At 38.3% G+C, this 108,244-nt stretch overlaps 5 protein-coding genes across 7 annotated transcripts in view; 2 read left to right on the top strand and 3 right to left on the bottom strand.

The window, feature by feature from the left end:
• Positions 1 to 1,076: 1,076 nt before the first annotated feature.
• On the bottom strand, positions 1,077 to 2,209 carry LOC120415490 (thioredoxin reductase-like selenoprotein T homolog CG3887). Its single transcript, XM_039577058.2, has 3 exons — positions 1,822 to 2,209; positions 1,446 to 1,734; positions 1,077 to 1,384 (listed from the first exon to the last, which is right to left on the bottom strand). The coding sequence occupies exons 1-3, from the start codon at positions 1,992 to 1,994 to the stop codon at positions 1,223 to 1,225; spliced, it is 624 nt and encodes a 207-aa protein (XP_039432992.1). The 5' UTR covers positions 1,995 to 2,209; the 3' UTR covers positions 1,077 to 1,222.
• Positions 2,210 to 5,062: 2,853 nt separating this feature from the next.
• LOC120415454 (collagen alpha-1(IV) chain) lies at positions 5,063 to 71,458 on the bottom strand. Its single transcript, XM_039576999.2, has 8 exons — positions 71,057 to 71,458; positions 11,099 to 11,281; positions 10,989 to 11,033; positions 9,521 to 10,931; positions 9,119 to 9,461; positions 6,178 to 9,061; positions 5,899 to 6,122; positions 5,063 to 5,832 (listed from the first exon to the last, which is right to left on the bottom strand). The coding sequence occupies exons 1-8, from the start codon at positions 71,198 to 71,200 to the stop codon at positions 5,646 to 5,648; spliced, it is 5,421 nt and encodes a 1,806-aa protein (XP_039432933.1). The 5' UTR covers positions 71,201 to 71,458; the 3' UTR covers positions 5,063 to 5,645.
• Positions 71,459 to 75,929: 4,471 nt separating this feature from the next.
• LOC120415486 (collagen alpha-1(IV) chain) lies at positions 75,930 to 91,023 on the top strand. The gene is made up of 6 exons (XM_039577053.2): positions 75,930 to 76,692; positions 84,655 to 84,703; positions 84,787 to 85,722; positions 85,786 to 86,282; positions 86,349 to 89,925; positions 89,993 to 91,023. The coding sequence occupies exons 1-6, from the start codon at positions 76,673 to 76,675 to the stop codon at positions 90,245 to 90,247; spliced, it is 5,334 nt and encodes a 1,777-aa protein (XP_039432987.1). The 5' UTR covers positions 75,930 to 76,672; the 3' UTR covers positions 90,248 to 91,023.
• A 2,802-nt stretch (positions 91,024 to 93,825) lies between these two features.
• LOC120415469 (probable palmitoyltransferase ZDHHC24) lies at positions 93,826 to 95,047 on the top strand. Its single transcript, XM_039577029.2, has 2 exons — positions 93,826 to 93,952; positions 94,017 to 95,047. Exon 2 carries the CDS (start codon positions 94,017 to 94,019, stop codon positions 94,881 to 94,883), a length of 867 nt encoding a protein of 288 aa, XP_039432963.1. The 5' UTR covers positions 93,826 to 93,952; the 3' UTR covers positions 94,884 to 95,047.
• Positions 95,048 to 106,414: 11,367 nt separating this feature from the next.
• LOC120415494 (suppressor APC domain-containing protein 2) overlaps positions 106,415 to 108,244 on the bottom strand; it is a 14,981-nt gene continuing 13,151 nt past the window's right edge. For all 3 annotated transcript variants that reach the window (XM_052708628.1, XM_039577063.2, XM_052708627.1), the window contains exon 3: positions 106,415 to 107,076. In XM_052708628.1, coding sequence (XP_052564588.1) covers positions 106,654 to 107,076 — 423 coding nt within the window. In that variant the 3' untranslated portion in view covers positions 106,415 to 106,653. The remainder of the gene's footprint in view (positions 107,077 to 108,244) is intronic.

Below are 108,244 nucleotides of genomic sequence, written 5' to 3'. Positions count from 1 at the left end.
TCTACAATGTATTTCTTATGGAGCGAACTGTCAAAAACTGCTCGACTGCGAGTGCTCCATTGCTTTATTCGAAAATTAAAGTAGCCAAGCCTACTGCGTTGCATTAACCGTAGAGACAAATTCTGCGAACGGATCACGGTTTCACATTTCACAAAATCAATAGGGGTGGGAGGATGCGTGGACATTAGGGTGTAATATGGTTGTATGGAAAACAACAAAGTTGTCCAAATTTAGTGAGCATAGCAACTTTTCAGTTCTTTTTGGGGTCCTAAACAACTCCCTAAAGTTTGGGAACGATTGGTTAAGTTCCCACTTCGCCAAAAGCGATTCAATTTTGTATGTGAATTAATATGGGGAAAACCTTTTTTTTTGGATTTTAATATTTCAAATACCCACGTTTCACGCTATGCTAACTTGCTCATATCAAAAGATACAGCGAAAACTCATCTAGGACGTGTTTTTTGATCGAAAATCACGTTTTATACGAGTTTTGAGGATGCTGTATTTTCTTCCAGGAGCAAGTTAGCACCATACTCTCTTCGGGAAAGTTGTAGAGCACCTTTCAGAGCTACCGAATATAAATTCGGTCTTGATATAGCGTGAAACGTGGATTTTTTTAAATCTGAAATTTTAAAAATAAAATTTCCATCAATATATTTTCTCATGTAAAGAAATGCACAACATTTTTTTATATTACTTCATCACCAATTCTTATTTTTATTTACCTTCAAATTACACCACATTTACAAACTAGCCTTAAATTTTTCTTTTCCATCATTGTTTCACGAATATTATTGTTTGTATTATTCAAGTTTATCAAAGTGTAAAATAACCAAATACCAAACTCGACTGACACGTTTTAGATTCTAGATAATTTCGTCACTGGCTTGTTAGGGTGGAGCCCGATGATCTTTAAACTGTGGCGCGTGGATATCTTTTGATCTTGTTTTGAGTACTATTAGGTGGTGTATGTGTGCAGTGTGGCATCGTATTTTTTTTACATTCTTTCTAATTCATGCTGAAAATAATAACCATCGCGCTGTTGGCAGGGCTCACAATTGCTTTTGATTCGGATGCATTGCTCTCGCTTTGCCACAGAAACATTGCGGTACTGTGAATCTCTCTATTTTATCGGTATGAAAGCGTTCCTGGGTCGTTTTATGCAAACGTAGATGAGTTCGTCAAAAGAACGCGTGGAAAATGAGGAACGAGCTAGTTAACCTTATTTGACAAAGTCGGGATTCGCTTCGATCTTGTCCGAGAACTGCAAATGACTTTCGATGATCTGGAACAGTTCCTGGGGTGCCGGAATGCGGCCCGTTTCCAGCTTGGACCAAACCGGAACGTCGTTCAGCGCAATCTCGAACGCCCCGGACGATATGAGCTGCAAGAAGAGGTTTTGATTGAAGGTGTTTCTAAATTGAACTGAATTATGCGGGCTTTACCTGAGCCTCGATCATGTTGCCCAGGAAGAAGATCATCATGCAGGCGTACATTTTGTTTTCGGTGCACCAGCGCCACCAGGAGGGTGTGGCCGTCCGAAGGAATCCGAAAACGTCAAAGTTGGACATCAAGGCGATGATCATGAGCAGTTTTGTGACCAGCAGGACCTTCGAGAGGTACATGTTGAATCCTGGCGGATCGTAGTTGCCACCCTTGATCTGGATCTCCGGATACTTTTCGTGAATTATGTTGTAGTATTCATCAAAAGCCTTTCGGTAACCGCACGAATAGCTGTAAATATTTGATTAGCATTCCCGCGAGTAAGACAAACAATGAGTTATCAATCCAGAAAGATAACAGCAACGCTGCTGAGCTTACCAATAAAGGAAAGTCATGGTGGCCCCATAGCCGCCGACATTTTGGCTAAACTTGGTGATTGGGATCTCCTTCTCGGCACTTCCGGAGGCCGGAGCCAAGCTGAGCAGCACAGCGGCCACGCAGACTACCGTCAGCAGGGAGAAATGTTTCCGGCAAAACGCTGGTGCCCACATGATGATGATGGAAGTGCGGTGACCGTGACCACTTCAGTTGATTAGTTTCGTTTGACCCGCAAGGTACGCTCTGTTTGGTGGCACCCGCTAATTGGATTAAAACACCTGTGTTCTGTGATGGATCCCGGTAGTGTTGCAAAAATAGTTTCAAATGACGAGAGAAAATTTTTCAATGTTCGATTTTTGACACTGTTTTTTTTTTCCTTGGCTGAGCAGCGGTGACAGTTCACGCGGAGCCGATGTCATATCAGGTGATGGCCACAGTTGACTGCGGGAGTACATGATGAGACGGAAAAAATAATGTCGCTTTGAACAATGAAATATCACAGACGAATCGTTCGTGGAAAAACCGAAAGTCTAAAAATTGACGAATTTTCACATTTTTTACACGGTATTACGTACACTAGCAAATACATAGTTGTTTATGCTACATGTTGTAAAAAGAAGATTATTTCAGCACGAGTCGTAGATTTATCCCACATGGCGCTGACGATAAATACGACGAGTGCTGAAATAATCACGTCCTTAAAACAAATCCTGTCATTTTTAGGTACTTTTTTAACCAAAAATGACCTCTTGTTTTAACCCTATCTTTGAATTGGAGCATCATTTTAGTTCTCCTTTCCATTTGTCAATTCGTGCTTGCCATTTCATTAGGGCACATAACTTTTTAAAACAAGAGTGTGTCCTTTTCACACCATATGTAAACTGTCATTTAAGTGAAAGGGATACACCATTGTTTACGAAAGTTATGTGCCCTTTTGAAATGTTAGGGTCCTAGTTTCAAACGATTGACATTAAAGGTAAAGTTCATCAAATTCCATCATATGTTGGAAAAAATTGTTAGTAAGCTATCGAACAATTCTACGTAAAAATATTTTCGATGTTATTTAAATTGTTTTTGTAATTCAGAAACTACAAAAGGTATGTCACTTTTTGACATACAGTAGGGTGACAATAAAAAATCGACATCAGGGATACCCTCTGACTCGATTCCTTAGACAAAAATAAGTATCTGTAACCTTAAGCGTCACTTTTTGTCGTTGAAGTTTATATGGGGAAAATCGCAAAAATGTAGGTATACAGAAAAACATCGTTCCAGTATTTTTATACCAGGTGACGCGGGTCTCGCCCAAAATTGTCCAAGTGTGAGATTCTTGTAGGAAATTCAATTTCCTACAACTTTGCCGAAGGGTTTAAAACGATCCGAGTTTTTCGTGATTTTTGGTGTTTTTTAGTAAAAAGTATTTTCTCATATACTACCCATACACCCCTTATATATTTTCAAGTCTATAAGCCGATTTCTTTTCATCGCATTGCTAATAACTCATCAGGATCAACTCGGATCTTCTTGCACTCTCCGACAAAGTTGTAGAAAATTAAATTTCCAAGGAGAATCTCACACTTGGGCAATTCGTCAGCTGTGTGCTATCTTGTGACAACGACCATTTAGTACTTTTCGAGAAAATCGATTTTTAAAGTTTGATGATAAATATTTTCAAAACTATGAATGGTAGAGCCAAACTTTTTGAAGCAATCGGTTCGTATACTATCGCTTAACAAACGCTCCAAGTTTCAACTAATTTGGTTACACCAGTCAAAAGATACAGCAAATTATGTAATCAAAAATCTGAAAAGCACGTGTCACAAATGTGTTTCGAAAGTAAAATTGTACTACGTGTCACAAGTGTGCACAGAATTTCCATACAAACTAAACTAAGCTCAAATCAATAGTTTAACCGACTTAATCAGTATATTTTCAAAAACAAAAGATTGCATTGCCCTCAGAAAATGTGTATCAACATAAATTTGTGAAAAACAAGATAAATTTTCCACATTTTCCAACAACATGTATGACGTGTCACAAGTGTGCCCAATCATTTTGATGATAAATTGGTCTATGTCACAAGTGTGTATTGCGATATCCGGGAAACGGAAGCGAGTTTCCAAAATCGGGTTAATGCATCTTGTAGCGTTTGTTAAGTATAGTAAAACGTTATCATTGACTCATTTTCGACCAAAATGGTCTATGTCACAAGATAGCACACAGCTGACGAATTGTTGGCTAGACCTGCTGCAAAATCCTTAAGCAATGTTTTTCCCCATACATTTTCGCGATTTTCCCCATACAAACTTCAATGATAAAAAGCGACCCTTTGACCTTAATCGGTTTGGCTCAAAATTGGCACTTTAACTCATTATTTCCTAAAAATCTATCTCTTGCGATTTTCCGAAATTTTCATTTTTTTTGTCACCCTGCTGCGCAGGCTCAACTCGAAGGGAAGCATTAAGTTTGGGGTCCCCAGAAAAACATCTAGAGTTTTTTTTTGAAAAAGTCCTATAAACTATTGTCTTTCATATGTTTATAGGACCAATTTAAAAAAAACTAGACATTCAATTTAATTTTTTCAAAAATATTAGTACAGGGCCGAATTTCTCCAAAGTTTGTATGGAGAATTAGGTCGGTTTGTCGTTTTTGCATACACTGCCGTTCTACGCATAATTGTCCCATGTCATTTTTGGACGATTGTGACTTTTTAACATTTTTAAGTTTAGTTTGTCGTGTACTTTAAGAAAAACACATAAAATCGGGTACTTTGTTCGGAAACTCATTGAAAACAACATCAAGTCTGTTTGTCCCATCGTTAAACTTCTACGCATAATTGTCCCACCAAGTATTTTCTTATACGGAATCATTAGTTTTATGTAGCATTATGCCGTGTTTACCTGTTGTTTAGCAAGAGGATCACAAATAAGAGTGATACACTGCTAACTGGGGCAATTAGGGACACATAGGGCGAATAGGAACCCACGGGACAATTATGCGTAGAAACACAGATATCGATCGAAAAATTTCAATCGCGTTTTTCTCAGTTGCACTTTTTCGAACATGGGACAATTATGCGTAGAACGGCAGTACAGGCAAAAAAATCCCGAATGACCTCTCTAGGTTAAAGTCACGTTAATAAAATAAACAACTTCTTTGTCATATTGGTCATGTCGTGGCCGCATTACAACCAGCTGATGCACCTTTTCATTAAATCGTTTCTTAGTAAATGAAAACTAAATTATTTTTTATTTTATTTTATTGATTTCTCTCAAGTTTAACACATAATCTGTCGCTTCTTTACAATATCAATTTGCATATTATTACTACAGTTTCGCAGTTACGGAAGCGGCTCGGCTGGAGCAAGGATTCAAGAAACCAGGGAAATATATTCACGGAAAGTTAAATAGTTTTGGCAGTTCCATGACCAACTGTAGTCCCTAGGAAAGTATTCTTCTGATTTCCTACATACATCTTAACCTGCAAACGTACTGTTTTCCCTTTTTTGGTATTATTGTCTGTATTAGGTTTAGCACGCACATAATTTAAGTTCATACGTTAGTTATCATAATTTTAACCTGTGTTCGAAAATAACTAAATTCGATTTCTATTCTGTACAGCATTCGTTGTTCAGACACTGGAATTTTATTATAGCTTATAGGAAAAACATGCTTTCGAATTTAAAAGAAAATGGTGGCAGTTTATACTCGGAAGAATGTCGATTTGTCGCAAAATGGCACACTTAGCAGTACACAGCATTCATCGCTGACAACAGGGATTTGGAACCTTACAATTCTAAAAAAAAAACTAGGCGCATACATCACTTAACCACTGTTACGGTTTCGCTGTCGGCTTCCCGGCCTAATTCGCCGTCTCGGAGGCTGCGGCGGTGGTGGCGGGTAGTACGGCTTCTGGACGGTCGCAATGTCCGGACGACGAAGCGCCGACGCGCTGATGCCACCATCCGAGAGAACCCGCAGGAATCCGGCCTTGCGGCGGCAAACTATGCACCTACGGGATAAGACAAATTGGTCAGTTATAGTTGATCTCACTCGGTACAGGATACTCTTTACGAACCTGCTAATCTTGCTGGTTTGATCGGCCTTGAGCGTTTGCTGCTTCGGCTGGTTGAACTCTTCGCCATCCTCGATGATCGTCAGCCAGAACGAGGTGATACCGTCGTAGAAGTTACACGTTCCATGGCCGTGACACTCGATCACCGGTTGGGCGCGGAACTCTTCCAAGCAGGAACCAGGTGACGTCAGGTCCATACCGAAGCCTCCGCTGTTGTCGGTGGTGTGCTGAAAATGACAAATATCGTTTAAAAATGCTCAGATTGAGACATTTGAGACTCACCATTACGTAACTGTATCCGATCCACAATTCTTCCCAGCCTCCGGGACAGTCAGGAATTGCCATGGTTTGGCTATGGACAGCGATGACTCGTGTAGTGGTTTCGCACACGGAACATCTCGAAATGTACTGGGCGACCTCGCGGGACTTCATCGGTGCCATAGACATCGGCATGGGTTCTGGAGAGGCCAGCCAAATGCTGTCGTCGTTATTCGTGGCATAATTACAGACGTTGTTGATGTCACAGAACAGGTACGGCATGGTGCTGAACTTGCGCATGCATGACCCGGCAGAGCCTAGATCTTGTCCCACAGAACGGCTACTTCCAATAACGCTCACCAGCGAATAACCATCCCACAGTTTGATGGTATTCAACGGGCAGTCCGGAATGTGGACGGTCTGTGAGTGTTTGGTGAAAATGTATCCACGGCTCTTTGGCGGTGGTGGAGGAGGAGCTGGATCACCAATCTCTCCTCTAATTCCGGGATATCCGTCCAAACCATCGCGTCCTGGAGCTCCTTGGAAACCTCTCTCTCCCTTGAAACCCATCTGACCTTCTTCACCATCAAGTCCTTGTAATCCTCGCTCGCCCTTCAATCCAATGAGTCCAGGGTAGCCTGGAAGTCCCATATCTCCTTCATCTCCTGGTGCTCCCTTATTTCCGGGAACTCCGCGTTCACCAGGCTGATTTGGTCGCCAGTCATCCAAAGGAATCGGATCTCCTCGTTCACCTTTGACTCCTTTAAGTCCCAGTCTGCCGTAGTATCCATCTTCTCCAACATCTCCGAATTCACCCTTGATACCTGGGAATCCTCGCATGCCAGGTCGTCCTGGAAGACCAACTTCACCGACGAATCCTAGTGGGCCGGGCATTCCGTCGAGGCCGATCAAACCATCATCTCCGGCTACGCCCTTTAGACCACGCAACGAGATTCCAATGCTTCCCGAGAGACCCTTTTCACCAGGAGCTCCAGACATTCCTTGAGGACCGGGGAGTCCAGGCAATCCTTCCAAGCCAGGAGCGCCTTCGAATCCAACTTCACCCTTAATGCCCTTGAAGGCTCCGCTGACCATTCCAACTTCTCCCCGTGGACCTGGCGGACCATCATCTCCGTAATCTCCGGGAGCTCCCTTACTGCCGCGTAGGCCAAGACGTCCCGGGAAGCCATCATAGCCGGATTCTCCTTGATCTCCCTGTTCTGGTCGAATGTCCAGTGTACCACGTGGACCTTTGTAGCCACGGTCTCCTTGTTGTCCCTTCAGTCCATCCAAACCATTCCTTCCTGCAAAACCGGGTTCTCCTCGAAGACCAGGCTCTCCTTTCGTGCCGGGATATCCAATTCGTCCCTTGACTCCTTGTATGCCAGGCATTCCTTCCGGGCCAGGGAATCCTGAATCGCCACGATCTCCCTTCGCTGGTGATCTGAAGATAAGCTCTCCTGGTAAACCTTTGAAGCCTGGATCACCCAACATGCCTTCAATTCCTGGTAGACCGATACGGCCGATGTCTCCGCGTTCACCCTTGTCTCCAACGAATCCAACATATCCAAAGTCTCCCTCTTCGCCTTGTTCTCCTCTGCTTCCGGAGAGTCCTCGCAATCCCGGTAATCCACGGAGACCATCCTTTCCACGTCGTCCTGGAATACCTGGATATCCATCGCGTCCCTTATCACCTTGGATGCCTTTCGAACCGAACCTTCCTTCGTCACCGCGTTCGCCCTTTAATCCCGGAAGCCCAGAACGGCCGTTGAATCCTGGTGCTCCCTTAGGACCTTTGAGTCCAGGGGTGCCGTCGATCACATTTCCAGCTTCACCTTCTTCGCCCTTCATGCCAAACAGACCAGGCATACCGTCCAATCCTGGTGGTCCGCGAAGTCCAAAAATTCCCGGTTCTCCTTTATGGCCGCTGAACGAACCAGATCCCTTGGGACCTCTCACGCCAGCGAAACCTTCGTCACCACGTTCTCCCTTGGTTCCGTTACGACCAAATCTTCCAGGGAAACCAATATCACCAAGGTCGCCAATTTCGCCCTTTTCACCCCGCAGGCCAACCAAGCCACGTCGACCGGTCAAACCGATATTTCCTTGATCTCCTACTTCACCCCGTTCACCTTGGTCGCCTTCTCCGCCCATATATCCGTGGATGCCTCGTAAACCTGGCTCACCAGGTTCTCCATCATCTCCTGCAAATCCAGGAAGCCCGTCTCTACCAGTGTCGCCAATCTCTCCCTTGGGTCCAGAAGGTCCTTCTATTCCTGGTTCACCCCGTTCTCCTTTGTCACCATAGGGCGCAGTTCTTCCAGGGGTTCCATCAGCACCAGGTGCACCCCTGTCACCATAAATAAAATCTCCGACCATACCCTTGTTTCCAGGTAATCCAATTCTCCCCATCACGCCATCGTCGCCCTTTTCACCTTTTGGACCGGTAATACCAGGAGCACCGCGATAACCTTCCATTCCTTTGAATCCTTTGTCTCCGAACTCTCCGAAATAACCCGCTTCACCCTCTTCTCCCTTTTCGCCGAACAACACGGCCCGTCCGGGGTCACCTCTTTGACCTTTCAAACCGGGCAATCCGGGAGGGCCGTCGACGCCGGGCATACCGGGAAAACCATCTTCACCTTGCAGACCATGATCACCGATAATGCCAAAGTATCCCTTGTATCCAATCGGACCCTGAATGCTGTCACCGACCGATCCCTGGACACCTGGGGCGCCTCTGAAACCTTCATCTCCAATTTCTCCACGATAGCCGGGCTCACCAAAAGGTCCTTCGTCGCCGAAGTCTCCCCGTACGCCCTTATCGCCCGTTATGAGGTAGTCAAACTCAGCTGTGGCACCTCGCTCACCGCGATCTCCCTGATCTCCTCGCTCGCCTGGAGTACCGCTGTAAAGAAATTGTATGTAATTGGATTTTGATTTGATTTGTCGCTTCCAAACTTACTCATCTCCCGGAGGACCTTGCGATCCCTTCAGCCCCCACATGTTGTAGGCGTTGTACACTGCATTTCTGCCATGAACTCCGTCCCGACCAGGTAGACCAGGATCACCATCACGACCTCGCAAACCGGGACTGCCATCGTCTCCGAAGAGACCTTGCTCGCCAGGGAAGCCGCGTTCGCCCGGTTCTCCAGCCAATCCCACGTCTCCTTGCTGACCTTGCAGACCGAACATGCCCATCTCACCCTTATCTCCCGGGAAGTGCACCATGTTGCCCACGCGGATGACCTCTCCTTTCGCTCCCTTCATACCTGGCCGACCTGGTTCGCCGTTTTCTCCAGGATTTCCTAAAATCGTAGTGATGTTTGTAATGTGAGCTTGCATGGTGATTCAAGACTGTTCTCACCTTGAAGTCCTGGAATTCCCTGTGGTCCAGGTTTACCAGGTCCGCCCTTCAAGCCTCGTGGTCCTGGCAAGCCTCGATTGCCATCGAATCCTTCCCATCCGGGCCTACCAATGTCACCTCCCTCACCCTTGATGCCCCTGGGTCCAGGAGGACATATTCCACAGTCTTCACCACGGAAACCTCTATCTCCTTTTGAGCCATCATACCCATTCCAGCCCGCTTCTCCCGGAGGACCCTGCATGCCAGGAATTCCGTCTGGTCCGGGTGGACCGGTAATGTTGTATCCAATTCCTGGTAGACCTTTATCGCCCGTTATGCCGATTTCACCTTGGTCACCCTTGTCGCCGTATTCTCCGTTAAGTCCTGGCAATCCAGATTCTCCCTTTTCGCCAAGAATGCTTCTGCCGGGATATCCCTTGGGACCTTTAGTACCCGCTGGACCAGAAACTCCACGAGGGCCTACTTGACCACGAGGTCCACTTTCACCGTCGTCGCCACGCTGTCCAGCAATCGTTGTGCCTTTCTTACCACGTGGTCCATCAATACCTGGATCACCAGGAGGACCCTGCAAACCCATGAGACCACGTCTGCCTGGATTGCCAGGGATTCCTCCCAAGCCTTGGTTGCCGGCAGCGCCTACGTCTCCTTGTGGTCCTACTGGGCCGATAACAATTGGTGCCAGATTTGGATCGTATAATCCGGGCGGTCCTCGGACACCTTGCGTTCCGGGCAATCCAGAACGACCATCGTCACCGGGTTCACCCTTATCTCCAAGTTCTCCGTCTCTACCAGCGAATCCTGGAGCACCTTTTTCACCCTTTTCTCCGGAAGGTCCAGGTGGACCATCCTTTCCTTGCTTTCCACGGTCTCCAACGTTACCTTCTTCGCCCTTGAAGCCCTTGAGGCCACGCTCACCGTAACCACCGGTATCTCCTTTTCGGCCTGGAATACCCGGCAGACCGTCCGCTCCGTTATCACCCTTCGGACCACTGATACCCTTGTTGACAGTTGAGTTCTTGCTCGAAAAGTAGTACAGCGGTTCACCAGGTTCTCCGGGCTCTCCAGGACAGAACGGAATGGATGCTTCCCCCTCGTCACCTAGTTCTCCTTTCGGGCCTACTGCGCCATCTATACCGTTGATGCCATCGATTCCGGGCAATCCACGGTTACCCTTGAATCCGTCGGCACCTGTTATTCCGGGTCTTCCTGATTCGCCTATCGAACCCTTCGTTCCCTTGGAGTTGATACCTCCCTCGCCTGAGTCTCCGCGAAAACCGATAGGTCCCTGCAAACCTGGTTGACCACGGTCTCCTGGCCAGCCAGGCATACCCGGAATTCCCATTGCACCGTCGGTTCCGTTGCACCCGTCAATTCCTCGAGGGCCCCTCGGTCCATCATCACCCGGCAGACCCTGGAATGGTCTCAATTGTAAACCAAACTCTTAATGAGTCGCAAATTTCTCACTTACCGGAATTCCCGGATATCCAACCGGTCCACGAGGTCCGGTATCACCCTGAAAGTGTAACACTTTATTAAGCAACTCTTCAAATATTCAACTTATCGCTCTCCGATTCTCACCCGGTAACCCTTGTCGCCCGTGGAACCAAATTCACCGCGGACACCTCGCTCTCCGGAATAACCCGGAGGTCCGTCAAAGCCAATGTCACCGGGAAGACCGGCCGCTCCCGGCACGCCATGTGGTCCAATCTGTCCGGGGGCTCCCTTCAGTCCCTTGCAGTCACATTCCGTTCGGTTGCAGACCTGTGGTGGGAAAAGAAAAGAAGAACATGGCTTGAGCGGAAGTGGCTTTGATGTCGGTGTAGGTGTGGGTATTTGGGATCGTGAAAAAAAATTTGAAATTTTCCGGGCCATTCTAGTATGGCGTCCGGTTGAGGTTCACGCTCGTTTGACCTACATAACTGCACTGTTTATGCTGGAGTTGGGTCGGATCTCACCGCGAGAATTACAAAATCGAGAAGCATTCGTGCATCATTCAGTCGCGTGGAATCAACCTCTGCCAGCGAAAGACGAGCATGATTTGAATGAGATTTTATCGATTTTCAACTTTAATTAAACAGACGGATACGCTCGGTGCGTTGTCTGATTTATTTTTCGTACCCCGCGGAATACAGTTTGGTTAGATAAATAATTTTGCGGTGGAAGAGTGATTTAATGAGAGCTGAGAATATCGGTAATCGGAACAGGAACATCATTTTTTTATTTAAATAATTTTGATTCATTGTAAATATGTTTCAAAACCTTGCAAATCAAGACTAAAAACTTTATAGAATATTTAATATCTTAAAATTTGGAAATAGATAATCATATTTCAAAGTATTATGGTACTAATTCCTGCAAAAGAGGAAAAAGTTGACATTATAGATGACGACCAACAGGATTCGAACCGCCGACGGATTGTGAGTCCAGTGAAAAACCTCATAAAACTATTAGCTTTGTAATCTTTATTAATTGTTCTAATACAGGAAAATATAGAAAATGAAAATACAGTCCAGGCTCGATTCTCCGAAGGCCTCGGAAAAAAATCACTTTGGAGAATCGAATCAAGAAAAATAAAAAGTTTTGCTGACTCTTCCTTTGTTATTTATCCCTGCGCGGATAGTGGAGCCGCATGGCAGTTTGTCAACCGGAAACCACATGCGTACACGTGTCCCTTGCGCGTGTGGTACAGCAACAACATTTTATTACCACCCACCCAGCAAGTCCGAGCTTCAGTGTGCTCCATTTATTAGCAAGCAGTGTAGTGTACTATGTTGTGATAAGAGCCTCGACTAAGTCGACAGCGGATGTCCAAACAAAGACAGCACACACTTCCTGATTGTTGTCTTGGGCGGGAGGGGGAATGCTTCAAAGTACCGGAAGTAGCTTGGAAAAGTGGTAAAAACTAGCTCTGATGAGCAAATTAATCATTAAACTAAAAGTGGTCTAGACAGCGCGGCTATCCCTAACGAGCCATCGCAGTGAAAGCAACCGCGGAAGAAGACACCATGTTCTAGATATGAATTCTGCTGACGCCGATGGTCGATCACCCTGAGTGGTTCCTGATAGAAAAATCTCCAGACTCAGCATCACACAAGAACTGCAGTTAATTAAAAGAGATGCGACTTTTCGCTTCGTCGGCCATCCTCAATGGATTATATAACAACAAACAAAGATGCGATCATCTTGCCTTTAACATCAGCTCAGTGGGCGGGATCTCCGGGGTTTGACCGGATTGCGAAACGGTCTTGGCTGTTCTTAAAACGTGTTTGGTTTTATGACATGCGGAAGCCGTCTACAGATATTAAGCAGACGACTCGTATGCTGAACGAGAACACTGCTAGGAGGATAGCGTCGAAATCCAGAAGAAATGCAAAGAATGCCGGTTTGCACCAGATCTTTGCGCGACGCGACCACTTGCCACAGTTAATCATCCGCGAGTGCAGGGAGACAAACGAGTTGCAGTTTCTGTGTTACTCGCCTGAATCATGAATGAAGTCAGTGTTTCAGCGTTGCAACTGAGCAATTCTCTACGAAATCGGTCTTTTTTCTTCAATTTTAATTTTTGTATTTTTTAATCCGGCTGAAACTTTTTTGGTGCCTTCGGTATGCCCAAAGAAGCCATTTTGCATCATTAGTTTGTCCATATAATTTTCCATACAAATTCGGCAGCTGTCCATACAAAAATGATGTATGAAAATTCAAAAATCTGTATCTTTTGAAGGAATTTTTTGATCGATTTGGTGTCTTCGGCAAAGTTGTAGGTATGGATACGGACTACACTGGAAAAAATAATACACGGTAAAAAAAAATTTGGTGATTTTTTTATTTAACTTTTTATCACTAAAACTTGATTTACAAAAAAACACTATTTTTTATTTTTTTTATTTTTTGATATGTTTTAGAAGACATAAAATGCCAACTTTTCAGAAATTTCCAGGTTGTGCAAAAAATCACTGACCGAGTTATGAATTTTTTAATCAATACTGATTTTTTCAAAAAATCGAAATTTTGGTCGTAAAAATTTTTCAACTTCATTTTTCGATGTAAAATCAAATTTGCAATCAAAAAGTACTTTACTAAAATTTTGATAAAGTGCACCGTTTTCAAGTTATAGCCATATTTAAGTGACTTTTTTGAAAATAGTCGCAGTTTTTCATTTTTTTTAAATTAGTGCACATGTTTGCCCAGTTTTGAAAAAAATATTTTTGAAAAGCTGAGAAAATTCTCTATATTTTGCTTATTTGGACTTTGTTGATACGACCTTTAGTTGCTGAGATATTGCAATGCAAAGGTTTAAAAACAGGAAAATTGATGTTTTCTAAGTTTCACCCACACAACCCACCATTTTCTATCGTCAATATCTCAGCAACTAATGGTCCGATTTTCAATGTTAATATATGAAACATTTGTGAAATTTTCCGATCTCTTCGAAAAAAATATTTTTGGAATTTTCAAATCAAGACTAACATTTCACAAAGGCCAAACATTCACTATTACGCCCTTTGAAAATGATTGTCTTGATTTGAAAATTCCAAAAATATTTTTTTCGAAAAGATCGGAAAATTTCACAATTGTTTCATATATTAACATTGAAAATCGGACCATTAGTTGCTGAGATATTGACGATAGAAAATGGTGGGTTGTTTGGGTGAAACTTAGAAAACATCAAATTTCCTGTTTTTAAACCTTTGCATTGCAATATCTCAGCAACTAAAGGTCGTATCAACAAAAACCAAAGAAGCAAAATATAGAGAATTTTCTCAGCTTTTCAAAAATATTTTATTCAAAACTGAGCAAACATGTGCACTAATTTAAAAAAAATGAAAAACTGTGCGAACTATTTTTCAAAAAAAAAAGTCACTTAAATATGCTATAACTAGAAACGCGTGCACTTATCAAAATTTTAGTAAATTACTTTTTGATTGCAAATTTGATTTTACATCGAAAAATGAAGTTGAAAAATTTTTACGACCAAAATTTCGATTTTTTGAAAAAATCAGTATTGATTAAAAAATTCATAACTCGGTCAGTGATTTTTTGCACAACCTGGAAATTTCTGAAAAGTTGGCATATTATGCCTTCTAAAACATATCAAAAAATAAAAAAAATTAAAAATAGTGTTTTTTTGTAAATCAAGTTTTAGTGATAAAAAGTTAAATAAAAAAATCACCAAATTTTTTTTACCGTGTATTATTTTTTTCCAGTGTAGTCCGTATCCATACCTACAACTTTGCCGAAGACACCAAATCGATCAAAAAATTCCTTCAAAATATACAGATTTTTGAATTTTCATACATCATTTTTGTATGGACAGCTGCCGAATTTGTATGGAAAATTATATGGACAAACTAATGATGCAAAATGGCTTCTTTGGGCATACCGAAGGCACCAAAAAAGTTTCAGTCGGATTAAAAAATACAAAAAAAATCGAATGACCGAAATCCTAGAGAACTGCTCAACTGTAAGATTTAGTTGCTTTGACATTACTGTCCGAAATTCGTTATAAAAACATTGATGCATTTTTACACCCAAACGAAAACTCAGGCAATGGATGCCAATTTCACAACTCGACATTTTTCTAGTTGATGACAGAAAACGTTTCAGTTTCTTCAAGGTATGATTTGAGCATCTTGAACACGCTCTAGGTAATTGGCCTAATTGAATCCAAGCGAATTCTCTGCCAATAAATAGAATTGTAAATTTTGGAATTATCTCAAACAACCATGCGCACCCCCTTATTAGATAAACTTGGGTGGGCATGGTTGCTTAACCCTCTTCAACCCAATACCGCCTTTAGACGAACTTCGATTTAAAAACGTTTCTTAATCCACCATTAGGTGGTTGGTGCCTTCCTCACATTTACAAAGTAATAATAAAAATAAGTTTAAGAAAAAATATATACCTGATACAGACTTTTCCAGAAAACATGCAGACTCTCTTTTGAAGCAATGTGGCAACCGGGCGTTTCGCATCTGGCGCGACTCTCGCACGTAAACAAAAGGACCCGGTCTTTTGAGGTTATGCAAAAAAATACCCTTTTTTGTAGATACAAATATCTTTTTCTTAGCACAACTTTTTAAATACTTTACTAAACAGTATAAATTTTAATAGGGTCTTATTGGACCCCAAAACGAATCGAATGAGGCTGACCCGGCCAAAATCGGTTCAGCCAGTTCTGAGAAAATCGTGTGGAAAAAAAAATCATGACTAACATTTGTTCAGAATTTGATTCTGAGTCGATATGTATACGTGAAGGTATATCTAGAAGGTAAATTTAAGAAGTTCAATTTTCGAGTGATTTTATAGCCTTACCTCAGTGAGGTGAGGAAGGCAAAAATCACCAAAAATCCATTTTCAACAAATTTTTGTCTTTAAAAAGCAGGGTTAGATTAGATTAGATTAAAAAGCATTTGAAAGAAGAACTCTTAAAATTTTAGGAAAATTATGAGTTGGAAGTTGTACTTGTTTTATGTGACTTTGCCAATGTTTTTAAAAATATCATTTTTAAGGGGTCAACTTTGCCTGTGTTTTTTACTAACATTTCCTATATTTTAAGAAAAAAGAAGTATGCAGTAATTTTACGCAATTTTTCAAATTTCATAGCAGAAAATGTGAAAAACAAGCAAAACTTTGAAAAAGTGACATGAAAAAATTAGATAGGAAAAATATAATGATAGAAAGTGGTAGAATATACCAAATACTACCGAAAACATACATAAACTAAACAAGCTAAATGCAAATTAAAATACTAAAAATGAATCAAGAAAAACATAAAACAAGAGAAATAAAGTTTTTCGTAGAACAAAAGTTGTTCAAAATAACCTCCTAAACACGAAAAAAATAAAAAAAATCGGAAAAATTTGGCCACTAGAGGGTTAACGAATGAACACATTTGTTTTGATGGTGTGAGTTGGTAGCATTATTCTTTCAATTTGGGACTGAGCCCTATATGCATTTTGAGAGAACAATTCTCTCGACTCTGAATTGAGGGTGTACCCAAAATTTACAATTTTATGTATTGCCAGAGAATCCACTAAAATTCAATTCTGTCGATTGGAGCACGTTCAGGGAGCCCACATTTATCATTGTGTTACCAACCATTGCACCATTGAGTGTCAGTTAATTAAGAGCAATTCTCTGAGATTTCGGCCATTCGATTTTTTTTGTGTTTTTTAATCCGGTTGAAACTTTTTTGGTGCCTTCGGTATGCCCAAAGAAGCCATTTTGCATCATTAGTTTGTCCATATAATTTTCCATACAAATTTGGCAGCTGTCCATACAAAAATGATATATGAAAATTCAAAAATCTGTACCTTTTGAAGGAATTTTTTGATCGATTTGGTGTCTTCGGCAAAGTTGTAGGTATGGATAAGGACTACACTGAAAAAAAAATGAATCGAATCAACACTATTTTTTCAAAAAATCGAAATATTGGTCGCACAAATTTTTCAACTTCATTTTTCGATGTAAAATCAAATTTGCAATCAAAAAGTACTTCAGTGAAATTTTCATAAAGTGCACCGTTTTCAAGTTATAGCCATTTTTAGGTAACTTTTTTGAAAATAGTCGCAGTTTTTCATTTTTTTTAATTAGTGCACATGTTTGCCCACTTTTGAAAAAAAAAGTAAAAAAAAAAATAGTCGCAGTTTTCCATTTTTTTTTTCAAATTAGTGCCCATGTTTGCCCACTTTTGGATAATTTTTTTTTTTGAAAAGCTGAGAAAATTCTCTATATTTTGCTTTTTTGAACTTTGTTGATACGACCTTTAGTTGCTGAGAAATTGCCATGCAAAGGTTTAAAAACAGGAAAATTGATGTTTTCTAAGTCTCACCCAAACAACCCACCATTTTCTAACGTTGAAATCTCAGCAACTAATGGTCCGATTTTCAACGTTAAAATATGAAGCAGCAATTTTCCGATCTTTCCGAAAAAAATATTTTCAATTTTTTTAAATCAAGACTAACATTTCAAAAAAGCGTAATATTGAATGTTTGGCCCTTTTGAAATGTTAGTCTTGATTTGAAATTTTAAAAGTATTGTTTTCGGAAAGATCGGAAAATTTCACGAATGTTTCATATTTTAACATTGAAAATCGGACCATTAGTTGCTGAGATATCGACGTTAGAAAATGGTGGGTTGTTTGGGTAAGACTTAGAAAACATCAATTTTCCTGCTTTTTAAACGTTTGCATGGCAATATCTCAGCAACTATAGGTCGTATCAACAAAGTTCAAAAGTGCAAAATATAGAGAATTTTCTCAGCTTTTCAAAAAAAAAAAAATTATCCAAAAGTGGGCAAACATGGGCACTAATTTGAAAAAAAAAAATGGAAAACTGCGACTATTTTTTTTAAAATCTTAAATATGGCTATATCTTGAAAACGGTGCACTTAATGAAAATTTCACTGAAGTACTTTTTGATTGCAAATTTGATTTTACATCGAAAAATAAAGTTGAAAAATTTTGGCGACCAATATTTCGATTTTTTCAAAAAATAGTGTTGATTCGAAAATTCATAACTCGGTTAAAGCTTTTTTGTACAACCTGGAAATTTCTGAAATGTTGACATTTTATGTCCCCTTAAACATATAAAAAATTAAAAATAGTGGTTTTTTGCAAATCAAGTTTTATTGACAAAAAGTTAAATTAAAAATCACCAAATTTTTTTTACCGTGTATTATTTTATTGTCCAGGCACCAAAAAAGTTTCAGCTGGATAAAAAAATACAAAAATTAAAATTTAAAAAAGGACCGATTTCGTAGAGAACTGCTCTTAACCAATGTAAACATCACATTTAAAAAAACCATGATGACAATGTTGACAATTCCTTCGATAAGGTTAAAATTGCTTCGTTTCGATTCTTGGTTCTGGAATTCGTTTTTTATAATTTCAAGTAATTTTTTGTATCTTTATCAAAGTTACCTCTCCCCACACTATCCATTGATTCAACAAGTTTCCGTTTTTGTACCCATCCATTTGTTTCCATGCAGCGTCCAGCAGTCAAGTGAATGTTTTTCGGTCTGCATGCTGGTTTCCAAATTTTGACAGCAGAAAATGTGTGGGTGGCAAGAGTAAAAAAAAAGCCGGCCGCTTTTTGATCCACAACACACTGTCACGCGAAATGTGTTCTCTGGACGGAGATTTCTTCTTTAATTTTTCGGCGTGCGTTACCACAAATCCAAATTAATTGAAGGTCTTACTTTGCTGGGCGTGAGTGTGACTAAGCTTGTGCTTGGAGTTGGGGTTGCATGGGCCATGATTTAATTTTATCTAAGATTTTACTCCATCATGACGGATTGGGTTGTAGAAGACTAAACTATTGTGATCTGGAAAGTTGGTTCCAACTTTCTGAGCAAAAATCCGTTTACTCAGTCGATTTGACCATATTTCATTTATCATATTTCACTCCTCTGATACTCACAGCAAATTAATGATATCAAATTTGTCACGCTGTTTTAGCCTTGATATAATTACAACAATGTAAGACAGTTTGATTAGCAGTGCACGATCTCCTCTCAACGCGTAGCCTGCGCGTGGCACCGCCCGCACTTTCCGGCATCATTTGGCATATAAACTAAACCATGTACAGAGAGCAAACGCCATAATGGGTCGGAATTAGAACCGTGCTACGCTCATTTGCGATAAATCTAAACTGGGCCACACACACACCCGCTGGACAGGAAGGATGGAGCGAGTTTGATAAGACGCTAGGAATCTTGTATTTTTAGTTTTAAAATAATTACATGCTAAATTCGAGTGATTATCATAGCAGAAGGAGTAGCGTAAAGGCAGCATAGCCAATGTATCAAATTTATTGGCAGCTACGCCCAACTTCATGTCATGACAATTTGTCACCGCGAATTAGCTAGTTGAGATTTATCGTTCGGTTAATTTCTAAATCTACTAGCCGTGTGTGTCCGTAACTCAACTAAACTTCACGCGTAGGACGTACAAACTAGCGGTACCATTAAAATTCCGCTAATTGATGCACATGCTTCTCGGAGCTGTGATGCTTCCCTGTCGGCTTGGTCTATGCGAAATATCTCTTCGTCCGAAACTATGCAGTAGCACACATCCAGATGTTCCGCTCATTTCTTCGCACGCCGTTGCCATCTGCCTCACTTTCTACAGCTGACTTGGTGCTAATTTCCGAACTTTTCACAGAGTGACACCTACCCTAATGGGTCTGTATGAATTTGTCATTTTGGCGGTTTTGTATACAGATGCCATTATGGCACTCTGACAGCTAGGCCGTTCCTCCATTATGGCATCGTTTTGTTGCGTAACTAAATCTTTTCATAAATCACGTTCAATGCTAAAGTTTGCGACCCAGCTTAAGCGCGGCTTGAGGTGATGAGCTAATTTCCCTTGCGATGCACCTTACTGGCGAGTGTGCCATAAAAACTTCCTACTCGCTGGCCAATATTATAGTACATTCCAATTTATTACCTGGCTGTGCTGGCAAACGCCTACGTTGACGCAAAATCAGTTTTTGCTGATTTTTTGTTGCAGCAATTTTTCAACTTCGTCACATTCGAGTGTTGACCACGAAAACCAGAAAACAAACCTGGAGCTGGTTTGGTGAAATTTTGTGCTCCGTCAGCTAGGTTTTTGAAGTCTTCGACCTACCCACACGGCGAGTATTGACGGGCGAATGTGAAACCCACCATTGAACATTAGTATTTTGAACTGCTATTTTATATATAAAATGTTGTGTTGAATTTTCTAATACCTAAACTGCCCCTGATCGCATAAATGTCCCATATGCATTTTCATCGTTTTTGAGCTATTGATGCAGTTTTGTTCAAAATCGTGTTATCTTTCAGAAAAGCATATAACATCCAGTACTTTGTTCTAGAAATCAGGAGGAAATCCAGTTTTTTTGAGAAAACTTAACACATAGCCTTATGTGTGGGACAAACTTCAAATGCGTTTTTCTCAGGTTGCTGTTTTTGCATATGGGACATTTATGCGAACATGGGCAGTAAAGCTCACAGTAATCTTAAAGTTTCTACGTGATTTACAAATGACCCATTCATTAAGCCAAATCCCATGTTTGGACTGTACAATCGTTAAATGTTCCCGATGAGTTTGAGCGTGAATTTCGCACACTTATCGACCATTTCGAGAGTATTGAAGAACAATCATTCCCAGCGCGAGTTGAGCGAACCAAAATTGGCCACACCTACGTGGGACTAAGATTCAATAAAGATCGACAGTTTGCAAAAGCGAGAATTAATTGCCGGCTCGTAAAGTACAAATTAAATTGGTTTAATTCTTGTTACACAGAACGCGTTGCAGCTCGGGCAGGTGCCAAAACCCATTCATGAACCGCACAAAACATAAACAAACCGCCTACGCATGCACTTCGGGCCCAAGTTTGCTAGCTGATCATCAAACGGTGACTTGACACGTGATGGGTAAGTCAGGACCCTTGTTGGGCGATTGTCAAGAATGTTTCGTTTTCGTGACATATTATGTCAGCATAATCGTTTGTGAGAAATACGAAATAGTATTTTTAAATGTCTTATGAACAATTCTCCCTGAAAATCCTGGACAGATTTTTAACAACATTTTTATAGTGTTCACAAACGTGTGCTTTAATCCGACATATGGATTTGGAAGGGCCCACGACCAATGTACATGATGTGCAAGGTGTGCGCTCCGATCTTGAGAAAAAATTGAGAAATTATTTCTATTTAAAAAACATTTAAAATTAATCTTGAGTTTTGATTTTAACCATCAATAAATTAGACGGTTCAACCAAGGTTCAACTCACTTTCTATAAGAAACAAGCCTAACCCAACTTTGTTCTGCCTTTTTTCGTTTGTTGACGTTTTTGCTTATTCAGCCTCCTGTGATCAAAATTTGATTTTACGTAACTTTTTCCATACAATTTGCCGATGCTCCGGAGTCGGTTCCAGAGTGATCAAAGTGTCAATTAGTCAGCGTATAAACCGTCCTTGGGCTTATACGAACTCAACGCAACAAAGAGCACCTCGATCCGACGCTCCGTATAGAACTGATTTGCGTTCGAACAAAACCATCGATTTTTTTTATATATATAGAAGATTTGGAATTCCGAAAAACCTTTGCCAGTTCCATGTTTTGTTTCGATCAAGATAGCACAGTAACCAAAAAATAGTGCGTTCATCCCGATTTTACTCTCTATATTTCTAAAAGACAACAAATATTAATAATTCTAAAAATTGGAAAAAATATATTAAACTATTCAGACTATATAGAATAAAAAAAGAAAAAAAATATATTTTTAATTTATTTAAAGGGGTTACATACATGTAGAAAATGCAAAAAATCTTATTACTAAAAATTTATTAAATCCACTTGAAACCTGATCACTCATGAAAGGTTCATGATGATATATGATTCATTATTAAACTGAGTAAGAGACGATTTAAGCACAAAATTTTGCCATGCGCAAAGCAAACTGTCGAACTTTGTGAACATTTTTTTTTCTCAAGATAGGATGGACCAAGTTGGCTGAAATTTGGGGAGAAGACTCACAAGACCTGCCCGATTTTGAAATTTTTCATATTTGAAAAATGCAATAATCAAAAACCTTCTAGCTTTTTTTTTATGAAAAAAATAAAATAAAAATATTTTTACCTTATTTAAATATAAACTTTTATGAAAATCAGCCTTCATCAGGCAAACGGAACCATTTTATTTTAACGAGTGTTCAGTTGTTCACCAAAATTATGAGCCGATTTGGTCAAAGCAGTGTTGCGATATCGTGGCACCCGTTTTTTGAAAGTGCCAACTTCAAATTGTTTTTTTTTTTCTCGGCAATGGTATAACCAAAAGTTTTCAAATTTATTTTGTTGATAGATGAAAATATGTAATGTCTTGAAATTAGATTTAAAAAAGGTTAAACGTGCCCTCAAACCAACCTCTGACATTTATGCTGATTTACATTTATGTAACCCTTTAAGCTATTTAAAAGCTGTCGTCTATGTTTAGATGGAAGTGTAGATTATCACCAATTAATATAATTGAGCTGATTTTATGATTTTAAGCTTGAAATCATAACAAATATAATGAAAATATAGATTTTACGACTTAAAAAAAATCCCGGGATTTCAAAAATATTTTTCCCGTTTCCCGGGAAATTCAAAACCCGGGAAAATTGGACGCTCTACCAAAAAAGTTTTTGTCTTATTTTCGAAAATAGTCAAACTTACGGACCCTATCATGCTTGTTGTTGTAACAGGTTGTAATTCTTCAGTCCAAATTTTTATTCGAAAATATTTATTTTTCCGTGTTTCGGAGGTATGAAAAACTTAACTTCAATTGTTTTGTATTTTCTTGTTTTATTTTTAGTTTTTTAATTGTCATTTATCTTGTTAAGTTTTTGTTTTTTTTTTGTAGTATTAGGCCTATTCAACCAACCCTATTTTACATTTTGCCTTTCTAGTTTTTTTTAATGTTTTTACAGTCATTTTTTTTTTATTGTTTTTCACATTTTCATTTTCATGCATAGAGGCATAGTCAGAGTCCTTACAAAAAATACTGTACATTAACACAGTTAATCTCTAAAAAATAACATTTTTTTAAACATTTGTAAAGTTACATAAGACAAATCAAACTTCCTACCCTAAAATTAAAAAAAAATCTTTCCATTACTTTTTAAAGATAAAAAATTTGTTGAAAATGGATCTTTGGCGAATATTTAGATCGAAGCCCGTCTAGAGGCAGGGTTGCACACTAAATCAGAGACGCAATACTCGGTAAAATTTTTACCGAAATTACTCTGTAAAAATCAAATTTTACTGAGCTGTCAGTTGAATTTAGGAAATATACAGAGCTACGGTAAGAAAATCGCTGAAAGTACCGTACTTCAGTACTTATTTCACTGAGCTACTCAGTAAACCCTAGTTTCCGGTAAATTATTGTTACTCGGTAATTTAATTACCGAGTACTCAGCTAATAACCTTGTGTTTTACTGAAAGCTCAGTAAAGTTCTACCGAGTCTCTCAGTTGAAACTTATGTCATTTTGTAGCTGTCATTTTTTTATTTGGTCGCTGTTGTCGGACTGTTCCTGAGTACCTTCAGAAAATAAGTAATTTAAAACTATAAATTGTAACAAAATAACACGTAGGTGTCTTTTTATTTAAGGAAATAAAGTTATTCACAATTTAAAATAATCATTTTTCTTTCAGCTCCCGTCGAAGCTTCATATTCTGAGCCGTTTTAGAAGAGCTGGTTTAGGTCGTCATGTTTGATATTGTTCAAAAATCAAGAAAAAATAAATTATTATGATATTGTGAATGTACGTAGGTATTTTTTGAAAATAAATTTTGTCGTCTATTTGAATAAATGAAAGGAAAATAAATTCAATCCATAAAAAAGCGTTACCGTAAGCACAGTAAAAATTCAGAAGATGTACCGAGCAAACGGTAATTTTTTACCGAGGTCTTCTGTAAAAGTTCAAACCAGCTGTCAGATTTTCGTTTACTGAGCTCTCGGTAGTTTAAACTTTTACCGAGCACTCGGCTGTTGAGAGTTCGGTAAAATTTTTACCGAGTACGGTAAAAAAAATCTAAGTTTGTGGGTTGTAGAAAAAATAATAGTCGCATAGTATTTACAGCATTCAGGACATTCCAGAAAAATCCAAACGCTCCAGAACAAAATCAACTCTCTCGCACAAGCGCAAACGACGCCGACGACGTCACCGGTTGGCGTCGCGCCGTTGCGTTGACGACGACGCTACACGTGTGTAATTAGTGCGATGGTCAGAGCGAACAGTCACACACCACCAGCAAGCAACTGTTGAACTGCACCGTTGAAAAGTCAATCGGCTCGTTTCGGGTGATGCAGCTTCTATTTTTGGACCCGTTGGGTTTCGAATTTCGACATAAAGCATACAATGCAGTCGTCCGAAAAAAAAAATGCCGCGCGTGTGGGAGTGACAGCCACGTGTGCGTGCACCTTCAATTATGCTGTTTTACATGTGTGGGAAATGTTTTTGTTGTTGATGTTGTTGTGTTGCGACATTGCGTTGGGGAAAAAAAGACTGAAGTTTGAGGAAGAAAAGGGCTGTGGAAATGGAGCAGAGCAGGGATGGATGTTTTTCTAACCACACATGGGGAGGACGGACAGAGTTGCGCGCTGTCCCGCTGAGTTCAAAACGTTATGTCCGGAACGGACTGGTTCGATTTCATGATCTGTTTACCGAGATTGGGCTCAAGGCGGGAGACGGAAACTATGGTCGTGTTTTTGTTAGAGGTGGGATACTTTGGTGTATTCTCATATGTTGGTTAGTCCTAATTCCATCCAATTCGCTGTGCTCACATCCTATAGAAATAATTCTAGAGTTTTTTTAAAGGTCCAATAAACTATTGTGTTTCACATGTTTATATGACCTAACAAAAACACTCTAGAATTGAGCTACACTCAAACCCCCCCCCCCCCCATATTTCAATAATGCATGATTGTTGTTGTTTTGCAATCATAAAAATAGTTTTGAAATAAAAAAATACGAATTGGTGGACTTCAATTATTTTGGGACCATCCACAAACCACGCCGACACTTTTTTTGGAAAGTTCAACTCCCCTCAATTTTTGTATGAAGCGTGGACATCGCAAACCCTAACCCCCCCCCCCCTTCCCTTCCCCTCCAGGGTATCCATTATGGATGGTCCCTTTTCAATATTATTTAATGTATGCAAAATTATTATAAACACACCTAGAGTTTTTTTTAAATGGTCCATTCAACCAAATTTTTGGTTTTTGCTTTTTGGGTGTTTTTTTTTATACCCCTGACTCAAGACGGTTCCAAAAACACCCAAAAAGCAAAAAATGGAAATTTGGTTTTATTGGATCTTTAAAAAAACTACTACTCAAAATTTAAATCACGTCTTCGTATAAATATTTTGAATACTTTTCAATTAAGAGGCAGTATTTGTTAATTCTGCTCGGTTTGTTTTAGAGGTCGTATCGAGGTGCTCCGATTTGGATGAAACTTTCAGCGTTTGTTTGTCTATACATGAGATGAACTCATGCCAAATATGAGCCCTCTACGACAAAGGGAAGTGGGGTAAAACGGGCTTCGAAGTTTGAGGTCAGAAAAACCTAAAAAATCTTAAAATTGCTCGCATTTCAACTTCGCAACTCTCGTAGATGCATTTGAAAGATCTTTTGAAGCAGTTCAAAATGGGCCATAGACATCCATGACCGACTTGACTTTTTCTCATAGCTTTTGCAAATTACTGTTAAAAATTGATTTTTTTAAAACCCTAATATCTTTTTCCAACAGCCTCCAACACCCATACTCCCATAGGTCAAAAGATAGGTAATTTCATGGACTATAATCCTTCGGAAATAACTTTTTGGCCAATCGCAGTTTTTCTCATAGTTTTTCGATTTTTCTATAACAAACATTTTACAACGTTAGTTTTTGCCCTGTAGGCCTCCATAGCGGCACTTTTTAGTCTCAATTTTGTCATATTCGAAATCCTCGGAAAATTTCACGTTAGTTAGAAGTATTGAAGTTGTAAATTTGATTTAAAAAAATAAATAAATAAAACTTTTTAGAAAAAAAGAAATGGATCTTATTTACCTTGTGATCAAAACGTCAAATGAATATCTGTTCTACCCCTAATCCGAAAAAAAAGTTAAAAAATATTTTAATTCATTTTAAATGGCATTTTTTCCAATCAAATTTACAACTCCAATACTTCTAACTAACGTGAAATTGTCCGAGAATTTCGAATATGACAAAATTGAGACCAATATGTGCCGCTATGATGGCCTACAGGGCAAAAACTAACGTTGTAAAATGTTTGTTATAGAAAAATAGAAAAACTATGAGAAAAACTGCGATTGGCCAAAAAGTTATTTCCGAAGTCCATGAAATTACCTATCTTTTGACCTATGGGAGTATGGGTGTTTGAGGCTGTTGAAAAAAGATATTAAGGTTTTAAAAAAATTAATTTTTAACTCTAATTTGCAAAAGCTATGAGAAAAAATCAAACCAATCCTGGATGTCTATGGCACATTTTGAAGTGCTTCAAAAGACCTTTCGAATGCATCTACGAGAGTTGGGTTTGATGAAGTTTTACGGAAATGCAAGCAATTTTAAGATTTTTAATGTTTTTTCGACCTCAAACTTCAAAGCCCGTTTTACCCCACTTCCCTTTGTCGTAGAGGGCTCATATTTGGCATGAGTTCATCTCATGTATAGACAAACAAACGCTGAAAGTTTCATCCAAATCGGAGCACCTCGATACGACCTGTTACACATTGGTGAAAAACTGGCTCTTAATTACCCTTCAATTTATTTTATTTTATATTGTAATATGAAAAAAAATGCGATGCTTCCTGATTTTTAAAATGAAATCTTAAATAACATGCAAGATTTGAAAATGAAATGATACAATGAATAAAGCTATAAAAGTTTTAAAAAGTTATTCTGAAAAAACATCAAATGCCACTTATGGCAGCCTTGCAAGTTAATTCCTCTAAATTATCAATTTCATAAATTTTCATTCATTCAAAAAGATACACTTGTTTTTTTCTTTTTTTTTAAGTAAACGCTATAAAAACTTTGACAAATTGTGATTTATCTTTGTTGTATTTTTTGCCAAAAAATCATGTTTTTTCATATGTTTCGACGAGAATAATTTATTCTATGTCTTTTTTTTTAAATTAAATATCTTTATTGAACTATCTTATAATAATGACATTTCTTTTACATGTCAAGTGCTCTTCATCATTGTTGTAATTTTCAATGTTTTTGAAGTTCAGATAAGCTTGCGGGCCAAATGTGAAAATGGCTGACTTGAGAAATAAAAATTATGTTACTTCAATCTAAAAAACGGAGAAATACATCAATCAGTTGATTTTTTTTTTTGCAATTTCATTTACCTTTCTAAAATTTTCGTCATTAAAGTTATAGGAACAGAAAAGATTTTTTTTCGACTGATTCGTTGAAAAAAGCTTTCAATCCAATTGGATCAAATTTATTTACATCCAAAATCTAAAAAAATATTATTCAAAAGCTCAAAAGAGTTCAAATATTAGGCGTTATGACTTTTGAATAAACAAGGAAAACTTTTTTTCTTTGCTATCTCTACAGTTTTCTACTGTCAAATTTGAATGTTTCATAGCTCATTTCTTAAAATGGTTGATCGAATGTTTGGGGAAAATAATATTTTCAATCACACACATCAATTTTCAATAAAATAGATTATTTAAACAACATGTTTGGATCAAAGTTTGTCTGAATTATTCGTTTTATATTAACAACAAATAAAAAGGTTCGCAAAAAGCTTTAACTAAACCTTAATTTGTTTATTTGTAAAAAAACAAAATCACTGTGCAGATGGTTCAAAGGACCATTTTACTTGACCATTCAAAACGGGTCCGCGGGCCACAAAAAAATCACCTCGCGGCAGTCATGCTTTTGAACGGGTTCTCCGTTCGTTCAAGTTCACACAGCAACACGAAAAATAACAGCTCTGAGAACGAACGCTCGTCTCTAAGAAACGTTCGTTCAGTAGGCTTTTTAGAAACGAACGGAGAACCCAGTTCAGAACTTCAACATTTTCCTTTGATAAGACCTCAGTAGACTAGCTTAACTTCATTGACTGTTAATCATCTGTTTACATATCAATATTGCTAGCTTAGTGGTAACAATTAGGTTTAGTAATCAGAGGTAGTGAGTTCGAATCTCTTTTTTTCCTGAACTAGAAAAGCATTGATTTTTTTTTTAAATCACGGTGGCAATAAATTTTTGTTTCCATTTTAGTTGGGGTGCTTTTTGCTTTTTATCCGTTTCATTTAGTCTCCCTATCCTCCCAGCTGGAGTGTCCCTTGATTTGTATAAAATGTAATTTCAGTCGTCGTCATAAAGTTGGTACCCAAACACAAAAAAAAAATGTTAAATGTTAAATGTTTGTTGTTTATTTAAGTTTAACGGTTGCCATAGAGAGCCTCTGGCTACAGGCGGGTTCACAGAACGCGTTCCAAACTTTGAAGAGAACGGCACGAAAAAGTGACGTTCTGTTTTTGGAACGAAAACCAATGGCTCCTGCGCGGTGGGTTCAGTTCGTTTTGAAGAAAGAGAACGAACGCAGAACGGGTTCCGTTCAAATTGCATGACTGCCTCGCGGGCCACGTTTGGCCCACGGGCCATACTTTGGTCGGCCCTGAAATAATTGATTCTGAAAATATTAGCTTTGAAAAAATATGTTCAAACAAAAAAGCAATTTTTTGGAGTTAATTTATTTTAGCTTTCGAACAAAAAATACATTTGCATTAAAAAAAAACAAAATCAAAATCTAACTAACATAAAAAAAACAAAAAAATATTTATAATACGATTTTTGTTTCGAACTGGACGATTCGTTGTAATGTATCAAATTATCAAATTATTCGCTCTACAGCATTGCCTTGGCGTTCTCGATTGCAAGATTCCTACTCGAAACTAAGTGTCCGAAGGCTTGATTGTTGAGGCAATTGCAAACCTATTTTTACACCTTAGCTTCCATCCACCCCGGGATTCAAACTGATGACCTTTGGATTGTTAGTCCAACTGCCTACCAGCGACTCCACCGAGACAGGACCCAGGGAGACGACTCCTACACCTGGACTGAGCTAACGACCTAACCTTTTTAGGTTAGTCCGGGGCCAACATTTACTTCCCGTCCGACGGAAGGCGTGATCAGACAAATATCGTCTCGAAAAATGCCACCGGGACCGTCTGGGATCGAACCCAGGCCGACTGGGTGAGAGGCAATCACGCTTACCCCTACACCACGGTCCCGGCCGTTGTAATGTATGTATTATTGAATTTTCTTTTTAAAAAATTATTATCTTCACAATAATGTGAGTTATGTGAGCAAAAATTGCTTTTTCCAAAATTAAAGTTCTCACAAAAAATACCTATGGAGAACAGAATTTATTGCAATTCATCATCCGTGACTCATAAACACATTGGCTTTCGATTTCAGCACCTAGAAAAAGTTTCTAAATGAAATCAACTAATAATTAAGTATCCATATGAGAACAACTGTGAAACAGTGAGAATCTTTTTTTTAATTGGTAATGTTTGCAAACCACTCAGCATTTTAGTGTATTTCTCCTTCAATTGTTTTTTCTCTTTTTAAAATTGCTCTGATATTTAAATCTCTTGTCAAATTTTTGAATTATGTTTCAAATGTTACCACTGTTCTTAAATTTTCGAGTTGTTCACGAAAATAAATCAAGCCCTTTGACGAGTACACAATTTTCGATGCAATCATTATCGACAGACAAGAAAATGCAATAATAAGCTTCAGCGCGCACAGTTTCATTGGTCACAGATTATCGCCAATGGCTTTATTGGAAAATCGTGTCGCTATCACTTTTTTTTTGGAATTTCGCACTCGCATTCAATTGCGAGGTTTATATTTCGATCAGATTGGTTCGGCACTGGAAAAGGGAGAACGTTGTTTTTTTTTCTTTTCAAAAAACAAAGTCGACGCCTGTATTCAGTAAAATTTCTCCCCAACCTTCCATATGCATAATGGAAAATGCAAACTTAAACTTCGTATTAAGTTGCAGTTTACTTTCACGCTGAACTTTCTGCGGCTTCCCCGGGCCCAATAAAGGGGGGGAGCTCCGATAATCATAATGATTTCCCCGGCATTTTCTCTTTGGCGGTGGAACCGATTCTTCTCATATGTTTTCAGTGCTGGCAAGAAGAAGAAACAGGGGAAACAAAGAAGTTATAGCACTCTTAAACAAATTGAACACGCTAATGTGGCCAACACCGAGAAGCTGTCGTGACAAGACCCACATCAGGAAAAGCCCGCCAGATTCACGCCACCCGTCCCAATACCGTTCGATGAGGGTCTCCCAAAATAACAAAAATAATAAAACAAAGCTCTGAACTCTCCAGAGTTTGGCGGCGTTCGTGAGTTTGTTTTTGCAATGCATATTTAGCTGCATCAAAAGCCTGCGCGCCTCGGACCCAGAGATTGAAAAATTGCATCGCGCCACTTTCCTTGGACTTAACCCCTTTTCCGCCACTTCCTTTGACCCAAAAGATGCCAGAAAACCTGTTTCGGCGAGGGTCACAGACGGTGACGGTGCGCTCTAGAAGGACGTCCCGTGCGGAAGGTGCCCTCGGAGGGGAAGAAATAATAATAAAAAGATCATGGCAATGAATTTGGGACCTCTTCTTTGGGCCCCGTGATTCAGGGGTCCACCAAAGTTAAAGGAGGAAATGGGGGATTGTGGTGCGAGGTTTAAATATCCCGGGCATTTCGTAGAGGAGGTTGTTCAATTTTGAGAGTTTCTAAGACATATTTTAAGTTGTTGGTTAAATCTAGTTTATAATTTAAATAACTACAAAAAGGTAAAAGTTGCAATAAGGACTTGTTGAAGTGCTTTGATGGTGCAGATAAATTTTTAAATAGAAAAGTTGCCTTTTGAAGGTTAAGGTTATGAAAAGTAATTTGTTGTAGAGAATATCATTTTTTTTTGACAAAAACATTGTGAAGCTGCTTACTTTTCCGAATGAAGAAACGTTCTGATTTTCATCGCCAAAAATAACTTTACTTAAAAAGTACTTTTCAGCCTCCATTTGAGTGCAGAAAAGTTCTTCTTTTCATCACTTGTATCGAAACGTAATATACTTTGTGTTTTGGAATTTGATTCTTATCTTGACGAAAAAAACTTTCAAGCGGGAAAACAAACAAAATCAAATTATTCGCTCTACAGCATTGCCTTGGCGTTCTCAATTGCGAGATTCCTACTCGAAACTACGCGTTCGAAGGCTTAATTGTTGAGGCAATTGCAAACCTCTTTTTACACCTAAGCAGCTTCCATCCACCCTGGGATTCGAACTGACGACCTTTGGATTGTGAGTCCAACTGCCTACCAGCGACTCCATCGAGACAGGACCCAGGGAGACGACTCCTACACCTGGACTGAGCTAACGACCTAACCCTCTAGGTTAGACCGGGACCAACATTTTCTTCAATTTCCGTAGGAAGGCGTGATCAGACAAATCTCGTCTCGAAAAATGCCACCGGAACCTTCTGGGATTAAACCCAGGCCGACTGGGTGAGAGGCAACCACGCTTACCCCTACACCACGGGTCCCGGCAAACAAAACCGGGAAAACAAACGTTGCACTAAATAATTCCAATTCAAAGAATGTTGACCGGAATTGCAAAAAAAAAAAAGTTTTGTGTACAGCTCGTGGCAAAACTTGTTTTTTCAGCACTCGCCATATTTATCCTACTCGATAAAGTTCGTTGGACAATTGTACGTCTTAAGCTGAAACTTGTTGCATAAACCAAGCATAAACTACTATTATTTTATTTTAAGTTAGAGAATTCAAACATAATTGTTTTTTTTGTATTGTATAAAACGTCTCTCTTATTATTGTTCAAAGAAACAAAAACTTTTTTTTTGTTGGACAATTATTACCTCGAATCGATTATTCGAAGTCTCCATAGTCCGATATTCGATTATCCGAAGTCACAAAAAACAATATATATATTTTTTAATTTTAGTATATGGGTCATTCCAGGTCAACTGGGTACACTTTTGGACTCGACCTTCACCGATTTGGTCCAAACTTGGAGGGAACATTCATCTATCGATAGTTAACAGAAACCCCAAGTTTGGTGCTGATTGGACTATCCCTCTATTTTTGCATTTTATAGAAAATTGTCCAAGGAATTTGATAAAAATATATTTTTAACCCTAAAATGCCCCCTAACATTATATTTTAATATTTAAAGTATTAAAATTCAGTTTTTACTAATTCCTTATATTTTTATTTGTTTTATTTTTATTTGTTTTATTTTATCATATAATTCTACATTATAATCAATGCAGACCTCAAACTAAAATGTACTATTGGCGAGAAACAGCGATTTTACTGAAAAAAGTTTGATTTTGCGCAGCAATCTGTCCTATGAATTCAAATCCGAAATAAGTTTCTCACATATAAAAACCGAACTATGCGGATTCATCCCTTTTTGTTGAAAAGTACACCATGTACTTCCGAGTGCTGCGCAAAATCAAACTTTTTTCAGTAAAATCGCTGTTTCTCGTCAATGGTTCATTTTAGATTGAGGTCTGCAAATTTTATTTTTATCGAATTCCTTGGACATTTTTTTTTATTAAATGCAACCTGTAGAAAGTCTTTTTTCTAAAATAGTTGCAGAGCTACAGTTATAACAAAAAAAAAGTTTATTAGAAAATCGTCAAAAAAGAGGGCGATTTGTTCATGCAGACCTTTGTTCTAGGACTTTGGATAATTGAAAATGGACTTATTCAATTTTGATTAATCCTTTGAATCTGAGGAATACATGTTAAAGTTTATACTGTGAAACCAGGTTGTTGGATGCAATCTTCTTCAATTTTACAAATATACCAAACGTCTCAAAATATAAATTCAGATTAAAATAGAAAAAAAATCGGTATTTACTGTTTGCAATCGGCTTCAATATTAAAATAAAATTTGGTATATATTTTTACCATAGATTTTTTTTTAATATCGTAAGATGTTTTTTTTATGAAAACATAAACTTTCAGAGTTACTTGTAATATTTGTATTTACGCAGAAAACCGGACAAGCATATGAATTTTTGATGATCAGAAATAAATATTTAAAAAAAAATTGAAGTACCTTGTACCAGAATAGACGAAGACCTCCTAAAGGGTTTCTTCTTCCCCACGATAAATTGTTTTCAAAATCAATTAAGCTTTAAACTCGGTCACTCCTGTTCGGTAGAGCTAAAATCTTGTGGATATTCCACAAAAATTACGACCCTCGTATTTTGTTGACAATTTTATCGAAATATTATGGCTTGATTTTTGGTTGCAAATTTATGCAAATGGTTTTTTTTATAAAGAATTGACTGCCTTGAGTTGATAATTTGTAGAACAAATAAAACTGTTAGCCCATCAATGTACTTAAACGGTTGTGCGTATTTATCTAAAAGATGATCAAATAACTCAAAGTGGTTGTAAAAGATCTGGTCTCTAATGATTGATACATACAATCGTGTTACTTCATTTCTGATTTTTCCTGTTAAAAGATTGGAAAAAGAATCTCAGTGTGGAGTTCCCAATGAGAAAACCATATGTTGCCCTTGTGTGTGTTTCGCGGCCGAGATTTTCTTCAACTTGGTTGGGGTCTCGACTCAAAACTGCACATCCAGAGTAGTGACTGCACGCTTCGTTGCAAATTGATGGCAAACATTAAAGTCAAGGAAAAGGCGTGGGACTCATGAAAACGATGATGATGATGCCGAGAGTGATCAGCGAGCGATCTTCGCAAAGAGAGTCAAGTGCATACTTTGTCAACGAGACTTCCCCTTATTTTGACGGAGGAATGACGACTGAGGATACTGGAAGAGTGAATCGATTCCATTCATCCGAGGTCACAACAGATGCCGCGCTGGGAGTAAATAAAACTTCGTTTTTTTTGTATTTTTTTATGTTTTTACAATATAACAAATCCAAACAATCTCTCGGGAAAGCAAATAAACAATCATCGATGACTGACCGCGGTAGCGGCTTCTATTTATGGCACAAACATCGTCGATGTTTTTTGTTGATTATTTACAGCATTTAATGCTCACTTTCAACAATAACAGAAAGTTGTCTTTAGCAATGCATAGAACCTACGTTACACTATCATTCTAGACTCGATGGTGGTACAAAACATCTATGGGCGGCAGTCTTTAAGCATTTTTAAAGTCTGATAGAAATTATACTTTCCCATAATTTCGCTGCCGGTCAGAAGAATCCTCAACAAATGAGAAATGTTTTGTGCATTCCAACATCAGCAAATTTCAGCAGCATAAACGCACATCAAACAGGTTTTCCCAGATCCACGAACACACAGAGCGGTCCCGATCAATCAAACATCATCTCTTCTAATAAAAGCTGGATGCCGCGCGGTGCATCCAGGCAGAGAAAACCCTAAAATCAGCACTCAGCGGTGGAAATCGGTCTGGCTGGTGCCCCAAACCTGGCCCTGGCACGGCACAGGACTGTAATTTTCTCATTCCACAAATTGTGGGGTTTTAAAAGCGCATCAAGCGCGTGCAAATCGGACGCCAGGACAAATGCGAGCGGAGATTTGGCCGGGTTGCGTCATTATGGCGCGGCGAGCTGTCAGACGTTTTATGGTGGTCGCCATTATGGCTACAACCGAGGGGAGCGTCACACGTCGATAAATTGATTTCGACTGCCCACGCCCCCACTTTCAGTCGAGAAGGGTTCTTAATTGTGACCTAATAATTTAGCGTGAAATTATTCCGGTCTCCGGACGTGAAAACTATGCCAAAGGTGCAACCTCGGATAAGACCCGTTGAAAGTCCGGAATAAAATATCGTGTTGGCCTTTGGCTTGAGGTCCAACTCTTAAAAAGCCATTCATCTTGCCCTCGTGGAGACCACGTATCTCGGCACGTTGTGGAACACATGTTCCCGTTTCCAGCTTTCCTCTCTATGAACGCCCATTCGTCTTGTGGCGATTCTAAGTCCAAGGTATCGTCGCCGGTCGTCGTATTTTGAGTTTGTACACCCTCGCAGCGGCTCCATATGCATGCAGATGAGCCGGTTTTGGATTTTTGTTTTGGTTATGAAAAATCGTTTAGCTGTGCGTTTCTTTTAGGCGCGTTTCCCGTTTTAAGATTTTCTCGATTTTTTCCCTTCTGTACAAACAAACCGTCACCGTCGATCACACACCATGTCGTCATCTTTTGCAGGTTTTGGGTGTTTTTTTTTTCGGCCAGGGAATCGTTTGTTCTGGGTTGAGGAAGTCGCAATACTGCAAACCGTGTCACTGCTTGCCGTATTGAGCAAAAGTTCTCTGGAAATACACACTGTTTGGACCATGTGTTTGAACGATCAATCAGTAGAGACACTACCACAGAATCTTGCGAGATCTCATGTTTCTTTTGATGAGCTACAAAACAAATGATAAACAAACAAGCCTATGTGTGAAAGTTTTACACATTCAATCGAATTGGGCAAGATGTGCTCTGGTTTATTAGCTGAAAGCGCCCTAACGGGCAGCCATTATGGCAACTTGACAGCTGCGCGCCTCTATTATGGTAAAGCGCGCGCGACAGTGCGTCAATTTGCATAACAATGTCGGAGACATTGGAAGGAGTGGTGCACCACATGTAAATATCGTTGTCAGTTGCAAAAAAGAGTGAAATTATGTCATAGTTCTAAAATAAATGTGACGCATGTAAACAAATCCTCGCTCTGTACGGCGGTGGCACATGATCCGCGTATGCAAATAAACAATACTGTTGTAGTGCTCGCGCATGGTTTAGTTTAGCTCCACTTCTAATAACAAAAACATCAGGGCGGAAAACGCGCCGCGCAAAGTCACATTGCTCTCTCCGCAGCGCAGGTTCTAATCATGGTGGATGCAAATGAAACGCATCCAGATTGCAACCAATTCGCTGGGCCAACACGAGAGAACGAGCTGCTGCATGTGACGACTCTGGAGTTTATGCGATAAAATTTACGATCTTGCTAAACGAGTATATCAAGTGATGGAACTGCAAAAAGTATGAGCACTCTAGAGCGATGGATGTCTGAACATGATGACCGGCCAGGCTGACTTGTGATGGTACATTGTGGGCCGTGTAAAGGGCTAGTTAACACGGGTTTTATGGTGCTCTGGCTTTGGTCGTTAAATTTCTACTGGAGAAATGTTAAACCAGTTAAACTGTTTAAACAAAATAATCAGGAATGCACTTCACACAACTCTATGTGTTAAAATGAAATAAAAGCAAAAGTAAGTGCAATTGAAGAAATCTAAAATCTACACCCAAACAAAGGATCGATGACATAAAATGTGTTACCCAAATCAATACGCCCAGAATGATCAAAACGTGAATTTTTGGCTAGAGGTTAGGTCGTTAGTTCAGTCCAGGTGTAGGAGTCGTCTCCCTGGGTCCTGTCTCGCTGGAGTCGCTGGTAGGCAGCTGGAATCACAATCCAAATCTCGAGGTGAATGGACGCTTATATAGGTGTAAAAAAAAGTTTGCAATTGCCTCAACAATCGAGCCTTTGGACACCTAGTTTCGAGTAGGAATCTCGCAATCGAGATCACCAGGGCAAGCTGCAGAGCGAACAATTTGTTTTTTTTTTAATCTAAAGCAAAATTAAGTAGGGGAAGGTGGGGCAAGACGAACAATCGCTCGTACGGCCGTAATTTTTTAAAATCAAATTCAAATTATTCGCTCTACGGCATTGCCTTGGCGTTCTCGATTGCGAGATTCCTACTCGAAACTAAGTGTCCGAAGGCTTGATTGTTGAGGCAATTGCAAACCTCTTTTTACACCTTAGCTTCCATCCACCCCGGGATTCGAACTGACGACCTTTGGATGTGAGTCCAACTGCCTACCAGCGACTTCACCGAGACATGACCCAGGGAGACGACTCCTACTCAATCCAGGAGCTAACGACCTAACTCTCTAGGTTAGACCGTTAGACGGAAGGCTTGATCAGACAAAACTCGTATCGAAAAATGCTACCGGGACCGTCTGGGATCGAACCCAAGCCGACTGGGTGAGAGGCAACCACACTTACCCCTACTCCACTGTACCGGACAGCCGTAATTTTTACACTTTTGATTTTTTTCCAGTATGAGGAATTGTTACTAGCAATGCAATTAGCTGATTCTACTACCTCATAACCGCTAAAACGACGTAAACGCCACGGGGCTTAAGATTGAATGAAGTTTTTGTCAAAACCTTAGTTTTCTTATAATTTTTGGAAAGTACAAAATAAGGCTTAGGGTTCGTTTTAAGGCTCATTTTATCAAAATGCTATTTTTTCTAGATCATTAGTGTCCCTATCAATGACTTGCACCTATTATAAAGTATGATTTAACTTTTGGTTATTTTTGTTGAGAGCTTTTAAAAAATCTTGTTCAGGTGGGGCCAAGTGTATCATAAGGATTTTTAGTATGGAAAAAAATACGAATTGCTGTAACAACATATTTTATTGGGAAATAAATACATAAAATTACTTAAAAACTGATAGACAGTTGATAAAAAAAATTGTCCACACAAAATATAGTAATATTATGAAAGTTTACTATTTATCATCTAAATATTTTTTTTTTCGTTAAAAACGATCAAATTTATAGTAAAATATTATTATTTAATCTAAAATTGGAAGAAACGTTTCAAATACATTCTAATCTGATGTATCTAAGTGATAACAGTTCAATTGTTAGCAAATTAACATGTTGTTTCATGCATTATTCCTCTTTCCTCAGAGAGTTGTTCGTCTTGTCCCACTAGTTGAGTAGAATGTGAGCAATTCTCTACGAAATCGGTCTTTTTTCTTCAATTTTAATTTTTGTATTTTTTAATCCGGCTGAAACTTTTTTGGTGCCTTCGGTATGCCCAAAGAAGCCATTTTGCATCATTAGTTTGTCCATATAATTTTCCATACAAATTCGGCAGCTGTCCATACAAAAATGATGTATGAAAATTCAAAAATCTGTATCTTTTGAAGGAATTTTTTGATCGATTTGGTGTCTTCGGCAAAGTTGTAGGTATGGATACGGACTACACTGGAAAAAAATAATACACGGTAAAAAAAATTTGGTGATTTTTTTATTTAACTTTTTATCACCAAAACTTGATTTACAAAAAAACACTATTTTTATTTTTTTTTATTTTTTGATATGTTTTAGAAGACATAAAATGCCAACTTTTCAGAAATTTCCAGGTTGTGCAAAAAATCACTGACCGAGTTATGAATTTTTTAATCAATACTGATTTTTTCAAAAAATCGAAATTTTGGTCGTAAAAATTTTTCAACTTCATTTTTCGATGTAAAATCAAATTTGCAATCAAAAAGTACTTTAGTCAAATTTTGATAAAGTGCACCGTTTTCAAGTTATAGCCATATTTAAGTGACTTTTTTGAAAATAGTCGCAGTTTTTCATTTTTTTAAATTAGTGCACATGTTTGCCCAGTTTTGAAAAAAATATTTTTGAAAAGCTGAGAAAATTCTCTATATTTTTCTTATTCGGACTATGTTGATACGACCTTTAGTTGCTGAGATATTGCAATGCAAAGGTTTAAAAACAGGAAAATTGATGTTTTCTAAGTTTCACCCAAACAACCCACCATTTTCTATCGTCAATATCTCAGCAACTAATGGTCCGATTTTCAATGTTAATATATGAAACAATTGTGAAATTTTCCGATCTTTTCGAAAAAAATATTTTTGGAATTTTCAAATCAAGACAAACATTTTAAAAGGGCGTAATATTGAATGTTTGGCCTTTGTGAAATGTTAGTTGAAAAATTTTTACGACCAAAATTTCGATTTTTTGAAAAAATCAGTATTGATTAAAAAATTCATAACTCGGTCAGTGATTTTTTGCACAACCTGGAAATTTCTGAAAAGTTGGCATTTTATGCCTTCTAAAACATATCAAAAAATAAAAAAAATTAAAAATAGTGTTTTTTTGTAAATCAAGTTTTAGTGATAAAAAGTTAAATAAAAAAATCACCAAATTTTTTTTACCGTGTATTATTTTTTTCCAGTGTAGTCCGTATCCATACCTACAACTTTGCCGAAGACACCAAATCGATCAAAAAATTCCTTCAAAAGATACAGATTTTTGAATTTTCATACATCATTTTTGTATGGACAGCTGCCGAATTTGTATGGAAAATTATATGGACAAACTAATGATGCAAAATGGCTTCTTTGGGCATACCGAAGGCACCAAAAAAGTTTCAGTCGGATTAAAAAATACAAAAAAAAATCGAATGACCGAAATCCTAGAGAACTGCTCATGTACGGAAAATAAAAAAAAATCATTTTTTTTACATTTTAAACAGGATATGTTCAAAAACTTGTTCTATCAAAGTCTTAGTCGAGACCTGAAATAAGATGATTATAAAAAATCCGACAGATTTTTTAACGATTTTAATGAGTTATAACGAGCAACTCCTTAGTGTGTTACACTTGCCCCACTTTCCCCTAAACTGAAATTTCCAACTGCTGTCCCTGATCATATTGTAGTCAAATTATCACTAGTTAGCGGCAGACAACTTATTCCACGTTTTTACGCTTTAAAAACTTAACAAATGTATTAAAAACGGTTACTATGACCATTTTAAAAATACCCCGGGATACTGTTTGACGCTCTAAAGGTACTTCTTCGGTTCACATTTTTGTTAACTCGGAACTCCGACAACAACCCTGTTTTTTTATGGACATTGTGTAAAATGTTCTCTGTGCTCCTTAACTAAATAAGTTTGTTATTGTTTACATGATGTGCTCTAGTTTTGAGTTTAAAACATTTGGTCAAACATTGAAACACGTTTTTCTCAATTATAACGTCATGATTCGAAATCCGGACACTTAGTAGTACATCATTTTTGTTATAGCTGGCAAAACATCATATAATAAGTTGGAAATGTAGAAATATCATCAGGATGTAGTATGAACAGTCAGTTTCAAGAAAATGCAGGCAAAATATGTCTTTTCTAACAATTTTTCATCAGAATTTTAAAATTAAAATGACTTGTTGTGCTTCAAATCCCGGACACTGATAAAAGCTGATTCGAAATCCGGACACTTTTGCTTCGAATTCCGGACACTCGATTTTACTTATGAATCGCACAAATTTGGACTGAAATGTTAGTGAATAGCATTCTTTAGGTCTCAAATAAGCTGTTAACATCAAAACAATCGATAGTTTATATAAAAATTTGCTAGAATTTAAGGAAATCGAAACCATAAATTTCTGCTTTGCCTTCCCGGTGCTTCGAACGCCTGTGAAATATTTCAATTGAAATGTTTCGCATTTTGGGTAAACTTATAATTTTATTGTATTTAATTGTTTTGGCATTAACTACAGCGTTCAAACAAACTTGAAATGAAAGTTGATGTTGGAATTCATCAAATAACACAGTTTTGACATTCATAATGCGAACTTATATCCAAATAATTGATAAAACAAGATGAAGTGTCCGGGTTTCGAAGCGTCCGGGAATTCGAATCATGACGTTAGCTTGAAACGTGGATTTTTTATAAATCACAATCCAAAAAAATGATTTTTTTCCATAAAAAATCCCATATCAAACTGAATCGCAAAATGAGATTATACCAATCGTTCCAAAATTTTGTGGAATTGTTTAGGAAACCAAAAAGAACTGAAATGCAGTCTAGACTCGATTATCCGAAGTCCTTGGCAAAAATTCACTTTGGATAATCGAAACTTTGGATATCGAATGACAAAAAAAAGAAATTTCTTTCGTTGTCTTATTTTTCATTGTTGACCTAAACTAAATATTCTAAAGTGACAAAATATTGAAAAAATGCATTTAAACATTAAAATTCGACTAGAACGGGATCACAGAACTCGAATTTAATGTTGAAAGTATGAGAAAAAAACGATTTTTTTTTGTTCATGATTTGTTTATCCGAAGCTCATTCAAACCTTCGGATAATCGTATTTCGGATAATCGAAACTTCGGATAACCGAGTCTGGACTTTTTTGCTGTGCTGACTAAATTTGGACAACTTTTTTTTCCATGCAACTATTTTACACACAGCTGCAAAAATTGCATGAAACGAACCAAAGATGCCAAATCGGAAAACCCAGGACAAAGTTAAAGCCAAATAAAATAAAAAAGCTAAAACTTCATGTAACTGACCGATTTTAAGGAAATTGCTCAGAAAAGCTGTATAACATGCGCAACCATAAATTCGCGTCCGAAAACAAACAAACCACAGCCAGAATCGCTGAAAATTGACCAAAGCCAGAACCAGAAATGATCATCGCCAAGCTCCAAACAGTCTCGCGTCTTCCCAGATATTACATTCCAACCAACATCCATCCATCGTCGTCGTCTGGGGTTTTGCAAAGTGGTGCAGAAAAAGCAACGTGGGCACCGGAAGAGGCAATCTGATAAAAATCACATGGCCTCTGCGAGCGATCCGTACGCAAGACTTAAACCAGCTGATATTCAGTTCTGGATGTGTGTTTGTGTGCACACTGGAACAAATGACATCATTAAACTAATCTGGTTAATGACCTAATAATAGTTTACATGGTGTTGCCTCTATGGGTGTCGAACAATGCACTTACAAATTGTTTCTCGGTCATCAGTGCACCCCATTATTTCTTGAGACTCCTTAAGAGGCGCGAATGTAAACAAACGCTGAACGCTCCATACCAGTGAGACATTTGTCACTGTTTTTCTTTGGGTTTTTTTTTTCATTTTTGGAAGCTGTGCGAGGGTGTCTTGGTAACCCGATACCTTTGAAGTGTGACCCTTCTCCGAGTATCGTCTGGAGTTTGACGGAAGGATTCATAATTTGGGACGGAAATCAGCTGTCACTCTGGCAAGCAGTGGACCAGTGCGATCGCTTCATCTGTAATCGTTTAGCTTCCATTCCGGGGCTTTCCGGGATCTACAGAAGAAAGTGATGGGATTATGTTTGACCCGCGCCGTTACGATCTCAAGTGGCTTGTGGTGTAGGGATGATCTGTTATATCCAGACAGTGTCATCCTGGCGTTGCTATAAAATGAAGAACTGTCAGTGTGGCGTGCCATAATGGCGCCTGGAAGAGAAACTATCAGAACGAATCGAACAGAATGAAAACTGAACATCCAGAGTTCCAGAAAATAAACATTCGTTTTATAACCTGCCAGCGAACGATCTGGAACATTTTGTTACGATCAGAGGCGCCGACTAGTCCATAATGTTGGGGGGGCTCGGTTTTTTCCGAAATCGTTAGGTGAGAGTGGCGATTTGATGTTTAAGTTTATTGTATATCACGAATTTTACCAATTTGAATATTACGATGTGATAAGAGTTTTTTCATCCGGAATCCATTTTTTTTCTTGAAAAAGATAATTTATTAAAACGTGATTGAGAATGTTTATTGGGGTAATTTTTTATATGTTTGGAAGGAGAATTCCTTCTAATTGGCATATTCTCACTTATTTTTCAGAAGTAACAGTCAATAATAAAAATGATCAGGTATTTAAAATTCAACAACACAAATATTCTAAAGATGAAAACAAAAGTAAAAAGCAGAAAAATTGAACTTTAGAAATTGGAAAATACACATTAAAAAAACAACATTTTTTTGAAATCTGCAATTTAGAAAAAAATAACAGAAAAAAATAAATATTCCAAAATTTTAATTTTTTTAAAAAACCCTAGGGTTGAAAAAAACTCATGGCTTAAAAATGTTAAGAAATCAAAAGTTGAAATTCAGAAATTTAAAAAATCAGAAATTTGGAAATTACAATCAATGTTCGAAAAAATCGAAAATTTAACATCAATTTATTTGTTAAGAATTTAAGAATTTAAGAATTTAAGAATTTAAGAATTTAAGAATTTAAGAATTTAAGAATTTAAGAATTTAAGAATTTAAGAATTTAAGAATTTAAGAATTTAAGAATTTAAGAATTTAAGAATTTAAGAATTTAAGAATTTAAGAATTTAAGAATTTAAGAATTTAAGAATTTAAGAATTTAAGAATTTAAGAATTTAAGAATTTAAGAATTTAAGAATTTAAGAATTTAAGAATTTAAGAATTTAAGAATTTAAGAATTTAAGAATTTAAGAATTTAAGAATTTAAGAATTTAAGAATTTAAGAATTTAAGAATTTAAGAATTTAAGAATTTAAGAATTTAAGAATTTAAGAATTTAAGAATTTAAGAATTTAAGAATTTAAGAATTTAAGAATTTAAGAATTTAAGAATTTAAGAATTTAAGAATTTAAGAATTTAAGAATTTAAGAATTTAAGAATTTAAGAATTTAAGAATTTAAGAATTTAAGAATTTAAGAATTTAAGAATTTAAGAATTTAAGAATTTAAGAATTTAAGAATTTAAGAATTTAAGAATTTAAGAATTTAAGAATTTAAGAATTTAAGAATTTAAGAATTTAAGAATTTAAGAATTTAAGAATTTAAGAATTTAAGAATTTAAGAATTTAAGAATTTAAGAATTTAAGAATTTAAGAATTTAAGAATTTAAGAATTTAAGAATTTAAGAATTTAAGAATTTAAGAATTTAAGAATTTAAGAATTTAAGAATTTAAGAATTTAAGAATTTAAGAATTTAAGAATTTAAGAATTTAAGAATTTAAGAATTTAAGAATTTAAGAATTTAAGAATTTAAGAATTTAAGAATTTAAGAATTTAAGAATTTAAGAATTTAAGAATTTAAGAATTTAAGAATTTAAGAATTTAAGAATTTAAGAATTTAAGAATTTAAGAATTTAAGAATTTAAGAATTTAAGAATTTAAGAATTTAAGAATTTAAGAATTTAAGAATTTAAGAATTTAAGAATTTAAGAATTTAAGAATTTAAGAATTTAAGAATTTAAGAATTTAAGAATTTAAGAATTTAAGAATTTAAGAATTTAAGAATTTAAGAATTTAAGAATTTAAGAATTTAAGAATTTAAGAATTTAAGAATTTAAGAATTTAAGAATTTAAGAATTTAAGAATTTAAGAATTTCAATTCAATTCAATTCGGTTTTATTTGTGAATAATCAAATTACAATTTGTACATATTATGAACCTAACAGAGTTTTTGTGTTCATTTCAGCTGTGTGTTACGTCTTAATTCGGTTTAGAGCAATTATTACTGTTAATTAAATGCACAAACAAGAGTAAGAAAAAGTTTTCAAAAAACTTACGCAATTGCTAATGATAGGGGATAGGAATAGAAAAAGCTTACAACTAGATCACAGCAAAATTTAATCAATTATAGATGTGCTTGATCATCAGCTCCCCAAGGGCCAGGAATTGCTCCGCTTTGTTACGGCAGGTCCGGAACCGCGTCATCATCTCCCCCGCGAGAGCAAAGAACTCCGGCAGGGTAAAGAGATCTTCCCCGGTGACTTCTTGCTGGGCCGCATTGCCGCTACCGGCAGCGACCACGCTGGCGAACGATCGACCCCATCCAGGAGGGAACGCTGGGTTGTCCGCTGGAACTGTACGATGACCAGCAGCCGGCACGGTTACGCTCGTACTTCGCTGAGGAGGGTGGGACGCTGCTGCTTGCTTTTTCCTCTTTACCTGCTCCTCGATGTAGGTTTTCCGTGCGCTGCATCCACGGTAGTTGCTGGTATGGTTACCTCCACAGTTGGCGCACTTGATGCGCGCCTTGGTTTGCTCTGCCTTGTCCCCCAAGTCCGCCTTGCACGGCAGTGCGCACGCCTCCGAGAGGTGTGTTTCACCGCACTTCACGCAGCGGGGCGGGAGGTTGCAGTTCCGCGAGCCGTGGCCAAATTTCTGGCAACGGTGGCATTGCGCTGCGTCCGTCGGGTTCTTTGAGTAAAACCGCCAGTTTACCCAAAAACCGTCCAACGCCTTAGTTTTCCGCAGGTCTTGAATTTTGACGGTGCCGCGGTCGAAGTACAACAGGTACAGTGTGTGTGTACCTGTGACCGTTGTCTTCCGCGAGAGGACTTTTATGTCACGCGGCGTAATTCCAGCACCCGAGAGGTCCTTCTTTAGGTCGGAGATCGGGCGGTCTTGGTACCCCTGCAAGACGACCTTCACGGCAGTCTTCTGCACGGGATCGAATGTGTAGAACTTGAAGTTTTTATTCTTCAATTTCTCCACAACCAGGTCGAAGTTCTTGCTGTCAAATGTGTAGACTTGCACTGACGACTTACCGATTTTCAGACAATATCCGAGGCCTTCCAGCAACTCGTCAATATCGTCCGTCAACGTGTCCAAAACATAGATTGGAGGTGGTCTACGTTCCTTTGGAGAATTATTCGTTTTTGACGTCAACACTTTCTTCCGTGCACGTTCATCGTATTCGTCGTCGTCGGTAGTGCTGCTACCGTCGGTGTTGTTGTTGTTTTCTTCGTCGTCGCTCAGCATCTGGAACTCGTTCCTGATGGGAATGTTGGCGGATGTCGACGTGTTGGTCGTGGCACCGGAAGTACCGGAACGGGTTCGCACTGGTGATCTTGGGACATATCCGGGATGTAGTAACTTTTTGTCGATGCCTTCTGCGCTCACGCTCCCCTGCGCGATGGCGGTCGACACGGCGTTGGCTTGTTTACCTTTTTGCACACGGCCGGTAGACGAACTTCGCGGGTTTTTCGAGGCCGCACTCGAACTGCCACGGCCACGGCCGGCCTTCGGCATGCTGCAGGAGCAAACTCGCGGGTAATCACGGTAGACTACGGCGGAAAATTTCGAAAAAACTATAGAGCACTGAGCACTTGACTGCTGCTTGCTCTCGTGCGTACACGGAGGTGAATTTAAGAATTTAAGAATTTAAGAATTTAAGAATTTAAGAATTTAAGAATTTAAGAATTTAAGAATTTAAGAATTTAAGAATTTAAGAATTTAAGAATTTAAGAATTTAAGAATTTAAGAATTTAAGAATTTAAGAATTTAAGAATTTAAGAATTTAAGAATTTAAGAATTTAAGAATTTAAGAATTTAAGAATTTAAGAATTTAAGAATTTAAGAATTTAAGAATTTAAGAATTTAAGAATTTAAGAATTTAAGAATTTAAGAATTTAAGAGTTTAAGAATTTAAGAATTTAAGAATTTAAGAATTTAAGAATTTAAGAATTTAAGAATTTAAGAATTTAAGAATTTAAGAATTTAAGAATTTGACGTTTTAAAATGGAATCCCAATACTCAATAATGCTGATTTCCTGTCTTTTTTTCGGCATATTTTTTGAGGGTGCAGTCAAAATTTCTACAGCCTTTTTATTTTTTTTTAAATCGAACATTAATGGCAGAAGTCGATACACTTGTGTTTTTTAAGATTATAATGTGAAATTGTCTCAGATTTGGTTTTAATTTGTCTGTTTCTCAGTAAAGCGGTGCGCTAGTTTTCAAAAAATTACTTTTTTGAAACAATTGTATTTTTCGGCTAAAATTGGTATAGAACGGTTAGCGGTTAACAAATGTATTTGAAATCTTTTCAAATCGTTCAAATTATCGAATTTATCAGCATTTTTGTAAATGTAAAGCAGTCAACAAATGACCATTTTGAAAAGTGTTTCAGTTTATTTTCGCTAAATCCTGATCTACAATGGCAAATCGCTGAATGTTGCGTTTGAAAACATGATGATTGTTTTCTCAAGAGTTTGCGTAAGTTTGATTGTAGATGAAGTGCTATGGAAAAAGTACATTGGTTTTGTTTTTGAAACAACATGCACAGATAGAAATCTTATGAGCAAATCCGTTAAATCTATGTTGACGACATCTCTCAAATCATTTACCGATGACTCTGTGCTCTTGTACTAAGCTTACTGATTTGCCCTAGAGAGCACAGTGGTATAGATAAAATGTTGTCTACATAGAATAAAAATGCATCTAAATCCAGAAAATTGTAAACGATTTTGTTCAAAAACTTTCAGCGATTTCAGAAACAACAAATGTTTTTGAACTATTTTACGGATTCGCTTACAAGAGTTCTATCCGTGTGTACAAACAATGTTCCATTTAAATTTTAGATATTATTTTTTAATTATTTCCTTTTTTTATATTTGATTTAAGAATATTTTTCTTCCAAAATTTCTGGGGGGGCACAATGTATGGGCTGCCCCCCCAGCCAAATTTTAGGGGGGGCAAAAAGTACCGTGCCCCCACAGAGTCGGCGCCCCTGGTTACGATGATGAGATGCCGGGCTGACGGCCATATCTCCGGTCGTAATGCGTTTGGCGTCGCCAGCGATCAGCTGTTGAAAATAATACCGTCATCGCTCCGGAGGCGTCATCTTCTAACTTTTTCAAAATGTCTAATTTTACAACCAATTCACACTGCGGCTCTGGATCTCGATGCAGGGGATCCGGCACGTTTCAAGTGTGGCACTTGTTGCGCCCATTTACCAAGAGTGACTCTTGGCGGATATTTGGAGTCGTTCAATTTCTGGGTTTGTAGCCAGAATCCCTTCCAGATGGGCGTAACGAATGAAGTGCACTAAATTTGCAAGGAAACGGCGATGGCCAGAGGTTTGTCGAGTTTTTATTGCCTGCGTTTTTGCGTTTGTTGGTCATCGTCTGTTCCCGGAGGTAAGGTACGTTTGACCGAATCCCGGAGCATCTGAAATTGGGGTGGTCCATGATCAGGCGGTTTAGCTTTGTAAGGTGAGGAAAGTACTTTCGTGGGTTGGCGCACGCTAATGAAATTGATGGTTAACCCTGTGGTGCTCATACATTTCAGGACGTTTCGACCCTTATTTCACAATGTCTGAACTTACATATTTTTTGTCAAATTAAAAAATACAAATCTAAATAAAAAAAATACCGTCTTTTGGCAGCAAGGTTCGATCACATTATCTTTTTTTTTTAAAGAAAAGTTCACACGACTTGTCAATCCTGCTTAATTCGGTGTTTTAAAATAAGAGTTTTTTTTCAGTTTCGAATTCTTACAGCATAAAGAACGTTATTTGAGCACCCCTGTCTTCAACCATAATTTTAAAATGAAAGCCAAAGTGCAAGTCTTGAAGTGTGTTGATGAACTGCGTTCCTTTTACAGATCTACCGCGAGATGGAATAAAAATAATAAACTTTTTCAGCAAGTGCTGGAGGCATTTTTCACCAGCCCCAAACTTCGAAGTTTCTTGATTCGAGACGCAGGGCCATAAAATTTGACCTGTACGTCTGGAGGAGATTTTGAACGTTGTTTATGACACATGTTGAACATGAAAATATACGTTCAGGATAATACATTGTAAACATTTGCTTTATTTTCGGCTGGAATTAAAACAAACAAATTCTTTTAAGGCTTATTCGAAAACATGCAATTTGGTCGCGAAACTATTTCTGAGTATCCTTAAAATCTAAGTCATCCCTTAAATTAGCACTCATTTGCCACTCCAGATGACATCAACAACAGCCTAGATTTTATTACCAGGAAACAATTGGCCCGGCACAGGGATCGTAAACCGCTCCGGCTCAATTGAAGACAATTTACTCTAAATTGAATTGGGGTACAACAGGGTAATACTCCAGTAACAGCTCGCACACGCCGCCGCCGGAATCCACGGCGCAGAAGGAGTCGCGGCTGGTGATGCTGTCATCATTGCGGGGGATTAAATTCAATTGGATTACCCACACACACACTGGCTGGCCAGGCCACACGTGGGACACTTTTCGCGCCTTATCTGGTACCTCCAATCGGGTTTCATCAGTCAGCGCCTGTGGACGTCAATTAGACCCACAGACACAGGGCTTTATTGTGTGCTTAATTGCATTGCACATTAGACTAACTAATAGAATGGGTTAATCAACTTGCATAAAGTGGACAAATTCCTAGATTCGCCGATGCGAAGATCTTAACAAGAAAGTGGCACGAATTTCTTCGCTTATCTGGCGAAATAGCTGCGTGCGCTTACCGGAAGTGCTCACTAGTGTGTTTAAGTCATTAAGAATTCCACTCAGTGTCTTGCGAACCTTCGTGGTGAACGGACACTAGAGCTGCGGTATTTTTTTACTACCTAAAGCTCAGAGTTATTTCAAAACAAAATTCACAGTCTTTTTAAAGACTACCTGAGTTATTTTCCAAAATTCTAAACAGTCTTTTCAAGACTAACACCACCTGAAATTTTGTTGTATTTTACAAACGAAGCCATCTTTTTAAGAGAACTTTGCTTGCAAAATGCGTCAAAACAAAGGTAAACGCAAATCTTCTGAAGATTTGGTCGTTACGTCGGTGAAGCGTTTGAACGCTAAACCGGCTAACGGAAACAGAAAAAGAAAACAGCCTCTTCTGAGGTCTGATTCTGATTCTGAATGTGAGGTCAATCCTCCAATTCCATTGGCAAACAGTTTCGGTGTTTTATCCGAAACTGATGACAAGGAACCTTCTCCTCGTACTGAGCCTTCTGCCGTCGAGAAACGAGTAAAGGCACCGCCAATTGTAGTGACTTCCGTCTCCGATTTGGCCAGCTTTCGAACGCAACTGAAGAATTGCAAGGAAACTTGCAATTTGAAAGTTTCGTTCCAGCTTGGTCGAAGAGGAGAATGTCGCTTGTTGACGGAATCTTTACAAGATCACCAAACTTTTGTTGGTTATTTGAAAAACCACAAACACAATTTCTACACGTATGAGACCAAGAATGCTCGGCCATTCAAGGCGGTCTTGAAAGGTCTCTCCAACGACTTGTCGGTGGATGAGATCAAAAACGAACTTAAGGTGTTGCTTGGCTTTGCCCCATCCCAAGTAATACCAATGAAGAAAAAATCAAACGGGAATATTTCTCGCTTTGGTTTGACTTCACAATTTTATCTGATTCATTTCAACAGAAATGAAATCAACAATTTGAAACTTTTGGACAAAGTTCAGTTTTCTAACATGGTTAAAACTGCTGTCCCAATTCGCCCCATGTGTCCCGATTCGCCCCAGATGACGGTACTGAAATTTTCAGTAAATGAAAACTTGCTGAAATTTTAGCAAACTTTGAAAGCTCCATACAAATTTTAACTAAAGTTCTTCTAATCTAATCTAATCTAATCTAACACAAACGCAGCCAGTCCTATGAAAGCATGCTGGAAAGTCTTGTGATTAGATTACGCCCCAAGCACTTTTCTTGTCATTATTAATAATTGCAGTACATCCGAGAACACCCGAAAATATAATGCAAAAATTAATGCGGCCAGCTCTACTGCGTTGTGTTTACCGCAGAGAGGATTCTGAGAACGGATCACATTTCACAGAATCTACAGGGGAGGAAGGATGCGTGGACATACCGTACCAAACGCTCCGATCCATACAAATTTTAACTGCAGTTCAGCGAAAAACTAACTGAACATTTCAGTATTGCAATTTTCAGTAAATATTAACTGAAAACGAACTTCACACGATTAAAAAGAGTTCCCGAAATCGTGAATAAGCGTTCATGAAATTCGGAACCACGAACAAAGTGTTCAAATTCCATGGTACGATTTTGAAAAACGTACCATGAAATTTGAACACTTTGCTCGTGGTTCCGAATTTCATGAACGCTTGTTCACGATTTTGAGAACTCATTTTTCTCCGTGCAGAATTTGCTGTGTAGACAACAGTCATAAAGAGCCTTTTTTATAATGTTTATAAGAATTTGAATAAAAACTAGCATTCAAAATTATCAATAAGAGTTGAATGTTGTGTGAAAACTGATTTTAAGGAGATTCTGACAATTGCTTCATTTCGTGACGGGACAACGCGAGCAAAACCCTCTTTTGAAAAATATCTGCGTTGTCTCGTCACGAAAAGAAGTACCTGTCAAATAAACAAATCTTACGAAATTGCTTGATTCAGAAAACAAAATGTTCTTAACTTTTGTGTATAAAAATCAAAATGATCCAATTGTCGAAGTTGTACATTTTTAACTCTCTTGACTCAAACTTTGAGTTTTTTTATTGTTTGCTGGAGCGAATCTTATTGGAAATTTAATGTACTTTCCGAATTTGTATAAATATTGGTACCTTTCCCCACAATTGTTTAAGTTATCAGCAAAACACTGGAAACATAAGCGTACAAACGTTGTCCCATCACGAAAGAATTGGTCTATGGGTGAAATTTTAGGGTGTTGGTTGCTAACATTGTTTTAAGGGAAGTTAAACAAAAACAAAATAATGGAAAACACACTTCACTCGAAAAAAAAAAAACAATTTCTTACAAGCCATGAGAAAGAGAAAAAAAATTACAAAAGAAAAATAATTTTCTGGTAAATTAAATAAAAGAGACCATCGAGGAAAAGATTCTACGAGCTAAAGAAGAGCACCAAAATATGCAGTTTCAATAGTCTGTGTAAATTGTTTCAAATAACAATCACAAGATCTTTGACAAGCTGTGAAAACCTACAAAAAATAGATGCATGGAGTTAATAAAAAATGCTGCCATTTCTATACCATCGCTGAATGGTAGGCACTTTGGTAGATCTATATTTGATGTTATAAAATACGTTTTTTGATAGAATGTATAATAATTTAATCCATACAAAAATTCATCAAACAGAAATAGGGTTCCTTACCCTACCAGCAGGATCATCCCCAATGGCGGCAGCATTGATTCATTCAGAAAAACAAAAACAGAAAGTCACAAATGATGCACTTTCCTGCTCGCTCGTGCATCTGCGCATTTTCACTTTGCGCTGCAATTTGCGATAATAAAATAGATGCAAATGTAAAACATACCGCCCAGAGAGTGCGGCCACAAGTTGCGGTTTCTGTGAGATCATCACTTGAACGCAAAAGTGAGCAATAAACGTAAATTTTAAACAATTTGGTCCGGTCAACGATAGAGTCGGTTTAATGTTTACACAAAACACACGCAATCTATCCCTCGGGCACAATCTCATATACTAACAGCTACAAAGTTAGCTGGTCGGTTCAAAGGGGTTATCACCGGGGAAGGGAAACGCGTTTTGTGAATGAAATTGCAAACTAAGGCACGAAGATTTTCGTCTCTTGCAATTTCGTTGAAATCTATCGACCTCTCTCGACCGGCTCATCCTTGGCAGCTTATCAAAAAACCCTGGTTGAGAAGTGCTTAGAACAGATGCGAACGGAAATGTACGGAGCATGCGCGAAATCTGTTTCGTGTTTTTGTTTGGTAGAGTTTGCACGGAAATAGACGGAGACATCAATTCGCGATTCTAGTGTTTCATCAAATTTTGAATATAAAAAAGCCTGATGATTTTCATTTTCTTGAGTTGTTACTTTAGTAACAATAATCGCTGGTGCGTGGCATCCCCCTCTCCTCTGTTCAAGAAATGCACAATAAAAGTCCAACCTTAATTGCATTCCTGAGATAACTCCGAGACATAGCTTTCTGTCACTGCTCAACGTCTACTCAGCAGCAGATCTCGGTGAGCTACCGACTGAGCCGAGATGCTGGAGATTATTTTTAGGCAGATGTGTTACAATTTATTACACAATTAACTTCCGCACGCGAGCTTGATGATGACGATGATGCACATTGAGAATGGGAAGTGCATGCGCATTTAGACCAACTGCCATATGGTTTGTAGTGGCCGGAGAACTCGTAAATAAACAACTCTTTTGGTAAACATTCCGTGCGTGCGTGAAAACTAGTGCCTTTTTACGACTTTTTGGTTAGCTTGAGATTCAATTGATTGATCAGCTCGATCTAGCGGAATTTTGATCTTCTTGATCGAGATATACTCGTGTCAACCTTTTCCGCTGCCGCAGACACGGGCGAACCGACATCGTCGGGGTCACTCTCGCTCTACCCCCGTGACCAGCAGTCCTGCCATCATGCGCGTGATAACTTTATTACTTTCACGCGTGACGCCATGTGCCTGAGCGCACGCGCTTCAAACTTGGCAAAGCGCTCCACACCGTGGTCACTCCATAAATGGTACCGAGAGCAACTCCATTTTGGGAGTCGGGCAACCCGGTTCTTGGCGGCGGCACTTTGGTGGAATGCACTTTAGGTCTACTTGCGGTGGACGGAAGACATGAATTACGTATTTATATGCGCTTTTGGATCGAGGTTCTACGGGGTGTGCAGATATCGGCTAATCCAGAACACTTTAAGTTTGGTGTTGGAGTACACCCAAACGAAAGGTTGCTGATATCAAATGATCATTGTTATACTACATTTCTACTTGTTAAAATCGCTAATTGTCTCTAAAAGTCTAATACAACTAAAGAAACAGTGTTCTGTTTCTAATGTTAACCTTGAATGGACTTATTCAACCGACTAGTAAAACAGTACTGTTTGAACAATTACAAAATTTGAAATATTTTAGAAATGAGATCAGAGATATTCCCGAAAAAAGTTCAAATTATCAAAAACAACAAACAAGTTACAGCCGGAATTGAACCCGTGATCCTATGATAATATGAGCGGTGCCTTTTCAAAACTGGTCATCATGATTTGATGAGTTATAAGATGTTCATTGCTGACAAATTTCTCACCAAATTGAACTTCCGTTCCTCCTTTGGGTGTACATCGAAAGAAATGTACTCTAGTGCTATAAATCTCAATTGGCTGAGCATCGTGTTTGCTCGCTAAATGTGCGGGTTGAGTATGGTGGAAAATACCATAATTTATTACAAACCAATTCGCGTGGTGTGACCGCAAATGGGCAACTGTGTCAGCTGGGATTCGCCGGAGGTCAACCCCAGAGTCACAGTGAGTGGAGCGGATATTTGGAGTAGCTCATCTGCACCTAAAAAAAAAATCTCCCTCTACATTATGTTTATGAAGATGCGAATCAAGTTCGCACATCGTGAACATAATTTCAAAAGGCGATGGTTTCTGTGAAATTAACCTTTCATCTTGGTTGGGTGGTAGTTTAGAACGCACATATGCTCCCAGCTTTGAATGATGTATCAATATGTAAACAAACCTCCCACCGCGGCAGTTCGATAAATATCGCACCGATTCGAGCTGTTTACATTAACATTATTCACGTGCGAATGCGCGAACCGCAGCGGCCACAAATTCACGGCTCATTTCGACTGTGGAGAGTCGATTATATACTAATCGATTAAGCTAGCGGCGTTGACTAATGGGAGGGTGATTAATCATCGTTGGTCATCCCTAATACGATGTCGGTACACTTAGTGCAGGTCGATTTGGATTGAAAGAATGATGGTCACATCGAGAGCACAACATTCTACTCAATTAATGTTAGTTATTTTTGTTCATCTCATTGCAAAAAAAACTATTCAGTAAATTCTAACTTAGTTGCGTGTACTGCATAAATGTCCCATATCCATTTTCATCTCATTTGAGTTACGGTTATAAGCATAAGCATAAGCATAAGCATAGGTGCCCACCCGCAGTTGCTACTCCGTTATTGACCAGGACCTCCAGAAGTTACATCCACGAGCCGTGGAAGATAAGTGGGAGCTATCTTTCCTCGCTTCGCAACTTCTCAAAGGCCCCTATCATGCTGATCAATACCGGCGCCGGCCACGACCAGTGGTAGGGTCACGGGGAAGTGGATGGGAATGTTAGTCCGATACTTGAGTGATAGAGACCGCCCAATCGACTGCTTCTCCGACAAAGTATCACATGAGTTTTGAGGGGGTTAGTAGATGGGTATGAGGTCAGGATTCTCGAGTGGCAGTGATGTGACCATGAGCATTTTGTTTATCGGTTGAAAATTTTAAATCTTAGGCAGCCGGCTGCGGAAAGATAGATAATTGATCATTTAAAAAGTTTTTTTTTATCGAACGCGTGCCAGCCGAGCAGTAGTGCTATGGGCTGGACTTATCAGTATATTTTTACTATTTTCAATTTAGATAACGCGAGCAAATTTCAAAAATAGTAAATAAATGACGCTTTACTCTTCATAAAATCGATCGATGCCAGTTGGAATAAATTTTTACGATCATTTACGATGAAAATTATCGCGAAAAAACAGGACTGCGCGTCCCCAGAAGCACTGCACTTATGATGTCCAATAAGTTATAATAACCACTCACCCAAGCACACAAACAGCGACATAAAAGAAATGAAAATGAGCATGCAAAAACAAGACAGCCCGTCCGCGTGGTCAGCGCACTAATGATGCCATTATTTAATTATAATAACCACTCACCCAAGCACACAAACAGCGACATAAAAGAAATGAAAATAAGCATGCAAAAACAAGACAGCGCGTCCGCGTGGTCAGCGCACTAATCCATCTCATTTGAGTTACGGTTATGGAGAAGAACTCTTAACTTAACCCACCGGAAGTAGCGAGTTTTTTCGTTTCTTACAACTGACCTCAAAAAGTATGTACAAAGTAAACTAGGGTGGTCTAAATCCGGGCTTCGTGGGAAAAGCCCTTAAAATATGGTGGTTGTTCTAAATTTAATGATGGCACCCTCCACAGGTAAAAAAGTAAAACAGTTTCTTTCCTCAATAAATTTTGACGATATTTCCCATACAAACTTCAAGTGATCCGAGGGAGGGGTTTCTGTGGTCAGAATGAGCTCAAATGCGGAATTTAGCCTAGTGATGGGGCATTTTTAGATTTCAGGGGGTAACCCCGAGGAAGTCTGGATTTGGACCACCCTAATGTACACGTACGCTACTGCACTGTACTTTTTCGTACGCTACTGTACTTTTTCAAAAAAACCTCACACTACGGGTGAGAAGAACTTGCCAGGTACTGGAGTTGAAAAATGGTCTATCTGGGTTATTGCAAAATTGAAAGAACTTTTTTGGCAACTTGATGTATAGAGAAAAACTTGTCGAAATAACGTCATGATTCGAAATCCGAACACTTAGTAGCATATCATTTTTGTTATAGCTGGCAAAAAATCATGTAACAAGTTGGAAATGTAGAAATATTATCAGGATGTAGTATAAACTGTCAGTTTTAAGAGAATGCATGCCAAATATGTCTATTCTAACAAATTTTCATCGAATTTTAAAATTAAAATGACTTGTTGTGCTTCGAATCCCGGACACTGATAAAAGCTGATTCGAAATGCGGACACTTTTGCTTCGAATTCCGGACACTCAATTTTGCTTATGAACCGCACAAATTTGGACTGAAATGTTTGCAATCTTTAAATCTCAAATAAGCTGTTAACATCAAAACAATCTATATTTTATATAAAAAATTGCTAGAATTTAAGGAAATCAAACCCATTAATTTCTGCTTTGCCTTCACGGTGCATCAGACGCCTATGAAATATTTCAGTGAAATGTTTCACATATTTGCTAAACTTATAATTTTATTCTACACAGAAAAAAATAATGTAAATTTGGAAGCTGTAATTTTGGAAGGTTGAATATTACCTCTTTTATGATGTAATTTTACCTCAATTTAGACTGAAAAAGTGGCATTACACCAGAAAAGTGGTAAAATTACACATTTCCAGAGGTAAAATTACACCTTTTTTCTGACATAAAAGATGTACTCCTTCCCAGATGTAATATTACCATGATTTTTTTTTCTGTGTATATAATTGTTTTGGCATTGACTACAACGTTCAAACGAAATTTTAATGAAAGTTGAAGTTAGAATTCATCAAATAACACTGTTTTGACATTCATAATGCGAACTTATATCCAAATAATTGATAAAACAAGATGAGGTGTCCGGGTTTCAACACACCTTGACGTCTTACCCCCAGCTCCCCTATAGCAGGTTTTATAGCAGTAACATCCTTTGAATTTGAAAATTAATGCATCAATTTTGGTGCACTAAAAATCGTGCTTTTCATTTCATTCTCACACCTTATGCAAAATGTCATTTGAGTGAAAGGGATACACTATTGTTTACAAAAGTTTTGTGCTTTTTTGAATTGTTAGGCTCCAAATATTGTATTAGCATCGCTACTGTCTCAATTCGCTCCCTTTGTCCCGACTCGTCCCAGATGACGGTACTTTTGAAGGTGATGCCAATACTGACCTACAAGTTCTAATGTGGTTACCAGATGTCAAAGTCTGCGCTCAGCGCTCCGGAATGTCAAGTCATTTGCACAAAACCCCGCCCTCCAGAATGACATAATTGTTGGTGGCGGTCTACTGATGATGACAGGCGCGCGCGTTGCTGCTGCTGCTACACAAATCAACCAGATCGTCAACCATCAGGCATCTCCATCGTTACCCCGTTGTTGATGGAACCAGAGATGCACTCGAAAATGTAGATCGCAAGCGATGACAATATGCAGTGACAGAACTATGTCATCGCTTTCTGTAAGTCACTCGTGGTTGGGATGTCATTCTCGGTTACAAATGAGAAAAAGAAAAACAAAACTTGCGGAATCATCACAGTTAGAACTTTTCAAGTAAAACAAGCAAATTACAATTTTGTTTTGGTTCCATTGTATTTTAGCGGATTAAAAAGTAATTATGGGATTCTTGCATGAATAAAAAGTTGCAATTTTTTACAGTGCTCAGAAGCAAAAAAGAGATGACGCCGCCGCGATATGCGAAACTGAGCAGTGTTTGCTGAGCTGAGCAAAAAGCTGCACAAATTGTGGAGAAAAGTGCATGCGATCATTCTTGACTCGATGTCTCGCGAGTGATGAAGAGGCTCAAAAAAAAAGAAATCAGTTTTGATCGCGGGCATGAGAAATTACATTCCACACGCGTCTTCACAAGGGGCAACACCGAGAATGATTTGAAGAGGAGGTTTAATTGCTCAATTTGTACCGATGTCTTGTCTAGAACGATAAGACCCAATCTAGGCTCGTGGCAAATATGCTCTGTTATTAGAACATTCCGCCGGAGCATCGGGGTAGAACAATCTTTTTTGATATTTTTTTGCATTTCACCACAGATATCAGGCGAATATTATTGAGTGTCTTATACATAATTTAGTGCTTTAAAAAAATGGTGTCAGTAATAAGTATATAGTCTCGATTAACCCTGGTTGAAGGGAAAGAATGATTGAACTTGCCACCTGTTGAGCTTAAATTCATTGTATAACTGGTTATAAAATAGTAGACTTCAATAGATTTACGTCCGTTTATCGATCATATTGTGTAAAAAATTATCTGATGGTATGTTTTGAATTACACGGAAAGAAAAGCAATATGTTTATTTAAAAAGGGATTAGAAATGTATACGCTAGACTGTATGCCACCTCCGAATATATTGTGATAGTTTCCTGATCTTGTGTGTTCAAATTTTGTGCGTAGGAGTTCAAACCGATTTCAATCTGCATGGTTTTCTCGATTCGATTCGGACATGCACGAGCTGCTTTGGATACTTTCTCATTCAGAAATAGACTGGAAATGTTCCAGTCACAAACCTAGGTTAAATTTGATTGAAGAACTAGACGAGGAAAATCTGAAATTCTCTATCAAAAAATTAGTCAACTATTCAAAATTATTCATTCTCTTTTTTATAGAATGTTCTAAGAAAATTTTAATAACTAACGGTAATTTTAAAACCATAGAACCTCCATCTCCCCAATCTGTTCTAGATTATCCAACGCATCGGGTAATGAATGTGTGAATAATCGAAACCAAATCAACCAGCACACACATGCACCGTCTGGCAAGGAAATGCAGTAGGTCTACGCTACCGGTGCTTAGTTTACATTTTATTGGTAGAACGGGCAGCAACAGTCAGCGAAAAACTAGGTTTATTGCTCTCCCCGACGAGTCCACGATTCGGCCAGGACGGAAACACAGAGTCAGTCCTTCAACGGGCGTTCCGCAGTAAAAACCTCAAGTTGGTAACCCATCGAGGAAATCGTTTGTTAGTATAAGGATCCCCCAGATGGGTGGTGTTTAGAATTTTCCAACTGTTTCAAAATGTTGCATCACTTTACGACCGAAACGCACCCACTCGAATGAAATATTTTGGCAGTTGGATTGCACAATCTCAAAACTAACACTGTTAGTGCATCTCATTTCCGAAAATTTTGCTCCCTGAGGTTTATTTTCGCTGGAAGCAGTCAAGCTCGGGCACGAGAAAACGACTCCCAGCCTGAACCAGTTTCCAAAGCAAATCATTTTAGCTTAGCGTTGCACTTTTTGCCTCAAATTTGATCTGGCGTTTAAATTTCGCAGAACTTGGGATGCACTTCAAAAGGGTTCATTTAAACATAATTTTACTAGATACATGGTACTTTTAAGTCGCCTTCCTCTTTGTGTATTACAAATTTCCCATGAAAATGAGAATTTAAATTTATCTAATAACGACTTAAGGGGTTACATACATGTAGAAAATCACAAAAATTTATATTACAGAAAATTTGTTAAATCCACTCAAAAGATGATTATTAATCACTCCTGAAAGTTTCATGAAAATATTTCATGATTAAACTGAGTAAGAGACGATTTATGCTCAAAATTTTGCCATGCGCAAGCGGGCTGTCAAACTTAGTTGGCGCTGAGTTGATTTACGGGTGCCATAAAATCTTGAGATGGAATGGACCAAATTGGCTGAAATTGAGGTGAAGACTCTCAAGATGTATTCCGTGTGCATGACGAAGCCCAATTTTTGAAATTTGCTTTTAAAAAAATACAAAAATCAAAAACTAACAATTTTTTTACATGAAAAACACAAAAATATTTTTATCTTTTTTTTCAAATAAACTTTTTGGAAATCGGCCTTCGTCATGTATACGGAATCGGTTAAACGAGTCTTCACCAAAATTTTGAGCCGATTTGGTCAAGACAGTGTTATGATATCGTGGCACCCGTTTTTTTGAAACTGCTAACTTGAAATCGCTATAACTCGGCAATTATGCAACCAAATATTTTCAAATTTGTTTTGTTAGTAGGTAAAAATGTATATTTTAATGCCTCGCAAAAAGAATTTTAAAAAATTGAAGTGTATGCTCACACTAACCTCTGACTTTTTTGTCGATATACATGTATGTAACCCCTTAAATAGCTGTGAATCAAACCATCCCTTTACAAATTGTTTGGAATATTTGAATAAAAATAAAATTCATCAACAATATTTTTTTCTTTTAGTCATAGCAACTTTTTTGCCGGGGTTGGTGGTTGCCGGACGGTCCCGGTGGCATTTTTCGAGACGAGTCAAGGTCGTCTTCCTGGGTCCTGTCTCGGTAGAGTCACTGGTAGGCAGTTGGACTCACAATTCTAAGATCGTCAGTTCGAATCCCGGGGTGGATGGAAGCTTAGGTGTGAAGAGAGATTTGCAACATTTATTTATTTATTTTTTCTTTTCAAGCTGGGCATATTTGAGCTTTCCTAATACCCGTCTCTAGACAGGCAATGTTTTAATTTTATGGGATATTTATATCAAAATATACATGCAGTAATTGTTCGTTTGTCCCATTGATTCCATTTTATAGTAGAAATGATTGAAAACAGCCAAAACATCGAAAAAGTGTCTCGAAAAATATGTATAACAAATACAGCAAAAAGGCTTATGATAATGATAAGCTAAAAACAAAACAGCATATTTTTTTAGCCTTTTGCAATATTTTCATGATTTTTACTTTTTTATGAATCGATAAAAGTAAAAAAGTGATTTTGCATCATGGTTGCTACATACAAACTTGGAATTTGTCCATACAAAAATGCTATGAAATTTTCATTTTTCAAATCATTATTAATATCTTGGAAATTATTGACACGATTATAATGTCAAAAAAATACCTTTTAAATTTTTCTAATCTTCGAAAAAAATACAGAATTTCAAAATTACGTCTAACAATTCCAAAATTTTAAAAAAACCTTTTAGGCCGTTGTAAATATTTAGCATGTTTGAACTTCTTTGAAAACATTTTTAAATTTTTATGAAATAAATACCAACGTTCAAAAAATATTTGCAACGTCCTTATTTAGTCTCTTGAAAATGTTTGACGTAATTGTAAGATTCCGGATTTTTGTTTTCCTGGTACTGATTTTTATTTAATGTCCTAAATATAACTTCCAACAAAAACGAAGAGAAGTGCTCATACATTAAACAAGATAAATGCAAACAAAAATATTTATTTCAAAAAATAAAACATAAAAAGAAAACTTTTTCTCAAAACAACAAAGGAAAACAATGTAGAAAAAAACGTAAGAAGTATTATACTGCAATTCCATTTGAAAAGGGCACAAGCCGAAAAAAAAGTTCTCCGATCGGGCTCAAAATTTAGTGAGGGTTCCTTGGCCAAAATAATTAGACCTGTATTTTATTTGTTTGGCCATTAGGGTGACCTATACCATGCTAGGGTGGTCCCAAAAATTGCAACCGCACCATTTCAACTGATTTTAGCTGTCTTAGATGCAAATGAAAGGTGATTATTGGGCCTTTCAAGGAAAAACAATTGATTTTGAGGACCCATAAAACTAGCCACACATTTGTTTTGCTTCGTAGTTTTGCATTGAATTCATTTTATGAGCCTTAAAAAACAAGCTTTATTAGCTATATGCAACGTTGAAATTATGTGGTTTTCATGAATAAAACACCGCTAAAATTAAATTGGTTTTGCTCTTTCACTTAATCAGAGAATTCATGGGCGCTTATCAAGTGAGTCGAAAGAAGTAACAAACATTAAACTGATTTTTAGCATTCACATACGAGTTCAAAAAAGCACACACATTCACACCACGATTGAATGGTTTCCGAGAAATGTTTGCCTCTTCCTTGCTTGATATTCTCTTTCTTTCACGCGGTTATGACGCTGGTCGAGAGGAACAGGAAAAAATAATGAGGTTAAAGTTTGTTTAGTCTTATTTTAGCGCACTCCGTCCTGGTTGATAACCGCGTGCGCGGTCAAACCACTGAATGACCACGCTGGATCACATGTGTGTGAGTGCGTGTGATTTTGATGCTCGAGCGCCAACATAAAACATGCTGTAAGTCCTAATTAAAGTGGGTGTTGTGAAATAATTACTCATTCAGAGCATCGAAATTCAGAGCGTCTTATCACGGGGCAGCGTTATCACATAATAATTTTATAGTTTTGTCCACTTGCAAGTGTGGGAAATCGTGTGTCCACTAGTTGATTCCGCGCTGAGGTCATCATGTATGTCCTAGTTACTAAGCGCCTCTGCGATTGAAACAGTTGAGTGTCACAAAAGTGATAACAGCTCAAAAGGTTTGAAAATTTGCTCGAGAATGTTTGAAAATCAATCAAAGTGAAAGAAATCTGTCAACATAATTAATGATTGAAGAACAATTGTGTCTTTTTTTATGTCAACTTGTTGTAAGTTTAATCAAACATTTGTTCTTCAGTTACATTTTTGTATTTTTCTGTAAACTTTTGCATGGTTACATGGAACAAGTAAAATTTCAATTCAAAGTTAACGGGGTTAGTTGTTAGAGTGTCATTATTTCTCTTAGCTTTTATGTTTGTCTTTATATATCTCAGATGTGAAATTGTGATTCGTTTTATTTTTTAGCATGAGCATGAGAGACCACCCATTATGCCCTTCTCCGTTGCTAAACAGGACCGTAATATCCTATCAATACAACCAAACATACGCTTAAACTATCTAATGCTGTTTCACTTATCAACAGCATGTATGAATGCGCTGAAAAGAAAAAACATCAAGATCATTAAAACTAGATCTGGAGCAAATAGGTAGGTAACAGCCGTTGGCCACCAACGGCGCCCGCCATGTGAGTTTGTAGATCTCGGGGGGATTGGGACGGGAATGTTAGTTAGCACAGGTTGCTACAAAGGGTGGGTTCTATACGATACCCACGGCGTGTTTTCTAGAACAACCTTATCAGGAAAAAATAGTCATCGCTACTTTCAAATGTGTCTTATAGGAAATTTTCTCAGCTTTCCAATGCTTCTAAGAGCGAAATGTTTCATCGGGAAATTCCTGAGTTATCTCTATTTTATTGTTTTTGGTTTTAAATTCCTTTATTATTTATTGGAAACTTTTAAATAACAGTCCAGGAAATATGTCAAATGATGTGTTTCATGTGTCTTTTACTCATCAAAATGTGCAGAATAAGACAAAAAAAAACTTTGTAGAAGGTTGCAAACCGCTAAACATTTTGCAAATCATGTTTTGTATAAGTTTTTGAATATATGGGATTTATTCAGAAATTAAAATCATAAAACAGTGTAAAAATATATTTTGTACAAGAATTATTTGATAATTACATATTTTTTGTGTACAAATAACACGTGTCTACTCTGATTTAGCTTGTTCAACCGAAACTATGGCAGGTTTGTGATTGTTAATGGTATTATTGAATTTTAGTGAATAAATTTGATATTTTCTTAAGCAAACATTAACCTGGAACATAAATACAAATATGATTTGAAATCGAAAATATACTACATATTACTGTAGCAAGCTTCAAAAGTCATATTTTCATCAGTATAAAATAAAAATTAAATTTTATAAAATGTTTTCTGTTGAAAATGCACTTAAAAGTAGCACTTAAACTCGAGTCTTCCAATTCAGAATGCTGAAAACACCGTCACAAACATTTTTTTTTGTTTGAACAAAAATTAAATAATATTTTAACAAAAAAAAACAAACAGAAACTTTGTTATCAAACTATTTGAAAAAATATTTTTTTTATAGATGAGATTGAAGATGAGAGTCTTATAAACTTCTAAAATATTGCTAAACATTTAATCATTTAATACAAAAAAAAAACTAAAAAAAATCATTTCATACTGATAAATAGTATTTCTCCGAAAGCTCGCAACAGTAATTTGCAGTTTAATTTCTAGTATTAAACATGTTTTGTATCCATGCAACTGTTTAGTGTTTGATTAAGGAAATATCATATTTATTCATAAAAATCTTGTAATACCCTTTCAATCTCAAACCTGTAGAAATTTCGGTTGTATCAGCTAATTCCAAGCTGGATCAGAGCAGACCGGTGTTATTTGTACACATCAATTATGTAATAATCTATTTGTTCTTTTAAAAATGGGTAATTCTCTACCAACTCACACGAAATCGGGAAAAGTTGCCCCGACCCCTCTTCGATTTGCGTGAAACTTTGTCCTAAGGGGTAACTTTTGTCCCTGATCACGAATCCGAGGTCCGTTTTTTGATATCTCGTGACGGAGGGGCGGTACGACCCCTTCCATTTTTGAACATGCGAAAAAAGAGGTGTTTTTCAATAATTTGCAGCCTGAAACGGTGATGAGATAGAAATTTGGTGTCAAAGGGACTTTTATGTAAAATTAGACGCCCGATTTGATGGCGTACTCAGAATTCCGAATAAACATATTTTTCATCGAAAAAAACACTAAAAAAGTTTTAAAAATCCTCCCATTTTCCGTTACTCGACTGTAAAAAATTTTGGAACATGTCATTTTATGGGAAATTTAATGTACTTTTCGAATCTACATTGTCCCAGAAGGGTCATTTTTTCATTTAGAACAAAATTTTTCATTTTAAAATTTCGTGTTTTTTCTAACTTTGCAGGGTTATTTTTTAGAGTGTAACAATGTTCTACAAAGTTGTAGAGCAGACAAATACAAAAATTTTGATATATAGACATAAGGGGTTTGCTTATAAACATCACGAGTTATCGCGATTTTACGAAAAAAAGTTTTGAAAAAGTTACTTTTTGCGTTTCTCTTTGTTTCGTCGTCCGTGTCTGTCGCGGGTGACCATGAATGGCCATGATCGATGACGACCAACTTTTTCAAAACTTTTTTTCGTAAAATCGCGATAACTCGTGATGTTTATGAGCAAACCCCTTATGTCTGTATATCAAAATTTTTGTAATTGTCTGTTCTACAACTTTGTAGAACATTGTTACACTCTAAAAAATAACCCTGCAAAGTTAGAAAAAACACGAAATTTTAAAATGAAAAATTTTGTTCTAAATGAAAAAATGACCCTTCTGGGACAATGTAGATTCGAAAAGTACATTAAATTTCCCATAAAATGACATGTTCCAAAAATTTTTACAGTCGAGTAACGGAAAATGGGAGAATTTTTAAAACTTTTTTAGTGTTTTTTTCGATGAAAAATACGTTTATTCGGAATTCTGAGTACGCCATCAAATCGGGCGTCTAATTTTACACAAAAGTCCCTTTGACACCAAATTTCTATCTCATCACCGTTTCAGGCTGCAAATTATTGAAAAACACCTCTTTTTTCACATGTTCAAAAATGGAAGGGGTCGTACCGCCCCTCCGTCACGAGATATCAAAAAACGGACCTCGGATTCGTGATCAGGGACAAAAGTTACCCCTTAGGACAAAGTTTCACGCAAATCGAAGAGGGGTCGGGGCAACTGCTGTGTGAGTTGGCGGAGAATTACCCAAATAATATTTCAATACGATTTTATTATTTTAATATTTGAATAAATCCCACATATCCAAAAATTCGGTTAAAACTTAATTTTCAAAATGTTTAGCGGTTTGCAACCTTCTACAAAGTTGTTTCTTGTCTTATTCTGCACATTTTGATGAGTAAAAGACACATGAAACACATAATTTGACAAGTTTCCTGGACTGTTATTTAAAAGTGTCCAATTAATAATCAAGGATTTTGAAAGAAAAAACTTAAAATAGAGATATCTCAGAAATTTCCCGATGAAACAATTCGCTCTTAGAAGCATTGGAAAGCTGAGAAAATTTCCTATAAGACACATTTGAAAGTAGTGGTGACTATTTTTTCTCCTTAAGGTTGCCCAGAAAACACGCCGTGTACCCACACCCCCACTTGTGCCGGAAAAAAAACTACTTCTACTTTGGATTTTGTTAGTGGGTAAGGGTAATGGCCAGGATTCATCATAGAGGATGATGATGCGACCCAATAATTAATAAATTTATTTTAATGATGTGATGTATTATGCATTCTCAAGGCAAACAGTCGGGGGATGCGGATGAGACTATTTCCGGTGATTTGGTGTTGAGTTTAGCGTAAATGATTCAATCTTAGACAGCCGACTGTAGAAAGATTAAACAAAATAATATGCGAAATCGTGATTCGTGATTTTTTTAGGCAAAAAGGTCATCACTGCACAAATATAGCGTCCTTAGTTCAGCCCAAAATGCACATGTGACAAGGTAGAATTATCATGTCGCTTTCAAATTTCAAATGCACTTTTATTCCGAGAAAATAAAACTGCAAAAGCAATCTAGCCAATTTGTGCCTTTTCATGCATTCAAATTAAGAAAATCGACCGCCAAAAAAACATGTTCAAACGGCAAAATCCCAGTCCCATATCGCAAAATTGTCAACGGACCGTGGCCGCAGATAACCCCGGCGGTCAGTTTCGGGTTCGCGGCACAGAGTCAATGCCAAATTGTTATATTTTTTTTTTCGGAGCAACCACCAAAAAAGCAACTCGTCCAACTCGCCGCAGCACACCAGCCGGCCTCAGTTCCTGATGTGTCGAGTCGGGAACGCACGCGGTCCGATTATTGCGCCATTTTTCAAAGACGATTGTGGACGCGCGGAATTCGCACTTATCAGCGGTTATTTTCTTTTAATACATGTATTTTTTTTTTCATTTCTGTTGATACCGCAACTACGGCCGCACCAGGTTCGCATTTGCTGGACGGCAATCTAACACTTGCCTTGCGATGGCCACACGAGTTCCGCGTAAAGGCCGATGCCGCAGCGACTTATTTTGTTGCTCTAAATTCGTGTCTTATCAAAAAATCCTTCAGCTAGGCGAAAGCTATTGCTATCATTAGGAATTTGAAAAGACAGTCGACTGATGTGGTAAAAACAAATTTCAATCAAACATTTCGGAGAAATTATTCAAGAAACTTCATGCATCCTTTGTGAAACTACTTTTTTCCTGTTCTGCTGGGAACACGTTGCATAAACTGCTATTTTGGAACTTCGAATAATGTTTTTTCTACTAGGACAAAATGAGGTCCCAAATTTGTGAACAAGTTCATGAAATTGAAAGCCAGGAGCAATGTGTTCAAATTTCATGGTTCGTTTAAAAAAGATCCATGATTTTTTTCAAATGCTTGGAATCCAACAAATCTCACGGTTCAGTGATATGTACCCTGTTCGATACAATTGTTAGTAACAAAGGCCTTTCCTATTTTTGCTGCAAAGATGGCACTCAAGGCTTCAGCTACCTCTGGACTGTTATTCCAGTGTGTGGTCAAATTATTCTGTTGGAAGTTTAAGCCACCAAAGTGATGTTCTCAGAAACTTCGATGGAAATTATGTAAAGATTCACCATTATCCCCATGATTGGAGGTTTTCAAAAATCCATTCCAATGTGTCAAACGTATTGCATTGATTCTAATGATACGAGGTAAATTTTTCAATATCTTGTGACAGAGGTGTGGAACGACACCTTTCATTTTTGAAAATTTTGAAAAATACCTGTATTCAATCAATTTGCATCATGAAATGGTGATGATTTGGAAAATTAAAGTCAAGGGTTATGTAAAATTGGATGTCAAATTTGAAGGCGTATTAAAACATCCGAAAAAAACGTATTTTTCATCAAAAAATTATTTATAAAGGTATAAAACCTCTGCCATTTTTCGTAACTCAACATAAAAAAATTGTCTGTTATTGCATGTCAAAATGGGAACTTAAACCTTTGGGAAGTCGCGTGTTTTGGCGTTTCATACAAGTGCCGTTACAAAGTGTGCACAAAGTCGAAGTCTTCAAGATGACGAGACACAACAAGGACATCAAGTTTCGTGATCAACTGTACCTGGTTCATCTCGAGAAAGGATCGACAACGCCGTTTGAGCTGAAGGCAGTTCGGGCAATTTTCAACATCATCGTGACTTGGGAACGTTATCGTCCAGTGCACCGTGACGTGACGCAATGTTCGAACTGCTTGCAGTTTGGGCATGGCGGAAGGAACTGTTTCATCAAGAGTCGTTGTGCAACCTGCGGAGGTGAGCACAAAACTCAAGCTTGCGAAACAATCAACGAGAACATCGAAGCGAAATGCTTCAATTGCGGCGGCGACCATTCGACCAAGAATCGGAGCTGCCCAAAACGAGTTGAGTTTGTAAAAATTCGGCAGCAAGCGACGACGAGGCACCAACCAAATCATCGCAAAACACCACCAACTTTCACGGACGTGGATTTTCCTGCTTTGGCGTCACCTGGAGCGGGATCTGTTCGAGTGGTTCCAAATCTGCAGTCATTGCCGTTGAATCAGCGGCAAAAAGTTGCAGAGAATACAACACCTCCTGGCTTCAGTCAGCAACCGAGGGGAAACCAACCAGCATCAACGGATGAAGGCAGCAGTGACCTGTTTTCACCACAAGAACTTCTGAACATTTTCATCGAGATGACAACAACACTGCGTGGGTGTAAAACTCGTGCAGAACAAGTAAGAACGCTTGGAGGATTTATCTTGAAATACAGTTCGTAGTTTACTCGTTCTAATGATTTTGAATATTTCAATGAATTTACTTTTTTTTAGTTTTAAGTTAGGATTAGTTGTTAAAGATATATTTTTTTCTTTTTTACCCAAATGTATTCGATTCAATGCAAAAATGTAAAACAATTTGAAGTAAATAAATGAATGTGAACAGTTAATAATAAAACGAAAAATACAACAAAGATGAAGAGCATTTAGCCATACCACTTAGAATGTAAATGAAATGTAATTATTATAAGAAAATTCAATAAAGCCATATTAAAAAAAAAAAAAAAAAAAAGTGTGCACAAAGTACACGTATGCAACTATATACACGTATGGTTTATATACTTTCTGAATCTGCAATAACCCATAAGGTTCTTTGAGTTATCGCGATTTAACGATTTTTTTGGAAGAGTAGTTCGTTGTTGATTGGGGCCGTTCAGTGTCGCCCGCGACAGAGAATGACCCATTTTTATTATTTGATTCACGATAGACTGCCCACCATTGAAAAAACGGCAAATATCCACTTTTGGCAAAAACGAGTTATTAGCACCTGGTGGTAGAGGATGTTCCAACGCTTCTTCTGAAACTTGAATTTCACTGTAATAGTGTTTAGACTTGGCTGCCGATGCGAAAAACCAAACGGCTAATATGCCACTCTTATGGGAAATTGCCTTGACGGAGATTTTGTGACAAACACTCAAACGCGTTTTTCTCGGAATACTTGATTTGGCATAATAGCCGAATTTTCAATTATGGGCAGTAGACCACTCTTAAATCTTTTTATTAAACTTTTCAAATGATTGCGTATCTTTTCTGGTACTTATTTGAATAAATCTAGAGTACTTTTCAAAAGATCATATACGTGATGGTTTTCCTAAACATAAAAAACAAATTCTACCTTCAACTGGGGCAAATTGGGACAGCAGTTTTAACCATGTTAGAGCATAATATTTTGATTTTTCTGGTTTCTTTCGGATAGAACATACTCAGACCAACAAAATGTGTACATCCATTTCCAAATTTTAAACCTTTAAGTGCTCCAAGCACTTGCTGTCCCTATTCATACTATAGTCCCGATTCACCCCAGATGACGGTACTAATTTTATCCCAAAGCGAACATTTTTATTTTTTCATCCATTATTATAATACAAAATACTATGTATTTGGAAATATTTGTTTAGCGAAACAAAATATTAAAATAATGTATAGAGGGATACAGAGCTCAATCAACTTTTAACATCATTTTGGTGACTTGATATTTTATTTCATGCAAATGTTGTATTAGTTGCAATCAAATGATTTTTTTTTGTTGGACTAAACTAAAAACATAATGTCGTAAAAATTGGATTGAGAACAACGAGTAAACATAATTCAAAAATAGTAACAACACAGCAAATCTCCATAGAAAAAGCATTTCAAAACATGTATATTTTAAGTTTGTTTCTATTTTCTTTAACTTTGTGGGTGCACTTTGTAATGAAATTAATCTTAATGCATTGACGATGTGTTGACCAATGACCTGTACAACACTTTTATCAACATTACTGAGATAGACCCAGCTGAAAAAAAACTATTTGAATACCACTTCAGAGGTCATATCTTTAAATGGTTAATTTAAAATCAGTATAAAAAGAACCGTGGGTGAGATTATTATTTTTTTTTCATTTAATGTTTTGTTACTGAGTTTACTCTCAATTTTGGATATATTTATAAAAAAAATTGTGTGTCTTTGGAAAATGTCGAAAACCTGCACAAAAAAAAAATACTGCAAATCATTGCTACTATTAGGTTTACATTTTCTGTTTCTTTTCGTTTTTTTGCATTTTAAAATACTTATTTTACTTTATTGTTGAAAGGCTGTTTTTTATAATTTTACAAAAAACACGATTATTTCAATAAATTATAATTCTTAAACCAGATTTTTCACCATCACGTACTATGGCTCAGAAGATGTTTTTTAGTTCCCTTAAGGCCGTTGCAAATATTTTTAGAAGTTTATGTCCCTCGACTCTGGTCGCAAAAAATATTAAAATTGAAATAACAAGCCATGGTCTCAACATTGGAATTAAAAAAGTGTTTAAAAATGCTTTTTACACCTGCCCAGTCGCTTTGCAATTATTAGTTTTCAAAACATCCAAACATCCGAAAAAAAAAACTTTTTGGTCGATCCCAGACATTCTAAATATGATTTTAAACGCAGAAAAGTGCATTTCTAATTGTTTTCAGTTGATTAGACTTCTATTTCCTTTAAACCCCCTGATTTTTCGGATCAATTTTGAAGGGGGGGTGGGGCGAGGCGACATAAAATTTGAAAAATATTTGCAACGGCCTAATTATATTTCAAAAATCTAAAATAAAAGAAAAATAATGGAAACATCTATTTTTTTCCGTGTACCTTTTTTTCGAAAAGTATTAATTATCATATGTTGTGAACTTTGCCGAAGACACCAAATCGATCAGAAAATGCCTTCATACTTTTACGTACCCATTTTATTTGATCAGCCCCCAAAATTGTATGGAGACATGTATGGAAAACGAATGATGAAGAATTGCTTCTTTTGGCATAGGGAATGTTTCATCAAAAAAAAAAAAAATAAAAAAAAGTCGATTTGCGACCTCAGGATGGAAAAACACATTGTTGCATGTTTGGAATAATCAGAAGCTATTCTTTTTTTGATAAAGAATGAAATGTTTCTTCGATATGCCTAAATAATTAAAAAAAATATAATCAAGTAAATACAAAATCAAAGTCAAAGAAGGAGTTCAAGAAGGATTTTTTTTTGAAAAGTGATCAGATTTTTAAAACATTCTCTACACATCTCAAACTCTGTAATTTTACACAATACATTAAAAAAAAAATCAACACAATTTCATGTACATACCACAGCTCCCGTAAGGTCCACCGACTGCAACACACTGAGCACTATCACTAGCAGGTAACTCATTGTGGATATCGAGGATTTCCGTTTATTCCGCGGAAATCGATTCCCCAGGCCCACCGACGTTGGGCCCGCGGGTTTCGGCATTTTCGAATTGTTCGATTCCACAATGCTTTTGTGGCAATTGTGTTCACTAAAAATAATATTGAAAAAAATCCTCCGAAAAACTATTCACTCATTTCGAAACTGTACGCCACAAAGTGTCCCGTTTCTAGGATAGGACACCGAAGGCCGAAAGGATCACGAGAAATACGACGATGGGCACACGCGAGAGAGAGAAAAATCAGTCCGTTGGCAGCCGATGCACCATCGAATGTTCTGAACGTTCGAAGCAATACTAACTTCACTGGCCAAGATGTGAACCGATTTCCTCGCCCGCAGACGGGAATCGTCACGATCATCGTCGTCGTCAGCTACGGTTCGTGAACGGAAAGGAAAACCACGATCGGTGCTTTGACTAGGGGTGCTCTCGGGTTCTGTTGATTTTCAAATCAGTTCTCTTTGCTGGTAGTTCCTGTATTTTGTTTGGGCGTAAGTGACAAAAATGTTTGTGTTTGTTCTTAATTTGTACAAAACCATGAAGAAAATAGCTTTTTTTTGGTAGTACAGAGAATGGACACAGATATCATTGTAGAATTAACCATTTCCCATAAAAGTCACTGTTTTACTTTAAAAAAAGTGACGAGAATTATGAAACTTATGAAAATTAACCCTTTTTTCTTGAAGAGATTTGAAGTTTCCTTAAACCGGGGTGTCATTGATACCCGGGGGACAATGACAGAAAAAAATACGGAATAAACATGAACGGAATGGTATGAAATGGGACTGAGCTTGGTAGAGAAGTGTTCAATGAACATAAGTTGTAGATAATTAGAAAACGGACTTTAAAGGGGATTCTTCGACAGTTTGCTTGCTATCATCCTTTTTCTCGTCTGCAACAAACAGAACACTTTTACGGTAGGGAAAGGTGGGGCAAGACGACCATATGGAACAATCGCTCGTACGGCCGTAATTTTTACAGTTTCGATTATTTTCAGTATGAGGAATTGTTGCTAGCAATGCAATTAGCTGATTCTACTGCCACATAAGTTTTTTTCAAAACCTTAGTTTTCTTATAATTTTTGGAAAGTACAAAATAAGCCTTAGGGTTCGTTTTAAGGCTCATTTTATCAAAATGCTATTTTTCCTAGGACCTGTCCCTACCAATGACTTGCACCTATTATAAAGTATGATTTAACTTTTGGTTATTTTTGTTGAGAGCTTTTAAAATATCTTGTTCAGGTGGGGCAAGTGTACCATATAGATTTTTAGTAAGAAAAAAATACGAATTGCTGTAACAACATATTTTATTGGAAAATAAATAAATAAAAGTACTTAAAAACTTATAAACAGTTGTTAAAAAAATTGTTCCCTCAAAATATAGTGAAACTATGAAAATTTACTATTTATCATCTAAGTAATTATTCTTTTCGATTGAATTTATAGTAAAATATTATTGTTTAATCTAAAAATGAAAGAAAAGTTTCAAATACATTCTAATCTGATGCATCTAAATGATAACAGTTCAATTGTTAGCAAATTAACATGTTGTTTCATGCATTGTCCCTCTTGCGCAAACGGGTTGCTCGTCTTGCCCCACTAGTTGAGTAGAACGTATGGAAAATCAAAAATTTTAAAATCAATTTTTTAACATAAAAAATCTGTTCTATCAAAGTCTTAGTCAAGACCTGGAAAAAGATGACTATAAAAAAAACCGACAGATTTTTTACGTTTTTAATGGGTTATAACGAGCATTTCCTTAGCTTGTTACACTTGCCCCACTTTCCACTACGCTATTTTCTTTAAAACTGCTTTTGAAAACTCGAGTCGTGGAATCAAACTGGCGGATCTTCCCAACTCCCCTTAAGTAAATGTAAACATTGAGTGTATCCCGCTTACTATGATGGACAATGACATAAGGTATGAGAACATTGTGTGGCAAACCCCAGTATTTACATGTTTGAAAAATGTAAATCTTGAGTCCTACTGGTTAATTAATACATAATAAATAATTTTCGGGACTCGTGGAGAAGGGGTAAGCGTGGTTGCCTCTCATCTAGTCGTTGATGTCAGAAGAAAAGAAGTGAATTCAGAATGTCAGAAGTCAGAAGTAAATTGGTATGAGAATTATGAAATTCATTGAAAATACCGATTTTTTTTTTATCAGAAGAAGGATCTCTATGCCACAACAATTAATAATTACGGGAATCTGTTCTGAAAACATAATCATAATAATTCCGTTTTCTTAAATTTAGAACAATAAAAAAACAAACTTTTTTCAAAGTTCAAAATAACGTTTCATTGATTTGAACAAACTTCTATTTATTACTGTTTATGTCACTTAAAATCGACTGGAAAAATTATAGACAGATTGCCAAAATTTGTAGGGAACTGTTTGCAGAAAAGTTCCCTAAAAAGTACCAGTGTTAGTTCAATATAAGCAGAGATATGCCCAATTTCTTGAAATACGACGTTCTCCAAAATTTCTGGGTTCCATTGCCTCTCACATGGTGAACACTGCCTACTCAGATAATTGTAATGAAGATTTTTTTTGAAACATAAAAATTTAACATGGAATTAAATCTATTTTTTTGGAAAAACTCACTCTAGAGGAAATCTACCCTTTCTAATCAAACACTTATCTTCGTCATATGAAGAGTTTGAAGCTCGATCAAAGGTCCAAAAATACTATTTAAAAATTGTAAATTTATAGAGCACTAGAGCTACCAAGGACGCAAGAGGTTTAAATATGAAACTACTAAACTACTTTTTTTGTTATGAAAATTATTTTAACCGAAGTCATTATTAGGCCGAATCATTGTATAGTCATTAAAAACTACATCGTATTACATAAAAGGTGCCCATAAAGTGCAAACATATTTATAATACTCGCTCCAAACATTTGAAAACTGTAAGTTGTGATTACATGAAAATGGTATTTTTAGTGAATAGCACATTTTTAAGGTAAATTCAATGCTTATCTATTTATTCATGAACTCAAACCAGTAAGATTTGCTCTGGATAAAATATTTGCTATGAAAAACATATTTTCTATTTTTTTTTCAATGTGTTGCCATGAAAAACATATTTGCTGCAAGATTTTGTTTTTCTTTTTCATTTCAACTAAATTATCAATATTATTCTTTATCATATTCTCTCAAACTGGTCACAGAGACGTATTCAAAAGAAATTTTATCGTTTTGGAGCATGGATTCATTTTACTCACTTTCTAAACACTGTGATTAAAAAGATAATACCTAGCTTCTTCTTATAAATACAAAATACTAATCATTATTTTTTATTATTTTGAACGAATGGAAAGACAGCGTATATATTTAGAAAATTTATATATTTTCTTGAAATTGTACAGTTAAACCTCGCATAGTGCGCAGGCGTTACGCATTGTGTTTCGTCTATTTCTCAAACATGGCGTAATATTTTTACAATCTTTTTAAAGCAATTTGTTCGTCTTGATTCAATCTACAATTCGTCGGTTGTGTGCTATCTTGTGACAACGACCATTTAGTACTTTTCGAGAAAATCGATTTTTAAAGTTTGTTGGTAAATAATTTCAAAACTATGAATGGTAGAGCCAAACTTTTTGAAGCAATCGGTTCAGATACTTTCGCTTAACAAACGCTCCTAGTTTCAACTAATTTGGTTACACCAGTTAAAAGATACAGTAAATAATGTAAACAAAAATCTGAAAAGCACGTGTCACAAGTGTGTTTCGAAAGTAAAATTGTACTACGTGTCACAGAATTCCCATACAAACTTAAATAAGCATAAATCAATGGTTTAATCGACTTAATCAATATATTTTTATAAACAAAAGGTTGCATTGCCTTTAGAAAGTATGTGTGTACATAAATTTGTGAAAAACAAGAAAAATTTTCCACATTTTCCAACAACATGTATGACGTGTCACAAGTGTGCACAAACATTTTGATGATAAATTGGTCTATGTCACAAGTGTGTATTGCGATATCCGGGAAACGGAAGCGAGTTTCCAAAATCGGGTAAAAGCATCTTGTAGAATTTGTTAAGTATAGCAAAACGTCATCATTAACTCATTTTCGACCAAAATGGTCTATGTCACAAGATAGCACACAGCTGACGAATTAGCTTCATAAAGATTGCAAAAATATTATGTCGTTTTAAAGTAATCGAAAAAATACAAAGCGTAACGCCTGCGCACTATGCGAGGTTTACCTGTATGTTTTTTTACAAGCAGCCAACGCATTAATCGAACCTAACACTTATTTTGACCATTATAGATGCTATTCTAAACAAATTTGTTGCAAAATATTAATCAAAACCAGGATCAGAACATTTTACTAAAATCCCGGGAATTTCCGGGATTTCCCAGAAGACTAGTTGAAAATTTCCCGTTTTCCGGGAATTTTGTAACCCCGGAAAATTGAACGCTCTACAGAGGATTGAAAAAAAACATCTTTTCGAGCATATTGGCTACTAAAAAACATTTTAATGAATTACTATAAGTTTAGTATTGTTTATAAATCAAATTTCTAGTTTGATTAAATTGTACTTGTCTCGTCTCGTTAAATAATGGGTTGATTCTGAGAGCATGGTAATGTATAACGTCCATCATTAAAATTACGCAAAAATTCGATCATCCCTACCCATTTCACGCTTCCTTTCGGCCCTGCTCGTGCTCGTCGTCTTCGACATCGTTCGCGATCTTCGTTCGTGGTCCGCGAGAAAAGCGCGATCGCAGACCCAGGCCCAGGCCGTCGTTGGCCCGTCCCGACTCGAGTCAGTAAGCTGTGAACGATCGGACGCACCAGATCGACCGAGAAAGTGTGGTCGTCGCCGCGTCGTCGTCTTCTAACCACCACCGGACCTGCCGTCGCCGTCTGAAAGGAACCGAGACCGGGAGCCGCCCTCCCCAGTGCGAACCCTCTCCCACCCCGCGACCTGCTCCACCAAGTTGGGTCTTTGCTGGACGGGACGAGAAAAACGAAGGAAAAAAAAAGTTGAAGAGTGCCAATTTTGGGGGAAAATACGAACGAGAGAGGTTTTTCCAAACGGTTTTTCCGGATAAGTTATTATTAGTGAAGTTCCTAAATTAGTGCGTGTCGTGCCCATTTCTCTACCTTCGGGAAAATTCGGGGCCAGATGAAGAAAGGGAAAATTAAATAGAAAATACCACAAAGGGAACAGGAGGAAAATCAACGAGAGAATTTTCGGTGTTGACATTAGTTTTTCCCTATTATTTTTGGAGTCTTCTGGTAAAAATAGTTCCAAAGTGCCCCCAACTTGTGCTGACCGTGGAGGAAAAGTAAAGGGTCAATTAGTGCTGTGATCATCAGAAAAAGAAAATATAAATATTCCCAACAAGTCCAACGGAAAATTCAAGTTGTAACAAGTGTGGTGCTACTCCAAGTGTGTGTTCCCGCCAGTGTTCGGGAGAGTGTTACACCTGCCTGAAGCTGGCAACGATTCGGTTCTGCTAGGAGGAGAGGAGGAAACGAGCCCTTGGGCCTCAAGGGGGCCACCATGGGCACCCCCGTTAAATGGTGAGGACCGCAGGATCGGATTACGGCGCGGATTGGACTCTTGGAAACTGCTGGTGCTGACGACTGAGTGAAGTTCAAGTTTGTTGCTTACTCAGGAAATGGGGAATTTGTGCGATGGCAGAGCGACGGCTTTTTTGGCGAACTGGTGCAAAACAGATCCCAGGGGATCGGTGCGAATTTGTTTGGTCTGGGAGTTACATGAAAACATGAAACAGTTAGACTGGTATACTATATATGATAATATAAGTGGTTACAAATCTATTGAAATCTTGAATCACGTTCATGAGAAGCGAACCAAACAATGTTTAATTTTCCCTCTTTAATTTTTGTTAAATAAATAAAAAAAAACTGGTCAAGCTTCCGACGGATATCAAGATTATTCATTCGTTCATTTGTTTAAAAAGATTAACAAATATTTTATTTTTTGTATCACTCAATAATCATGCTTAAAATGGTTACCAACTTAGGAGTCTTTTTCATTGAAATTTTGTAGTATTTTTGAAAATAAATCCTCAAATTTTTCGAGTCATCACTAAAGGGGGTGAAATGTATTTTATAAAATATTTGCAACGGCTGAAGGCCGAAGAAAATATTTTCAATGTTTATGTCGTCCTAAAAGAATGCTTTTTCAATCCTGAAAATTTCAACTTGAGAAAAACTAAAAATAGGTCAAAATAAATTTTCTTTCCTTTAGTTTGATTTTAAATGATGATGAGCTCAAATATTTAGAATGTTAGAGATAGTGTACAATACCAGATAAAAAAATACTTTTTTGCAATTCCGTCGTGAAACTACTTACTTTTCCTGTCATTCTTGAACGACGAAATAGCCTACTTTTCTGTACCAAAAATAACAGAATCGAATAACAACACTTTTCAAAATAAATGCTGAAAAGTTCTACTTTTCAGCACTGAAATGGGTGCTGAAAAGTTGAACTTTTCAGCACTTGTTTCGAAAAGTAACACTTTTCAACATTTTTTTGATTTAAACGATTTATTGACAAAATACATGAAAATTCGACTTAAAATTTCACTCAATGGGTGTTTTTCGAAATTGCAAAAAATGTTGTATGGAACTCGTTGCAAAACTTGATTTTTTCAGCACTCGTCGTATTTATCCAACTCGGTGAACCTCGTTGGATAAATGTACGACTCGTGCTGAAAAAATCCTCTTTTTGCAACATGTTGCATAAACTACTATTAATGAACCCTCCATTTCATTTGAATTTAAAACAAATGGATTTTGAAAATTAATCCGTTCATAAAAAGTTCTTGATTTTGTCTAATCTATTAAAATTGGCTGAGGCCGTTGCAAATATGTTTCAAAGTTTATGTCGCCCTTCCTCAAACTCGGAATAATCAGGGGGCAGAAATCTCCTAAATCTTCAAAATTACAATAGAGGTAGACGTCATATCAAGTGAAAACTATTTGAAACGCTTTTAAAATCATGTTTAGGTAGCATTTTTGGATTCGATTGAAAATATTTGAAAATTCTGTGAAATTCCAGTCTACAGTACCACAAAAAAACATTTTTTTTCTTCAAAACATATATGTTTTGAAAACTTCATATTGCAAAACAACTGAGAAGCTGTAAAACGCATTTTAAAATTCTTTTTTGCAACTCCGTCGTGAAACTACTTACTTTTCCTGTCATTCTTGAACGACGAAATAGCCTACTTTTCTGTACCAAAAATAACAGAATCGAATAGCAACACTTTTCAAAATAAATGTTGAAAAGTTCTACTTTTCAGCACTCAAATGGGTGCTGAAAAGTTGAACTTTTCAGCACTTGTTTCGAAAAGTAACACTTTTCAACATTTTTTTGATTTAAACAATTTATTGACAAAATACATGAAAATTTGACATAAAACTTCACTCAGTGTGTGTTTTTTGGAATTGCAAAAAATGTTGTATGGAACTCGTTGCAAAACTTGATTTTTTCAGCACTCTTCGTATTTATCCAACTCGGTGAACCTCGTTGGATAAATGTACGACTCGTGCTGAAAAAATCCTCTTTTTGCAACTTGTTGCATAAACTACTATTTCAATCCTGAAAATTTCAACTTGTGAAAAACTAAAAATAGGTCAAAATAAATTTTCCTTCTTTTACTTAGATTTTTAATGATGATGGGCTCAAATATTTAGAATGTTAGAGATAGTGTACAGTACTAGATTAAAAAAAAAATTGAAACTTGACAATTTTAATGAACCCTCCATTGGATTTTGAAAATGAATCTGTTCATAAAAAGTTTTTTATTTTGTCTAATCTAGTAAAATTTGCTGACCGTTGCAAATATTTTTCAAAGTTTATGTCGCCCTCCCTCGAACTCGGAATAATCAAGGGGCAAAAAATCGAAAATCTTCAAAATTATAATGGAAGTAGACGTCATATCAAGTGAAAACTTTTTTAAACGCTTTTAAAATCATGTCTAGGTAGCATTTTTGGATTCGATTGAAAATATTTGAAAATTCTGTGAAATTCCGGTCTACAGTACCGCAAAAAAAAACATTTTTTTTTCTTAAAAACATATATGTTTTGAAAACTTCATATTGCAGAACAACTGAGAAGGTGTAAAACGCATTTTACAATTCTTTTTTCATTCAAATGTTCATACCATGGCTTGCAATTTCAATTTTTATATTTTTGTATTTCTTTGCCCAACCTCTCTCGACCAGAATCGAATGACATAAACTTCAAAAATCATGCAATGGCCTACTTTCATTTTCAAACGATAATTAATTTCAAAATGTTTGATAAAAGCAAAACAAGTTTATTTTTAATTAGTCAGAAACAATAAAATAAATATTATTAAACATGCCTTAAGCTTGTAGAAGGTAGGATAAAGAAGAAATAGAAAGTTGCGTGCTGGGGAAATGTTAAATGTAAAATTAAAATTGTTTCAATAAAGACATAATTTTATATAAAAAAAGCCCAACTAACGCTGCCATTTTTAGAAGAAAATCACGTGATATTTTTGTGATTCATTCAGCAAAAATATGTATGCGAATATCAAAAGTCGTTTACATTTTGAGTTAAATGTACTATTTCACGATTGACCTCTTTTCCTTCGATTTGATTGATTGATAACTTGAGATTTTTTTATGTCGCACTTACATACCGGTAATTGATTTCCACGGGGTAATTTTATTAAACTTTCACGCATCCCGGCTTAACTTCACTTGAGTGAAAGCACTGCGACCGCACTAACTACTCTGAGCGATCTTGTCCCTTCGGGTTCACGGCATTAAGGACTCGCTGCCCAGAAGGTATCAACGAACTTAATTGCCTGTCGTACACGCCGAGGTGAAACTGATAGTCTTTAAAAAGTTTGCTGCTGTTTTTTTTACTGCGGCTGTGCCTGTCGATGTCGAGAGACGGTAAATAACCGAATTAAATTGAGCAATTTATAAGTACACAAGCAAAATGCACGATTTTTTTTTCGTGGCGCACCGCAGTCTCGAATTTCGCCAACCTGGCCGCAAAAGTTTAAAGCCTTTTGACCGTAGCTAAAAACAAGTAAGAGGTTGTGGGTTATATGTTTAAATTTTTAATACATTATCATTTTTCACACCGAAAACTTAATTTTAAAATACATTCAAATTAAATGAATCGTGTGAAAAAATTCCAAAAAACATTAAATGTTATTATTTGACTGAACATTACAATTTTTTTAAGCAGGTTTTGCAAGGATTTTACCCAACATCCAAAACATTACGATGCCTCTGTTCTCCCTTTTACTAAGTTTCCTGGGATTCCTATGTAGTTAGGAGAAGAGAGCACAGAGGCATCGATTTATTGTCAGAGAACAAATTGAACAGCTGGATTGAATTTGATTGTTGAGTAGTGCATCGCAACAGGTTTGGGGAAAATAGCAGTGCCACCAGGCTTAAGAAACTATTTTTTCTTACTTGAAAATTTCATTTAGTATGTTTTATTCTGGTCGAGGTTGAGGAGTGAGAGCAAGCAAGTAAATAAGAAGATTTATTTTATTTTCATAAAAATTCCGCAAAAAATATACTTCTGAAGCTGAAGTTATTATTGTTAGTGGATTTTTTCCTCTGAATTCAAATCCGCTTCCAAACTTGTTCTGTATAATCATAATTTTGAGCAAATCCGTTTAAAATGTTGATATTTGTGCTGTTGATTCATGTTTAAGACATTTACTGATCATTTGATGTATATTTAGGAAAAAATGGCTGTAAACACTATCTCAAAAATAATTTGACGTACCGTCCTCAGGGGTGATATTGGATCTGGGGAGTGAGATTGGGTGATACAAATGTTAGCATTTTTGTGTGACCCATTCTCTCACCCAGACCCAATGTCGGCCCAATGACCCAATGTATTGACGGTAACAATTTATCTCTATTTTAAGGGTGACAATAGTCAAGGAAGTAGTCATCTTATTCCAATAATGTCAAATTTAAAAAAAAATCTATTTCTGAAGTGAAACAAGTATGTTTGTGTTATTGAGTAAAACTGTGTAACATTAATCAGTGCTTCAAAACTAGCCATTTGTTAGTACGTGCTTCAAGGTCCCAAAAAATAGGGTAGAGGACCCTGAAAACGCCTACTTTATAGTGGGAATCTAGGAAATTTGAAGAGAATTTAATGACAAGTTATGGTTTGTCGGTTCTATTTATTGTAGAACGTTGATAAACTATTTGATTTTATGTTTTAACCAAAAAAATGTGTTTTAATAAAGTGCTCTGAAGTGCCTCTTTTGCCCCCCTAAATTCAATTAACGCCCACCCTTGGAACAATTTTTCGCCCACGACCAAAAATCAAAAAATCAAAAGAAAAAAAGACAAAAAGCAAAGCAACTATGGTCTCACTTTCATACACAACTTGTTCCCGAAGCTCAATTTCATTGATGTGCACGTATTTTGTTGTAAAACAAATTGAAGTTCAAAAAACCCTAGGAGTTTTTTTTAACAGATATCCTACTAATTTTGAGGTTCTCTGTCTATTCCAACTAAAACTAAAACATGTTCTCACTCATAAAAATATGACTTAATCAAAATTCTTGACTGAAGTCATGTGTTCCTATTCACCCAAGATAAGGGCACACAGTTACAATTAGCTCCATGTTGTTGTTGATTTTATTAGGGGAACCCTATGGGTCATTCGCTCCCAATTTGACTCAATAGAAAACATCGAGTACCTATTAAATAATAATATTAAAGCATATAAGATATTTTGAAGGATATTGCTGTTTCAAGAAAAAAATATTTTCAAATTTTTTAAACCAAGACTAACATTTCAAAAGGGCCCAACATTCAATATTACGCCCTTTTAAAATGTTAGTCTTGGTTTAAAAATTTTGAAAATATATTTTTCGAAAAGATCGGAAAATTTCACAAATGTTTCATATTTTAACATTGAAAATCGGACAATTAGTTGCTGAGATATCGACATTAGAAAATGGTGTGTTGTTTGGGTGAGACTTAGAAAACATCAATTTTCCTGTTTTTAAACCTTTGCATGGCAATATCTCAGCAACTAAGGGTCGTATCAACAAAGTTCGAAAAAGCAAAATATAGAGAATTTTCTCAGCTTTTCAAAAATATATTTTTTAAAAGTGGGCAAACATGGGCACTATTTTAATAAAAATGAAAAACTGCGACTATTTTCAAAAAAGTTACCTAAAAATGGTTATAACTTGAAAACGGTGCACTTTATCAAAAATTCGCTAAAGTACTTTTTGATTGCAAATTCTATTTTACATCGAAAAATGAAGTTGAAAAATTTTTGCGACCGATATTTCGATTTTTTTAAAAAATCAGTATTGATTCAAAAAATCATAACTCGGTCAAAGATTTTTTGCCCAACCTGGAAATTTCTGAAAAGTTGGCATTTTATGTCCTCTAAAACATATCAAAAAATAAAAAAAATAAAAATGTTTTTTTGCAAATCAAGTTTTAGTGACAAAAAGTTTAGTAAAAAATCGCCAAAATTTTTTTTACCGTGTATCATTTTTTTACAGTGTAGACCGTATCCATACCTACAACTTTGCCGAAGACACCAAATCGATCAAAAAATTCCTTCAAAAGATACAGATTTTTGAGTTTTCATACATCATTTTTGTATGGCCAGCTGCCAAATTTGTATGGAAAATCTAATGATGCAAAATGGCTTCTTTGGGCATACCGAAGGCACCAAAAAAGTTTCAGTCGGATTAAAAAATCCACAAAAATTCGAATGACCGAAATCTGGGAGAACTGCTCAGTTCTAAGCTCGTCTGGATGCGCGCTTGTGTTGGGGAAAAAATGACTGGAAAAATATGAAAATAGGTAAAAGATTATAATGAAAGACTGTAGAACAGGCCACAGAAATGACCACAAAAACTTTCGAACCAAAAATTTGGAGGAGGGGTAATCAAGAGAGACTGCTTTCTCTTTAGAACGACTTGTCCATAATTTTTTTTGAAGGCTTGTATCAAAACTTAATTGAGCATAACTGCATCTTCTTAAGGTGAAACCGTTGATCATTTTTGAAGAAAATTGAGCATCACTATAAAATATTCTGTATTAAATTCAATTTGACGAATTTCAGCAACAAAAGGAATCAGCGTGTGCTGGTTGTTGCCTTCTTGAAGCCACTGAAGGAATTTTTGATCTAAATCAACTGTGCTTCAAAATTTATATAAGTTTGTGGCACAGTCATTGACGTCCTAGTTGGCAATCATTGATTAATGACGATTTCCATAACTTCACAAGGAATGGGATAATCGTTACCAAAAGGAATCAGAATGCGTAGGGCACTATTCTTAACAAATTGTTGAAGGAATTTTTTCAAAATATTGAAAGCGACGCAAAATTTATATCTTCGAACGAAAAATCATGACAATGATGGAAGTCTTCACGTTAAATAGATTTTTTGGAAAAAAATAAGACGGATGTGTATTAGGGTGGGTACACTTTTCAAAAAGTTCTCCGATCAAGTTTTAGTATGGTTCCGCTTGTAGGGCATGCCGATAGGGACTTTCATGCCAAATATAACCTCATTTGGTTGTAAACTGGCTGCGCGCATCAGGGTTAAATTTTACAAGGGAATTACTATGGGAAATTGGAACTTTTTGTTCAAACGCTCCTACAGGTCTGGGAAAATCACGCGCCAACTTCTGGTATGGTTCTGGTAACTGTTTTCCCTGAAAAAGTATCAAATTTTCCTTAGCATGCTATGAAAGCTTGATGCACACCGCGACGCCATATGCCAGGTAGCTACCACGTGGGTGTTTGAACAAAAAGTTCCAATTTCCCATAGTAATTCCAATGTAAAATTTAACCGTGATGCGCGCAGCCAGTTTACAACCAAATGATTTGATCTCGGCATGAAAGTCCCTATCGGCATGCCCTACAAGCGGAACCATACTAAAACCCTAATGTGTATAAGAAATGCAAAAAAAAAAGAAATTTATCGATTAAGTGATTTGAAAGTTGTTAAATAAATTTCCCTAATTATTTCACATTTCACAATTAACATTTTCCAAAATCATCAATTTTTTAAGTGTCTCCGATTATCTTTGTGAAAATCATTACTAACGTGCAAATTTATTATTAATCTCGAAAACGTGCCACACCCACGCACGAGGTCGTTCAACCAACCAGCCAGTTATCGCGCCCAGTCCAGTTTTGCACACAGTTCTTCCAGCTGTGGGTTCACGAAGCACATGTTTCAAGCGCAGTCGAACACATTCGGTATCGTTTCTAAGCCGTTTCCCGGCCGCTTACATCATATCCCTTTCATTCATGAAAATTTCGCTCGTTGTTCACAACGGACTGGGCGCTTCTTCTTGGCCAGCATCCTCCAGCACCCGATAAGAACAGACTTGACTTCATTCAGAACACCAGCCACGCTTATCAGCAACTTTGCAGTTCACACAGAGCTGACGGGGTTTTTTTTCTTTCATATTTTTCCTGTATTGCTCAAGATGTGCCATTTGTTCTGTTTATTTTTAGGTTAATAACGACCACGCTTCTTTTATGGTTCGGACAGCATACTACGGCGGTATGTCCACGCTTTGGCCCCACTTCCGGTAACCTCCTTATAATATGGCATTGTTTTCGTTTGTTTTCCATCCTCCTGTGTAGCAATTCTGGCAAGATCTCACGGGCGGCGTGGGCTTGTTCAACCGAAACGATCGAGACTACGCGCGACCACCGGCACAGCCGTACATCGATCCTAGCTACAATGTGATAGACACGGTCAGTGGTGCCCAAGGGCCACCTTCGCGGAACTGCACCTCGGGAACCGGATGTTGTACGCCAAAGTGTTTCGCCGAAAAGGGCAACCGAGGTTTCCCGGGACCACCGGGCTTGCAAGGCCCCAAGGGTATGCAAGGATTCACCGGTGCCGAAGGTTTGCCCGGAAGCAAGGGCTCCAAGGGAGAACCAGGTCCGATTGGACCGCTCGGAGTTAAGGGTGACCGAGGTCGCGAAGGTCTGCCCGGATATCCGGGTGTTCCCGGAACCAACGGACTACCTGGAGTAGCCGGTGCACCAGGTATCCCTGGTGTTGACGGTTGCAACGGAACGGATGGACTTCCCGGATTGCCTGGTCTCAAGGGTGAACCCGGTCCTCGAGGTTATCCCGGTATTCGAGGTGACAAGGGAGAAAAAGGTGAAGGTGCTCGTGAACCGGAAAACTACAACAAGGGTCAAAAGGGTGAACCAGGCCACGATGGTGCTGAAGGTCTGCAAGGGCGACAAGGATCACCGGGTGAGCGAGGCTCCGAAGGACGACCAGGACAGCCCGGTATTCCTGGACCCGGTGGCCCCAAAGGTGACAAAGGTATCAAGGGCTTCTGCATCAAGGGTATCAAGGGTGAAAAGGGTGAAAAAGGTGTCGAAATTGGATCTGTCAGTGGAAGCGAAACGGTAACTGGTCCCCAAGGTCAAAAGGGCGACAAAGGTATAGATGGAGTGCCCGGCATTTCCGGCGAGAAGGGACAAGCTGGAGAACGTGGACCGTCTGGCGATCGTGGCTTGAAGGGAGAAAAGGGTCTTCCGGGACAACCTGGTCCTAGAGTAAGTGATCTTATAACTGATTTCCTTCGTTAATCTAATCAACAACTTTTTTTTTGTTAACAGGGTCGCGACGGTAACTTTGGTCCAGTTGGTTTGACGGGACAGAAGGGTGACCGAGGTATCGAAGGATTGCACGGATTGAAGGGTAATCCAGGTCCCAAAGGTGAATCTGGAAGAGACGGTTCGGCTGGATTGCAAGGTATTCCCGGACCGCCAGGTCCTCCAGGTGGTGGTGAAGGACGTCCCGGTGCTCCTGGACCAAAAGGTCCCCGCGGTTATCCTGGTCCGCAAGGTCCCAAAGGTATGGATGGATTCCCGGGTGATCCAGGACCACGTGGTCAAGTCGGTCCCAAGGGCGGCCAAGGCATTCCTGGACGACCAGGTCCGGAAGGTTTCCCCGGTGATAAGGGCGAGAAAGGAGAAGGTGGTGCTATAGGATTACCTGGACCGCAAGGACCACGTGGATTCCCCGGTGCTCCTGGAGCGGAAGGTCTCCGAGGAGATACTGGTGAGCCGGGAGTTGGTATTCCTGGTCAGAAGGGTAACCCCGGTATGGCAGGGTAAGTGTAGCCGGCAACGCGTTGTTTGATCATGTCTTTTATATTTTTTCTTGTGTTTTTTCACAGATTCCCTGGTTTGAAAGGACAGAAAGGTGAAGCTGGTTTCAAGGGATTGATGGGTGCTCCTGGTGACGCGAAGGAAGGTCGCCCTGGTCTGCCAGGTAGACCGGGTCGTGACGGAGAAAAGGGCGAGTCAGGTCGACCAGGTTTGCCAGGACTGAAGGGAGAACGTGGTGACAAGGGAGAGATCGGAGGCCGTTGTTCGGACTGTAGGCCAGGAATGAAAGGCGAGAAGGGAGAACGAGGATACGATGGAACACCTGGGCGCCCGGGTACACCTGGACCGTCCGGCGAACGTGGTTATCCTGGAGAAATGGGTATTGATGGAAGTCCTGGACTGCGTGGTGCACCTGGTCAAAAGGGAGAGCCTGGATTAGCCGGCATACCTGGTGCTGATGGTGAGCGCGGAGAATCGGCCATTGTCGATCTGAATCAGATCAAACCGGAAAAGGGCGAACGAGGTGAACGTGGTGAACCAGGTCCGTATGGTCCGAAGGGAGACATCGGTCCCAGAGGCCCAATTGGTCAACCCGGTCAGAGAGGCTTCACAGGTCCCAAGGGAGATAAGGGAAGGCCCGGAGAGCCAGGAATCGATGGAACACCTGGTGCTTCAGGACGTGACGGTACTCCCGGAAAGCCGGGAGAATCAATCCGAGGAGAAAGTGGTGCTAAGGGCAACCCAGGTTACCCAGGTTTGAAGGGTGACAAAGGATACGCTGGTCTTAAAGGAGAGGCAGGTGTTTGTGCCTCTATTCCACCAAATCTAGAAGCTGCCGTTAAGGGTCCTCCTGGAGCGCAAGGCGAAAAAGGTTTTACTGGTCCGCAGGGTCCTCAGGGCGATAAGGGAGACAAGGGAGATCGTGGTTTGACTGGTCTTGGTGGTATTCCTGGTCCGCAGGGTCTTCCTGGTCCGGTTGGTCCGAGAGGTTTACCAGGCCCTCGCGGTGAAAAGGGTAATCCTGGACCTATGGGCTTCCCCGGCAACCCAGGTAAGGATGGTAATTCTGGTATTCCTGGTCTACCTGGATCCAAGGGCTCTAAGGGTGATCCTGGATTGTCAATGGTTGGTCCACCTGGTCCGCGAGGTGCTCAAGGATTGCGTGGTCCTAAAGGTGATCGTGGTGGCCCTGGTGATCGTGGAGACGTTGGTCAGCCCGGTATTGTCGGTTATCCTGGCGAGAAAGGTGATAGTGGAACTCCTGGAATCTCTGGTTTACCTGGTATGGTTGGTCCTAAGGGAGAACCCGGTCCGAAAGGTCCCGCTGGTCTTCCGGGAGCTCCTGGTCGTCCAGGTATTGATGGTGTTAAGGGTTTGATGGGTTTGAAGGGAGACGTTGGTGCTCAGGGTGTTATTGGTTGGCCAGGACAGAAAGGTGATACGGGTCCTCCCGGTAACGATGGTATGAAAGGTTTCCAGGGTCGCAAGGGAGTTCAAGGATTACCTGGTGCTGCTGGTCTTCCAGGTTTGCAGGGACCTAAGGGCGAACGTGGCGAAAAGGGCGATAAAGGAGAGTTCGGTTTGACTGGAGCTCCAGGTTTGACGGGTCCACCGGGACCTCTCGGTATGAAGGGCGACAAAGGATTGATGGGCCCACCTGGTCTTGAAGGTTTGCCTGGATTCGGCGGCGAGAAGGGAGATCGCGGGTTCACTGGTGCTCCAGGTCTTCCTGGTGAACCTGGTGCGTCTTCGGAGAAGGGACAAAAGGGTGAACCTGGTGCTCCTGGATTACGCGGAGTTGATGGACGACCGGGTCTGAATGGAATGGTTGGAATCAAGGGTGAACCTGGCTTGCCTGGATACGGAAGACAAGGTGCTACCGGCGAAAAGGGAGATCGCGGTAATCCTGGCTTGGATGGTTTGGCTGGACTTAACGGACAGAAGGGTGATGCTGGCGTCACTGGTTTCCCAGGAATTAAGGGCGATAAGGGTATTTCTGGTCTGCCGGGTATTCCTGGATCTCCTGGTATGGATGGTGCTCCGGGTCCTGAAGGCGCTCCTGGTCTAGCTGGATTGAATGGCGAGAAAGGTTCTAAGGGTGAGGCAGGTCGTATTGGAGAGCGTGGTGAGCGAGGAGAAAAGGGTGATTTGGGTCCTCCTGGTCCGCCTGGTTATATGGGACTGAAGGGTGATCGAGGTGTTCCTGGAGAGCGTGGCACACCGGCTACCGTTGAGGCTATCAAGGGTGACAAGGGTGAGTCTGGATTCCCGGGTCCTGTTGGACTGCCAGGAAAGCCTGGATTGCCAGGTTTGGTTGGAGATATGGGTCTTCAGGGTCCACCTGGTGCACAAGGACAGCCAGGTTTCCCAGGACCACCAGGGCTGAACGGACTTCAGGGCATGAAGGGTGATATTGGTTTGATAGGAGAAAAGGGTGAACCTTGTCCGGTTGTTAAGGGTGAGAAGGGTCTGCCGGGACGTCCAGGCAAGAATGGTCGCGATGGTGGTCCAGGACCTGTTGGGGAGAAGGGAGACAAGGGTTTGCCTGGATTGGCCGGACCCCAAGGTATGCCTGGTTTACCTGGTCCGCTTGGAAGACAAGGAGAAAAGGGCGATCGAGGAGATTCGGGTATTGAAGGTCGCCCAGGAAAGGATGGTCTGCCTGGTCCTCAGGGAATTAAGGGAGAGCGAGGCTTCATTGGTGAGAAGGGTAACGCTGGTCCACCAGGATTCCCTGGTCCGCAAGGTGAGAAGGGAGATCGTGGTCGGGATGGTCGCGATGGATTCAACGGACCTCAAGGTATGAAGGGAGATCGTGGTCCACAAGGTTTGGAAGGTCCTCCGGGGTTGGTTGGTTTGTCTGGCGAGAAGGGAGACAAGGGACTTCGTGGTCCTCCTGGATTAGATGGTGTTTCTGGTGAGAAGGGTCAAAAGGGTGAAACTCCAGTGTTGCCACCACAGCGTAAGGGTCCGCCCGGTCCACCTGGTTACGATGGTCAGAAGGGAGACAAGGGCTTGCCTGGATTGCAGGGACCACCTGGTATTCCGGGAGCTCCTGGTGCTCCTGGTGAGGTCGGTCTGCGTGGTATCGAAGGTGCTCGTGGTCTTCAGGGACTTCGCGGTGAAATTGGTTTGGAAGGTCGTCCTGGACGTGATGGCTTCCCTGGAACGCCTGGTCCTAAGGGAGATCCGGGAGCAGCGTGTACGCATGCCCCTGACTATCTTACCGGAATTCTGCTTGTAAAACACAGTCAGTCCGAAGAGATTCCTCAGTGCGAACCGGGCCACACCAAGCTGTGGGACGGTTACTCGCTGTTGTATGTCGACGGAAACGACTACCCGCACAACCAGGATCTGGGTTCGGCCGGTTCTTGTGTGCGCAAGTTCTCTACGCTGCCAATTTTGGCTTGTGGCCAGAACAACGTCTGCAATTATGCCTCTCGAAACGACCGAACTTTCTGGTTGTCCACCTCGGCACCGATCCCGATGATGCCCGTCAGCGAGCACGAAATGCGACCGTACATTTCGCGCTGTACGGTGTGCGAGGCCACGTCCAACGTGATAGCCGTACACAGCCAGTCGCTAGCCATTCCGGAGTGTCCCAACGGCTGGGAGGGTCTGTGGATCGGCTACAGTTTCTTAATGGTGAGTTAACGGTGATTGGAGGGTTCTCATGGTTGTAATAACTAACGTGCTTTATTCTCATTTTCAGCACACTGCCGTTGGCCACGGTGGCGGTGGCCAGTCCCTGTCGGCTCCGGGCTCCTGTCTGGAGGACTTCCGGGCCACGCCCTTCATCGAGTGTAACGGTGGCAAGGGCCACTGTCACTACTACGAGACGCAGACCTCGTTCTGGCTCGTTTCGCTCGAGGACCACCAACAGTTCGAGCGGCCACAACAGCAGACCCTCAAGGCTGGTAATTTGCTCTCGAGAATATCCCGATGCCAGGTGTGCACCCGCGTCTAGGGCACTTCCATCTCGAGCAAGTCGAGCACAGTGAAGAAGAAGCAAATCTCTAATTTATACAAATAACGTGCCTTCTTAAGTTATTAGAAACTCGTTAGGGATTCGTTCTAAAAACAGTGAAGTAAAGCTAGAATTTATATTAAATAAAAGAAAAGTCCGAAAACAAACCAAAAATATGTAAAAAACTGAGAGTATGTAAGTAAACGAGTTTAAATTCCTGTAGCTTTTATACAACGGTATGCGCAAACGTGTTTTAGGTAATATTGGAGAAAAAAAACTGTGCTAGTTTCCTGTAGTTACATTGTTGTTAGTAATGCCACAATACTGCCCACTTTTTGGAATAATTGCCTTTAAAAAATAAATTAAACACCGCCAACTTTCCAGTAAACCTCCCGAGCAACGAATTTAGTTAGCAAGTAACGAAGTATATGTTTAGTTATACCAGTGCGACTAAGCTTGTGATTCAGTTTGAACTTTCGATTTATGTTTAACAGAGATAACAAAAAAAACCGCAAAACTGCCCCTCCAAGCGACTAAACATTCTCTTTTTCCGCAGACTCCAAGAGTAAACCATGGTTTGAGTTTTACCAGTAGTTAGAATCCATGTGTTCAAGATCGAGAGAGAAATTTAACAACTCAATCAATTTGAAGCTAGTTTAACGATAAGATTACCAGCCATCATTGTGCCATCGCAAAACAAAACAAAAGAAAAAGCAAACAGTCATGATGATCGTACTTGAAATAAAATGTTGCCATTCAAACATAAACTCAGATACCGAAATTAAATAGCACCATAAAATGCAAGAAAAACTAGCGCGAATTTTGCAAAGCACAATGAAGTATGGAAGCATTTTGTAAACTGTACATTTCCGAACTATTTACGCTTAGTGTTGTAACCAAGTAACCAACTATCCTTCCCTCTCCCACGCCACCCCTACTTCTCTATCGTCCTTTTTAGTTTTCTTCTTCTTCTTCTTCAATTTGCGTCTCCATTCAGTGTAACAGAGTCAAAAAAGGGTCGAAATAAAGTTCTTACACAAATAAAAATTAAAAGCATGTGTTTTTTTTCTTTAGCAAACAACGAAGAAGCCATTGTTATCAATTGTTTTTCCTCAAAATCTAAAAGTTTTCCAGAATCCCCAAATTTGTATTTTTTTTTGTAACAAAAAAAAAATACAAAATGCTTTTATCATTGAAACAGTTATGCTCAAGGTTAAGCTGCTGATAAAAACCTTTCAAAATTTCATAAGACCGTTGCAAATATTTACCAATGTTTATGTCGCCCCCTTCCACCCCAAAAAATCAAAGAGCAAAACAATCAGAAAACTTAAGAATTTTAATGGAAGTGACAGTTTAATCAACTGAAAACAAATAGACATTCATTTTACTGCGTTTATCATATCATATTTGGCATGTTTGGAACCGTTTAACAATTCCTGTATCGTTTTTTTTGTGAAATTCTGATGTACAGAACTGCAACAAAAAAAAAAACGTTATGCAAAAAAAATCATCTAAACTTGGAAATATTGAAAACTAATGATTGCAAAACATCTAGATCTAAGCAATTCTCTACGTAATCGGCCGGTTTCGACCATTTTTATTTTTTGTATTTTTTTATTTGGCTCAAATTTGGGGGGGGGGGGCTTTCCTATGACCAAAGAAGCTATTTTGTGTTATTGGTTTCCCCAAACAAGTCTCCATAAAATTTTGGCTGCTGTCCATACAAAAATGGTATGTAAATATTCAAACAACTGTAACTTTTGAGTGAATTTTCAAAGTTGTAGGTATTGTTGAAGACTTTTGAGAAAAAATAGGTACACGCAAAAAAAATGCAGATTTTTTAATCAACTTTTTTTCACTAAAACTCAATTTCCCAAAATACGTAGTTTTTGATTTTCGAGATTTTTTGATATGTTTTAGTGGACAAAAATCCGCTACTTTTGAGCCATAGAGAAACATGGTCAAAAAATCTGCCGCCGAGTTATGAATTTTTGAAAAAATATTAATTTTCGGGAAAAATTGAAATTTCATGCAAAAACAAATTTGACTTATTTTTTTTTTGTAAAATTGAATTTGCAATCGAAAAGTACTTTAGAAATGTTTTGATAAAGGGCTCCGTTTTCAAGATATAGCCACCGAAAGTTTGATTTTCGCGAAATATTTGCAGTTTTTCGTTTTTTTTTTAAATAGTGGCCATGAGTGATCATTTCTAATTTTTTTTTTGAAAAGTTTAGAAAATTTGCTGAGATACAGCGGCTTAAAGAAAAAGAAACAGGAAACTAGAAGTTTCTAAGTCTCACCCAAACAACCAAAAAAAAAACAAAGCAATCCACTTTAAAGACCCCCGGGTCTTTTGTGGTCTCTGTTGCAAGTTTCTGCTCATTTCTAGGCGTCCGAAGGTTATGTGTGGTGAGTCACCCAAAACCTCTTTTACGCAAATGGACCGACGTTTTACTTCCCCATCCGATAGAAGGCCAGGAAGATAAGGCGGGAATCGAACCCGCGCCCCACAGCAACTTAGGGATCGGCAGCCGAAGCCGCTAACCACCGCGCCACGAGGCCCTCCAAACAACCCACCATTTTCTAATGTCGATATCTCAGCAACTATTGGTCCGAATTTCAATGTTAAAACATGAAACATCAATTTTAAAACACTTTTTTTATTTAACTGTTGAAACAACGGTTTGTAATTTCAATTTTTCATTATTTTTTTTGCAAATGAGCTGAAGTGAAAAAGGTGACAATTGAAGCTAAAAATTATAAATTGTCAAATGTGAAATAGTAAACAAACAGTTTTTCCTTCTAATTCTAAATTTAAACATTCTTTGGCGTCAGCAAGATAGACTGCTTGTACTCAAATCCACACTGGCCCATTTACATTGTTCTGGTAAATTTCATGTTGTTTTGATGAAAACTGCAATTAAGTTATAGAGATCCTGACGGGTATTAAAAAGAAAACAATAAACTGAAACAAAACGGTTTTTAGTCATGCACAAACAATAGTATGAATTGATTTCATAATTTATTCACAAATCTTGTAATAATTCTCTGTTTTCAATTGTTAAATGTAAATTAAAAATTCCTTAGTTAAGCTAAGTTTGATAAAATTTCCTAAAAATTTAAACAAATTCGATTTTAGCAAATTTTCAGTTATCAAAAGTCCGTCAATGAAAGATTAAATGTTTATTAAGATTCAATATGATTTGAATGCGATTTCAATTGCCACAAATATAAGGCATGCAAAGATGGTAGCCATTTATTGGGAGAGGAGTTTTTTTTAATCTCAAATTTTAATTTCAACCAATTCGTTCACTTATTGTTTAGCGCATTTTAAAGTTAAGATTCAGATAAACCATGAGTTAATACAGTTTTTTCCATCAGTTTAACTTTCCATTAGTAATAAGCATTTCTCCCAAATTTCATTAAATAATCACATCGTTATGCTACTGTCCAACATAACCACCATTTTGAAAATAGCTCCCACAGTTGTGCGAAATCTTCTAATAGTTCTCAATGTCACGACCAGATGTCGCACCGCCAGCAAGCAGCATAAAAACATAACGTCAAACGATTTTTATGCTCCATACATGGTGGGTGCAACCCCACTGCTGACAGTTTTCAACCCAATTTTTAGTGTTTTGACCCGAATCCGTAGCCATATGAACTGCATGTTGCACTCATTGGATTTAGGGTGCAGCGTTTAAGGTACTTTTTCTGTGTATTTTTGATGAATAATGTTTGATTTCAAGTTTTAATTGAATCTTTGTAGATGGGGATGAAAATTCGGAAGCGTTTCCTGCCCCGTTGCGTCCAGGACGGCGTCGCGACGCTCTTCATGATTGGCATCATTCCAGTCACGTTCTGGTTTGAGGTGTCCGTGGTGATTCCGGGAATCCACGGGATGAATTCGGGCTGGAACTGGATCCACCTGGTGCCGGCGCTATTTTTGCTGTACAACATCAGCACGAACATGTTGGCCACGATTTTGTGCGACACGAGCTGTGGAACGGAAGTGATTTCCGTCCCGCCAGATGTGGCCGTCGCTTCGGGGCAGGGATCCCGTTCGTGGCATCTGTGTTCAACGTGCGAGGCGGTGGCCCCGCCCCGCTCTTGGCACTGTAATGCGTGCAGGACGTGCGTACTTAAAAGAGACCACCACTGTGTGTTCACGGGATGCTGCATTGGGCACAAGAACCACCGATTCTTCATCATGTTTGTCTTTCACCTGTTTGTGGCCACACTGTACTCAAGTGCCCTCAACAACTACTTTATCTGGTACATTCACGGAGAGGAGTTCCGCAATTGGACGTCCTTTATCAAGATGGTATTTCCGCTGGCCATGCTCGTAATCGACGCCTCCACCAAGCAATACTACCTAGTCATCTATCTTATCAACATGATCGGAATGCTGTTCACCGGAGTGCTGCTCATCTACCACGGCAGGCTGATCCTCTCCGGAAGTGTGGTCCACGAACAAAACGGGCGAGACTTTGACCTTGGCCGGATGGAAAATCTACGAATGGTTCTGGGCGAGCGGTGGCATCTGGCGTGGCTGTCGCCATTTGTTCGAAGCGATCTGCCTCATAACGGGGTCGATTGGGATCGGGTACAGCGGGAGGCGGCCAAAAGTAAATGAAGTACAGGTGCCATTATTCACATTTTCAGCGGTTTTTATACTTAAAATAAAACTGTTTCATCATATACTTAAACTTAAGTTTCTTAATTAAGGAATACAATTGTTCAAACGATTTTGCATAGTAATCTAGTCAATAAAGAGCATTTTAGTAGTTTAAAAAAGGATGTACATTTTTTATTCTATTTAATTGTGTATTATTTTAAAATACATAAAATCGGACGTATACTGATTCGATATTTTATTTGACTCCAAAGTCTCCTAGAGTACAGATCTTGGATTCTACCTATGTAACAATATATAAGATTACAACAAGATTTCAATGGAAGTTCATCCTAGTGATGTCCCTGGTATACCACTAGAAAAACCACCATTGCGATAGTCTAGGTCGCCCAAAGTGTCTCGAAAGTAATGGTATCGCTGCAACAAGATTATTCTACCGAGCTCAAGATTATGAGTTAAATTCAGTGATGTCCCTGAGAGTTTGGTAAAAAATGATGTGGCCGCTATTTTCGAAAGAACAATTTAATATGATAACACTGATCACAAAAAATTATAAAAATGACCGCGCAGGTTCAACTCGGGGGGAACCATGAACTTTGGGGTCCCCAGAAACACGTGCCCCTTGAATTTATCAAAAATAGTTAGACAGGGTCGAATGGTTTTTCTCCAAAGTTTGTATGGAGAATTAGGTTCGTCACTGTTGCATACAATCCTAATATTGCATGCAATATGTGGGAGTAGCGAACAGCACTAATTCTCCATTCAATCTTTGGAGAAAAACCATTCGGCTCTGTCTAACTATTTTTGAAAAATTCAAAGTGCACGTGATTCTTGGACCCAAAACTTCATGCTTCCTCTCGAGTTGAGCCTGCGCAGAAATTTTGTTGGTCGGTGTAATCACTTGTTTTTTGCTTTTCCGCGGTAGACTCCATAATCTAAGTCCATCACACTTTCGTGCATGTTTTTAAACCTACGAACAATAACGAGAATCTTTTAGCAGAATACCGTGAAGAGATAGAAATTTATGAATTACACACAGTTTTTTTTTTAATTTATATTTATTTTGCTTTTCTTTTCCATGTACATTCATTCAGTTAAAATATTATTGAGTGTCCAATCACAATCGATGACTTTTCACCTCAATTTTAAATACTAGCAACTTTCATTTATTCATGAAATATTGTAGCTTTCGCTATTCAGTGATTTCAAATGTAGGAGGTCCTACATGTACAAAAGGGAAAAGGGATAACGTCATGATTCGAATTCCCGGACGCTTCGAAACCCGGACACTTCATCTTGTTTTATCAATTATTTTGATATAAGTTCGTATTATGAATGTCAAAACTGTGTTATTTGATGAATTCCAACATCAACTTTCATTTAAAGTTTGTTCGAATACTGTAGTTAATGCCAAAACAATTAAATACAATAAAATTATAAGTTTACCAAAAATGCGAAACATTTCACTTGAAATATTTCATAGGCGTTAGAAGTACCGGGAAGGCAAAGCAGAAATTTATGGTTTCGATTTCCTTAAATTCTAGCAAATTTTTATATAAACTATCGATTGTTTTGATGTTAACAGCTTATTTGAGACCTAAAGAATGCCATTCACTAAAAATTCAGTCCAAATTTGTGCGATTCATAAGTAAAATCGAGTGTCCGGAATTCGAAGCAAAAGTGTCCGGATTTCGAATCAGCTTTTATCAGTGTCCGGGATTCGAAGCACAACAAGTCATTTTAATTTTAAAATTCTGATGAAAAATTGTTAGAAAAGGCATATTTTGCATGCATTTTCTTGAAACTGACTGTTTATACTATATCCTGATGATATTTCTACATTTCCAACTTATTGCATGATTTTTTGCCAGCTATAACAAAAATGATATGCTACTAAGTGTCCGGATTTCGAATCATGACGTTACCTTAAAACTAACTTATAAACTATATAATAAGCGGATCAATGCAGCTGAAGACTGCAATGATTTTTGTCGAAATGAATCAATTATCTTATTGGACATAACATCCAAAGTGTCAACTTCGGCTAATTGATGAAGTTCACTGGTGCTGAACCAGGGAGGAAGTTTCAGAATCATTTTCAGAATTTTGTTCTGAATCCTCTGAAGTTTTTTCTTCCTGGTTAAGCAACAGCTTGTCCAGATCGGCACAGCATAAAGCATGGCAGGTCTGAAAATTTGTTTATAAATTAACAGTTTATTCTTGAGACAAAGTCTAGAATTCCTGTTTATAAGTGGATACAAACATTTAATATATTTATTACATTTAACCTGTATACTTTCAATGTGATCCTTGTAAGTAAGGTTTTTGTCAAAAGCAAGTCCAAGATATTTCACTTGATCCTCCCACTTTAAATTTACCTCATTCATCTTTATAATGTGATGACTTTTTGGTTTGTGAGGGAAAATAATAAGTTGAGTTTTTGCAGCATTTGGAGTAATTTTCCATTCTTTCAAATAAGAATTGAAAATATCCAAGCTTTTTTGTAATCTTCTTGTGATGACACGAAGGCTTCTACCTTTGGCGGAGATGCTTGTATCATCAGCAAAAAGTGATTTCTGACATCCTGGGGGCAAATCAGGCAAGTCAGAAGTAAAAATATTGTATAAAATTGGACCCAAAATGCTTCCTTGAGGGACGCCAGCACGTACAGGTAGTTGATCAGATTTGCTATTCTGATAACATACCTGCAGAGTACGATCCGTCAAATAATTTTGAATAATTTTCACGATATAAATCGGAAAATTAAACCTTTTCAATTTCGCAATCAAAACTTTATGCCAAACACTGTCAAATGCTTTTTCTATGTCTAGAAGAGCAGCGCCAGTAGAATAGCCCTCAGATTTGTTGCTACGAATCAAATTTGAAACTCTCAACAACTGATGAGTAGTTGAATGCCCAAGGCGAAATCCAAACTGCTCATCAGCGAATATTGAATTTTCATTAATGTGCGTCATCATTCTATTAAGAATTATTCTTTCGAATAATTTACTAATAGATGAAAGCAAACTAATGGGCCGATAGCTTGAGGCTTCAGCAGGATTTTTATCCGGTTTCAAAATCGGAACTACTTTGGCATTTTTCCAACTACTGGGAAAATATGCCAAATCAAAACATTTGTTGAAAATTTTGACCAAGCTACTCAAAGTTGCTTCAGGTAATTTTTTAATTAAAATGTAAAAAATGCCATCCTCACCAGGGGTTTTCATATTTTTAATTTTTTTGATGATAGATTTTATTTCATTCAGATCCGTATTAAAAACTTCATCTGATGAAAATTCTTGATCAACAATATTCTGAAATTCTATTGAAATTTGATCTTCAATAGGACTCAAAACATTTAAGTTGAAATTATGAGCACTCTCATAATTTTTTTGAGCTTTCTCCCCATTAGTTAATAGAATATTATCACCATCTTTTAAAGAAGGGATTGGTTTTTGAGGTTTCTTAAGAACCTTTGAAAGTTTCCAAAAAGGTTTGGAATAAGGTTTAATTTGTTCGACATCTCTTGCGAACTTTTCATTTCGCAGGAGAGTGAATCTGTGGTCAATAACCTTTTGCAAATCTTTTTGAATTCGCTTCAGTACAGGATCACGAGAACGTTGATACTGTCTTCGGCGAACATTTTTCAGACGAATCAGAAGCTGAAGATCGTCATCAATAATGGGAGAATCAAATTTGACTTGGACTTTAGGAATAGCAATATTCCTAGCATCCAAAATTGCATTAGTTAAAGATTCAAGGCTGAATCAATATCAGCTTTGGTTTCTAAAACAAAATCATGATTTAAATTGTTCTCAATATGATGCTGATACCTGTCCCAATTAGCTTTGTGGTAATTAAACACAGAACTATTGGGTCTGGTAACTGCTTCATGAGAAAGTGAAAAAGTTACTGGAAGGTGATCAGAATCAAAATCAGCATGAGTCACTAAAGGACCACAATACTGACTTTGATTTGTCAAAACCAAATCAATTGTTGATGGATTTCTAACAGAAGAAAAGCAAGTTGGCCCATTCGGATATAAAACCGAATAAAGACCAGAAGTGCAATCTCGGAATAGAATTTTACCGTTGAAATTTACTTTTGAATTATTCCAAGATTGGTGTTTGGCATTAAAATCACCGATGATCAAAAATCGAGATCTATGCCGAGTAAGTTTATTCAAATCCCCTTTGAAATAATTTTTATTTTCCCCAGTGCATTGGAAAGGCAAATATGCAACTGCAATCATAATTTTCCCAAAAGAAGTTTCAAATTCAATGCCCAAACTTTCAATAACTTTTAACTTAAAGTCACGTAACGTACTATAAGTCATACTACGGTGGATAACTATTGCAACTCCACCGCCATTTCGATTCATTCTGTTATTGGTTATAACTTTATAATCTGGATCACTTTTCAAATAAGTGCCAGTTTTTAAAAATGTTTCGGTTATAACAGCAACATGCACGTTATGAACTCGTAAAAAGTTGAAAAATTCATTTTCTTTCGCTTTTAAAGAGCGAGCATTAAAATTCATAATATTGATGGAATTACTTAGTTCCATGATTAAACTTCAGGGTAAGAACAACATCATTCGCAAATTTTAATCCAATCTGGATTGCTTCCATCATGGATGTAGCATTACTCATTGTTTGAATCAAACCAAACAGTGAGTTTTGCAAAAAAGTCATTTTTTCAAACGTAACATCGCTTAGATCAGAAGATCCCAAAGCGTTGCCAGCAGAAAAAATTTCAAATGAAATTTGAGGTACCTGTCCAATTTGAAAATTGGTAGAGGATTTAAAATTCGTGGATGAACCCGAACCCGAAACGACGTTGGCATAAGAAATGCCATTGCTGTTACCTAACTTTTCCACGGTAGGGGTATTTCTAGCATTGTTCGAGTGAGACAGCACGAACGTTTGATTTAAAGATGCAGGTACAACCTGACTTTGAGAAAATTTCGGTTTGGATTTCGGCTTATGCTTAGCACGAGAATCCAAAACCTTTTTTCTGATGGGGCAATCTTAGAAATTTGATTTGTGATTTCCACCACAATTTGCACATTTAAATTGGATGTCTCCTTTCACGGGACAATTGTCCTTGTCGTGAGAAGAATCCCCGCAAACCATGCATTTTGGAACCATGGCGCAATGATCAGTACCGTGACCGAATGCCTGGCAACGCCGGCACTGGGTCAGATTCTGGCCATTACCGCCATGTTTCTTAAAATGCTCCCACTTTACCCGTACATGGAACAAAAACTGAACTTTGTCCAAAAATTTCAAATTGTTTATTTCATTTCTATTGAAATGAATCAGATAAAATTGTGAAGTCAAACCAAAGCGAGAAATATTCCCGTTTGATTTTTTCTTCATTGGTATTACTTGGGATGGGGCAAAGCCAAGTAACACCTTAAGTTCGTTTTTGATCTCATCCACCGACAAGTCGTTGGAGAGACCTTTCAAGACCGCCTTGAATGGCCGAGCATTCTTGGTCTCATACGTGTAAAAATTGTGTTTGTGGTTTTTCAAATAACCAACAAAAGTTTGGTGATCTTGTAAAGATTCCGTCAACAAGCGACATTCTCCTCTTCGACCAAGCTGGAACGAAACCTTCAAATTGCAAGTTTCCTTGCAATTCTTCAGTTGCTTTCCAAAGCTGGCCAAATCGGAGACGGAAGTCACTACAATTGGCGGAGCCTTTACTCGTTTCTCGACGGCCGTAGGCTCAGTACGAGGAGAAGGATCCTTGTCAACAGTTTCGGATAAAACACCGAAACTGTTTGCCAATGGAATTGGAGGATTGACCTCACTTTCAGAATCAGAATCAGACCTCGGAAGAGGCTGTTTTCTTTTTCTGTTTCCGTTAGCCGATTTAGCGTTCAAACGCTTCACCGACGTAACGATCAAATCTTCAGAAGATTTGCGTTTACCTTTGTTTTGACGCATTTTGCAAGCAAAGTTCTCTTAAAAAGATGGCTTCGTTTGTAAAATACAACAAAATTTCAGGTGGGGTTAGTCTTGGAAAGACTGTTTAGAATTTGGGAAAATAACTCAGGTAGTCTTTTAAAAGACTTTGAATTTTTTTTTGAAATAACTCTGAGCTTAGGTAGTAAAAATACCGCAGCTCTAGTGTCCGTTCACCTCGAAGGTTCGCAAGACACGAATTACACACAGTGGTGTCACGGTTCGCTCACTCGACTCGTGGTTCAAACGATACGTCATGACGCTCAAGTGTGGTTCGCTCATGATTGCGAACCAAGCACGAGCGAACCACGATCCGAACGCCTGCCGTTGTTCGCATGAACCCTTGCTCTCTCATCGCGAATGAGAATGAGAGGGACCATCAATGAGCGGTTCGCAAGAAGAGCTAAATAACAGCACTCAGAGAAAAACTTTTCATGGTTTTGACAACAGAAGACTACGGCAGACGGCTTAAGTGACTATGGAGGGCTACAGAGCATGGCTGCAACAACTCATTGGGATGTCCTGGGTCTTCCAATGACTCCCTGGATTTATTATCGGTGGATCCACCGCCGTAACAAGCAAGAGGTCTGCGGTTTATGACTGCATATCATACCCGCATAGCTCCAGTGAGTATGGTAGACTTTTTTTATATTATGTTGTTATGTCCTGGGTCAACAGATGACTCCCTGGTTCCTTGGGGACCATCCACAAACGTGGACACTTTTTTGGAAATCTCAAACCCCTCACCCCCCCCCCCCCCCATCGTGGACAATTTCCATTCAAATTAAATCTTTTTTCTATTGAACGTGGTTAATCGCCATAGCAACCCCCCCCCCCCCCCCCTCACCCTAAGGTGTCCACGTAGTTTATGGATGGTCCCTTAATAATGTGGGAGTGAAGAATAAAAACAAATAAGTTTTTCAATCAGTGCCTATATTCTCCGTTGGCGAACCGTTCGCTGAACGCTCTCTTTACTCGGTTCGGAGCGGAGCGGCAAGCGAGCAGATAAATGATGATCGACCCGCCGCTCTGAGCGTTCGATAAGCGCTCACCCGATTGCCGTTCAAGAGCCAAACGACAGGCGACACCTAGTGTTGAGTAGCAGAACAGAGCGAAGAATGTCGATTGAAATTTCCGCCCTTTGAGGTTATGTATGCGAATTCTGTTTTGTTAAATTCCAGCGTTGAGAACAACTTTTGAGCAAAAATTCGAGCTGATACTTTGTTAACTTTTGATGCTCTATCATTTTAAACAATATTATATTTTCAAAATTATTTTTGACATAGGACTATGTCTTTACTTACTATATTGGGGGGCCAGTTCAGAAATTCGATCCAAAGCGTCACTTTCAAGCGTTAAAAAAGGGGACATTTTGAACGCTTATATCTTTTTTCCCTGTGAATCAATCCAGATGGTTGGACCACCAATCGAAAGAGGAAGACTTCAGCTATTATTTAACTACATAGATAGTCTGACTAAACATAGTTAAAGCACTTAAAACATGCAATCAAAATGAGTAATTTTTCAGTACAAATCGGACAGATGACCAATCAGAGCGAGCGTATGCATTCGAGACCGCGCCCCTTTTGTGCCGTTCTCCGGCTGTGCCGCTATTTAAGCAGAAAATTTCGCAAAAGCAAGTCACTTTGGAACGAGCACTCGAACTGTGCACGTCGGGCCGGCGCGGAGCAGCAGCAGCAGCGGCCAATAGAAGAAGAGGACCAGCAACCAGAAGGAAGAACCACCGGCAGCAGAAGGAGGAAATTCGAGCGAAGCGGACGGCGTGAAAGTCGCTATGATGCGGCGGTTCTCATGAAAAATGGCCAATTCGACAGTGGTGGCCAAAACCAGGAGTGGCCGGTGGCCTCAAAGAAGGTTCCCCCGGGGCCTGGGGGGACATTTACAGAAACATACGAGTTGTGGCAATATGGGTATCAAAATTCATGGTTTTTTATACTGAACATAATAATGGCCATTTCGACAGTAGTGGCCACAACCTGGAGTGGCCGGTGCCCTCAAAGAAGGTTCCCCCGGGGCCTGGGGGGACATTTACAGAAACATACGAGTTGTGGCAATATGGGTATCAAAATTCATGGTTTTTTATACTGAACATAATAATGGCCATTTCGACAGTAGTGGCCACAACCTGGAGTGGCCGGTGCCCTCAAAGAAGGTTCCTCCGGGGCCTGGGGGGACATTTACAGAAACATACGAGTTGTGGCAATATGGGTATCAAAATTCATGGTTTTTGATACTGAACATAATAATGGCCATTTCGACAGTAGTGGCCACAACCTGGAGTGGCCGGTGCCCTCAAAGAAGGTTCCTCCGGGGCCTGGGGGGACATTTACAGAAACATACGAGTTGTGGCAATATGGGTATCAAAATTCATGGTTTTTGATACTGAACATAATAATGGCCATTTTGACAGTAGTGGCCACAACCTGGAGTGGCCGGTGCCCTCAAAGAAGGTTTTCCCGGGGCCTGGGGGGATATTTACAGAAACATACGAGTTGTGGCAATATGGGTATCAAAATTCATGGTTTTTTTATACTGAACATAATAATGGCCATTTCGACAGTAGTGGCCACAACCTGGAGTGGCCGGTGCCCTCAAAGAAGGTTCCCCCGGGGCCTGGGGGGACATTTACAGAAACATACGAGTTGTGGCAATATGGGTATCAAAATTCATGGTTTTTTATACTGAACATAATAATGGCCATTTCGACAGTAGTGGCCACAACCTGGAGTGGCCGGTGCCCTCAAAGAAGGTTCCTCCGGGGCCTGGGGGGACATTTACAGAAACATACGAGTTGTGGCAATATGGGTATCAAAATTCATGGTTTTTGATACTGAACATAATAATGGCCATTTCGACAGTAGTGGCCACAACCTGGAGTGGCCGGTGCCCTCAAAGAAGGTTCCTCCGGGGCCTGGGGGGACATTTACAGAAACATACGAGTTGTGGCAATATGGGTATCAAAATTCATGGTTTTTGATACTGAACATAATAATGGCCATTTTGACAGTAGTGGCCACAACCTGGAGTGGCCGGTGCCCTCAAAGAAGGTTTTCCCGGGGCCTGGGGGGATATTTACAGAAACATACGAGTTGTGGCAATATGGGTATCAAAATTCATGGTTTTTTTATACTGAACATAATAATGGCCATTTCGACAGTAGTGGCCACAACCTGGAGTGGCCGGTGCCCTCAAAGAAGGTTCCCCCGGGGCCTGGGGGGACATTTACAGAAACATACGAGTTGTGGCAATATGGGTATCAAAATTCATGGTTTTTTATACTGAACATAATAATGGCCATTTCGACAGTAGTGGCCGGTGCCCTTAAAGCTGGTTCCCCCGGGGCCCGGAGGACTTTTTACAGAACCATACGAGTTGAGGCATATTGGTATCAAAATTCATGGTTTTTGATACTGTACATGAAAATTGACATTCCGACAGTAGTGGCCACAACCTTGAGTGACCGGTGATCTCAAAGCAGGTTTCCCCGGGGCCCGGAGGGTCTTTAACACAACCATACGAGTTGTGCGATATGGATATCAAAATTCATGGTTTTTGATACTGAACATGAAAATTGACATTTCGACCGTAGTGGCCACAACCTGGAGTTGCCGGTGCCCTCATAGAAGGTTCACCTTGGGAGAACATTTATGACAATTTTGCCGACAAATCTATGAAACAAAATAAAATAATCTTATTTCAGATTTCACTAGCAATCCAAAAACACATTCAAATTGTTTGGTCCTATGTCTTTCGGTTATGTCTCTGACATACCATCTTGAACTTTTTTTTTCAAATTTTTTTTATTGCGTTAATTTATAGAGGGCAAAGAGTTAACAATCGTACTACTTGAATTTTTTCTCAAAAGTTGTTCTATGAGCTGTAAATTCAATTTTAAGTTTGCATTCCTATGTAACCGAACAGCGAAAATTTGAATCGTCATTCTTCGATGCTTTGCGCCATCTGTCGGAATTTTTGAGCTTTTGATCGCGAATAGGTTCGTCGATTGAGTGGCTATGATACGCTCAAAAGCGAACCGTGACACCACTGATTACACAAAACGTACATCTCAAAAAAGTCTCGCCATTTTCGGCTACTCAACAAACAGCTTAAAGATTACTGTTTGGGTGGACTTTGGGCAGGGCCGACGGGACATGAAACCGGAGGAGAATAGAAAGATAATCACGCACTCAGTTCCGGGTTAAAATGATTTAATAAGTTAGAATTTAATTCCAGGTTAAATTTTCAAAGGGTCCTATCTGCATAGGAAACCCATGACTCATAGGATGCTTAGAAAATTCAATATGGAATTCAACAGTGCCCGCCGAATCGCTTGAATTATCAGCCTGCAACCAATCGGAATCGACCATGATTCGAGAAGCAGCCAGCGATTTAGTCGCACGCTTATACACAACTAATCCATTATGATTTGCTTGATCCCTTTTTCAAACAATGCACGAGTAACATCAAACATTTAAAAACAATATTATGCAAATTTCAGAAACCCAAAAAAATGACAGCAATTCAGTTTTAGCAGTGAAATTTTCATAAAAACTGATATAAAATTTCCAAAATTATTAGTTTTTAATAAAAAAATTTCAATTCGCATGACGAAAAGGCCTACTTTTCTCTACAAAAAATAAAAAGTTTCGAAAAGCGATACTTTTCGATACAAGTGCAGAAAAGTTATACTTTGTGTTGAAAAGTTACACTTTTCAATATTGTTTTGATTTTATCAGTCAATTCATCTAAATTCCATTCAAATGGTGATTTTCGGAATTGCAAAAAATGTTGTATGGAACTCGTCGTATTTATCCAACTCGGTAAACCTCGTTAGATAAATGTACGACTCGTGCTGCAAAAATCATTTTTTTGCAACTTGTTGAATAAACAACAATTCTTTTTACATCCACCGTATTTTTCATCGAAAAAATATAAACTAGCTATTTTTCGTTAGTTAACTGTAATTTTTTTTTAGCAAAGATTATTTTATGAGAAATTTTATGTTCTTTTCGAATCTGCAATAACCCAGAAGGGTAATTTTTTTGTAATTTTGCAGGGTTTTTTTTTAAGGGTGTCAAAATGTTGTACAAAGTTGTAAAAGGTACAATGCTGGGCTGTGTGAGTTGGCGGAGGATTACCCACATAGAATCGACCACTAAATGTTCAGATCGATCCGATGAACTTGTTACAAAACAGATCACGCTAATGACATGTTTTCGATTTCTTACAGTAACGAGTAATAGCAGCAAATTTGGCGTTTAATTCTATATAAAATCCACTCAATACCAAATCTCTATTTCGGTTTTGGGCTAGAAATCATTGAAACATTTATCTTATCCCAAATATTCCGAAAAATGTAACGTCACAAAATATCGAAAAAAGTACAGACCAAAATTACCCCTTATACCAAACTTTCATGTAAATTGAAGAAGAGTCTGGGCAACTCAAAAGCTTATTAACATTAGAAAAAAATGTAATTCTTTAGAATGGGATATTTTAGAATTTTCTTCAATAATGAATCTAACTTCAAGATTTTTTTAAAGTTCACTTTATTCAACAAATTTTCTCTACGCTGTACAATTTTGACGCGAAAACACCTTATAAACCCTAATTAAAATCACACTTAGCTGTAAATGCTCTAAATCTGCCGCTCGCAGAAAAATTTCCTCAAACTCTCAACTCCTCTAAATCCGTGCTACCTGACTAGGGCAAAGAATTAAAACAACAAGGTGCAAAACGCAGTTCGAAATCTGTAATGGCCGCATCACTTCCGGATGCTAAAACACCAACTCTTCGGTGTTGGAAGTCATGCTGCTGGCCCGGTTGACCCGCTGAAGCTGCAGCAACTCCCGGATGAGCGAGGACTTTTCCCGCTCCAGCAGGGACAGCTTTTCATTTTTCTGGTTAATTTCCTCCGACAGTTGAAAGTTTTGCTGCTTCAGCCGGTTGACCGTTTCCGTCGTCTGTTGACCGCCGCCACCGGTGCTGGCCGTTTGACCCTGAGGTCGCTGCGGTGGTTGTGGGGCCTGCGCTTGGTGATGAGGATAGGCCAAAGTCGGAGGTCGCAGGGCGAGGTTCATGTGCAGCGGGAAGCCACCCCGTTCCCAACTTTCGGCCAGCGTCATCAGGTGGCGGTTCACCTCGAGGACGCGGGCACGCTGCAGGTCGAGCCGTTCCTGGTGGGCGTCGGTCCAGGGTTCCTGAGTGGAGGTGGAGAAGTGACAGTAAATGTGATTAGAATATTGCTAAATATTTGAATTTATAATATTTTCCAAGCAATTTATTTGATGTTATGAAATTTCAGCTTGTTGGGTTTTTGCAAAAGATTTTTTAGCTATAAAATTGTATATGTCCAAAGCAACAAAAAATATTATTTTGAAAAATGCGCACATTGTCGCCACTCTTAAAACACCCCAGGTTTTAAATCAAATTTAAGCACAAATGAAAGACCACCTCATGCTTCAGTGTTGCACATTCCACGTTTCATTGCCAGCAACACATGGCTGACCTTTTTGATTGAACACGATAAGCACAAAGCATTAAAATTTGGGGTGTGGCAGTCAAATGAGTTGAACAGCTTTTAGCAGGCTAGTTGCAAGAGTTTGAAAGGTAGGTAGTGTATCTACACTACTTTCAAGATTTTATTTATCCGAAATAGCTCAATCAGTAAAATACTTGAATGAATTCCATTAGAATTAACGAATCCGCTCTGTAGTTTTCAAAGCCGGGTCTTTACAATTTTTGTTGAAATTATGTCCAAATTTATCTATGACCTAGCATTGGATAAATAATTGAACTTTCCTGACTTACACAACTGTCAGAACTGTGGCTATAATCTTGCTCTGAAAAATGAACTTTTTGTAAAAAGCTTGGAGCCCCACATTCATGTATACTAGGGTGCCCACAAAAAATTACCCCATGCTTCACAAACGGAAAACGGTTTATTGGAAAATGTTAAGCATCAGTGAAAATTTTGAGCGAAATTGGTTGAGATTAACCCATTGATCAAAAAATCAAACCATTCAAACATTAACAACCTCCGGGTCTTTTGTGGTCTCTATTGCAAGTTTCTGCTCGAACCTAGGAGTCCGAAGGCTTGAATGGGGAGAGCACTGAAACCTCTTTCTACTCCAAGGAACCTTCCACCCCAGTGTTTGAACTGACGACCTTTGGATTGCGAGTCCAACCGTCGCCAGCGATTCCACCGGAGTAGGCTTGGTTTGGTGTGTTGTTTGTACTTATGGCATAGAGACGACTCCTACACCTGGAATGACTTAACGGCCTAACAACCAAGGCCGGGACTGAAATTTTACTTCCTCATCCGATGGAAGGTTGCAGCAGATGGGAATCGAACCCAGAATCATCCGC

Source organism: Culex pipiens, chromosome 2 (genome assembly GCF_016801865.2).
Source record: "Culex pipiens pallens isolate TS chromosome 2, TS_CPP_V2, whole genome shotgun sequence".
Lineage (NCBI taxonomy): Eukaryota > Metazoa > Arthropoda > Insecta > Diptera > Culicidae > Culex > Culex pipiens.
Note: the sequence above shows the minus strand (reverse complement) of the source record. Positions and strands in the feature narration are given on the sequence as shown.

Excerpts from the sequence above, each read along its gene's own strand:
- LOC120415490 (XM_039577058.2), bottom strand. The coding sequence starts at position 1,994 with ATGTGGGCACCAGCGTTTTGCCGGAAACATTTCTCCCTGCTGACGGTA. Across the intron at positions 1,735-1,821 it reads ACCATGACTTTCCTTTATTG|CTATTCGTGCGGTTACCGAA; the intron begins GTAAGCTCAGCA and ends AAATATTTACAG. Across the intron at positions 1,385-1,445 it reads GCAACATGATCGAGGCTCAG|CTCATATCGTCCGGGGCGTT; the intron begins GTAAAGCCCGCA and ends CTCTTCTTGCAG.
- LOC120415454 (XM_039576999.2), bottom strand. The coding sequence starts at position 71,200 with ATGCCGAAACCCGCGGGCCCAACGTCGGTGGGCCTGGGGAATCGATTT. Across the intron at positions 11,282-71,056 it reads TGGACCTTACGGGAGCTGTG|GTCTGCAACCGAACGGAATG; the intron begins GTATGTACATGA and ends TTCCCACCACAG. Across the intron at positions 11,034-11,098 it reads CGGGCGACAAGGGTTACCGG|GGTGATACCGGACCTCGTGG; the intron begins GTGAGAATCGGA and ends TTACACTTTCAG.
- LOC120415486 (XM_039577053.2), top strand. The coding sequence starts at position 76,673 with ATGGGCACCCCCGTTAAATG. Across the intron at positions 84,704-84,786 it reads TCGGACAGCATACTACGGCG|CAATTCTGGCAAGATCTCAC; the intron begins GTATGTCCACGC and ends CCTCCTGTGTAG. Across the intron at positions 86,283-86,348 it reads GGTAACCCCGGTATGGCAGG|ATTCCCTGGTTTGAAAGGAC; the intron begins GTAAGTGTAGCC and ends GTTTTTTCACAG.
- LOC120415469 (XM_039577029.2), top strand. The coding sequence starts at position 94,017 with ATGGGGATGAAAATTCGGAAGCGTTTCCTGCCCCGTTGCGTCCAGGAC.